Genomic DNA, 125,358 nt, shown 5'->3' with positions numbered 1-125,358 from the left:
GAGACAAAGAAACAAGTCACAAATGACAGAAATGGAGGAAAGCAAACTACTGGATATAGAGTTCAAAACCACACTTATAAGGTTTTTCAAGAATTTTCTAGAAACCGGTGATAAATTTAGTGAGACCCTCAATAAATCTAGTGAGACCCTTGTGGATATGAAAAAGGACCAACTAGAAAGTAAGCATACACTGACTGAAATAAAGAATATTATACAGAGTTCCCACAGCAGACTAGAGGATCGCAAGAAGCAAGTCAAAGATTTGAAGTACGAAGAAGCAAAAAACACCCAACTGGAAAAACAAAATGAAAAAAGAATCCAAAAATATGAAGATAGTATAAGGAGCCTCTGGGACAACTTCGAGCATACCAACATCTGAATTATAGGGGTGCCAGAAGAAGAGAGAGAGCAAGATATTGAAAACCTATTTGAAGAAATAATGACAGAAAACTTCCCCTACCTGGTGAAAGAAATAGACTTACAAGTCCAGGAAGTGCAGAGAACCCCAAACAAAAGGAACCCAAAGAGGACCACACCAAGACACATCATCATTAAAATGCCAAGAGCAAAAGACAAAGAGAGAATCTTAAAAGCAGCAAAAGAAAGACAGTCAGTTACCTACAAGGGAGTACCCATACAATTGTCAGCTGATTTCTCAACAGAAACCATGCAGGCCAGAAGAGAGTGGCAAGAAATATTCAAAGTGATGAATTCCAAGAACCTACAACCAAGATTACTTTATCCAGCAAAGCTATCATTCAGAATAGAAGGTCAGATAAAGAGCTTCACAGATAAGAAAAAGCTAAAGGAGTTCATCACCACCAAACCAGTATTATATGAAATGCTGAAAGGTATCCTTTAAGAAGAGGAAGAAGCCCTAACAGATTTGGCTCAGTGGATAGAGCGTCGGCCTGCAGACTGAAAGGTCCCAGGTTCGATTCTGGCCAAGAGCATGTACCTTGGTTGCAGGCACATCCCCAGTAGGAGGTGTGCAGGAGGCAGCTGATCAATGTTTCTCTCTCATCGATATTTCTAACTCTCTATCCTTCTCCTTTCCTCTCTGTGAAAAATCAATAAAATATATTTTTTTAAAAAAAGAAGAGGAAGAAGAAGAAAAAGTTAAAGATACAAATTATGAACAACAAATACACATCTATCAACAAGTGAATCTAAAAATCAAGTGGAAAACGGGAGAAGCGGACTGTCTGGCTTCGGTCAGAGCGAGTGCAGCTTTCTCTCTGAGCTTTGCAGCGGGTGCTGGGACTCAGAGAGGCAGAGCCCCTGGGGACAGGACTGAGAGCCGCCATAACTGCTCTCTCCGGCCCACCCTGTTGATCCTGTGCGACCCGCCCCGCCCAAGCCCTGCACAGAGGCATTTGCCGGATAGCCTCAGGCAAAGGCTAGATTAGCACCTCCCTAGAGGACAGAAGTTCTCTCACTGCTGACACAGCTGATTCTCATAGCCACTTGGCCTGGAGGTCAAACCCTCCCTGGGATTAGCTACAACAATCAAGATTTAACTATAAGACTGCAAACAAAGACCACTAGGGAGTGCACCAAGGAAGCATAACAAAATGCGGAGACAAAGAAACAGGACAAAATTGTCAAAGGAAGATATAGAGTTCAGAACCACACTTTTAAGGTCTCTCAAGAACTGTTTAGAAGCTGCCGATAGAAATAGCAAGATGGGAACCAAGATGGCGGCATAGGTTAACGCCGGAGTTTGCTGCTTTGAACAACTACTTCAAAAGTGAAACTAAAACACGGAACGGACATCACCCAGAACCACAGAAACGCTGGCTGAGTGGAAGTCCTACAACTAGGAGGAAAGAGAAACGCATACGGACACTCAGAGGAGGCGCAGTGCTGAAGTCAAATTCTGAGGTGCGGAGTGCGCGGAGCGGGCTGGCGGAGGAGGGCGCGGTTGTTGTTTTCAATCGGGAGGGAGTCGCAGACTCTGAGCTCCAGATCTGGGCGAGTCTTTAGGGACCCAGACTCAAACGGGAGAAGCGGGACTGTCTGGCTTCGGTCAGAGCTAGTGCAGCTTTCTCTCCGAGCCTTGCAGCGGGTGCTGGGACTCAGAGAGGCAGAGCCCCTGGGGACAGGACTGAGAGCCGCCATAACTGCTCTCTCCGGCCCACCCTGTTGATCCTGTGCGACCCGTCCCGCCCAAGCCCTGCACAGAGGCATTTACTGGATAGCCTCAGGCAAAGGCTAGATTAGCACCTCCCTAGAGGACAGAAGTTCTCTCACTGCTGACACAGCTGATTCTCATAGCCACTTGGCCTGGAGGTCAAACCCTCCCTGGGATTAGCTACAACAATCAAGAATTATCTATAAGACTGCGAACAAAGACCACTAGGGGGTGCACCAAAGAAGCATAACAAAATGCGGAGACAAAGAAACAGGACAAAATTGTCAATGGAAGAAATAGAGTTCAGAACCACACTTTTAAGGTCTCTCAAGAACTGTTTAGAAGCTGCCGATAAACTTAATGAGATCTACACGAAAACTAATAAGACCCTCGATCTTATATTGGGGAACCAACTAGAAACTAAGCACACACGGTCTGAAATAACGAATATTAAACAGACGCCCGACAGCAGACCAGAGGAGCGCAAGAATCAAGTCAATGATTTGAATTGCGAGGAAGCAAAAAATAACCAACGGGAAAAGCAAAATGAAAAAAGAATCCAAAAATGCGAGGATAGTGTAAGGAGCCTCTGGGACAGCTTCAAGCGTACCAACATCAGAATTATAGGGGTGCCAGAAGATGAGAGAGAGCAAGATATTGAAAACCTATTTGAAGAAATAATGACAGAAAACTTCCCCCACCTGGTGAAAGAAATGGACTTACAGGTCCAAGAAGCGCGGAGAACCCCAAACAAAAGGAATCCAAAGAGGACCACACCAAGACACATCATAATTAAAATGCCAAGAGCAAAAGATAAAGAGAGAATCTTAAAAACAGCAAGAGAAAGTAACTCAGTTACCTACAAGGGAATACCCATACGACTGTCAGCTGATTTCTCAACAGAAACTTTGCAGGCCAGAAGGGAGTGGCAAGAAATATTCAAAGTGATGAATACCAAGAACCTACAACCAAGATTACTTTATCCAGCAAAGCTATCATTCAGAATTGAAGGTCAGATAAAGAGCTTCACAGATAAGGAAAAGCTAAAGGAGTTCATCACCACCAAACCAGGATTATATGAAATGCTGAAAGGTATCCTTTAAGAAGAGGAAGAGGAAGAAAAAGGTAAAGATACAAATTATGAACAACAAATATGCATCTATCAACAAGTGAATCTAAGAATCAAGTGAATAAATAATCTGATGAACAGAATGAACTGTTGATTATAATAGAATCAGGGACATAGAAAGGGAATGGACTGACTATTCTTGGGGGGGAAAGGGGTGTGGGAGATGTGGGAAGAGACTGGACAAAAATCGTGCACCTATGGATGAGGACAGTGGGTGGGGAGTGAGGGTGGAGGGTGGGGCGGGAACTGGGAGGAGGGGAGTTATGGGGGGGGGGGGAAAGGAACAAATGTAATAATCTGAACAATAAAGATTTAATTAAAAAAAAATTCTGACACACACACACACACAAAAATATCAATAACAAAAAAACAAACAAACAAACAAAAAAAAACAATATAGATCATGCTCTGGTCCCACAGAGAACACCATTGTTAAAATGTTGATATATAGTAATCCTCCCTTATCTGGATTTTGCTTTTCTCAATTTTAGTTTCCCATGGTCAGCCATGTTCCAAAATATTAAATGGAAAATTCCAGAAATAAACAAATTATAAGTTTTAAAAAAAATAAAATAAAATAAAAATAAAAATCAAGTGAATAAATAATCTGATGAACAGAATAAACTGGTAAATATAATAGAATCAGGGGCATAGAAAGGGAGTGGACTGACTATTCTTGTGGGGGTGGGGAAAGGGTGCGGGAAGAGACTGGACAAAAATCGTACACCTATGGATGAGGACAGTGTGTGTGTGTCGGGGGGGGGGGGGAGGTAAGGGTAGAGAGTAGGGTGGGAACCAGGTGGAGGGGAGCTATAGGGGGAAAAAAGAGGAACAACTGTAATAATCTGAACAATAAATATTTAATTAAAAAAAAAAGTCACCTGCCAGCAGTGGCCAAACTGGAATTCTAATCCTGCAAACCCAAGGTTTTATGCTGCCTTCTTCTCAAATAAGGGTAATCTCCAAGATCCTACCAGCCCTCCGCTCAGAAGGTGATTTAGGGGGCTTGGGAGCTGCCAGTCCGGCACCCCAGCCCAGGCCTCACTGAACCTCATCAAGGGCCCTTCTCCTGGGGCCCTGAGATGTTTTCAGGCAGTAAATAGAACCCAAAAGCCTGGGCCAGGCGCCCTGGAATCTGAAACTCAAGTCCTGTTTGGCTGAAAAATTCATGAGCCCCGAAGCTACAGTGGGGTCAGGGAACAGAGCATCTCTGTGTGAGCAGCTGCCCCGTCTCAGCTGCAACTTCCCCTGTCCCCACGACCTGTGGCCTTGCCCCAGTTCCTCCTGGGTGCCTACAGCCTGCCCAGCTTCCCCTGAGGGACCTGCCTCTAGGCACCCCATTCAACCTCTTCTCCACAGCACTAAAGGGATCTCTCTAAAACTCGCAGCTCCTACTGCCCTCCCTCACTCTCACATCCCCCATGGCTCCCCATTGCCCTGAACTGCCCTGCCTGGCATAGCAGAGCCCTGCTGACTTCTCCCACGATGCACCTCTTGAACCCACTGCCCCAGATACACTGACTTCCCTAATTTCAGTTCCTCTCTCTCTTTCTCTCTTTCTCTCTTTCTCTCTTTCCTCTGGCACCTGACTACTCAGTGCATGCCTGTGCCTTTTTGCTTTCTCCACCCCGTTCTCTTTCAGCTTTCAGGCCTCCTCTTCAGGAAGCCCTCTCTGACCTGCCAACCCATGTCTAGGCCATACGCGTCCTGTGGGCTTTCCCAAGTGTCTCCCATCACAGCTGTGTTGTACCATATTTTTAAAAATATATTTAATTTTTTATTATGGTAAAATATACATAACCTAAAATTTACCATTTTATTCCTTTTAAGTGTACGCTTCAGTGGCATTAAGTACATTTACATTGTTGTGTAACCATCACCACCACCATCCGTCCCCAAAACTTCTTCATTTTCCCAAACTGAAACTCTGTCCCCATTAAACTCCCCAATTCTCCTTCCCCCAGACCCTGGGACTCACCATTCTTCATTCTGTCTCTATGACTCCGCTAGGGACCTCCTGTAAGTGGAATCATACAGTGTTTGTCCTTTTGTGACTTGTTTGTTTAAATCTATTTTTTGAAATAGAGTTTTAATAACCTAAGAAACATATACTTTCTCCTATGAGAGAGAGAGAGAGAGAGAGAGAGAGAGAGAGAGAGAGAGAGAGAGAGAACATAGATCAGGAAAACTCGTCCCCTTTGCCAGCTCCACTCCATTCTGGTCCCTATAACAACCACTGAAGTGTTCAGATCTTTTTCTGTTTAGTTTAATGCTGACATATGTATGTATATACCTTTGTGTGTAATGTTCTCTCTCTCTCTCTCTCTCTCTCTCTCTCTCTCTCTCGCTCTCTCACTCTCTCTCTCTCTCCCCCTCCATCCCTCCCTCATACTATAAATGACTAAACACTGAACACAACTTGCTATTTTTACTCACCAGTAACCTAAAAGCTTAGTTGGGCTACACTGTCAGGGTTGTGGCTAAAGGGTGTGGAACATGTGTGGGTTTTGAAGTCAGGCTTATGAGTTCAAATTCTTGTACAGCCCCAGGCTCACTAACTGGCTGAGAGTAAATTAACCCCTTGTGTCACTTTCCCCAACTGACAAATGATTGCAAAGATTTAATGCAAAGCCCTTAATAAGTTACTTAACCTCTCTGTGCCACTTTCCCCAACAAGGAAACGGTTATAAAGATTTAATATAAAGCACTTATTTCCTCACCTGATGCTGAGTAAGCGCCTATAAACACTCACTCTTGTTACAACCTGCAGGGCCACCTCTTTCTTTCTTAAACTATATTTGAAAATTCCATTTAAAAAATTGGAATGTGCCGAAACCGGTTTAGCTCAGTGGATAGAGCGTCAGCCTGCGGACTGAAAGGTCCCGGGTTCGATTCCGGTCAAGGGCATGTACCTGGGTTGCGGGCACATCCCCAGTAGGAGATGTGCAGGAGGCAGCTGATCGATGTTTCTCTCTCATCGATGTTTCTAACTCTCTATCTCTCTCCCTTCCTCTCTGTGAAAAATCAATAAAGTATATATTTAAAAAAAAATTGGAATGTATATCAAGTAACTGTTGCAAACTGAGCCCACCTGTGTAACCACAGGATTGTTTCCAGTCCCCCGCAAGTCACCCTATGGCCCCACCAGTCACTACCTCCTGTGAAGGCAACCCCTGATCCAAGTTCTTTTATCACAGGTTCATTAGCTATGCCTGTTCTAGAACTTCATACAAAAGTGACTGGCATTTTTCACTTGGTGTAATGCTTTAAAAAAAAATTACTATTAGCCCTAGATCAAGCATGTCAAACTTGTGGTCCGCTGAATATTTTTGCGGCCCACCCAATATAGTGGTATGTAAGAAATGTTTTAATAAAAATTTTGTAGCTTAATTTTTACAATATCCATTTATACATAATTGTTAATAAGGAGCTACAATGTTCACTAATGACTGATGACTATAATCGTGTGCATTCATTTCCCTTATGCGCAGGCGCACCATTTCTCTCCACTAATACTAGCAGCGAATATTTTAGCAGCTGATTGCCACGCCATTAGCCTTGGACTGACTTGTTTGGTGTGCACAACAGGAAATATTTCACGTTTGGAGAACAAGAAAAATAGGTTTATTTGCGTTACGCTTATTAATTTGTGCAGTTATTCAGTGTCTGGTAAGTTAATGTTCAAGCAAAAATATTAATTTTTATTAAAATGTTCTATTATTTTATCTTACGATGACTCATTTACCTCAGCCCTTTGTATTCAGCATGTCTCTATCGAAATAAACCTACGTTTCTATGAAAATTGAAGCTTTTGTTTTTTTGCGGCCCACATACACTTAAACCTTGTTTATTTGGCCTGTGTTAGCCTTTGAGTTTGACATGCTTGACCTAGATGGTTTGGCTCAGTGGATAGAGCCAGCTTGCAAATTGAAGGGTGCTGGGTTTGATTCCAGTTAAAGGCGCATGCCCAGGTTGCAGGCTCAATCCCCAGTAGAGGGCGTGCCGTAGGCAGCTGATCAATGATTTCCTCTGATCATTGATGTTTCTATCTCTCCCTCTCCCTTCCTTTCTGAAATAAAAACTATGTGTTTTTAAAAATTACTATTATTGGTTTTTAGAGAGAGGAAGGAAGAGAGAGAAAGAGAAACATCAATTTGTTCTTATGTTTATTATGCATTCATTGGTTGATTCTTTTTTAAATATATTTTTAGCCCTGACCGGTTTGACTCAGTGGATAGAGCGCCGGCCTGCGGACTGAAGGGTCCCGGGTTCGATTCCGGTCAAGGGCATGTACCTTGGTTGCGGGCACATCCCCAGTGGGAGATGTGCAGGAGGCGGCTGATCAATGTTTCTCTCTCATCGATGTTTCTAACTCTCTATCCCTTTCCCTTCCTCTCTGTAAAAAATCAATAAAATCTATTTAAAAATATATATATATATATTTTTAATGATTTCAGAGAGGAAGGGAGAGAGAGATAGAAACATCAATGATGAGAGAGAATCATTGATCGGCTGCCTCCTGCACACTCCCTTGACTGGACTGGAACCTGCGACCCTTCAGTCCGCAGGCGGATGCTCTATCCACTGAGCCAAGCCAGCGAGGGTCATTGGGTGATTCTTGCATGTGCCCGGGCTGGCCCACAACCTTGGCATATTGGGAGGATGCTCTGATCTACTGAGCTACCCAGCCAGGGCCGGCAGGATGTTTTAAAAAATATATTTATTCATGCTGTTGCACTTACCCATAGTTCATTTCTTTTTCTTGCCAAAGCGTATCACCTTATATGGATGGACCACCGTTTGTTGAACCACTCATCCATTTATAGACGTTTAGATTGCTTTCAGTTTTCAGCCATTATGAATAAAGCTGCTATGAACATTTGTCTACATGTCTTTGTGGGTTTTTTTTTTTCCTTTTTCAATCAGTGTTATTTTTCTTGGGTAAATACCTAGGAGTACCATGGCTGGGTCATGCGGTGGGTACCCATTTCTTATAAAGGAAACTGCCAGACCTTTTTTTCCAAGTGGCTGTGTCATTTCACATTCCCACCAGCAGCGGAGGAGAGTCCCATTTGCTCACCAAAACTTGCTACTGTCTGTCTTTTTAGTTTTAGCTGTTCTGGTGAAAATGTAGTGGTATTTCATTGTTTTAGCTTGCATTTCCCTGATGTCTTTTTCTTTTAAATTTAGTAAATCTTTTATTTTTTTAAATTTTTTTTAATTACAGTTTACATTCAATATTATTTTGCATTAGTTTCAGGTATACAGCTTATGGTTAGACAATCATGTGCTTTACAAAGTGTTCTCGATATTTCCAGTACCCACCTGGCACCATCTATGTTACTTTTTAAATTTATTTTTTATAATGTTACATGCAATAAACATTAATATTTCAAGAAACTATTTTAAATGTAATAATATTACATGCAATAAGCATTAATATTTCAAGAAAAAACATTTTAAATATATTACCAAAACTGTACTAACATAGTATAATATCACAAAAATTGTAGGAAATATTTAAAAATCTGCAAATAACAGGATTACTTCTATTATACTCTAAAAATTTTTTTTCTCATTTCCCTGATGTCTTTCGTTCTTTCTATCTGCTCATGCTATTCCCTCCTGGGACCCTACCATCCTAGTGTATGCAGTCCTCTGTTGATGGACATGTCTCCCCGTTTTTTGTTTTTTGGGTTTTTTAAATTTTTTTATTTATTTTTATTTTTTAATATATTTTATTGATTTTTTACAGAGAGGAAGGGAGAGGGATAGAGAGTTAGAAACATCAATGAGAGAGAAACATCGATCAGCTGCCTCCTGCACACCTCCTACTGGGGATGTGCCCGCAACCAAGGTACATGCCCTTGACCGGAATCGAACCTGGGACCTTTCAGTCCGCAGGCCGGTGCTCTATCCACTGAGCAAACCAGCCAGGGCATCTCCCAGGTTTTTTTTTTAACACTAACTATCAAAGCTGCAGGTAACTGGAAGGGTTCAAGATAATAAAACGGGGCAGAGGAAACTTATTGTGCTTAGCAGATATCTTGTGGAAAGCGTGCAGTCTTGAACACGGCATATCCTAGATAACCACTGGACATCTGGCATGGAGGAACCAAGAACGGACCCGACCCTTATGTCGGCAGGACTGTTTGCAGCCAGCAGAGGTTAATAAAAGTCTGCCCTGGCTGGTTTGGCTCAGTGGATAGAGTGTCGGCCTGCGGACTGAAGGGTCCCAGGTTCGATTCAGGCCAAGGGCACATGCCTAGGTTGTGGGCTTGATCCCCTGTAGGGGATGTGCAGGAGGCAGGCGATCAATGATTCTCTCTCATCATTGATGTTTCTATCTCTCTCCCTCTCCCTTCCTCTCTGAAATCAAAATAAAAACAAAATTTAAAAAAATAAAATAAAAAAGTCTGCCTCCCCCTTCAGTCACCGCTGATTCCTTTTTCGGACTCAGCCCATCTGCACCCAGGTGCCTGGAATAAAAGTTCTTTTGATACATTATGGCCTCATATCATAGGTGCCTGAACCCGGCCCACTCGGAACCTTTCAGTAACACCCTTTGTTTGGCATGGACTCCCCACGCACACACGCCTGCCACGGCAGAGAGGAATCGCACGGGGTGAGCACGGTTTGGATTTAATCCTTCTACAGCCTCTGTTCACCTGGCTTGATGTTACCAAACTCAAATTCTTGCCAATCTGAAGAATGAAAAATGGCATCATTTTGTCTGTTCACTGGCACACAGACAGCGAGCACTCAATATCTATTTGACGAATGAATGGGTGGGTGGGTGGACGGACGGATGGATGGATGCATGGATGCATGGAAGAATGATTGAATGAATGACAACTCCTCCTTTTACAGGAAACACACCGAGAAGGTCTCACGGTCCAGAAAAGAAACAAAGGTTGAGGTACCACCCCTTCCCGAGCCGGGCCCGCCTCCGGCCCCGCCCCTGCCTCCGCCCGCGCAGGGCTCCCATTGGAGAAGGCGCGCGGAGCGCCGGGCGGGCTGGGCGGAGCCCGACCCGGGGCGGGGCGCTGAGCCCGCACAGCCTCCCGCCCGCTCGGGCTGGGGTCGCGCTGGCTCGGACTCCCCTCCCAGCCCGCCGTGGCCATGGAGGACGAGCGGAAGGACGGAGCCTACGGTAGGAGCCGCCTCTAACCCGTGGCCGCCTTTGCCGAGTTGGGGGGGCCCTTGGAGGAGGGGCAGGTCTGAGATCTTAAACGCCCGCGCTGCAGCCGCGGCCTCATCCTGCTCCCAGGGCCTGCATCCCTCCCTGCGCCGTGCCCACTCCCCCTCTCCCCGCCCTGTCGCCCTGCGGACCCTCCGGGGAACCCTTGCTCTCCCTCGGGCCGACGGGCCGGGACGCACGCGCATGCTCCGCCCGGGGAGGTCCCGTTATCTGGGTGGCTCAGATGCCAGGCGGGGGAGGGGAGGCGCGGCGACCTGGGCTTCGAGAAGGGACAGGGCCCCAACCTCCCCAAACCCCCTCCTCTTCCAGTCCCCTTTGTCCACTTCTTACTCCTGCCCACATCCCTCTGGAGATCGCCGGCACGGGCTTTTGGCTCGATGGGGAAACTGAGGCAAGACTCGGCAGACCGAATGCAAGGGTGGGAGCCCATCGTGTCTAGCCCGCCGCCTGGGAAGGGCGGAAACCGGGGCGCCTCGGGTGCGGGGGCAGGTAGGAAGCCGGAAACCATTGGCTAACTTTCCCTGCCCTGTGCAAAGGGTTGGGGGTGCACCCCTCCCCGGAACCTCTGAAGGCGGCCTGCACCTCAGGGCGCAGGGACTGGAGCCAAGATGAGGCCCCTCCCCAACCACGCCCTATTGCGCTTCTCTTCCTCTGGTTCCCATGGCGGGGACTGGGAGGAACAGTCCTCAGTTTCTCCTTTCTCTTCTCCCTTTTGTGTCCCGAGGGCCGATCTGGTCACACGCCTCACAAGGCAGTGCCTTGGGGCGGAGAGGCCCTGCCACCCTCCTAGTGTGACCGAAACTTCCTGGAAACTGTAAGACTGAATGGCCTTGGGGAAGGGGCCGGAAACCACTCAAAAATGAAAAACAAATGTGGCAGAGCTGTGCCTCTCTCCCTCCCCTCCCCCAAGTCCCACCCCCCTAGAGACTGTGGCCTCAGGAGGCTGCAGAGACACATCTGGGGGAGGCTGGGACACTCCCTGCCCAGCCCACTCAAGAGGGAGGCAGGGGACCTGGCTACCACCCAGCCGCTCCCCTCCTTGCTTGAACTTGCCAGTCTCTTAAGGGTCTCCCTTGTTCTTGGTTTTGGCTCAAGCCCCAGATCCTACAGCTGCCCATGCTGTGCATCCCTGGGCTGTGGCCAGCTATCTCTGATCTTCAAATTTTAGTCTGGGCTCCAGGCCTGGCCCGGCCTGCCTGTGGGCGGCACTTGAGAAATCTTTGGGCTCCATGAGGCCAGACTGGAGTCGGGATGGGGGACAGAATGGACAATGATGTTATTCACCCAGCCTTGAATCTGCCCAAAGGGAGGTAGCCATGGATGGGCCTGAGCAAACCCTCCCAGCCCTGCCAGGCTCACAACGGAGACAAGGGACCTCTGTGCCCAGCAGACCTTATGCTGGGCGCCGGGAGCACATTCTATCTACAAACATTTATTGAGCATCTTATGAGGTGGGGTCTGGACACTGAGTATACAACAGCGAACAGAGCAGAATCCTTGACCACAGGGAGTGGACAAGGGAACGAAGATGTAATTCTAGGTTGTTGTAAGTGCTGTGAAGCGAAGGACAGGATACGGTGAATGTAGGGAAAATCATGTGGGTTTATTTTAGGTGACCAAGGGCTGGAGCTTGAGCCAATGGCTGTGGGGAAAATGGGAAGAAGCGTGTTTCAGGCAGAGTGAACAGTAAACAAGCCTCACAGTTGCTTCATTATTTCTCTCTGTGAGGCTCAGAGGTGGAGGCGTCAGCTGGATCTTGCAGCCAGGGCCTCACCTCCTCCAGGGGGGCCACCTGGCTTGAGTCCTCCAAGTGGGGAAGGGTCTCACTTAGCTTGTGAAAAGTCTTTTCTCATCAGAACCAAAAACCTGGGGCCCTCCGGCTGCCCTGTGAAGACCCTGCCAGACAATGGGGACCTTTCCTTTGGGGACAGGGTACAAGAGTGGCTCACATATCCTCCCTTTGCACCCCAGTGCTTTCTGTGAGTTTAGACGGTGACATCAGACAGACAAAGGCTCAAATCCAGACTCCAATGCAAGCTGTGTGGCCCTGAGCAAGTTGGTGACCTTGGGGCTGGGCATGGTGGGAACCATTTTTGCCCAGTTCCCAGCAAGCTCCACGTACTCAGGATACTTCTGGGGCTGGTGATACTGGGGACATGGATTTTCCGTGAGCTGATAGAGAAGCAACCCACTCTGTCAGGACATAAACTTGGGCTGACCTGACAGCGCCGGAAGTTCCCTTCTCAGCAGACACGATGTCTAGAGGAAGGCCGTGGCTCCAAGAAGGAAATGACTCCCGGGCCTCGACTGATGTCAGCAATGGGCACAGCCGTCCTTACCGGCCCACCCTTAGCATGAGCAGCATGGAATAAGATTCTAGAACCTGATGGGGTAGGGGTGGAAAAAAGGAATGGTGCTTGTTAAAAAAAAGAAAAAGAACAAACGAACAGATTTCATGGCCCAGTTTCCTAGAGTCCAACTCAACCAGCAGTGGGTTCCTAGCACCTGATCTGGAAACAAAACGAAACACTGTTGGGAGAGGGTATTTACTTCTTAACTGCAACTTTTTACAAAAGAGAACATATATTAGTATAGTCCCATGCTTCAAAACACAAATGATACAAAAGACTTTTATAGCTTTACTAGAGGCCCGTTGCACGAAGATTCGTGCAATAGGCCTTCCTTCCTCTGGCTGCTGGCACTGGTTTTCCTCTGGGCCCCGGGGCTCAGGGCTTTGCTCTGGCTGCCGCCTTCCGTCTTCACTCCCACCAGAGTCTTTGCTGTGCCCGGAGCCTTCAGTCTTTATTCCAGCTGGAGTGCTGCTTCTGTAGCATCCTCCGCCCCCGCCCTCACCCTCATAGCAGGCGTCCCGCCCTGCCCAGCCGGTCTGCGTGCGTGCTGCCCAGAGGCCCTGAGCAGCTGGGGGCTGGGGTTGCCACCAGCTTTGTTGGGCTAATTTGCATACTCATGCCTGATTGGCTAGTGTGCGTCATGGAGGTATGGTCCATTTGCATCTTTTTATTAGTGTAGATTATGAAAAGTCTCCTTGTTTCCTTTCCCAGCCCCATACCACTGTCTGGGAGTGCATTAGTGTTACAGCAACTTGTGTTGTCTTCCAAATGGAGTCTAGACCTTAGAACATGTAAAAGTACGCATATTCTTTATTTCATGGTTTGAGTTCTAACTGCATGAGGCAGGAATGCATGTCTGTTTGGTTTGAAGGTGTATGGACAGTGCCTGGCACTTAGTAGGTGCTGAACAAGTATTTGTTGAATGAAAGGTGTTTGTTTTACATGTTGCTTTTTGTTGTTGTTTTTTCTTAATATATGTTCGAGATGATCTCTCATGTCAGTGCCTGGAAAGCTTCCTCAGTCATTTCTTTTCTTTTTCTAAAAAAATATGTTTTTATTGATTTCAGAGAGAGGAAAGGAGAGATATTGATTTCAGAGAGAGGAAAGGAGAGAAAGAGAGAGAAATATCAATGAGAGAGAATCATTGATTGGCTGCCTCCTGCACACCCCTTACTGGGGATCAAGCCTGCAACCTGGGCATATGCCCTGACCAGGAATTGAACCAGCAACCTTTCAGGACACAGGATGACACCCAACTAATGGAGCCACACCAGACAGGGCTGAACTTTTTATTGAAACAAAATTCATACATAAAAGCGTTCAGATCCTACACTTATGAGGCTCTGGGAGTTTTCACAGTAACCAGCACCCAGGAAAAATATTACCAGCACCCCAGAAGCCTCTCATGCCCAAGGAGGGCTTATCAGTATTATTATTATTATGTATTATTTTTTGTGGTAAAAAAAAAAACCCACACAAAATTTATTATCTTTTTTTTTTTTAAAATATATTTTATTGATTTTTTACAGAGAGGAAAGGAGAGAGATAGAGAATTAGAAACATCGATGAGAGAGAAACATCGATCAGCTGCCTCCTGCACATCTCCCACTGGGGATGTGCCCGCAACCCAGGTACATGCCCTTGACCGGAATCGAACCTGGGACCTTTGAGTCCGCAGGCCGACGCTCTATCCACTGAGCCAAACCGGTTTCGGCAAAATTTATTATCTTAACTGGTGTGGGTTTTTTTGTTTGTTTGTTTTAAATATATTTAATTGATTTTTTACAGAGAGGAAGGGAGAGGGATAGAGAGTTAGAAACATCGATGAGAGAGAAACATCGATCAGCTGCCTCCTGCACGCCCCCCACTGGGGATGTGCCTGCAGCCAACGTACATGCCCTTGATCGGAATCGAACCTTCCAGTCTGCAGGCCGATGCTCTAACCACTGAGCAAACCGGTTAGGGCTATCTTAACTGTTTTTTTTTTTTTTTTTTTTTTTTTTAAATATATTTTATTGATTTTTTACAGAGAGGAAGGGAGAGAGACAGAGAGTCAGAAACATCGATGAGAGAGAAACATCAATCAGCTGCCTCCTGCACATCCCCCACTGGGGAAGTGCCCGCAACCCAGGTACATGCCCTTGACCGGAATCGAACCTGGGACCCTTCAGTCCGCAGGCCGACGCTCTATCCACTGAGCCAAACCGGTTTCGGCATATCTTAACTGTTTTAAGTGTATGAAAAATAAAAAGAATGTACAACAGAGGTGATATGTGAACCACAAAAGTTAACATCTTGAATATCTGGGCCTCAACAGAAAAACTTTGCAGCCCCCCGGGAAAGCCTTCCCCATCACCCCTGAAAGTTCTCTTATGTCCTTTGCCCCATCAATCCTCAAAGGGAGGGTTATTTTTAAGTAGATGTGAACACTCTTAAATAAACAAAATTAACATATTCTCTGTGGGAGCTGGAAATTAAAATTTAGCCCTCAACCGCACAACAGATTTAGCCTTCCGCCCGAAAAAGCCCTTCAGAAACGCTCAGCCAGCTGTCCTCATCCAGAGGTAACCTAGCCTAGAAGTCTCCAGAGCTTAGTTTACTAATTTCTCTTTCTCTTTCTGTGGCATTTGTATCTTTTTATAGTTCCTCAGGCTGGTTTAATGAAAAATTGTACTGTTCCCAGAGTAGGATACTATGTTGCCTTGTAAAAAGATGAAGTAGGTTTAACTTCTCTGATGGAGAACAATGTCCGATTATGTTAGTACTAGAGGCCCTATGCACGAAATTCGTGCAAGAGTAGGCCTTCCTTCCCCCGGCTGCTGGCACCAGCTTCCCTCTGGCACTCAGGACCCCGGCTTCCCTCGCAGCCCCGGAAGGACTAATTAGCATATTATGCTTTTATTATTATAGACTAGAGGCCTGGTGCACAAATTCGTGCACCAGTGGGGTCCCTCAACCTGGCCTGTGGGATCGGCCAAAACCGTATCTCTGATGTCCCCTGAGTGGTCCCGGATTGCGAGAGTGCACAGGCCAGGTCGAGGGACCCCACTGGTGCACGGTGGGGGCTGGGGAGGGACGCAGGAGGTTGGCCAGCCAGGGAGGGACTGCAGGAGGCTCCAGGGCATGTCCGGCCCATTTTGCTCAGTCCCAGGTCGGCTGGACCCCAGCAGCAAGCTAACCTACCAGTCGGAGCATCTCCCCCCTAGTGGTTAGTGCACGTTACAGTGAGTGGTTGAGCAACTTTAGCATATCATTAGCATATTACACTTTGATTGGTTGACAGACAACTGGACACTTAGCATATTAGACTTCTTTTTTTTTTAAAGTTGTGTTGTTTTTTTTTATATTTTATTGATTTTTTTACAGGGAGGATGGGAGAGGGATAGAGAGTCAGAAACATCGATGAGAGAGAAAAACATCGATCAGCTTCCTCCTGCACACCCCCTAACTGGGGATGTGCCCGTAAACAAGGTACATGCCCTTGACCGGAATCGAACCTGGGACCCTTGAGTCCGCAGGCCGACGCTCTATCCACTGAGCCAAACCGGTTAGGGCATATTAGACTTTTATTACATAGGATGTGTGACAAAACTCAGGGCTAAATAACTAGGAATCTGCTTGTGTATCTGAACTGTAACCAGTGTCTGGAAGGAGGAAAGGAAAATCAGTGAGAAGAACTGCTCCCACGGAGAGGAAGTAAGGGCTCAGGGCCTGGGGTGACAGAGAGAGTGATTTCTGTTAGTCTGAAGTCTTGTTCTGGTGTAAGTTTTTATCTTGATTAGCATAGAGGTTGCATAATCTAAAGTTCATTCATAACTTCCCTCAGCAAACATTTATCCTGCAGGTACCGTGTACTGGGGTCTGTTCTAAATGCTTGAGGCGCAGCAAGCACTGCACTTCTGGAGCTGACATTCTAGAAAGGAAACCAGACAAGACATTAGGCGAATGAGGAAAATTCTTAAAATGCCAGAGAAGGGCCCTGGAGAAAAATAAAGCAGGAAAGAGGGTTGAGAGTGATATAGAGGGCCTCGAGGGAAAGTTTAAAATTTTAAATGGGAGGACCAGGGAAAGCCAGCCTGAGGTGACCAGAGGAATGAGGGAGGGAGCAGTGTGGTATGTGTCAGGCAGAGGGCACTCACTGTCTATGCAAAGGCCCTGGGGTGGGATTGTCTGCTGTGTCTGAGGATCAGTGAGGAGGCCTGTGTGGCTGGAGTACAGGGATCAAGGGGAAGAATGGGAGGAGGTGAGGGCAGGATTTGGAACTTTGTCCTGGGAGATGGGAGCCACTGAGAGTTCTAAGCCGAGGAGGAGCCTGGTCTGGCTCAGGTGTTCACAGACGTGCCCTGGCCCCGAGGGGCTGCAATTGCAGAAACCAGGAGGCCAGAGCAGAGGCAATAAGATTAGTTGAGTACTTATATCACCTAGTACCAAGAGGCTAAAAAAACACATCTACAGGAAAAGCTAACCACAGAGTTCTGACTCCCAGCCAGGTTCCGGAGCCAAGCCTTGGCTCTGTTCCAGTCCCAGATCCATTCTTCCCAGTTCTGTACCATCTTTGCCTTTCGTATCCATGAGCCTTTTGTATCAATACCTTTCGTCTACCTGAGCCTCAGTTTCTCTATCCATAAAATGGGGGTAACAGCAGTATGAGCTCCCTCCGTCTCCAGGGTTCAGTGAACTGACGTGAGTACAGCATTTAGCCCAGAAGTTGGTCCATGGCAAATGCTCAGTTATTTAGAGTTATTCATTTATCATAGAATTTAAGAATATGGTGTCAGGAGCAGAGTTCAAATCCCAGCTACTGCTGGCTGTGTAATTCCGGGCAAGTAATTCAACATTTCTGTGACTCAGTTCCTATATTGTACCATCTGCCCTCAGAGTCTTGTGAGGCTGACATGAGTTTCTAGAAGTAAATGCCTGGCACACAGTAGGCACTCTGTATTTGTTCTTAGCTTTATGACGAATAGAATCGCTTCCAGCTTTCCCTCCCACATGCTGTCCCCAAACCTTTTGTCAAAGGATCTCATCAGGCACAGACTTCTGGGAAGGTGGGGTGAGCCAGACTGGCTGCATGGGCGAGGCTTTGGGCCTCTGTAGGCTTGGGGACTTGGCCAGTATACGGCAGCCGTGGGGGCTGGGTGGCACTTGATGTCCTGGCACCAGCATCGTCACCAGGCAGCCTGTGTTGGTTCTCTTATCTCCCACGCCCATTGCTCGGGGTGGGCTGACCATGGTGCCCAGCAAAGCCAGGACTCAAGGGCCGTCTCCACCCCTCACTTCCACCCCTAGTCTGGCCTAATGGCTCAGCTTTCCCACGCCTTCCCCCCCTACCATTGTTGCATATTTAGCTCTGTCTCGCCCAGGAGCTGCCAAAGAACAGGCCTGGGTTGGAGCCAGAGGGGCCTTGGTTTGTTTTACAGCTCCACGCACCAGCTCTGCGGTCTAAGCCAGTGGCCTCAGTTTGTCCCTCTGTCGAATGGGACCACGTCCCCGGTTAGTGTTTGCTGCAGCTTTGTACCCCAGGCCTGGGCTAAGTGCTTTTTGAGTATCGAGTCCTGGCAACACCTGTGAAGCAAATGCAGGTGTTAGTCTCGTTCTCCAGACAGGAAAACGGCAGCCTGGAGAGAAAAAGAACTTGTTGGTTTCCTGGCCTGTGTCGCTGGGGAGTAAATGACACGCCTCACGGCCTCCAGTTGTTACAAGGAGAGCACATGAAACACGCCAGCACAGACCCAGCTCAGCATGTTGCTTCATGGCCTAGAGACCAGGAAGTGGAAAATTCTGTAAAAGCTGAGAGAATAAAAGTTTCCAGCTTCCCGGGCCACGTGTAGTACAGTCTGTTGCTGCCACTCAGGTCTGCCTTTGTCGTGTGAAAGCGGCCAGACTATGAAAATGAGCATGGCTGTGTGCCCTGGAAACTTGATTGATGACCACTGACGTTTGAATTTCACGTAATTGTCACATGACAAAATAGTCTTCCTCTTTTGATATTTTTCAGCCATTTAAAAATGTAAAGACCGCCCTGACTGGTTTGGCTCAGTGGGTAGAGCGTCAGCCTGCGGACTGAAGGGTCCCAGGTTTGATTCCAGTCAAGGGCATGTACCTTGGTTGCAGGCACATCCCCAGTGGGGAGTGTGCAGGAGGCAGCTGATCGATGTTTCTCTCTCATCGATGTTTCTAACTCTCTATCCCTCTCCCTTCCTCTCTGTAAAAAATCAATAAAATATATTTAAAATAAAAATAAAAATGTAAAGACCACTTGCGGCTCTGGATTACATGAAAGCAAGCAGTGGGTGGATCTGTCCCACTGGTGACATTTTGTTGACTCCTGGCCTAAATGGTAAAGACACTGTGACAGACAGAATAACGGTCCCCCCAAAGATGTCCACATCCTAATTCCTGGAACCTGTGTCTACATTACTGTGCATGGCAGAAGGGAATTTGCAGAGGGATTAAATTAAGGATTTTGAGCCCTGGCCGGCGTGGTTCAGTGGATAGAGTGCCGGCCTTCGGACCGAAGGGTCCCGGGTTCGATTCTGGTCAAGGGCACGTACCTCGGTTGCAGGCTTCTCCAGGGCCCGGGCCCTGGTCGGACTCATGCAGGAGGCAACCATCGATGTATCTCTCTCATATCGATGTTTCTCTCTCCTCTGTCTCTCTCCCTCTCCCTCCTTTTCTCTCTCTCTACAAAGCAATGGGGAAAATATCCTCAGGTGAGGATTAATGGAAATAAATAAGTAAAATAAATTAAGGATTTTGAGATAGGAAATTTATCCTGAATTATCCAGGTAGGCCAGGGACAATGTTTCTTATAAAGAGGTTGGGAGGAGTCAGAGGAGACAGTGACAATAGAAACAGGTATGTCCTTGATGGGAGTGCTGGCTTTGAAGACGGGAACTTGCTGAATCTTTGCAACAGTGTTGCAAGGTAATAATAAGAGGAAGAGGCCACAAGCCGAGGAAAGGGGGAGGCTTCTAGAAGCTGGAACAGGCAGAGAAAGAGAGTCTACAGAAGGAATGCAGTCCTGCCAACATCTTGATTGGAGCCCAGTGAGATGCACGTTGGGCATCTGACCTCATACATTTTTTTGTGTTGTCTTAAGCTACAAAGTTGGTGGTGATTTGTTACAGGAGCCGTAGGAAACTCATACAGACAACTAACATAGGAGCTGGGCCTGGCTCTGTTGCTCACCATCTTTGTGGCCACCTGAACAATATTTCTCTCTGAGCCTCAGTTTTGCATCTGTCAAATGGGGGTTAGAATGATGGAATCAACCTCACAAAGTTGCTGTAAGGATGAACTGAGGTCAACTGTGTAATGTTTGAGAAGAGTACCTGGCACATGGCAAACAGGTCAGTAAAGGGAGGCATTGGGACATTTGTACTTTTCTTATTATTACCTTGCAACATCGTTGCAAAGATTCAGCACGTCCTCATCCTGTAGGGTTTGGTCCAGGCTCATTATCAGAAACCATCAGTATTTGCCTCGCCTTTCCTTCCTTCCTTCCTTCCCCATCCACTAATATTAGTAAGAGCTAGTGGAATCCATGAGGTGATGGTACCAATGTTCCCTTTTGTATTCCCCGAGTGCCCACCAGGCCAGGCCCTGAGCCAGGCCTCGGCCAGGTGCCCGTCTCTGCATCTTTAGTTCCATCTTAGGGAGGGATAACTCACGTTTACACAGCAAGGTCATTGGCAGCCACGAGAGCTGTCTGAGATTTCCCTCCGTGCCTCTCGCAGCCTGGCCTGGTTACGTTTCTGTCCAGACACCCTCAGTGGCTCCCACCCACCCATCACACCTGGTGCAGGGGCGCACCACTCGCTGCCTCCCCTCCCTGAGCCTCGGGTTCCTCTGCTGTGACGTGGGTGGACGATAGGACCTCCAGAGGGGGGAGAGCAGAGCCAGTGTCTGAAAGGCCCCTCTTTGTTAGCTCCAGCTGTTGCGTGGCTGCTCCCCCTCGGCCAGTCTGGCCGCCATTTAACTGACACAGGAACTTTCAGTGTTTCTTTCTCTCTCCTCCACATGCTTACCAGTCTCACCTCCCTCTCAGATGGTAGAAATATGCCCCTGTGTTTTCCCTTCATACTTGTAATCATGTTGAGTTTTCATGTACTTGCATGACTAATCCATGTGGAATTGTTTTGCTATGTATAGTGGTGGAGTTAACTTTATTTTCTTCCAAATGCAGCCAAGCCAGTCACTGACTTATCCTTTCTCTGCCAACTGGAAATTCCACATTTGTCATGTATTAAATTCTTTTATGTATAAAATTCACAAATTAATTTTTTAAATATTTTTAATTGATTCCAGAGAGAGGAAGGGAGAGAGAGGGAGAGAGAGTGAGAGCATGAGTGAGCTGAGAAACATCGGATCCATTGTCTCCCACACTCACCCGGACCAGTGATCAACTGGGAATCAAACCCACCACCCTTTGGTGTACGAGAAAATGCTCCATCCAACTGAGCCACACTGGCCAGTGCTCAAATTAATTTTTTAAATATATACACCTGGAAAACGCTAAGCTACATTTCCATTTTCAGTCTTAAGTATACATTTGACCCTTGAACAACATGGGCGTTAGGGGTACTGACACCCCACTCGGTGGAAAATCTGTAACTTCTGACTCCCCCAAAACTTAACTACTAATAGCCTATTATTGACCAGAAGCTTTATCGATAACAAGCAGTTGATTAACACATATTTTGTATATGTATTATATAGTGTATTCTTACAATAAAGTAAGCTAGATAAAAGGAACGTTATTAAGAAAATCTTAAAGAGCCTGGGCCTGTGTGGCTCAGTGGGTTGGGCATCATCCCGTGCACTAAAAGGTTGCAGGCTCGATCCCCGGTATGGTGGGGTGTGCAGGAGGCAGCAGGTTGATGTTTCTCTCTCACATTGATGTTTCTCTCTCTCCCTTTCCTTTCTCTCTAAAAATCAATTTTAAAATATTTAAAAAAAAGAAAATCATAAGAAGAGAAAATACATTTACAGTACTGTACATATTTACTTTAAAATATCCGCACCTAAGTGGATCTGCACAGTTCAAACCCAATGCTCAGGGCTCAACTGCATATACATGGATTATATAGAGCGGTTATTCATTCAGCAAACACTTCTTCAGGGCCTGTTGTGTGCCAGGCACTGTGCTGGGCACCGGGGACACCACCACAAACAAAACAAACATAAACCCTGCCTCGGGGCATGGGCGCGGGCACCAACCAACCAATGCATACGTGTGGGACATGCCAGGCGGTGGTAAGAAACGAAATAAAATTAGGTGATTTTAATGGAGGGGAGAGGGTGCTGTTTTAGAGGCTGGTCAGAGAAAGCTTCTCAGAGGAGGCGCTGTGAGCCGAGGCCTGAAGGAGGCGGAGCCACATGGACTCTCAGGGAAGAGCTTGCCAGGCGGAGGGAACGCGTGCAAAGGCCCTGCGTTGAGACCAGGCCTGGTGGGTTTTCGGTGTAACCAGAAGGCCAGTGAGGCTAGAGTGGAATGAGCGAAAGGGAGAGAGGGAGCAGGTGAGGGCAGTGGGGGGACAGGGCCTTGTGGGCTATAGTGGGGCTTCTCTTCTGAATGAGGTGGGAGCCATGGAGGGTTCTGGACAGAGAAAGGATGTGCCCTGACCCCGGTGTTTACAGGCTCCGCTGGCTGCGTTGGGAGGAACACGGGGGGGGGGGGGGGGGGGGACGGGTGTAAGAGTGGGAGCTGGGAGACGGGTGGAGACACCTACACTGGTCCAGGCAGAAGATGACCGCCATGTGGCAGGGTTCGGGCCAAGGAGTGGGTGAGAAGCATTTGGATACTGGGTAGATTCTGAAGGCAGCGCTGATGTTGATGTTAAGCAGAGAGACATCCCAGGTTTCTGGACTGAGTGCTCTGGAAGACAGCGCTCCCGTTTCTGAGTCCAGGGGGCCGATGGGGAGGGGATCGGATGTGGCGGTGCTGCGTGTGAGGTGCCCATGAGAACCCCTGTGGGGCACCGGGAGATAGGTGTCTCAGGGGCGTGCGGCTTGGGGGCCAGGCCTTCCCAGGGATGGACCTTTGGGGATCATCAGGATGGAGTTGGTTGAGGTCCTGATTTACAGGAGTCACCCCGAGAGGCCTGGTGTGTCTGGGAAGAGAAGAAGCTGCGGCCTGGGCACCACTCAGACGGCCGGGGTGGGACTAGCTGGCAGGGACCTCAGGAGCCGCAGGATCTCTTTGGGAGACCTGGTCATCCGAGGGCACGGCCGGAAGCCTTGAGCCTCGCCTGCTTGCTGAGGTCTGCGGGCCAGGGGTCAGGTGGGGCCTCACAGCTGTGGGCCCTGGGAGGAGGCGGCCTTTCTCTAGGAATGCTGGGTCAGCGGTCAGAGTGGGGCAGGCGTGGGGCGGGACTCTGAAGCAGCAGCTGCAATTATTGAGCGCCAACTGTGTGCGGCCACACTGGATAATCCCATGTTAACTGTATGCCCACACTGAATATACATTCCTGCCCACGGTACCCCCATGCCAGCTGTGTATAGGTAACTACACTGTAAAGGATACAACTGGCCCCATGACTGGTGGGAGATGCAGTGAAACTGAGGGGGGATACGGTTCACATGGGGGTGGAAGGTTGGTGTGGGGAGGATAGCCGGCTGCCTGCACCCTCCGCCGATGGTATACCTCCCACTAGCTGTATACTCCACCCTTACTGTATACCCCACACTGATTAAACACCCTGTAGCAACTGTCTGCCTCCATGTCAGCTGTGTGAGCCCACAGTGGCTGTAAATGCCATTCTGACTGCCCCCCATGCCGTATCCCCATCCCCACATTGGTCGTACACCCCTACCCTACAGTACAGTACATCCATTTCCACTGTAAGCCCCAGGCCAACTGTATACCTCCTGGCATCCCATGCCTGGTCTTTGACTAGTTTTGGTTTTTTGCTTTAGTCCCATTTCACAGTGGAGGAAACTGAGGCTCAGGGAAGGCAAGGCGCTGGCCTAAGTGTTCTCTGGTTGGGGGGGGGGGGATATTTGAATTCAGGGCCACCCAGTAGGATGTTGGCTCCATAGGACACACCGAACCCGGTATCCAGCCCAGAGCCTGCTCCCCTAGGGGCTCAATAAATCCCTGTTCTACAAAACGGTGGCTCCTGGGTTCACAGTTGTGAGAGTGTGCAGGGATGATGACTCAAGTGTGTAGCTTTGGGGGCCATACAGGGACCATCTGGGTGCCAGGCAGGAATGTGGCATGGGGGCCGCCCGCCCCAATTCGCCAGTTTTCAAGAAATTGGCCGTGTGGATTTTTTTAAAATATATTTTTATTGATTTCAGAGAGGAAGGAAGAGGGATAGAGAGTTAGAAACATCAATGAGAGAGAAACATCCATCAGCTGCCTCTTGCACATCCCCTACTGGGGATCGAGCCGGCAACCTGGGCACGTGCCCTTGACCGGAATGGAACCTGGGACCCTTCAGTCCGCAGGACGACGCGCTATCCACCGAGCCAAACCGGGTAGGGCGGCCGTGTGGGTTTTTATACGGACTCTCTCAATATTTAACTGTCGCCATTTAATGTTTTTTTTTTTTTTTTTATTGATTTTTTACAGAGAGGAAGGGAGAGAGATAGAGAGCTAGAAACATCGATGAGAGAGATATCGATCAGCTGCCTCCTGCACATCCCCCACTGGGGATGTGCCCACAACCCAGGTACATGCCCTTGACCGGAATCGAACCTGGGACCTTGCAGTCCGCAAGCCGACGCTCTATCCACTGAGCCAAACCGGTTTCGGCGCCATTTAATGTTTTTAAGTGCAGCTCAAAATAAAATACAGCCACTTGATTTGAGACTTTTCAGCTCAAATACTTTACAATTGGGCGTTTGGGGCAGCCATCGCCGGTTTTGTGGCGGGCGCCCGGCTAGAAATCGCCCTCCTTGTGCCTCAGTTTCCATTCCTAGAGAATGGGGTCATATTTGGTGCTCTTTGGGGTTTGAGGGGTGGGGGTGGGGGTGGGGGTGGGGGCGGGCCCGGGGGGGGGGTTCTCCGATGGGGGCGGGCGGGGCGGGGCGGGGCGGGCTAAATCCGGCGGCGGGTGAGTGGCGGGAGCAGCTGCCCGGCCCCGCCCGCCCCCCGCCTCCGCGGGTCAGTCCCCTGGCAGCCGCTCCGCTGGGGCCGGTCGGACTGGTTTGGGCCGCCCCGCCCGGCTCCCTGCGGGGAGGAGCCGCCGCCAGTCGGTCCGACCGCCCCTCCCTCGGGACACCCACGGGGCCAGACCCCAGGCCGAGGGGGCGCGGGAGCCGGCGGCGGGCGCGGCGGCGCAGGGATGGGGGGCGACCGGCAGCATTACTACGGGAAGCACGGTAGGCAGCCCCGCCCGCACCCGCCTGGCCGCGGGGAGGGGGCGCAGGGGGTGCCGGCTCTGCCCGCGGCGCCCCCTTCCCCGCCAGCACCGGCCAGCACCCCTCGCCCGTCTTCCCCGGAGCGCCTCTCAGAGTCCCCTCCAAACCCCCTCCCGAGGGCCCGTCCTTGAAGCCCTCTCCCCCGTTCTCCTGTGGGGTTCCCCCGGGGACCCTCCCCGCTCCACCGAGCGCCCTGGCGGCCCGCGTGCCAGCCCGCTCCCCAGAGGGTGGCCTCCAGCTCTCCGCGCCGGCCGCTGTGCTGGGGGCTTGGGCACGTCCTCCCCCGGAGGCGGGCGAGGCGGATCGGCAGCGCCTCTGAAACTTATTCCGGGGACCGAGGACCCCGCAGGGGCGTCGGCGGGCGGTGGGCTCCCGGCGCCTCTGGGCCCACCAGCTCTGCCTGTGATTTTCAGGGACGCCGCAGAAGTACGACCCCACCTTCAAAGGACCCATCTACAACCGGTGAGCGCTCCGGGTTCCCGTGGGCCGCGGGGGTGTCTGCTCAGGCTGCCCCACCCCTGTGTCTCACACTCCCCCCTCTGTTCTCCAACAAACGGGTGATAAATATTTTGCAACTTGACGGTGAAAGGATTCGTTTCCTTAATATAAAGAGTCCTTACAAATGAATTTTTTAAAAAAAGAAACTCAGGCAAAAGCCTGGGACAAGAAATACTGCAGGCGATGAAGTTATGGAAAAATGTTTCAAACTCAATGGAGAGTAAAGGAGTATCATTTAAAACGATAACCAGATAGAATTTCCTATCACGGATTAGCACAGAGTAAGTAGATCAACACACACGTTCTGCATTGAAAGTAACTGTGGCGGTTTTTTTCAAGGGGATATGGAAATGTGAACATTTTAAGTGTGCATGTTTTTGTTCCAAAGATTAAAATTCTAGGGAAAAAAGTTTTAATAAACCTTGCAGACACGGACAAAAATGTATGAAATAGCTATCTTTTAGAAAATGGCAGAAATCTAACCATCTGAATGTCCATCCTTTGCAACTAGTTAGCTAAGTTACAGTGGATGCTTAGGTTAATATTACACAGCTGTTAAAATGTACCAGTCCCGCCTTGGTTAGTGTTGCTCGGTGGTTAGAGCATCGGCCCTTGCACCATAAGGTTCGATTTCACATCAATATTCTCTCTCTCTCTCTCTCTCTCTCTCTCTCTCTCTCTCTCTCTCTCTCTCTCTCTTTCCCCTTTCCCTCCCTTCCACTCTCTATAAAAGATCAGTGGACACCCACACCTTCTCTACCCTCTACCACTCCTCATCTGGTAATTCCTTCAGATTTCCATCTGAAAATCACTTTTTCTGAGGTCTTCGGAACTGTCTTGGAAAATCTGAGCATAACAATCACCAAAAACATTGTAGTTATTCATTACTTTTTCCCTTTATCAATCTGATCTCATGATCTAAATAGCTGAGTTTTTTAGTATTTGTCTGACGGTGTTTTAGACACCAAAGTGCCTGTCTAACTAATTATGACATCGTCACTGTTTTTCCATGTCTCCATTTATGTTTTAATATTCCAGCAACCGCCCTGTGATCCTAAGCAAACAGGAACCTATTCAAAAAAGTAGATACAAGAAGACTGTGTTCACTGTCTTGTTAATAGAGGAGCTGAGGCATATTAAACATTTTAAGAGTTTATTTTAGCAAAAACAAATTCAACTCCGGCTGCACCAAGTCAGAAATGGTTAGGCATGTTCCACTGATGGGAGCTCAGGAAGATAGTTTTATAGAGAAAGTGCACAAACTAATAAAATTATTGATGGGCTGTGGCTTACAACCTTTGCGTTTTGATTTTGTAAACGTGAGGCACATAAAGGCTTTGATTTTTGGATTGTTGCCTAAATCGCTAAGGTATTAGGGTCACCTCAGTCTCCTGGTTTAATTAATTTAGTAGTCTTCATAACGCTTTATTTATTCATTCACTTATTTGTTTGTTAATTCATAAGTTCAATTTGAATTCACATTGATTCTGCCAGGCAAGGTACTAACCACCATAACTGACGTTGTGGAGTTCGCAATAATAAAGGAATGGATGAGGTGTGTACGCAGGAAGGATGGGGGGTGATGGCCATCCGTGCCTGAGGTGGTAGAAGCTAACTGGCCTTGGTTTTGAAGGCACAGTGGGCATTTCCCAGTGAGTCAAAGTGAGGAATAGTAAAAAGAAAAAAGATCAATGGAAAAAAATATCCTTGATGAGGATTTACATAACAACAGCAACAAAATGTACAAGAGTCATAAGTGATGATATGGATCCCTCAATATATTAAGCAAAAATAGCAAGACACAGAACAGGAGATGTATCATCACACTTAAGAAAAAAGTTTTTTAACATTAATACCTAATAAATAACCCAAAGGACTAACTAACAGGTTACTTATGGGCAGGCAGGGTATGTGTGGTGGTGGGGGGGATTTATTTCTTTATTGTATACATCCCTATTTTGTGGTTTTAATTTTTAACATGTTCATATATTTTTTAAGTTTTTATTTATTGATTTTGGAGAGAGAGAGAAAAAAAAACACATCAATTTATTGTGCCACTTATTTCTGTATTCATTGGTTGATTCTTGTATGTTCCCTGACCAGGGGTCGAACCTGCACCCTTGGCATATAAGGGACGACATTCTAACCAACTGAACTACCTGGCCGGGGCTCATCTATTTTTCACTATAATATTTAACCTTATAAAGATAATTCAAATTAAAAAAATATGTAATGCTGGTAACGATGTGAAAAAATGGACACCCTCAATCAAAAGAGAGCTGCACGTTGCTGCACCTGCTTTGAGGACAGTGTGCCATTACGCATTAACATGTAAAGTGTACGTGCCCTTCGGTATAGCATCTGTGTAAGCCAGGAACATGTCCAAATCACACATGGGTGTAAGTGTGTGCACCGGGTCCCATGGGTCTCTGATCCTCAGGGCACCAAGGCGCCCACCCTGACACTGTCTCTTGCTCCCAGGGGCTGCACAGACATCATTTGCTGTGTGTTCCTCCTCCTGGCCATCGTGGGCTACGTGGCCGTGGGGATCATAGGTGAGTGGAGGAGGGAACAGGACTCAGGGTTCCAGGGTGAGAGGGAAGCCACAGCCTCTGGGTCAGGAGTGGGACTGACGCTGAGGAGTGGCAGGCAGTGCCTCAGTGGCTCTGGATTCCTCCACAGCTTGGACCCATGGAGACCCTCGAAAGGTGATCTACCCCACTGATAGCCGAGGCGAGTTCTGCGGGCAAAAGGGCACAAAAAATGCGTAAGTCTAGCTCCTTATTGCCTGGTGGGGCTGGGGAGAGGAGTGGGCAGGAGGGCTTCGTGAGCTCTGGGGAGAAGGTTCTAGGCTTCTCCTACTTCCAGCCATCCGTTAGTCCAGTCAACAAGTATTTATAAAACTCCCACCATCCCCAGCCACTGCGCCAGGCCTTGGGGACACAGCATTAACTGAGACGTTAAGAGTCTTGTCCTCTGGAGGCCCACGTATTAGGGGAGAGACAGAGAGGAGACGTTATGGGATCTGATGTCGGTCATGACAGCTGAGGTAAAAGAGGGAGTTCTTTCATTTCACCTGTACATGTGAGGGTTATGTCACTCCCTGGCTGTGTGACCTAGGGCATGTGTCTCAACCTCTCTGAACCTATTTTCCTCATCTCCAAACTGGGGATTCTAACAGTCCCACTCTAATAAGGCTGTTGTGATGGTTAGATGAGCCTATATGTGTTCAGCGCTTAGAAAGTACTTGACATGAAGTTGCTGCTGCTGCAGTTATTGTTATTGTTGTTGCTTTCATTAAGATACTAGTGGCCCGGTGCACAAAATCCATGCACATTAAAAGGGAATTTAAAAAAATAAATAAAATAAAAGGGAATTAATTAGAGGAAATATTTTAATATTGCTATTTGCCCTTCTTTTTATAATAGAAGCGTCAGAGATGAAAGAAAATTAGTAAAATGTATATGAAAATCTCCCTCCTGTTAGAGCCTGGGGGACCCAGAGTCAAGTCCCTGCCCAACTGCTTGTACCTCAAAATCACGCGAGACCCAGACCCGGCCGGCCGCACCCCCATCAAACTCCACAGGGCGAGGGTCGCAGCCACAGGTCCCCCCTGGCCCTGGTGTGAGGGTGTGAGGACATGACGACAATTTCCATATTAGCTCTTTATTATATAGGATAGGGTAGGATTTTATATAGGGTGGTTGAGGAGTTTTGACAGTTTCCATCTCCCTTTCCCATCCCCAGGAACAAACCCTTCCTGTTTTATTTCAACATTGTGAAGTGTGCCAGCCCCCTCGTCCTGCTGGAATTCCAGTGTCCCACCCCCCAGGTAACCTGTCCCCTCCCCACCCCCTTCTCTGTCCCCCATTTTGAACACCAGGTCCTTTTTCTCCTGTAGTGATGACTTCTCACCCAGCTTTTTGTTTTTCCCTGGTGAATGGGAGGTGGAACTTCTATTTTGAGTGGGGATCAGGTGTCTGACCCCACCCAACCCTGCCTCCTGCTCCCCCAAGATCTGCGTGGAGAAGTGCCCCAACCGATACCTCACCTACCTGAATGCTCGCAGTTCCCCGGACTTTGAGTACTACAAGCAGTTCTGCGTGCCTGGCTTCCAGAACAACAAGGTGAGGGGAGCCTAGGCAGGGCCAGGCGGAGGGTGCTGGTCTGGGGGGTTAATTGTCCCTCTCTCCACAGGGTGTGGCCGAGGTGCTTCGGGATGGTGACTGCCCCCCTGTCCTCACTCCTAGCACACCGCGTGAGTCTGGGGTCCCGTGAGCTCTGGTGGGGCGTGGGGAGGTGTCAGGGGCTCGGCTTGACTGCTGTCCTGTCCCCTGCTCCATGCAGTGGCCCAACGATGCTTTCCAGCCATCCACGCCCATAAGGGGGTCCTCATGGTGGGCAACGCGACGACCTATGAGGATGGGGACGGCGTCCGGAAAAACATCACTGAGCTGGTGGAGGGCGCTAAGTGAGGACCGCAGCCCACCACGCTGGCGTCGCGCTTTCCTGGGTGGGACAGAGCATCCCGTGGGGCTGGCCCCATCAGGGAGGGGTCTGACGCCACCCTCGTATGCCTTCCCCCAGGAAGGCCAATGGGGTCCTGGAGGCTCGGCAGCTGGCCATGCGGATATTTGAGGATTACACTGTCTCCTGGTACTGGATTGTCATGTAAGAGGGGAGGAACGGCGGCCTTTTCTGGGCTGGGCCGTCTGAGGCTGGTGAGAGGGTGGGGACCGCTCATGCCCCTGTTTTGTCCCTCAGAGGCCTGGTCATCGCCATGGCGATGAGCCTCCTGTTCATCGTGCTGCTCCGCTTCCTGGCTGGCATCATGGTCTGGGTGATGATCGTCATGGTGATTCTAGTACTGGGCTACGGTATGTCTCCCCCTCCCTTCCCACTCCCCTCCTCAGAGTCCGCCAAATGCTCATGCCCTTTGACCTGGCACTGCCGCATTGAGCATCTTCTAAGCCAGCGGTTCTCAACCTGTGGGTCGCGACCCCTTCGGCGGTCGAACGACCCTTTCACAGGGGTCGCCTAAGACCATCCTGCATATCAGATATTTACATGGCGATTCATAACAGCAGCAACATGACAGTTAGGAAGTAGCAACAGAAATAATTTTATGGTTGGGTCCCAACATGAGGAGCTGTATTTAAAGGGCCAGAAGGTTGAGAACCACTGTTCTAAGCCATCAGATGTCCTCTACCTTGTCCTCCACCTATGGGCTAAATCGTAGTCTTCAAAACTGGGGCCCACATCTGTATTTTATGACACCAAAAGGCATTCGCAAGTAGACTACTTAGGACAGTGGCTAATGATACATGCTCTGGCACCAGAAAGCTGGGGGTTCAAATGCCGGTTTTGCCAACTCCTCACTCTCTGACCTTGGGCAAGTGACTCAACCGCCCTGTGCCTCAATTTCTTCTTCTATAAAATGGGGATAATTAATATTTGCTAGTTAGGAGGCTTAACGAGAAGAAGGTAGTATGCGGAGGAAATGGAGAGAGCTGAGACCGAAGGAACCAACAGGCCAAGCTCAAAACCCAGTGCTTTCTATTCTGATTATTCTTTTTTATAGAGGCTTTAGAAAAAAGTTTTCATTGATTTTAGAGAGAGAGAGAAACATTGATGTGAGAGAGAAACATGGATTGGTTGCCTCCCTTACGTTCTGGGACTGAACCCACTACCTGGGCATGTGCCCTGACCAGGAACCAACTGGCAACTCTTTTTTGGTGTATGGGACGATGCTCAACCAACTGAACCTCACTGGGCAGGGCCTATTTATTCATTTAAACTTTCCATTTGGAAAGATGGCCTGATATGCAACCCAATCTGAGGGCACAGATATTAAAATATTCATGTTAATAGTAGTTTCTTTCTGGATGCTGGCATTTTAGGCAACTAAACTTTTTTTTTTTTTTTTTACTTTATCTGTATTTTACAATTTTCTGCTACCAAGAGCTAAGAGGAATGCTGAAAATTCCTAATGCTACCCCACTGGACATTAACACCCATGTCCTCCCTTACTACCCATGAATCACTGTTACAGAGTTGCAAGGGGTTCAGGAAAGCCTCAGACCATACAGCACCCTGACACCTATTCATTCATTCATTCATTCATTCATTAAACATGTACTGAGTATCTATTGTATCCTAGGCAGTTTTCTTGGTGCTGGGATTATAGCATTGAATAAAACAGGACAAATCTTTGCTCCTGTGGAGTTATATTCCTGGAGGTATGGAGCAGATGGACAAGAAAACAAAACAAAACACAGATAACCCTCTAGGGCATCAAAGCAGAGCAGGGGGATAAGAAGTTGGAGTGTGAGAGGGTAAGATTCTAGAAAGGGGAAAGGTTTCTGGAAGGTCTCAGCAGAAGGCGACATTTCAGCACAGGAGGATACGAAGGATCTGTTGGGGAGAGAATGTATCAGAAGAGGGAAGAGCTAGTGCAAAAGCTCAGAGACGGGAGCAAGCAATGGCAGCCCCTCTCAGCCTCCATTTTTGCTTCTGCTAAACTGGGGCGGTGGCACCCGCTTTGCTCCATTGGTGGCACGGCGACCCCTCTGTGCAGGTATATTTCACTGCTACATGGAGTACGCCCGACTGCGTGGTGAAGCCGGCTCCGACATCTCCCTGGTGGATCTCGGCTTTCAGACAGACCTCCGCGTGTACCTGCACTTGAGGCAGACCTGGATGGCTTTCAGTGAGTCCAACCCCGCATTCCTGCCCCCAGCTGGGCACGGGAGGGAGTGGGAGCCTAGGCAGCTGGCAGACGTGGCCACCCTCTGCCCCCGACAGTGATCATTCTGAGCATACTTGAGGTTATCATCATCTTGCTGCTCATCTTTCTACGGAAGAGAATTCTCATCGCCATTGCCCTCATCAAAGAAGCCAGCAGGTGGGTGTGAGGGGGTCAGGCTTGGGTGGTGCCAGGGCTGCTCGGTCCCTCATGCCCATATCTCTGCTCCCCTCCAGGGCTGTGGGATATGTGATGTGCTCCCTGCTGTACCCACTGGTCACCTTCTTCCTGCTGTGCCTTTGCATCGCCTACTGGGCCAGCACTGCCGTGTATCCACTGTCAGGCCCCAATTTCTGACCCCGGGCATGGCTAAAGACCACACTTGCCTGGAAGTGACCTGCAGCTTGGGGGCAGGCCCAAAACTTGGTGGGGGAAAAGACGCTTTCTCACAAGCCCCTGGGGTCCCTCATCTCAGACCTCAGAGATTCCTTAACGAGCTCCCAGCTTCCTGTCCACTTCCAACGAAGCTATTTATAAAATCTTCGGGGATGTCAACACCTGCCCAGTTAATGGGAAAACCTGCAGCCCTGAGGTGGGTATCCAGAGGGGGGAGTTGGGGGGTGGGGGTGGGGTGGGGGGGAGCTATTTCCCCAGCAGCCCATCAAGGATCTGAAACCTCGCATTCCAACTTTGGGACCATTCAACAAACAATTGGTGCCTGCCGTCTGCCCTGTGCTGGATATGGGGGTACGGCGGGGAAGAGATCCAACTTGGCAGCTCCCATACCCCTGTCTTAACCCAGTGATGGCCAGTTCCTGCTTCTAGAACTCCTTCTTTGCCTTCCACAAGCCCCTATCCTGACCCCAGCGATCCTTATGCTGATCTCTGCCACTCCCGTCCTGTCCATGTGGCCACTCCACTGACACGGGACCCCACCCTGACCCCCCAGATAGCCTAGGCTACCTCACTGACACCCACTGAGTTTGTTCCATGATCCCGAGTCTTGCTTCTAGAACCCCTTATACAAGTCCCAGTCCTGAACCCCCAGCCCCTTAACTCTGATCCCCGTGACTCCTGTCCCACCCTATGGTATAGCTGACCCAGACCTGATGCCCAGAGCCCACTCTGAGCCCCGGGTCCCTATGTTGTGACTGGGCTCTGCATCTCTCCCACAGACCTTCCCCTCCTCCAACGAGTCCCGCCTATGCCCTGGAGCCCACTGCCAGTTCGCCTTCTATGGTGGTGAGTCAGCTTACCACCGGGCCCTGCTGGGCCTACAGATCTTCAATGCCTTCATGTTCTTCTGGCTGGCCAACTTCGTGCTGGCTCTGGGCCAGGTCACGCTGGCTGGGGCCTTTGCCTCTTACTACTGGGCCCTGCACAAGCCAGATGACCTGCCTGCCTTCCCGCTCTTCTCCTCCTTCAGCCGGGCACTCAGGTGGGACCCCAGATGGGCTGGGGGTGGGGGTGGGGGTGAGATGGGGTGGAGGAAGCCTGGCCCAGCCACTGACTATGCCCTTGGCCTGCAGGTACCACACGGGCTCCCTGGCCTTTGGTGCCCTCATTCTGGCCATCGTGCAGATCATCCGCGTGATGCTGGAGTACCTGGACCAGCGCCTGAAAGGTGAGGCCCGTGTGCTGTGGGCTTTGGCCTTAAACTGGGGAGGCAGAACTGGGGGAAGTCAGAGTGGGTTCTTGCTTGAGGGCAAGGCTTGTGTGGGATAGTGATTGGTTTCTGACTCTGGGCAGGTAGAGCTGAAAGACGTGGGTGATTGGTTCCTGCCATGGAGGGGATGGGTTGTACCATGGAAGCCTACAGGGATTGGTGTCTGTGGGAGGCGGGGCCCGAGCAGTGGTATGGGTTGTGATTGGTTCCTGTCTTGGAGGCTGGGCTGAAAAGCTTCAAGATTGGGTCCCTCATTGGGGGCATGCCCTCCAAGGGTCCTGGCTGGAGGCTCTCCTCTCTTTCTCTCTTTGAGAAGGTGGGCTCTGGGAGTCCTGCACTGTGCAGGGGTGTGTACTGGTAATGAGGAGGTGTGTGTCGAGGGCGGGAGGGGGTGTGCAGGGGGGTGATGGTGGTGGTGTTCCCTCACCCTCACATCCCTCCATTTTCTCCCAGCTGCCGACAACAAGTTTGCCAAGTTCCTCATGACCTGTCTCAAATGCTGCTTCTGGTGCCTGGAGAAGTTCATCAGATTCCTCAATAGGAATGCCTACATCATGGTCAGTGGCCTGGGACCCATAACCAACCCACCAGCTCTTCCTGGAAGGGAGGGGCCCTCGTTCCCACCGGGCGCCCTGATCCTTCCCTTCTGCTCCCTCCAGATCGCCATCTATGGTACCAACTTCTGCACCTCAGCCAAGAACGCCTTCTTCCTGCTGATGAGAAACATCATCAGGTCTGAGAAAACACCATCTTCTCACCACCTCCCCCCCCCCCCTCCCCCCAGCCCCTGAGCCAACATTCACACCTGCTCCTCACTCTCCCTTGCAGAGTGGCTGTCCTGGACAAAGTTACTGACTTCCTCTTCCTGTTGGGCAAACTTCTGATTGTGGGTAGTGTGGGTGAGTGCTGCTCACCCAGCCTGTCCGGCGAGGAAGCCCATTGGGCTGTGGGGTCCCCATGTCTTCTTCTGTGGTGGGTTGGGCCTTCTCTGGGCAGGGGGCTACTTCCCTTAGCCAAAACCCTCAACCATCTCGGTTTTCTCCCCGTGTCCAGGGATCCTGGCTTTCTTCTTCTTCACCCACCGTATTAGGATCATTCAGGACACAGCACCGCCCCTCAATTATTACTGGGTCCCTATACTGGTATGGAACTTTGGGGATGGGTGGGTGTCGGGGGAGGAGGAGGAGTTGGGGCTCACCCGGCCCCCTGTGCCTGGACAGATAGGGTGGGGGTCAGAAGTAGGGGATTGGTTATTTATTCCCACAAACATGAAGCACCTGCTATGGACCAGCCACAGAGGGAGGAAGGGCGTCCCTCTAGAGAACTGCAGTTTAGAGGCAAATAGACATTAATCAATAAATCAATCATGATGTGGGTGGCTACGAGATTGCAGACTGGCACGTGCCCCAGGGCAGAATTCTAGGGACCTTTTGGAGCCTGCGGTGCAAGTCTGGGAGTCCAGGCAGTTTCACGAGGAAGTGATGTCAGATCTAAAATCTGAAGGACGTGCAGGCAACAACCAGGCACAGGGAACAAGGGCAGAGCCTCTGAGGTGGGACCATTCCAGAGCAGTGAGGAAACCAGTGTAACTGGTGTGGAGGAAGTGAAGAGGAAGATAAGGCCAGGGAGGGAACAGGTGCTGGAGGGCTTAGGTCATCACAAACTCTAGGTGCAGGCCTTGGAGCCCCATGACCTAGATTTTTATTTTAGTCCTCTTTGCTGGTTCTACGATGTGTAACTTTGGGCAAGTTATTTAATCTCTCTACGGTCCACTCATGTCAGTCAATAAATGTTTATCAGGTACCTACCAAGGCCTTGTGAGTCACCAAATTGCTGGGGATATTGCAGTAATCGGGACAGGCACAGTCTGGTGGAGATGTGGGCATTAAACCTGTACTGCCCTAAACATGCATAAAATTGCAGCTAGATGAAGATCTCCGAGGAGGGGTGCTCAGTACTAGGAGAGCATAAGACAGGGGGTCTAGATGTCAGAGGCAACTCCTTGGAGGAGGTGTTACCTAAGGAATTGATGTTTGAGCAGAATAATGAGGAAGCATAATACACTAGACTAAGTCAGGGCAATAGCATGTGCAAAGGCCCTGGGGTCAAAGAGAGCAAAAAATGGGCTCTGCCCACAGAGTTGAGGGGTTAGGTTATTTTTATCCTAAGACGGGCTGACAGCATAGGAGTGACGGTGATCCCTGCCTGGGAGGGACAGGGTGGGTGGGAGTTGCCCTGGGCAGGAGTTGGGATGGAAACAGCTCCTGTCCCCTCACCCAGACTGTGATCATCGGCTCCTACATGATCGCCCATGGCTTCTTCAGCGTCTACGGCATGTGTGTGGACACACTGTTCCTCTGCTTCTGTGAGTGACCCCTCAGCCCGACTCTTGCTGGGCCCTGACTCCCTTCTCCCCTGTGGGCAGAACCCCTTCCCGTGGGGCTACACATTCACCTGCCACATGCCCCCAGCTTCCCAGGGGCTGGCTGTCCCTCACCCGGGCCCTGGCATGCCCTCTCAGCTTCCTCCCTGCGCACAGAGCTGCTGCAGCTGGGACGCCCTGCCCTGGGCCCTTGGTTTCCGAGTTTTCAGCTTTGTTTGGGGGGTATCTGTGGCTGCCACTAACTCTGGTCTCAATCTGTCTGTTTTTGTTCTCTCTTTTCTCTTCCTCTCTTCCACGCCTGCTGGCTTCCCTGTTCTTCCCTGCCTCCCTTTTTCCCTCCCCTTCCTGACCACCCCATTTCCCCTGCCGGTTCCTGGGGGGAGCCCAGGTGAGGACCTGGAAAGGAATGACGGCTCTCAGGAGCGACCCTACTTCATGTCGCCTGAGCTGAGAGACATCCTGTTGAAGGGGAGTGCGGAGGAGGGGAAGCAGGCAGAAGTCGAGGAGTAGGAGGAGTAGAGAAGGAGGGAGGCCAGCCTCCTCGTTTCCTCCCTGTAGCCGGGGGTGCATGCGGGGCTTCCTTGCCTGGGCGTGGGGGAACGTGTGTGTCCCATTCCCGAGCCCACTGTAGCTCCCCCTCTCCAGTGCCCGTGTGTCTTGCTTCCTAACCCTCTGAGGCTTCTGTGGCCCCTGCCCGCCCTGCCCCCCGAGGCCCCTGCCTGTGAGCTCCCCTCATGCCACCTGCTCTGGGGTCTCTCTCTGCAGTGGAGGACCTAGAGAGGAATGATGGCTCGGCCGAGAGGCCTTACTTCATGTCTTCCAATCTCAAGAAGCTTTTGAACAAGACCAACAAGAAGCCGGCAGAATCTTAAAGGCCCCACCTCCCTGCAAGGTCTCACGCTGGGTGCTCGGCAGCTGGGTCAGAACCCCCAGCCCCTGGGGCTGACCGGAAGTCCTGTCACTGCCACACACCCCCCATCATCCAATGGGGACCCGGAAGATTTGTGGCATCTCCTCCCTATGCCAAGGGGCAGTCGGGGCCCCCCCCCAAGACTGCGCAACGAACCGCTCCAGCCCTCACTGGCCGGGATGGGAAGGAGTCCCGTGAGGGCTCTTGATGTGTCTGGCCTGCGATGGGGCCCAGCGTCTGTGGGCTGCCTCCCGCTTCCTGTTCCCTCTTATGGCGGGACGGTGTTTGTGTCTGCGGGAGCCATGGCCACAGTCAGCTCCAGCTCCTGAAGGCCCTCCTTCACACGCATCTGCGCAAGCCAGGACGGAGCCCCCTCTCCAGAGCTGAACAGCTGGCACGCAGGCTGCCACATGTGTTTCTTTACTATTTTTTTTTTTAACCTGGCTATGCATTAAAGGGTCTATTAGTTTTTTTCTGTCTCGACAGCTGAAATGGGGCCGCTGAGGAGTGCCTTCTGTTATCTGGTATGGCTGCAGCGGGGTGTGTATTCGTGCCCAGGGCGGTGTCTCCTGGCATGGGGGCAGCAGGGCACCCTGGTGGTTGATGGGAGATGAGGGAGTGAGACTATTCTGGGAGGCTGCTTGGAGCAGGAGGGAGGAGACCACTGATAGCTGCCTGATGGGAACCGGCTGGCTGGCGGGCGGGCGAAGCTGGGCTGAGTTTCTTCCCTTCCTCTGCCAGTGATGGACACAGCTCTCTTTGTAAGAGAGAAAAGAAACTGAATCCACCCAAGGGACAATTTCAGGGGAAGGGGTGCAAGGCAAATGCTGCCTGCACGCCGGACCTCCCTGCCCCGTCACCTCATCTTGAGGATCCTTTTGCCAAATTGGTTGAACTCAGGACCTGGTTTCCTGGTTTCCTCTCCGCCATATCCTAAGGCCCTGACTTCATGTCTTTGTTCATCAGCACAGTCCCAGGATCCCCGAGAGGGAGAGATTCCCGCCTGGGGTCTCCATGTCCTGCGCCTGTTGCCAGTCCTCCCTCCTCCTTTCCTGTTCTGTCCACACATCCCTGCGTGTAACTGCATTCCAACCACTAATAAAGTGCCTATTGTAACAGAGCCCAAGCCTGGAGTGTTTGTGGGGGCCGCGGGAGGCTGGTAAGAAGAACCCCAGCTGGTAGAGCCCTGGAATTCTCTGAGCTGGGGTGACTGTGTCCAGGGAAAGGGGGCCAGGAAGCCCTGTCTGCTGGCCCCCCGTCTCCGCCTGGATTCCACCCTGCAAGCAGCTCAGGTTTCTCCTGAACAAATGTCCCTTATTAGGTTCTGGTGCCTGGACTCCAGAAGGCGGCCACGGGCTGTTCACCTCCCACCCCTGCCCCGCTATCCACTTCCCGCCTCCCCCTCTTCGGTCACATGGCCTGGACTTGTCCCAAGGCCTGCTTTGTCCCCTGGCCCAGGCACCTCAGGTGCCACCGTTTAGCTCATTTGGATCTGGAAAGTGGCACCCTGCCAGGCTGCCTGGAAGCTCGCCGCTGCCCCCTGCTGCCAGCTGTCACCACCTCTAAGCCAAGTGCCCCACCATGTTAACTGCCTTTCTTACTAGTATATGCCTTTGCCTGGAATTTTTTCTTAAGCAGCCACCATTTTTTAATTTTTTTAGTACTTCCTATTTGCATACCATACCTTGCTTCTATTGCTCTCCCCTTAGTAAGTTTATTAAGGCCAAGAGGTTGCCTAGCCAGCAGGAACGGGGCCAGGCTTCCTTGGCCCTAAAGCCCACACCCGCTAACCTGTACTAAGGTTCTCTGGGTTCCTTGTTCACCTCCAGCTTCAAGTATTTTTCACTTTACCGCAGCTCCTGTTAGCCTCACCTCCAGAATATTTCCTAAACATGCCCACTTCTCCCCATATCTCAGCCCTCATTATCACTCACCTGGACCATACAGTTCCTCGTGCTGGTCCCCAGCTCCTGCCATCATGTTCCCCCAACAGGTGCAGAAGGGGACCTGTGAACAACTGAATGAGTTCACACCTCTGCTCAAGAGCCATCCAGGGCTCCCACCTTATTCAGAGTACAAGCCAAAGGTCTCACTGCAGCCCATAGGCCCTGCCCCACCTGCCCCATCACCTTCCTCTTGCTGGTTCATCCAGCTACTCTGGCCCCAGGGCTTGTGCCTGAAATGCTCTCCCCCTGGTTTTTTGCATGGTTAGCTCCTCATCCTTCCACTTTCAGCTTAGGGGTCACCTCCTCCAGGGAGCCTTCCCTGCTCACCTAAAGTTGGTCTCTCTTGGTGACAACCACATCAACCTGTTTTGCGGGAAGCCATCCACTGCCGATACTATCATGAGAGTGCACCAAGGAACAAGGAAGGCCAATGGGCCTTGGGCATTAGCAGGGCTAATGCCAAGCGCCATTGTTCTGTTGACTTAGTGGTGGCTCGAAGCAATTTCCTGACCTAATAGCCTCAAAGTAAATGTTTACTGAACCTCACTGATCTTTACTGATCTTTACTGACCTTAGAGACGGTCTGCCTGCTACCTGTTTGCTGTGCTTTACTGAGGACAAGACGCGTATCTAAAATTGAATAAATAGAGGACAAGGCCAGGTTTCGGTGTGCCTCTCCAAGAGAGAGGTCTCCACCTGGCCCCCGTGCCTTCTAAATTCATATTTCTTGTCTAATGTTTTCATTTGTGCGTCGGCCCCTCCTTCAGACCCTGAACCCTAGCCGTGAAGGTCGCGGCATTGTTTATTCCCTTCATGGCACTGGTCACACTCTGCAATTATTTATTTGTGTTTTTACTTTCTACATATCAACCTTCTCGCCCAGAATGTCAGCTCAGAGGGAACCCAGGTTGTGCCTCTTCTTCTTCTTTTTTAAATATATTTTTATTGAGTTCAGAGAGTAATGGAGAGGAAGAGAGAGAAACATCAATGATGAGAGAGAATCATTGATCGGCTGCTTCCTGCACACTCCCCACTGGGGATCACGCCTGCAACCCAGGCATGTGCCCTGACCGGGAATCGAACCCAGGACCCTTCAGTCCCCAGGCTGACGCTCTATCCACTGAGCCAAACCGGCTAGGGCTCGTGCCTCTCCTTTACCACCTTATCCCAGGGCAGGATAGAGTGCCTGGTACAACTGAATGAATGTAAAGAGCTTACTTTACTTAGCATAGCACGTGCCCCAGGGGAAGGTGCAGGGTATTAGTGACTGCTGTTAGCATTTAAGTTCCCTGTCTTTTATGCATGCTCACAGCCCTCTGGCTGCTGTGTGCAAAGACTGTCTGATAGAAAACAGAGCACTGAGACCAATTAGGAGGCTACTGCACTAGTTCAGGCACACGCTGATAATGGGCTGGATGCAGGTAGTCTTGGTGAAGGTGATGAAAAGCGTGCCAGTTTTGTTTTGTTTTGTTTTTGTTTTTTGTTTTTTTTTTAGATTTTATTGATTTTTTACAGAGAGAAAGGGAGAGAGATAGAGAGTTAGAAACATCGATCAGCTGCCTCCTGCACATCTACTGGGGATGTGCCCGAAACCCAGTTACATGCCCTTGACCAGAATCGAACCTGGGACCTTTCAGTCCGCAGGCCGACGCTCTATCCACTGAGCCAAACCGGTTTCGGCAGCGTGCCAGTTTTGGATGTCATTTGAAGATGGAGCTGACCTGCTTGGTCATATGTGACATGTGAGAGAAAAAGAGGAGCCAAAGAAACAAGAGTAAGCAGAGCTGTTGGGGAGCAAGCTCAGGCAGAATCCTGCAGAGGGCGCCCGCTGCCTGACCCTGCAGGGAGCTCTGGAGGATGTTATATTTTCGAGTTGTCCTATATTGGTAAGTCCTTGACTGAAGGTCACCCAAGGGGAACATTTAAGCTCCCGGGCACTTCTGATCCTCTGAATGTGTAGCAAACAGCCCAGAGCCCAGGGTAGTTCTCCCCCAGGGTAGTGCTCCCAGAGTTACAGGTGCAGGCCATCAGACAAAAGCACACAAAACCCTGGCAATGATGCAAAGAAACAGTAAGACAGATGCAAAGGGATCCGGGCAGGACGGTGTTCTGTACAGGGAGGTTGGTTTTGGACCCGCCGAATGGAACACTTCCAAGAGAAGTTGTCACACAAATTCAGGGCGGGCTCCCAGGCTGGAGGCATGCCACCAGGAATGCTCAGTGTTTTGAAGGTCTTTCAAGTCATCTGGCTTCCTGGGGTCACCTGGGAAGTGAGTGTAGACCAAGCATGTCAAACTCAAAGGCTAACACGGGCCAAATAAACAAGGTGTAAGTGTATGTGGGCCGCAAGAAAACAAAAGCTTCAATTTTCATAGAAATGTAGGTTTATTTCGGTAGAGACATGCTGAATACAAAGGGCTGAGGTAAATGAGTCATCGTTAACATAAAATAATAGAACATTTTAATGAAAATTAATATTTTTGCTTGAACATTAACTTACCAGACACTGAATAACTGCATAAATTAATAAGCGTAACACAAATAAACCTATTTTTCTTGTGCTCCGAAAGTGAAATATTTCTGTTGCGCACAACAGACAAGTCAGTACAAGACAAATGATGTGGCAACCGGCTGCTAAAATATTCGCTGCATGTAAGGTACGTAAGGGAAATGAATGCAACATGATTATAGTAATCAGTCACTAGCGAACATTGTAGTTCATTATTCATAATTATGTATAGCCCTAGCTGGTTTGGCTCAGTGGATAGAGCAGTGATGGCGAACCTTTTGAGCTCGGCGTGTCAGCATTTTGAAAAACCCTAACTGAACTCTGGTGCCGTGTCACATGTAGAAATTTTTTGATATTTGCAACCATAGTAAAACAAAGACTTATATTTTTGATATTTATTTTATATATTTAAATGCCATTTAACAAAGAAAAATCAACCAAAAAAATGAGTTCGCGTGTCACCTCTGACACGCGTGTCACAGTTCGCCATCACTGGGATAGAGCATCAGCCTGGGGACTGAAGGGTCCTAGGTTTGATTCCGGCCAAGGGCACCTGCCTGGGTTGTGGGCTTGATCCCCAGTAGGGGATCAATGATTCCCTCTTATCATTGATGTTTCTATCTCTCTATCCCTCTCCCTTCCTTTCTAAAATCAATAAAAATATATTTAAAAAATAATTATGCATAACAGGATGTTGTAAAAATTAAGTTACAAAATTTTAATTAAAATGTTTCTTACGTTATATTGGCTGGGCCGCAAAAATATTCGTTGTGGGCCGCATGCAGCCCGCGGGCCGCGAGTTTGACATGCTTGGTGTAGACAGAGGTGAAGTCTGAGCCCTGGGGAGAGGAGAAGAAAAAGTGGATGCAGGGGAGAACCAGAGAGGGGCCTCTGGGGCTAAGTGGAAGGTAGGGAATCTGGGCACAAGTGCTCCTGGCTATGGTGGCAGAATAATATGCTCACAGGGACTGTATTCTTGGGAAATAAGAAGCAAGGCCATCAGCTGAGTGTGGAGTGTAGGGAGATATTGGAAGCTGTGAGAAGGAAGTACGAGAAGTCATCCCGTTGCATGGGAAAGCACCACATAAACGAGGAATGTTAGGGAGGTTGTGGGGGGGGGTCTTTCTTTCCCCACCCCCCAACTTTCAAGGTGAGAGGTGCAGGCAAAGAGTTGGATTTAGCTGGGATGACAGACGTGCAGACACTTGAAGGTGTGTGCAAGGGAGGGGTGCAGGGCGGATCCGATCCCTTCACTGCCCCAAATCCTCCCACAGCTCTCCGTGCGCTCGGAGTGGAAGCCACTGTCCGCATGGGGGTCCACAGGGCTCTGCCAGGACCATCTGCTGTCTCCTGAATGTCCTTCCCCCCGCCTCCCTCACTTGCCCCCTCCAGCCCCTGGATCCTCCCTGCTGCTGCTTCTATAAGCACAGTTCACCTCTGGGACTTTGCACTGCCCGTTTTCTCTGCCTGGAAGGCTCTTCTCCCAGTAATCTGCTTGCCCTCCATCCCTCAGCTCCCCATAGGGATTTTCCTGTGCGCTGTCTGACTTAGAATTGCACCTACCCCAGCCCAGCACCACCACCCCCCCCATTTTTGTCCGTTGCTCTTGCCTCAAGGGGACATATGATGATGTACTTCGATTATTGTGTATTGCCTGCCCGCCCCCTCCCCCCAGGTCAGCTCCATAATGGTTTCTTCACTGTGTCGCCCGACAGCTGCCCTCCTGGATGGTCTGTGAGTTACCAACAGTCTTTACCCAAGATCTTTTCCGCTTGGATTGGCCAGCATTCATTTCTGTGGTTTGCAACTCTGAGAGGTACAGACCCAGAGTGACCCAGGATGAGGCCAGCGGGAGGCATGCAGGCACAGGTGTGCCAACCAGTTACAGGCTGGCCAAATACCCAACGTGGCCCAGAAAACCAACAGACACAGAAAAGGCCATGCTGCCCTAACCGGTTTGGCTCAGTGGATAGAGCGTCGGCCTGCGGACTGAAAGGTCCCAGGTTCGATTCTGGCCAAGGGCATGTACCTTGGTTGTGGGCACATCTCCAGTGGGGGGTGTGCAGGAGGCAGCTGATCGATGTTTCTCTCTCATCAATGTTTCTGACTCTCTATCCCTTCCTCTCTGTAAAAAATCAATAAAATATATATTATTTTTTTTAAAAAAAAAGGCCATGCTGTATGTTTCCAATCCTGTGACATTCTACTACAGGTAAAGCTAATCCTGGGGATGGAAGAAAAGGGCTGGGGATTGGCTAGGACAGGCAGGAAGGAACTTCCTGGGATGGGGACAATGTTCCTTATTTTGATTGGGGTGGTGTTTACACAGGTGTATACTATAAAAATATATGCCACGCTGTACACTTATGATTGCAGATTTTACACCTTAATTTTTTTAAAGTGGATTAAGGGCCCTTGCCGGTTTGGCTCAGTGGATAGAGCGTCGGCCTACGAAATGAAAAGTCTCAGGTTTGATTCTGGTCCAGGCCACATGCCCAGGTTGTGGGCTCGATCCCCTATGGGGGGCTTGCAGGAGGCAGCCCATCAATGATTCTTTCTCATCATTGATGTTTCTCTCTCTCTCTCTCTCTCCTTCTTCCTTCTTCTCTGAAATCAATAAAAATATATTTAAAAAAACCCACAAATGTATAATAAAAAAAAAGTGGATTAAGGGATGTGGGGAGTTCCCTTTGGCTCATCTGTCTGTGAGGCTGGACTGACCTGGGCATAGTGGGGCACAGGTGTGGGGGGAGACCCATGCATTCCCTCACCTGCTGTGGTGAGCGCTCTAAGCCAGACACTTCACATAGTAGATATACAGGAGTGAACGAGGACCTTGTTGCCCGGTCTCGTCAAGTTTACCATCTAACAAGGGAGACAGCAACTAAATATGTATCAGTGGTTCTCAACCTCTGGCCCTTTAAATACAGTTCCTCATGTTGTGACCCAACCGTAAAATTATTTTTGTTGCTACTTCATAACTGTCATGTTGCTACTGTTATGAATGGTCATGTAAATATCTGATATGCAGGATGGTCTTAGGCGACCCCTGTGAAAGGGTCGTTCGACCGCCAAAGGGGTCGCGATCCCCAGGTTGAGAACCGCTGTAGAGGTGATAATAAACACTTTGCAGGAAAATACAGCAGGGCAATGGATAGTGCCCTTTAAGAAATGATGATCGGGGCGGGAGAGTTGAGAGCTGAGAGAAGGAGGGAGCTCTGTATATGGAGGGAAGAGTGCTTCAGACAGAGGAAACAGCCAGGGCAAAGGCCCTGAGGTGAGGGGGTGCTGGACTGAACATTTGGAGTAAGGTGTTAAAGGACACATCAAGCTGTGTACCGTGGGCTTGCATCCTCCCGGGCCAGTGGCACCGGCAGAAAGAACTTCCAAGATGATCGGAGGCAAATTCTAGAGCTGCCTCTCCTTTGGCCCGTTTCAGCAAAATGTCATCTCCAACCAGTCACTGGACTAGGGGAGCCAGGGGGTTCTGATGGGCCAGACCCAGGGCGAAGGCAGGGGGGCAGGACAAAGTGGAGGACAGGTTGCTCCCCAAAGGCAAGTCTCAGTCCTCAGAATGAGGAGGACCAGCAGGCAAAAGTCACAGAGAGCTGCTCTGTGGGATGAGAGAGCAAGAACTAGGGCAGCAGTGAGAACCCTGGCAGGTGAAGATGACCATAAGGTGGTTTAGGCCCCACACATGGCCCAAAGCTAGCAACACTGTGTCTGACTATATGTGTATTTTTTTAAATATATATTTTATTGATTTTTCACAGAGAGGAAGGGAGAGAGATAGAGAGTCCGAAACATCGATGAGAGAGAAACATCGATCAGCTGCCTCCTGCACACCCACTACTGGGGATGTGCCCGCAACCCAGGCACATGCCCTTGACCGGAATCGAACCCGGGACCCCTCAGTCCACAGGCCGACGCTCTATCCACTGAGCCAAACCGGTTTTGGCATATATGTGTATTTTTTTCCCCACAACTCTCCACATCCTATAGCTCACATGAGGTGGCCACAACTTAGTTTCACTTTCACTCCATTTTTTTTTTATTTTAAAAATTGTTATAAAATACACATAAAAGCACCGTAACGATTTTTTCTTTTGTTGTTTTTTTCACCTTAACCATTTTTAAAAAATGATTTTATTCCAGAAACACCAATCAGAAAGGATATATGCATCCCTATGTTCATAGAAGCACAATTTACCATAGTGAAGTTCTGGAAACAGCCTAAGTGCCCATCAGCAGATGAATGGATTAGAAAACTGTGGTACATCTACACAATGGAATACTATGCAGCTGTGAAAAAGAAGGAATTCTTACCACTTGCAACAGCATGGATGGAACTGGAGAGCATTATGCTAAGTGAAATAAGCCAGTCAATGAAGGAAAAATACCACATGATCTCACTCATTTATGGATAATAAAGACCATTATAAACTGATGAACAAAAATAGATACAGAGGCAGAGCAGCATCGAACAGACTGTCAAACTACAGCGGGAAGGCTGGGGAGGGTTGGGGGGCAGAAGGGGGGATAAGAGATCAACCGAAGGACTTGTATGCATGCATATAAGCATAACCAATGGACACAAGATACTGGGGGGTAGGGGAGGCCAGGGGAATGTCAAGGGGGTGGGGAGACATATGTAAGACTCTTTGTAATACTTTAAGCAATAAAACAAAATTAAAAAAAAAAAGACGTTCATAGGTCGACAACACTCAACCACTAAGCCACACCAAGCAGGTGAAACCAATGGCTTTTTAATAAAGGCCAATGAATCTAAAAAAAAAAAAAAATGATTTTATTGATTTTTTTAGAGGGAGAGGGAGAGATAGAAACATCAATGATGAGATTCATTGATGGGCTGCCTACTGCCTGCCCCCTACTAGGGACCAAGCCCGAGAACAAGACCTGTGTCCTGACCAGGAATTGGACCATGACCTCCTGGTTCATGAGTCGAGGCTCAACCACTGAGCCACACTGGCTGGGCTCACCTTAACCGTTTTTTGAGTGTACAGTTCAGTGGCATTAAGTACATTCACATTGCTGTGCAATCATCACCACCATCCAAATCCAGGACTCTCTTAATCTCCCCCAACTAAAACTATGTCCCGTTAAACAACTCCTCGTTCCCCCCTGCCGGCACCCTTCACTCTTTCTGTGAATTTAACTCCTCTAGGGACCTCCTATAAGTGTAATCATACAGTAGTTGTCCTTTTGTGACTGGCTTATTTCACTTAGCATGATGCCTTCAAGGTTCATCCATGTTGTAGCATGTATCAGAATTTCCTTCCTTTTTAAAAAAATGGAAATATTTATTTATAAGGTTACAACTGTTTTTGAAATTAATCAGTGCATGAGGCAACAGGTGTGTTTTTTTTTCATTCACATTCACACTAATTACTACTATAAATGAGATATTCATAATTTCTCCAGTTTCGATCTAAACATTGCATCCGTAGTGACAAGATGCGGGTTGTGGTACCGATTCTCTAATTCATCGCGTGGCCCCAGACACGCGGTCTTGGGCCTCTGCCTTCACCCCATCTTACAGGGACAGTACCTTTTTAAACCTACTTTCTAGGCAAATAGGCATAGAATTTATATGAAAGCATTTTGCTAAGGTTGCTAAACAAACAGAAGGTAAACGATGTAGCATTTTATCATACGTTTTCTAACATTTGATTTGCTTTTTATAATTTAAACAAAATAAAGATTGCATCCTCTCAGTAGTTATACAAGGTGAGTTAAAGTAGTAAAGCAGGTCATTCTCGTAAACCCATTCATCCATGCTCTCGGTTAATTATAAAATTAGCTAACACTTTGTGAAAATATAGATTCTTTTCTTTTTTTCTCAATATATTTTATTGATTTTTTACAGAGAGGAAGGGAGAGGGCTAGAGAGCCAGAAACATCGATGAGAGAGAAACATCGACCAGCCGCCTCCTGCACACCCCCCACTGGGGATGTGCCCGCAACCCAGGTACATGCCCTTGACCGGAATCGAACCCGGACCCTTGAGTCCGCAGGCCGACGCTCTATCCACTGAGCCAAACGGGTTCTGGCTAGATTATTTTCAATCACAACATCTAGCAGAGTCACCGACTTTCCTTTGGTTGTTAACATGTCACCGTCATGGTTTGAGAACGTGGACTGTTAGTTTACCTTCTGGGCTGCAACGCGCTGGGGCGACAGGCTCAGCGGCCGCCTCCCCGCGCCGCCGCCCAGGCCCGGCTCTCGCGGGGGCCGCCGGCTGCACGCGGCCCCGGGACAAGCAGCCCCGGCAGGGCGCGAACGGGGCGCGCAGAAGCCGGCGTCCCCCCCGGCGGCCGCAGCCAGCGGGCCGGCAACTGCGGGCGTCGCCGGCCGGGCGGGCTGGAGCCGGAGAGGCAGCTCTGGCGCCCTATACAGTAAACCCGTCCGATTTCCTTCCTTTAAAAAAAAAAAAAATTTTATTGAGTTTTTACAGAGAGAAAGGGAGAGGGATAGTTGGAAACATCGATGAGAAACATGGATCAGCTGCCTCCCGCACGCCCCCTACTGGGGATGTGCCCGCAACCAAGGTACATGCCCTTGACCGGGATCGAACCGGGGACCCTTCAGTCCGCAGGCCGAAGCTAGCCACTGAGACAAACTGGTCAGGACCGACGTCCTTCCTTTTAAAGGCTAAGTAATGCTCCACTGTATTCATTCATCCACTGGTGGACGCTTGGATTGCTTCCATTTTGGGCTGTTGTGAGTAAGACCATGAACACGGGTGTGCAAATACCGCTTCCAGCCCCTGCTTTCCATTGCTAGACCATGTGGTAGTTCCAGGCTTAATTTTTTGAGGAAACACAATACTGTTTTCTAGCTCCATCTTTCTTCTGGGCTGGTTTCATTCCCTGCGAGTTCTTTCATTAAGTACACTCCCCGTCCCTAACCACACCTGGTATTTCCTGGGCTTCAACATCAGAGAAACCAAGGCTTCTCTTGCTCCAAAGTCTCATGACCTGGGGACCACTGGCTCCCGCTGGCCAATTCTGTCACTACTAAACTAATTACTGTGGCTAGGTCGTAGGCCTAGTTTAAAAAAAAAAAAAAATGTGTGTTGGGTTTTTTTAAAATAACTGTTTAGAGAGAGATAAAGGGAGAGGGAGAGATAAAAATATTGATGAGAGCCGAAACCGGTTTGGCTCAGTGGATAGAGCGTCGGCCTGCGGACTGAAAGGTCCCAGGTTCGATTCCGGACAAGGGCATGTACCTAGGTTGCGGGCACATCCCCAGTGGGAGATGTGCAGGAGGCAGCTGATCGGTGTTTCTCTCTCATCGATGTTTCTAACTATCTCTCTCCCTTCCTCTCTGTAAAAAATCAATAAAATATATTTTAAAAAAATTAAAAAAATATTGATGAGAGAGAAACATCGATTGGCAGCCTCCTGCACACTCCCTACTGGGGATCGAGCTTGCAACCCGGGCATCAAACCAGTGACCTCTTGATTCCTGGGTAGACGCTCAACCACTGAGCCACACCAGCTGGGCTCATGGGCCTAACTTTGGAGTCAGGCAGTAGGATCTGAGGATGGAACTACAGATTGAGCTAGGCAGAGGGGTGGTCCCCCATAGCACTGTGGTTAACCCATGTCCACTCTGAGACTGAGGGAAGGCAGCTGGCATGGTTCAAAAAGCTTCCAAGGAGAGTATAATCAGGGGAGTTGGCAGGAGAAATCTGTGAAGATTGTAAGAAATGAGGCGAGCCGCCCAATGCAGGGGTCCTGGTAGAGCCCAAAACGTACTCGGGAGCCAGGCAGCAAGGTAAATAAACACCTTGACTTCTACATAGAAGGGTGCACAGCACATGGCCTGGAAGCAGGGCACACGAGCAGGTGGGCTGCTCGGCTTTGTAATCCTGAGGCCCCTGACCCGTCCCTCATTCTTGATTGGCGCTCAGGCGCAAGGTCTTTCCCTGATTGGCTAATTCAAAGGGAGGGGCTGGCCTTTGCCATTTTAGGATGGCGCCCCCGAGGGGAGCTGCAAGTCATGCGGCCAGCATGGTGGCTGCTAAGTCACACAGCCCAATGGCGGCTGTCTAAACTGTTCTTTGGCAGAAAAGATGACTTTTCTTCTCACAAGATGAGGAGGACAAGCGGATGATGTTCCTGAGGACAGTAAAGGCCTGGGGATGGCCTGACCAATGTGGCTCAGTGGTTGAGTTTCGACCTAGGAACCGGGAGGTCATGATTCTGAAGTATAGTAACCTCCATCTGGGTAAAAACTGCGGTTTGAAATTTTAACCCTGCTATTCTGCCTTCTGTAAACGTTTGCTTGCTTAAATGATCGGGAAAATAAGACTACTCCCCACTCCAGAGAGGCCATAAACTATGCCCCAGACAGCGTTGTCAGTGCTGGCGCCAGGCCAGGCCTTGAGATACGGTCTCACGGCCCTGTCCCAGGACACAGGACTTTTTCTCAGAAGGTCCGTAAGTCTCATCCCAAATTTGGAAAACAAAGAGCTGAAAAACATATAAATTGAAAAGACTTCCACCATATTGGGCCCCAGAATTTGAGAAGCAAGAGTTCCTCCGGGCCTGCTAGCGCTAGTGAAAATGAACAGGACTCCAAATAAATTTGGCTTATTGATTAAGGCGTCTTCTGATTTACAATATAACAATTCGATTCCCAGTCAAGGCAAAGCCCGGGTTGTGGGCTTGATCCCTAGTAGGGAGCGTGCAGGAGGCAGCTAATCAATGATTCTCTTTCATCATTGACGTTTCTCTGTCTCCCTCTCTGAAATCAATAAAAATATATTTTAACGAAACAAAACCAAACCCTGAGGATGGCAGAACCTGTTTAGAGGAAGTGCAAGAGGATGCACAAGAGGATGGGGACAGGCCTTAATCTTCAGCCAACGAGGGGAGGGTGTAATGGGGAGGACAGGGGTGTAGCCAGATGACAGGGGGTGTCAGCCAGATGACAGGGGGTGTCAGTTAAGGCAAGGAAGTAAGAGGATGGCTGTGCATACAGAAATTGTTAACTATGCTGTAATGGAAAGGCAAAGGTAGGAGGCTGGGTTAGGGTGGAAATACAGGGATAAGAGAGGGAAGGAGGCTTCTGGAGTCTCCATCTTGTATGGTAACCAAGTAGAGACCACAGACAAGGAGCATGACAGATGTAGCATGTCAGAGGTTGGGCTGAACACCTCTTGTGCAGCAGCTCCTGGTGGGTGGGGGAGGTGTGGGCCCTGATAAACTACACTTTTAAGGGCGTTTTCGTTTCCTCTACACTTTCACTGCAGCCCAGTGGATCTTCTCAATTAAAAACACCAGGTTGGCCCTAACTGGTTTGGCTCAGTGGATAGAGCGTCGGCCTGCGAACTGAAAGGTCCCTTGTTCAATTCCGGTCAAGGGCACATGCCTGGGTTGTGGGCTCGATCCCCAGTGGGGGACTTGCAGGAGGCAGCCAATTCCATGATTCTCTCTCATCATGGATGTTTCTATCTCTCTCTCCCTCTTCCTTCCTCTCTGAAATCAATAAAAAAATATATATATAAAAAAATAAAAACACCAGGTTGGCCTGGCCACTATGGCTCAGCAGTTGAGCATCTACCCAGGAGATGAACCGAGAGATCATGGTTCCATTCCTGGTCAGGGCACATCCCCAGGTGGTGGGTTCGATCCCCAGAAAGAGGTATGCAGGAGGCAGCCAATCCATGATGTTTCTCTCACCACTGTTTCTATCTATCCCTTTCCCTGAAAACCAATAAAAACATTTAAAAAATTAAGGGCTCTATTAAAACACAACACAACACAACACACACCACCAGGTTGAATGGGGCACAAATCTAGTAGGCAATAATCACAATCATTAACTGTTTCTCCAGCATCCACTCCAGACTGGCCTTTGAGGTTGAAAAACTCACCAAAGCTGTCCAGGAATCCTCCAGAGAGGTGGCTGTTGGAATCAGGATCCTACCTGCCCCTTACTTGGCTTGGGACCCCTTTGTCAGGGGCTGCCTTAGAGGAATAAGATCCTCAAAAGCAAGTTCTTTAAAAAATGTAATCTTGGGCCCCTCCCAAGGAAAGTCTACAGTGATTTTCAGCCTTTTTTTAATCTCATGGCACACACAAATAAATTACCAACATTCTGCAGCATACCAAAAAATACATTTTCTGCCCATCAAACAAAAAAAATAGGTATAATTTTGATTCATTCACTCTGGATGGCTATTGTGTTGGCCGTTACCGTTTTATTTTTTAGTGATTTGAGAGAGAAAAACATTGATTGGTTGCCTCCTGCATGAGCCTGGACCAGGATTGAATTCAAAACCTGGGTACGTGCCCTGACCAGGAATTGACCCCTCCACCCTTCGGTGTATAGGAAGATTCTCCAACCAACTGAGCCACACCACCCACGGCTGTTGTCATCTTTTTAATTTGACAATCTAAAGGAAAAGAGGCAGGTGCCCCTGACTAAACAGTCAGGTATTGCATGTTTTAAAAATTCTTGTGGCATGCCCTAGCTGGTTTGGCTCAGTGGATGGAGTGTCAGCTTGCGGACTGAAGGGTCCTGGGTTCGGTTCTAGTCAAGGGCGCATGCCCGGGCTGTGGGCTCGATCCCAGTGGGGGGTGTGCAGGAGGCAGCCAATCGATGATTCTCTCTCATCATCGATGTTCCTATCTTTCTCCCTCCCCATCCTCTCTGAAATTAATAAAAAAAATTCTTGTGGCACACCAGATGAAAAATCACTGGTCTGCAGACTTGGAGTCAGAAAACTAGAAACCTTTCCTGTTCTACCACTTGGTAGCGCTGTTAGCTTAGCCAAATTGCCCTGCTTCTGAGCAGACATTGCTGATCTTTAACTTTAGAGGTAAAGCCCGTTAGTGTTAAAAGCCAGTTATTACCTTCATCACAACCTGGTAAATTCTAAACTTAATCATCTGAATACAGCTGCCATTACTTTTACCAAACTTTTCATTAATCTCAAGCTCTGTTTGTTTATGAAAGATCTTCATCCCTGGCTGGGTAGCTCAGTTGGTTAGCTTGCAGTTCAGAGCACATATAAGAATAAACCAATAAATTTATAAATAAGTAGAACAATAAATAGATGTTTCTCACCCCCTCTCTAAAATCAATTATAATTTTTTTTTTTTTAAGAAAGCTTTTCAGCCCTAACCAGTTTGGCTCAGTGGATAGAGCATCAGCCTGTGGACTGAAAGGTCTCAAGTTCGATTCTGGTCAAGGGCATGTACCTTGGTTGCAGCACATCCCCAGTAGGAGGTGTGCAGGAGGCAGCTGATCGATGTTTCTCACATCGATGTTTCTAACTCTCTATCCTCTCCCTTCCTCTCTGTAAGAAATCAATAAAATATATTAAAAAAAAAAAAAAGAAAGCTTTTCAAGTAGGGGGGGAGGAAGTTGCAGAATGTCTATTATTTATGTGAAACACAGAAACAGAGATACAATTAAGCATCGTTGGGAGTAAAATGCCTGTGTAGAGAGACACAAAAAACTTTACAACAGCTGCTGAGGAGGAGGGTACCTGGGGGAGGAAGATAGACTTTTCCTCTCACACTCTCTTGCACATTTGACATTTTATATTATGTGAATAGGTTATCAATTCAAAATTCTGTGTTAATAAAAAGCAGTAAGGTCCTGCCGGTATGGCCCAGTGATTGAGCTTCAACCCATGAACCAAGAGGTCACCAATTCAATTCCTGGTCAGGGCACATGCCCAGGTTGCAGGGTTCGATTCCCAGTGGAGGGGGAGGGGGTGTGCAGGAGGAAGCAGATTGATGATTCTCATCATTCATGTTTCTATCTCTCTATCCTCCTCCCTCTAAAATCAATAAAAAACCTATTTTAAAAAAAGTAGGTACAGCATGCACCCATTTCTGTAATCATATCTTTACACCTTTTAAAAACACAACCCTCAGCCCTAGCTAGTTTGGCTCAGTGGATAGAGAGCATCAGCTTTGGGACTGAAGGGTCCCGGGTTTCTGGCTGGATCCCCAGTGGGAGGGCGCTCAGGAGTCAGCCAATCAATGATTCTCTCTCATCATTAGTGTTTCTCTCCTTCTTCCTCTCTGAAATTAATAATTAAAAAACACACAAAACAAACAAAAAACCCTCAGCCAAGGATATATTTTTTTTTATTTTCTAAAATAATGTTACTTGGGTTCTGGGAAAGAATTCAGAGCCAGACCTAAACTATACGGGAACATTTGGTAAATCACATAGGTAGAATAAGTAATTCCTAGAAGAAATGGGCTTAGGAAACAAGTTATAGAGGTTAAAGGAAGGGCCCTTGGAGCTTGGGAGTGAGGAAGCTAATGGTAACATGCCTGGGGCAGGGAGGAGAGGGAAGGGAAAAGGAAAGGGAAAGGCACACATGCTCCCAGAGGGAGAGGGCATGAGACTATGTTTTCTTGCTTTCAGAGAGAGGAGGGGGGTTAGGGGGAGAAGCATGGATATGAGAAACTTTGATGGGTTGCCTCCCAAAGGCACCCCAATCATGGATTGAACTATAAACCTAGGTATGTGCCCTGACGAGAACTGAACCTGTTACCTTCTGGTGTATGGGAGGAAGTTTCAAGCAACTGAGCAACCAGGCCAGGGCCACCCACCCTTTTGAATAATAGCTATAATTCTGGGGCATTTGTCCTGCACTAAAATTCGCCAAGTGCTTTTTTATTATTACTATTTCGTAGAAAAGGAAACGGGGGATCGATCAGACCTTGGTTTTACCGGGGGCCTCAAACCTAGGGCAGGCACTGGACATTGCATCGTTTACAAATTAGCTATGCCGTCCCTCCGTTTTTGCAAGGAAGACCCGCTACTAGGCTGGAAGTCTTGAATTTCTCATCTCTTTCAGGAAGAAACCCTTTTCAACAACTCCTTATTCTGGACCCAGCCTCGCCTAAACAACCATGCCTGTCGAGCGCCAGCCGGACCCTTACACTGAAGAGGGCAGAGCTTAGTTTAGGTACAGGCTGTACATCAGGGATCTTACACGGCGCTCGGGAGGATTCCCCGACAGGCTGGTAAAGAAAAGGTAGCATGTCCTCGGTCCCCAGGGTCTTTCTTTATGAGACCCAAACTGGTGGCCCAGCGTCTGAGTCCCGGCACCGGTTCTCCCGTGAACCCTCAAGTCAGGTCTTTGTTTTCGCATTGCCTCAGTGTCTCCATCTGTGAAAGACAGGCGGAATGACCCGACCAGCTCAGCCCCGCACTCCGGCGGCTCGGGACACTGCCGCCTGGCACTCGCACCTCCGGTCTTCTCCGCTCCTTGCGGAGATGCGGGGAGGGGGTTGGAAGCTCGGCGGGCAGGCCGCCTTTCGAGGAAACGCCTCCTCCGCAGAGATCCAGCTATTATGAGGGCGATAACGGGCCAGATTCCCAGAGGCGTTTCCGCCAACGTACACATGGCGGCGGGTTTAAGATGGTGGCCGCGCATGAGCGTAAACTCCGAGCTTCAGTGAGGACCAGACACTAGACCTGAATTACGTGAAAAGGCGGCTCAAAACCGTCAATAAGAGAGCGCCGGCGTCGTCACATGATGTAGGCAGACCAATACAACGCAGGGAAAGCGAACAGTCCTCATCACGTGGCCAAGGAGGAGTCCGAATTTGCCACTGTCACATGACCAAGCAAAGGCGTGGAAAGGGGGGGGGGAAACGTTCCGACGCCACGTGACGAGCTCGCAACGTCTACGCCCTCATCACGTGACCAGAACCCACCTCCTCTCTTTTCGTCCCTCACTCTCTTAAGCTGGGCCTGCGTCGAACGCAACGCGGCGGCAAGGGGGCGGGGCTCCGGGTGGTCACGTGGCTCCGCACCTCCCTGGCGCGCGCCCGCCCGCTCGCCCCCGGCTCCTCCTCCTCTTCTCGCCATTGCAGTTGGACTCAGCAGCCCGGTGCGCACCGCGTGGCTTTTGCGGGGGAGATCCCGGCGGGTTGTGGCAGGCGGTCGGCGGCGGTGGCGGTCGGGGAAGGGACGCTGACAAGGTAAGCTCCAATGTGGCGGCGGTCAGGCCCGCTCCCGCCTCTGCCCCTCCCCCCCCGCCCGTCCTCCCACTCAGCGTGGGCCCGGCTGGAGAGTCGCGGTGACAAGGCCAGAGGCGCCCCTTGCTTCCCGCCTCCGCCCGGTCCCCTGTCCCGGCGCCTGGCTCATTCTGCCCTCGCCAGCCGTGCTCCCGCGTTTGGCCGTTACTCTCCCCCATTGTGCCGAGGAAACAAAATGGCGACGTCGGCGGCGAGGGCCCCGTGCGCGCGCACCCGTCCTCCCCCCTCGCGGCCCCTCGTTTGGCGGCAGCGCCTCGCGTGGGGGGTGCGCGCGCACCGGGCTCCTGGCTTCAGCCTCCCCCGGCCCGGGCTTTTGTCTGTTGCGGCGCTCCGCGTGCGCGCACGTGCTGGAAACACACACCCCCCCTCCGGCCCAGAGCATCCGGGTCCGCGGGGCAGGAGCGCCTCTCACCCCCATCCTCATCTCCTCCTCTCCTCCTCTTTGTCCCACTCCCGCCTCGGATTCCAGGAGGGTCCTAGGCTCCAGAGGCGGGAAACGTGGTCTTTGTCCTTACATGGCGCGGAGAGGTGGACCCCCTCCCCGGAACCTCTTCCATGTGCGGATTACAGAGGAGGTCTTTGTGGGATCATGGGGTTCCCAAATCCCTGGCCACCCAGGCCTCCCACACTCCTCATCCACACTTGGGGGGGAAGGCTTTGAGATATCCATTTCTTTAGTCCAGGTGTTTCATTGATGTCGAATTTTTTTTTTTCCAGATTGTTTAGAGCTTGCATCCTCCCCCAAAATGGTGATCTGGTGCGATGTTTGGGTGCACTGTAATCTGCAAGCTTGGGACCCAAACATGAGTGCTAAAAACGGTTTTCTATCTTATTTCTTCAAGTAGTAAAATGACTTGAGATTCTTAGGGTTGTTCTTGATGTTCTGCCCTGGTTAATGCTCTGCCTGGATGAATTATTTGGAGTGTACTGTGATCAGCATAGTTTCCACTAGCTCAGTGCCTAAACTTGGGGAGAGTAAGCCATCTCTTCTAAGTAATTTCAAATTTGATTGAAAGTTGCTTGGGGTTCTGCTTAGGGAAGGTGGTGGATCAGCAAGGAATCAACAATTTCTTTGATAAGCCTCCCTTTTCTGGATTCAGGTATTTCAGGTTGTGAACCTGTATTTCTGATGCTTGGTTTTCTTCGGTCGTTACAGTGAGTGGTCCACGGGGAAATACAAGGTGCCGTCAGAAGTTAGAGCTCAAATTTAGGACTTTATGCTCTCCTCAGGTGTCTGTGATTGGAAGTCTCCACGGATTACTCACAGTGCTGCCACTCTGCTTTGTATGTGATGCTTTGTGTGTGGTCATGTGGGATGTAGTGATGGCAGCCACTCATGCTGTGAATGAAGTGTGGGAACCAGAGGCTCATTCACAGCTGGAAAAGGGGGCGCGGGCGGGGGGGGGGGGATCTAGGGCAAACTGACAGGTGCTGTTATGTAGTCCTGGGGTCTTTGCCCCTGAGCTGTAATTCTTGTCCCTGTTTGCAAATGGAACTGTGCAGGCCCTAGTGTTGTCTGTAGCTTATTGGAGGCTGGCAATTACTGCCAGGCTTGGCCTTGCCAGCATTGGACATTTAATTTATCAGAGTCTTCCCTGCCCTAGGAGCTTGGGCAAGCCTTCGAATCGTCTTCTTTCTGGAGTGGAATGGTGCCTAATTGTTGGCAGTTTTGTTTTTCTTTATTTGAACTCATTTAGTGCCTATAGGCAAAAATTTGTTTAGTTACTTCTGGTATACTTGATAATTTTATTCCTTGGAGTGAGGAATCTCTAATTTCTAAAAAAAAGTTTGCTATAAAAAAATCCACATTGGCAAGAGCAGCTGCTAATATTCTGATGACACATGTATGGTGCTTGTTTTTGTGCTCCCCTGGTTAAGTTCTTTTTTTTTTTTTTTTTTTTTTATAATATATTTTATTGATCCTTTACAGAGAGGAAGGGAGAGAGATAGATAGTTAGAAACATCGATGAGAGAGAAACATCGATCAGCTGCCTCCTGCACATCTCCTACTGGGGATGTGCCCGCAACCCAGGTACATGCCCTTGACCGGAATCGAACCCGGGACCTTTCGGTCCACAGGCCGACGCTCTATCCATTGAGCCAAACCAGTTTTGGCCCCTGGTTAAGTTCTTCAGGTAGGCACAGGTGGAGTCCATGATGAGGAAAGAGTCTTCTATGAGTCTATAACTCACTTCTTTGGGTAAACAGTATCTTTTCTGTCATTTTTTAAATTTTTAAATGTTTTTATTGATTTCAGAGAGGAAGGAGAAGGGAGGGAGAGATAGGAACATCAATGATGAGAAGAATCATTGATCGGCTACCTCCTGCACGCCCCACACTGGGGATCGAGCCCACAACCCAGGCATGTGTCCTGACTAGGAATCGTACCGGTGACCTCCTGGTTCATAGGTTGACGCTCAACCACTAAGCCACGCCGGTGGGATCTTGTCTGTCTTTAGGCTTCAGCAAGATGTTAGGATTGGAAATGTTCTCACTTTTGAAAAAGGCTTTAGATGTTTTCTTTAGGATGGACACGTGCCTCTTAACCTCTCTCACCACCTTCCTAATTCTTTCTGATTTTACCTTTTACAGGTCAGAGGTTAGAGAGGAAGGAAGGAAGGGAGGAGGGGAAACAGAGAGAACATTGATGTGAGAGAGACACATTGATTGGTTGCCTCCTGCACCCCTAACCAACCAAGATCAAGCCTGGAACGAGGTACCTGCCCTTGACCAGAATGGCATCTGCAACCTTTCAGTCCTCAAACTGATGCTCTAACCACTGAGCAACTGGCAAGGGCTGTGCAGTTTTTTTAAAAAAGATTTTTTCATTGTTTTTGAGAGAGAGAAACATCAGTGTGTGAGTAAAACATCCATTGGCTGCCTCCTGCACAACCACAACTAGGAATTGAGCCCGAAACCTGGAGGTGAGTGGTAGGATGCCCAGCCAGGGCAGTCTGGTGCAGTTTTGGAAGATGTGTAAATGTCACCATCTGGTATTAGCATATATGGCCCAAAAAGTGGTGACATTTTACTTATTTTTTTTATTGATTTCAGAGAGAAAGGGAGAGGGAGAGATGGAAACACCAATGATGAGAGAGAATCATTGATTGGCTGCCTCCTGCACGCCCCACATTGGGGATTGAGCCCACAACCTGGGAATGTGCCGTGACTGAGAATCAAACCTATGACCTCCTGGTTCATAGGTTGACACTCAACCACTGAGCAGTGCTGGCCAGGCAAGTGGTGACATTTGAAATCACTAGAGGCCCAGTGCACGAAATTTGTGAACTTGGGTGGGGAGGGGGGTGTCCCTCAGCCTGGCCTGCGCCCTCTTGCAATCTGGGATCCCTCGCTCCTTAGGCTCAGCTTGCTGCTCCTTAGTGGCAGGCTACTTACCACTCGGCTTACTGCTCCCTAGCCTTCCATCGGAGGTGGGAAAGACTCCCACCACCTCCGCTGTGCTCGCCAGCCATGAGCCTGGCTTCTGGCTGAGCAGCTGCTCCCCCTGGTAGTCATGTGCATCATAGCGACCGGTCGTTCTGTTGTAACAGCAGCTTAGGCTTTTATTATATAGATAAATGCTTTAAACTTTCTCAGAAATTAAGATTTTTCTAGGCTTTCTGAATTGGGTGTTTTTTATTTTAGCAGAGTCCTGGGAAAGGAAAATCTTATTTTTGTTTCCAGGGGAAGGGTTTGGAATTAGAGACAGATGGTGGATTGATAGGAGTCTAAACACAGGTTGTCAGTGAAGTGTGTCTGAGTCCTGAAGAGATGAGGTTGACTTCAGTTTTCTGCTGCAGCATTTGACAATTTCACCTGAAACAACTAGCTTTCCTTTCTGCTTTGTTTGGGTAAGTTGGTGCTGCCTCTTCAGAGTGTTAGCTGTGTGGGCAGGTATTTGTTAGGGAGCCTTATCAGTGTACTGATTTTTCAAACTTGCTTCTCACCATATTTATGTTCTGTTAAACCCCTGTGAGGTTTTCCCAAGACAGCACTTTGTAGGTGATCCCATTAGAAATTGCAGTTGGGCCGAAACCGGTTTGGCTCAGTGGATGGAGCGTCGGCCTGCGGACTGAGGGGTCCCAGGTTCGATTCCGGTCGGGGGCATGTACCTAGGTTGCGGGCACATCCCCAGTGGGAGATGTGCAGGAGGCAGCTGATCGGTGTTTCTCTCTCATTGATGTTTCTGGCTCTCTATCTCTCTCCCTTCCTCTCTGTAAAAAAAATCAATAAAATATAAAAAAAAAGAAAGAAATTGCAGTTGGAAGTTCAGACATTTTTTATTGGTTGCTTCCCAAACTCATCCCATAGAACCTGAAACCTAGGTATGTGCCCTGATTGGGAATCAAACCCAGCCTTTTGATGTATAGGACCTCACTCTAATCTACTGAGAACACCTGGCCTTTGCCAGACATATTTTCAATACCTGCTTTTTTTCAGATGTTTTAAGAAAGCAGTGTCCAGTGGAAATTTTTCCCTCTTCTCATTGAAAATGTAGCCACCAGTTTTAACAGGAAAATGAGTTTACTATGGGCCTTTTTTTTTTGTGGGAGCCATATACTATCACCAATGATCGTTTAGTCAAAAGTTGACTATATACCCTGGCTGATCTGGCTCAGTTGATTGGAGCTTCTGGTGCACTGAAGGGTCTTCAGTTCAATTCTTGCTCAGTGCATATACCCAAGTTTCAGGTTCGATCACCAATTGGGGTGCCTACTGGAGGCAACTGATCCATGTTTCTCTGTTGTTCATCTCCTCTCTCTCCCTCCACCCCCCCTTCTTCTTCCTCTAAAATCAGTAAAAATATATTCTCACCCAGCCGGTGTGGCTTAGTGATTGAGTGTCAACCCATGAACCAGGAGGACAGGGTTCGATTCCAGAACAGGGCACATGCCTGGGTTGCAGGTTCAATTCCCCATGGGAAGTGTGAAGGGGCAGTCTCTCTCATCATTGGTGTTTCTATCTCTCTCTCTCCTCCTTTCTGAAATCAACAAAAAATATATTTTTAAAAACTCAAATACGTCCTCGTGGGAGGATTTAAAAAAAAAGTTTAACCTGCAATCCGTTTATTAGAATATGTAAATTGTCTCCATATTATTTTTATACTTATAGGTGATTAGTGAAAAGTGGTGCTGTTGGCAGTTTGAGATCCATGATAGTTTTTTTTAATTTAAGTATGTTTTTATTGACTTTAGAGAGAGAGAGAGAGAAAGAAAGATTAACCGGTTGATATCTGTATGCACCCCCACTGGGCACGGAGCCAGCGATCTTTTGGTGCACAGGGTGACACTCAGCCAGCTTAGCCACACTGGCCAGGTTGGTCCATGATGATTTTTATTGAACATTCCAAACAGCCTTCCTTTTACTTATTCATTTTACTTGAGAGAGAGAGACTGTTATTCCCCTTATTTATGCATTCATTGGCTGATTCCTGTATGTGCCCTGACCAGGGATTGAAATCGCAACCTAAGTGTATTGGGATGACACTTGAACCAACAGAGCTATCCAGCCAGGAGAGAGTTCTTCCTTTTTAAAATTGTTCCTCCTTTTTAAAAATTTTTTTGTTTAAATTTTATTTATTTATTGTTAATTCTTACCCAAGGACATTTTTCTATTGATTGTCAGAGAGAGTGGAAGGGAGAGGGAGAGACAGCGAGAAACATAGATGTGAGAGAGACACATCCATTGGTTGCCTCCCACATGCGTCCCAACCAGGGCCAGGGATCAAGCCTGCAACCGAGGTATGTGTCCTTGACTGGAATTAAACCTGGGACCCTTCAGTCCACAGGCAGTGCTCTATCCACTAAGTGAAACCAGCCAGGGCTTTTAAAAAGACTTTTAAATTGATTTTTAGCAAGGGGGGGGGGAGGGGGGCGGGGGGCCCGGGGGATGGGGACATTGATGTGAGTGTGAAACATAGATCAGCTGTCTCCTGCACACTCCTACCAGGGGTCAAGCCAGAATGAAACCGGCAACCTTTCAGTGCATGGGATGACACCGAACCAACTGAGCCACACCATCAGGGCCAACCACAGTAGGACTGTGGTTCAGACTCAAGGATGAGGTCTTATTGGAATAATCTTCCAGGCTACTTGTTTTTCTACTGCTTGCCTTTCAACTAACCTGAGAAGAGTATGTGTGTGTTTAAAAATGAAACTTTGCAAGTTAGCTTCTCAATGGTACATGTAGTGATTTGCAGGTTGACAGTCCCTTGCATTCATAAATTACTAGTAAAGTGTAAAAAAAAAAAAAAGTTTAAACGTCAACAATCTATATATATAATCTATCCTCTATCCTATATAATAAAGATGTAATATGCAAATGGTCATTACGCTATGAAACATAACAACTGACCATGTAACCAGATCACGGATCAGCAGGAGGGTGGGGCAGCGAGCTACAAGCAGGCGGCAGAGAGCTACAGGAGGGGGCAGAGCAGCAAGCTATGAGGGGAGGGGTGGGGGGCAGGGGTAGCTATAGGAGGGTGATGTAGTGGGCGGAGAACTACTGGAGCGTGGCGGTGAGCTACTGGAGCACAAATTCATGCTTAGGGCTAGTCCTATATAATAAAGAATATGCAAATTGACCCTAACAGCAGAATGACTGGGAATCACTGTTCACTATTACACACACTGACCACCAGGGGGCAGACACTCAATGCAGGAGCTGCTCCCTGGTGGTCAGTGCTCTCCCACAGGGGGAGCTCTGCTCAGCCACAAGCCAGGCTGACGGCTGCCAGCACAGCAGTGGTGGTGGGAGCCTCTCCCACCTCCTCAGCAGCGCTAAGGATGTCCGACTGCAGCTAGGCCTGCTCCCCGCTGGCAAGTGGACATCCCCCGAGGGCTCCCGGGCTGGCAGAGGGTTGTCTGACTGCCAGCTTAGGCCCAATCCCCCCGGGGAGCAGGCCTAAGCCATCAGGTCGTCATCCCCCGAGGGGTACCAGACTGAGAGGGCACAGGCCAGGCTGAGGGACCCTCCCGAGTGCACAAATTTTTGTGCACCGGGCCTCTAGTGTGTGTATATATAGATATATGTGGCTAATATGCTAAGTGTCCCTCCCTCCCTCTGTCCTACTGGTTGCTATGACATGCACTGACCACCAGGGGACAGATGCTCAACGTAGGAGCTGCAGTGACTTGGCAGTGGTTCTCAGGTGACGCACCCCAACACCAGAGAGGAGGGAGCCCGATTCCTCACTGGGCTGCACAATTCCACCTTTGGACATGGGTTATGTTGTTGCTGGGGGCACTGTCGGCCCCGAATCTGGTTTACTGCACACTTATGTTTGCGTTCCACACCCTGTGCCACAGCAACTTTGCAGAGTGCCCTCTTGCACTCCGGGGCCCCTTGGGGGATGTCAGACTGCCAGTTTCAGTCCAATCCCTGCAGGCCTGGCTGAGGGACCCCACTCACTCCACAGACACCTTTTGAGCCACAGCGCCACCCCAGGTGTGGCTGGCCAGGGAGGAACTGCGGGAGGTTGGCTGCAGGGCGTGTCCAGCCCATCTTGCTCAGTCCTGCCCTGCCAGACACCTCCTAATTAATTTTCGTTCAGTGTGCACGAATCTGTGCACAAGGACACTTGTATGACAATAATTGGCCCAGTCCCATGGCTCTTAGTAGCACCTAATATTTGTCCTATGGATGACCTGTGCAGAATGCTTGCAGAAGGGGAAAATAGTTGCTCAGTAAACAGGGAGAATTATGAGCTGCCCAGTGAGAGCTCACCCAGTGACCACAGCTTCACAGAGCAGATGTGTGAACTGACAGGAGTGTAGAAAAGGTGAACTGAGTCAATTTTGGTGAAGTTACTTGAGTTGTTTTTTACTTTAAATATGTTTATTGATTTCAGAGAGAGGAAGGGAGAAAGATATAGAAACATCAATGATGAGAGAGAAAATCATCAATGGGCTGCCTCCTGCACTCCCCCTACCGGGGATAGAGCCTGCAACCCAGGCATGTGCCCTGACCTCCTGATTTATGGGTCAACAGTCAACCATGGAGCCACACCGCTGGACTCGAGTTTGTTTTTTAAGGTGTGACACTTCAGCTCTGAAAAACACTTAGGCAGTTTTTCATAAAATTGGCAGGCAACTACCATATAATCCAGCAATTTCACTCCTGTGCATTTATCCCAAAGAAATGAACATATGTGTTCACACAAAAATGAATACACAAATGTTCTTAGCTTTATTTGTGACTAGTATCCCTGTGTATGAATCCATGCACCAGTAGCTCTCTGTAGGTCCTGGCTGCTCCACGCCCACTGCCCAGAGGCTTCTCTGTGGCCCAGAGGCCCATCTGCGGCCGGGCGCTGAACACTTGCCTCATCGCCACAGTGACGAGGGACTGGGAGACTCCAGTGGGGCTGAGAGGACTGGTTGCCACAATCTTGTGGCTATGGGTGCCACCATCTTTGTGATGGAGTGATGGTTAATTTGCATATTCCCCTTTTTATTAGATAGGATAGCCAAGAACTGGAAACCCCACAGATGTCCTTCAGCTGCTAAATGGTTAAACAAACCAAAGTGTGTCCATACCAAGGAATACTACTTAGCAATAAAAAAGAGCCAACTAGCCGAAACCGGTTTGGCTCAGTGGATAGAGCGTCGGCCTGCAGACTGAAAGGTCCCAGGTTCGATTCCGGTCGAGGGCATGTACCTGGATTGCGGGCACATCCCCAGTAGGAGATGTGCAGGAGGCAGCTGATCGATGTTTCTCTCTCATCGATGTTTCTAACTCTCTATCTCTCTCCCTCTCTGTAAAAAATCAATAAAAATATATTTTTAAAAAAAGAGCCAACTATTGATACATACACAACTTGCATGAATTTTGAGGCAGTTGTGCTGCGTGAAACAAGCCTATCCTGAATGTTTACATCTCTACAATTTTGTTTCTATAAAACATTCTTGGAATGCTAAAATTACAGAAAAGTTAAATGAATTAGTTGTTAGGGGTTAGGCATGGGGGCAATTGGAAGGTGAATGTGACTGTACAGGGCAACAGGAGGGATCCTTGTGACAGCAACAGTCTGTATCTGTTTCAGTATGAGTATCGTGGTTATATTGTACTATATAGTTTACAAAATGTTACAACTGGAGGAAACTGGATACAGAGTACACTTAATCTCTTTTTACAATTTCAGGTGAAGTTACAATTTTCTGAAAACAGTTTTCATTAAAAATGAATGTACCCCCTTGCCTACTAAAATAATTGACATTTGAGCGTTAATGTCCTTTGTGAAGGAGTCTTTTTAAAATTTTTCTTCTTTTACTTAAATGTGATTTTACTGATTTCAGAGAGAGAGAGAGAGAGAGAGAGAGAGAGAGAGAGAAACATAAACATCAGTGATGGGAGAGAATCATTGATTGGCTGCCTCCTGCACGTGTCCCTGCCGCCCCTTCATCCCTACCCCCAAATCGAGCCAACTTGGGCATGTGCCTTGAACCTCTTGCTTCATGGGTGGGTGCTCAACCACTGAGCCACACCACCAGCCAGGCATTTTTTTTTTTCCTTAGTGGGAAAAAAACTTTTGGGAGAAGAAATTAAAATGTATGTTACATTTTTTGAAAATCCTCTACGGCTTCCCCATGGGATAGGTGGGCAAGTTGCATCTACCCCCCCCTCCCCCCCCCCCCCAGGTGTGGAAGATTTCCAAAGCTGTTTTCTCCTCTCTCTTTGCTGCCTGGAATGTGTTGGAAAGAGGGTTTGATAATTCTCACTTGGTGTCATGTTAAACTTTCTGCTGTGATTTTACATTTCTCTTGGTTCATCCAAGAATAGTTGAAATTATTCCCGTAATACATTGTATTTGTGGCTTTATAGTTGAAAAGGAATTTTCCCATATTGTCACCTTTAATTCCTACTCTTTGCAACTTTGAGGCAAGTGATTTTTCTGGAGTCCTACAGCTGACAGGAGAACTGAGGTGGATACACACCTGGGGTTTCTGTTTCTAAGACCTGTGGGCTCTTCAGTGTCAGAGGGCCTGGGGTCCTGCTTCTCACAGACCAGTTGGAATTTCTAGAAATATTAAGACTGGAAGGGAGGGGGAAAGACAGAAAGAGTGAAACAGCCATGTGAGAGAGATACATCAATTGGCTGCTTCCCACACATGCCCTGACCAGAGCTGGGGATCCAGCGTGCAACTGAGGTACATGCCCTTACCCGGAATCCAACCCAAGACCCTTCATTCCATGGGCCGATGCTCTATCCACTGATCCAAATTGACTAGGGCGGGCCAACTTTTTATTTTTCCTAGAAAAATGCCTTTTAACCAGATACCATACACCATCTCCATCTTTTCATAAGAAAAAAGATATTTTAGCACTGAAAATAAAGTAAGTTAAGCTTAAAGGATGGCCCTTTACATTGAAAATCTTTATTCCTAACTTTCTACCTTCTATGGACCAATAAAAACACTGTTGCAGACAGAACTTTGCCGATTGCACTAGACTTCAGACTTTTGTTAGACTTAATTTCTCGGAGTGGTGTCCATGCCACATTTTTTGTTTACTTTATTTATTTTAAATCTGTGTTTATTGATTTCTCAGAGAAAGAGGAAGGGAGAGGGAGATAAAAACATCAATGATGAGAGAGAATCATTGATCAGCCGCCTCTTCCATGCTCCCTACAGGGAATCGTGCCTGAAACCCAGGCATGTGCCCTGACCAGGAATTGAACCATGGCCTCCTGGTTCATAGGTTGATGCTCAACCACTGAGCTACAATGGTCAGGCCATGGCCACATTTTAGATTGGTATCTTTTGGATTGCTTTGTTTAAATTATTTATTTATTTATTTATTTATTTATTTATTGGGGTGACATTGGTTAATAAAATTATAGCTTTCAGGTATAACGGTTATATAACACATCACCTATATATTGTATTGTGTGTTCACCACCTGAAGTAAAATTATTTTCCATGTCCTTGATGTGATATTAAACGTTTTAAGGAGTTACTAAAGGACAGCACTTCTGTATTATTTAACCTGACACTCCAGGATAGGATAGCTCCAGAGGTTAGGAAACCAGGAGGAGCTTGCTTGGGTCCTTGTACATTTCAGAATTTAATTCAGTCTCTAGGACCAGCATCTAATTCAGGGCAATTCCCCAGAGTCCTTAGGATACCTGCTAGGTTTTGTGAAATACCGTGGAGGTGGGGTTGTGAGTCCACTCTGGAAGAATGATGGGGCCATACCTGTTAGGCTGTTCCCACGACACCTGCTTATTACACAAACATTTGTTGATCTTCCTGGCCAGTGTGATCAGTGGTTAGAGCGTCACCTCACACACCTAAGGATGGTAGGTTTGATTCCTGGTTGGGGGCAGGGTTGCCTGGGTTGCAGGTTCCATCCCCAGCCCTGCTCTGGGCTTGTGCTGCAGGCAACCAACTGATGTGTCTCTCTCAAATCCATGTCTTTCCCTCCCCCCACCTTCCACTCTCTAGATATAGATGGAAAAGATATCCTCAGGTAAGGATTAACAACAACAAAAACATTTGTTGAATCACACGTGCTGACTTGGGCATGTTTCTTTTCCAATAGCAAATGCCATGAACATCATATTCTAACTAGTGAGAGGTCAGAAAGATGATCATCACATTGTCAGCATGATTTGTGGTTTAAACTTCTGTAACTGCATGCCATAGGTGGTCTGGTTTCAAAAACAAAAGAAAGAAATCTGATTCTATTGTGTTAAAACATCCCAAACTACACAGAGGTCAGGCTTAAAATCCTGATTCTTGCTCTAGCTGGTGTGGCTCAGTTGGAGCATCGTCCCATACACCAAAAGGCGGCTGGTTCAGTTCCTGATCAGGGCACATACCCAGGTTTCAGGTTCCATTCCCGATTGGGGTGCATGCAGAAGCAACCCAATGTCTGTCTCCCTCTCCCTCTCTCCTGGCTCCTTCCCTCTTTCTCTTAAAAAAAAAAAAAAAAAATCCTGATTCTTCACTCCAGTCTTTCCTTCCTTTGGTTTCTTTTTCAGAGAGGTTGGGCTGGTAACAATTAGTTGTCACTTGTGCCTAGGTTTGAATCATAAATGAGGTTGCAGGAACAGCTTTGTGCAGCCTTTCACAGCTTTAGTTTAAAGTTAGATTGGTAGGGGTCTACGATTTTTTTTTTAAAGGTTTCTGCTCATCCAGAAGACCCCTGTGTCCATTAATGAGATGGATTCCCTGGTATTCAAGACCAGAGCAACTGGCTTCTGAGAGGCTATGTTGGGTGACAGATCTGGGCTCACACTGAGACAAGCAACGCCAGTTTTGGGTTTTTTTTTTTAATGCATTTTATTGATTTTTTACAGAGAGGAAGAGAGAGGGATAGAGAGTTAGAAACATGGATGAGAGAGAAACACCGATCAGCTGCCTCCTGCACACCCCCCACTGGGATTGTGCCCACAACCAAGGTACATGCCCTTGACCGGAATCAAACCTGGGACCTTTCAGTCCACAGGGGGATGCTCTATCCACTGAGCCAAACCGGTTAGGGCTACTCCAGTTTTTAAATATTTGTTTTAGTTCTGGTAATTAGTACTTTTACTTTCTTTGTCCATGTGAATCACTTTGTCCAACTGAATCAGGAGGCATCACCACCAAGGCCTGGTCTAAAGGAGGAGGGCCAGGGATGAAGGGACTGCAGATGGGCCAAACTTGGCGGTCAGAGCCAGCCATAGCCCAGTGAATCCCCTCAGAGGAGGATCAAATGACACAGCCTGTTGAAGCAGAGGCACACCCAGGTTCTTGAGTTTTAAACGGTGAGGTGAATACAGCAGAGGGGTGCATTTGGGGGTAGGTGTCGAGTGGCACTTTCCGTGGGCTTATATTTTGACACAATGAATATCTTGTTCCCCAGTGGGAAAAGGGGAGTTTTAGGCTGCTTACCTCAGTTCGTCACCTGACATTATTAGTAGTTTTTAGAGTATGGAGTTGGAATGTAGGCATATCTGGTGGTGGCCAATCATTATTACTTAATTTTGTATTGGTTTTGAGAGAGAATCATCCATGTGAGAGAAACATAGATCAGCTATCTCCTGCATGCCCCTGACCAGGAATTGAATTAGCAACCTTTTTCTGCACAGGACAGCGCCCATCCAACTGAGCCACACCAGCCAAGGCTATTACTAATTCTTTAAGTTATCATTATGGATTCATGGATTTTTATAAATGCAGTGTGCTTAATGAATTTTAGTTATGTATTTGAAAATTTTTATTATGAAAAATTTAAACATACACAAAAGGTGACAGTTTTATGGTGAATGCCTACCTGTATATGCACCCTAGATTCTGTCATTGATATTTGACTGTTTCGCATATCTGTCCATCAATCTGTTCGGTTCATCCTTCAGCCTACTTTATTTTTATGGTGCACTTCAAAGTAAGCAGAAAGTTGAACTCTTTCTTGTAATACATTTTTTTAAATATATTTTTATTTATTTCAGAGAGGAAGGGAGAGGGAAAGAGATAGAAACGTCAGTGATGAGAGGGAATCATTGATTGGCTGCCTCCTGCACACCCCATGCTGGGGATCGAGCCTGCAACCCAGGCACGTGCCCTTGACTAGAATTGAACCTGAGACCCTTCAGTCAGTCCGCAGGCTGACACTCTATCCACTGTACCAAACCAGCCAGGGCTTCCCTTGTAATATTAACCAGAGTCCAGTATTTATGTACAGTCCTTTTTTTTTCTTTTGAAGTAATGCACAGGTCTTTTTTGTATATATTTTTATTGATTTCAGAGAGAAAGGGAGAGGGAGAGAGAGAGACATCAATGATGAGAGAGAATTATTGATCAGCTGCCTCCTACGCCCCACACTGGGGATTTGAGCCCGCAACCCAGGCATGTGCCCTGACCGGGAATCGAACCCTGACATCTTGGTTCATAGGTTGATGCTGAGCCACACCGGCCGGGCCACACGTCTTGAATATACCATTGAGTGAACTCTAACCACTGCATTCACTCAACCCGTACCAAGATGTAGACCATGACCAACACACCCAGAAAGTGCCCTAGGGCCCCTTTCCAGGTGTTCCTTGAAACCATTCCCCAGAAGCAACAGCTGTTCAGAATTTTTTCTCATTTATTAGTATTACCTGTTCTAGAACTTCATATAGGAAACTATTTATTTATTGATACTCAGTTGCCCCAAATGTAGCCAGTCAGAGCCCTTACCAGTCAGCTCCTTGTTCTTTGGACAAGACTGCATCAATCTCTTAAGCAGTTTCTAACACTGCAGCTTGACCTAGGCCCACCCAAGTGCAGTTCCTGTATCAGGTGCTGAATCAGCCACTTCTCCCAGGAGCTCCTTTTAAATAGGTTTTAGACAATATCAATCCTACAAAAGCCCTGGATAAAAAGGTCAGCCATCTGGAAACTTGGTTAGAAACTTTATTTTTTGAAAACTGTTATTTTTAAAGTGTCTACATTTGGTATTTGTGTTGGAGGAGGGATATGAGATGAGTAGATGGTGTAGGTATACAGTGAAGTATTTGCTCCTGAGCCTCATCAGGTTTAAGAGTCTCATGCTCTACCGACTGAGCTAGCCGGGCACCCATGCCTCATCGGGTTTAGAGGGAGGGAGTTTGTCCTTCAGGGTTTGCTAGCTGGCCAAGTCCAAGTGAACGGGACTTTCAGGCCGTGTCCAACACTGTCCCAGCAGCTAGCCTGTGGCCTCGCATGAAGAAGGTGCACACTGAATACATGTTGAACAAATATGCTTTTAAACACCAGCCTTTATCAGATTGATGAAGCTACAACACAGATATGGCTAGGAGTGGTGGTTTTTTAACACGGGTCCTTACCATTAAGCTATGATTTGTTTCTTGGTAGTTTAGAATTAGTTTTCTGAGCTTTGGTTTGATTTTCAGATTACCTGCCATGGCTGCACTTTTGTAAGACTGCTTATGCATTTTTAAAAAAAAACATGGAAATTTTTAAACATGCACAAATGAATTCCAATATACCCATCCCCTAGCGTCAACAGTTATCAACATTTTGCAGTCTTCTTTTATCCTCTGCCTCATTGGAGTATTTAAGAGCAAATATCAGGCATGTACTTTCAACCATAAAATTTTCTCAATGTATATCTAATAGGTAAAAACATTCTTTTCAAACACAACCACAATATCATTTGTCCCTAACTGAATAGTGATCATTCATTATTACTACAGGATGCAATTTTGCATGCATATCACTTAGCTCTAGGCTTCCACAGCAGCATGGTGGTGTAGATCCAGCTTCACGCTTTCCTTGGGTTGACATACTCACTTCACAATTGTCCTGCAGTGAGGGAGGGGTTGCTTCCTTTTCGCAGGTATAGAAGGAAGCTCCAAAGAAATCTCAAGACCACACGGATAGTGGCTGGGCAAGCAGGGTTCAGGCCCACGTCTGTGCAGAAGCTCCCACTTGGTAGTGACCGAGTGGCTCATCGAGGGCCCATGCATAGCCAGAAGTTGAGTCCAGGGAGTGGTCATTCACTCCTCCCATTCCTACTTGTGCCTTACCATGAAGCCTGTGAACCCCACCTGGCATTTGCTGCAGGGGCATTTGGCCTCCTTAGATTTTCAAGTTATTTGGAACCTTAAAATTTTTTTCTTTAGCCCTAGCTGGTTTGGCTCAGTGGATAGAGCGTCGGCCCTGGGACTAAAGGGTCCTGGGTTCAGTTCTAGGCAAGGACACGTACCTCGGTTGCAGGCTCAATCCCCGGCCCTGGTCGGGCCATGTGCAGGAGGCAATCAACCAATCAGTGTGTGTCTCTCACATCAATATTTCTCTCTCTGTCTCTCCCACTCCCTCTACTCTAATGAAAAAATATCCTCAGGTGAGAATTAACAAAATGAAACAAAAAAAACCTACAAATAAACTGAATTAAAAGTGATTTAAAACATTTTTTTCTTTAAATAGTATAAAGTTTGGATTGTATCCTCCCTTTTTAAAAAAATTATTTTAGAGAGAGGGAGAGGGAGAAACATCAGTCAGTTGCCTTCCATACCTGAAACCTAGGTGTGTGTGCTGACCAGGAATTGAACTTGAAACCCTTGGGTGCACTGGATGACGCTCCAACCAACTGAGCCACAGTAGCCAAGGCGTGGAACCTTTACATTTTCAGTTCTGTTACTAGGTAACCCTAAAACATTGTGGGAATTCTTGTTTTGGCCAATCATGTTGACATTTATCTTAAAATGTCATCATGATGAGCCTGCTGCCCTGGCTAGTGACTGGCTTAGATCGACAGAGCTAGCTGTTAGGTGGTTGTATGCAAAGGGTATATTTATCTGTTCCATGTTGTGCTGATGGGTTTTTTGTTGTTGTTTACTCATTTGGGAGATTTCTGTGTGGACCAGAATGTTTACACAGAGTGGGGGTTGAGTAGGTTGTAGTCAAAATTGTAATTATAGCTGTGCTTGTCCTGAAGACTTCTGTTGTGCGTTTCAGTTGTCTCAGCCTCTCCAAGGATGAACCCACAGGTGTGTTTTGTGGTGCAGTGGTCACATCTGCCTGGTGTTTCAGAAGGTTCTTGCCTTTCCAGTTTATAGGATCTTTTTAGAGCCCTGTCACTTGCTTCTTCCATTTCTTCATTACCCTTAAGGACCAGAATCCATCTTTTCCTTTATATTTGTAAAAATTGGCATACTTTATATAAGAAATGATGAAAGAAGATAGAAGAAGTAAAAATCATCTGAGTGTGGGCCTGAAGTGAGATTTTGCTTCTAGAAACCAGCTCTTTTCATTTTTAGGGAACTTTATAATTAATTAGTTGTTTGTACCTTGGCTTAGCGGTGGTTACTTGAAAATAAAGATGTGTCCTGCTGTGTTAATGGGGCTTATTAATGAGTCAGCACTGCTGTCCTCTAAAATTCATTCATCTATGAAATTTGAAACTAAAAAGATTTTCTGATTTTATAGATAGCTGAAGTATTGATAACACCAAGGAAATCTGTCACAATTTGAAAATATAAGCAAAATTTGATTTCCAGACACTACAGAAAAAGAAGTAAAAATGGTAAGAAACTTTTTCTTTAATCATAGGTACTATTTCTTCATACATGTACAGATGTTTGTAGTATTGCCTCAATATATTTGATTCTGTTTTTCATTTAACTTGAATTCTACTACATGGTGTAACAATTCAAATAATATAGAAATATAAGTGACCCCTTCCCCCACTGTCTAGAGAAAGAACAACTGTTATGTCTAGTTGTCCTTTTCCTAGTGTTCATATACAGGGATGGGCAAAAATGGGTTTACAGTTGTATGTGAAACACAGTTTATTCTTGTATTGTTATTTATTAATTATTGTATTATTAATTTGTATTACAACTATAAACCTACTTTTGTCCACCCCTGTACAGTAATCCCCCCATCCGTGGCTTTGCTTTGCTTACCCCTTGTCAACCGCAGCCCAAATATTATATGGAAAATTCCAGAAGTAAGCAATTCAGATTCACCTCACTTCATCAAATAGGCATTGTGTCATCATCACCTCACAAGAAGACAAGGAAGGATGAGTACAGTACAGTGAGATATTTTCAGAGAGAGAGAAATACCACATTTACATAACCTTTATTGCAGTATATTGTTAAATTATTTTATTCATTGTTAATCTCTTACTGTGCCAAATTTATAAATTACACTTTATCATAGGTATGTATGCACAGGGAAAAAACAGTATATAGAGGGTTTAGTACTATCCGTAGTTTCAGACATCACTGGGGGTCTTGGAATGTATCCTCTGTGGAGAAGGGGGGACTACTATAGTCTTATTTTCACACAAATGATAAAGCATAGTTATGCAGCCTGAAAGGTAAGTGGTGTGTTGCTTGGTCTCTTCACATTGGTTTTAACTGAATTTTCACATTTCCAGCGTCCATTGCGAATTTTTGTGAATGATGATCGCCACGTGATGGCAAAGCATTCTTCTGTTTATCCAACCCAAGAGGAACTGGAGGCAGTCCAGAACATGGTGTCCCACACAGAGCGGGCTCTCAAAGCTGTGTCTGATTGGATTGATGAGCAGGAGAAAGGCAGCAGTGAACATGCCGAGTCCGAGAACTTGGACGTGCCCCAAGAGGATGAGAGCAAAGAAGGGGCCGGGTAAGTTTGAGGTTTTGTTGTGGTTTTTTTGTTTGTTTTTCTTCTTTCTAGGGAGACTGACTAGTCTAGAGTTGAGCATTTCCTTTCTGAAGAAACTCCAGCCTTTCTGGGTTCTGGCCAGACTGAATCCCTCACATAGCATGCATTGATCTGTCCTTCAGGGAGCAAAAGACGGAGCATATGACCAGAACCCTGCGGGGTGTAATGCGTGTTGGCCTTGTGGCAAAGGGCCTCCTGCTCAAAGGGGACTTGGACCTGGAGCTGGTGCTGCTATGCAAGGAGAAACCCACAACTGCCCTCCTGGACAAGGTGGCTGACAACCTGGCCATCCAGCTCGCTGTGAGTGTGACCACATCCACTGGGTGGGGCAGAGGAAGAGATGCCCAACTGTGACATGTGCCAAAAGACATACTCTACACCCACCCTTATACCTGCTGTGCTTGCACCTCAATAGGGAAAGGACTGGGTGCTGCAGAGCCACTTAGGATCTGAGGACAATGGCTGGGTGACTGCAGTGGTGCCCAGATACTGGCTTCGAGGAAGGACCCAGTACCTACCATATACTAGGCTGCACTTTTCTAGGGCCTCAGTAGGCTTAAATTTCACATCCAGACTCAATTGGATGGCTGGGTGGGGGGATGGATGAATAGATAGTATAATTAACACTTTCCCTCTGATCTAAAGTTTGACATCATCAAAACCTTTTTAAAAATCAGATCCTATTTTTTCCTTAATCCTCACCTCAGGGCATGGTTTTGATTTTTAGAGAGAGAGGAAAAGGGAGACAAACACCAGTTGGTTGCCTCCCCGCATGTGTCCCTACAGGGGATGGAACCCACAACTTACAAATGACTAGGAAACAAACCCACAATCATTTGGTATAGAAGGTAACACTCCAACCAACCGAGCCACCCTCCCAGGGCCAGGCATACATTTTACATGTGTCATTTCATCTTCACAATGCTCCTTGTAGATAGGGCTTTATCAACAAGGTATTTGGGAAGAGTAACAGACACCGGCACCCCTAGCTGCTGATTTCTGGGGCTTCAGAACCTCCACACATCACTGCAACCAGCTGCCTCCTGGATTTAATGACAGGATTAGCAAAAACAAAAGAAGTAAAACTCATTCCTTAGAAATACCATTCACTTTTATATATGTATTTTATTGATTTTTTACAGAGAGGAAGGGAGAGAGATAGAGAGTTAGAAACATCGATGAGAGAGAAACATTGATCAGCTGCCTCCTGCACATCTCCCACTGGGGATATGCCGCAACCAAGGTACATGCCCTTGACCGGAATCAAACCCGGGACCCTTCAGTCCGTAGGCCAACACTTATCCACTGAGCCAAACCGGTTTCGGCACCATTCACTTTTTTAAAAAAATTCTTACTTGAGGATATGCTTATTGATTGGGGGTGGGAGGGCGCATTGATGTGAGAGGGAACATCAGTTGGTTGCATTCTGTCCCTTGTGACTGACAATCTGGGATTCAGGACAAAGGGCAGAATTGAAATGTGAAGCTAATGCACTACAATAGGTAATTCTGGGGTGCTATTTAAGATGAAACCCTAGCTTTTCTGTTTTAATAGTAAGTAATTTTAAGTTAATTTTATCCTTGTCTATTAAAAGCATATTAATTGAAGAAAATTAAGCTGATGAAAATGTTTCTGAAGGAAGGACTTTTTTTTTAAATTTCTTACTGGTGTTTTAGAGGGTGGGGGGAGAGAGAGACATCAATGTGAAAGGGAAACGTTGATGTGAACCAGCTTTACCTTCAGTGCATGGGATGATGGTCAACCAACTGAGCAGAAAGACAACTTTTTTTATATATAAAGAGTGGGTTTTAGAGAAAGATGCAAATAAACTACATTTTTATCTATTTAGATTGGTGGGTTGTGGCTTTTTTGTGTGTGTTTTTTGTTGTTTAAAACAACACAGATATATTATCTTTCCGTTCTGGAGGTTAGAAGTCCTGTGTAGGTCTCTGTGGGCCAAAATCAGGCTGTAGAGGAGAAACTATCCTGTTCATTCAGGTTGTTGACATAATTCAGTTCCTTGTAGTGGTAGGACTAAGTTTCTTGCCTTCTTGCTGGTTGGGTTAGCCGACGGTCATTCCCAGCACCTACAGGCCACTGCTGTATTCCATTACTGAGGCTTCCCTCATCTTCAAAGCCAGAAACCTTGGGTGGAATCACTTTCATACTTCAAGTCTGCTCCTCCTCCTGTCTCATCTCCAGATGAATGGGTTTGTTGTTGTTTTGGTTTTGACGGGCAAACTTGCACACACACCCAGGAGATATATGGTAGTTTCTGGGGACAGTTTTGGTTGTCACAGTGTGGAGAGTAGAGTGCTACTGACATCTGTTGGGCAGGGGGTGGCGGGATGCTGCTCCTCACCCTACAGTGCACAAGGCAGGCCCTCTCAGAATGATCGGCCTGAAGGCCAGTGCTGCGGAGGAGCAAAACCCCCAGTTTAGATTTTTGGAAGTACGGTTGTCTTCCCTCCATTTGAAACTTATTTTGTTTCCCTTTAAAAAATAATAAAAGCTTGACTTCCCTTCATCAAGGCATGTAAACTGGTATTAAAAAAAAACAGAAGTCAGACCATTGTGACCATCCTTATAGACATGCATTTGCAGTGAGTACGTGCTTTAATATGCACCACATGACAAACTATTTTACTGCACATCATTTTCACTCCACACATTGGTGGCTGCTCATCCTGGTGTGGAAATAGCAGTTCCTAGATGCTCACTTTGTGCTGTGTGCTGAGCTTTCCATCCAGAGTCCAGTTTAAGCCTCCTGCAGCCTTGTGGTGTAGATCATGTCATTAAGTCCATTTTACAAATTAGAAGCCACAGTGTTTTGGGAGTTTTTTAAGACTTATTAATTGATTTTTTTAGAGAGAGAGAAACATCAATGTGCCCTGACCCAGGAATCGACTCAGCAACCTTTCAGTGCACAGGACAACGCCCAACCAACAGAATCACACCTGCCAGGGCTAGAAATAAGAGTCATAATGAGATTAAGTGATTTGTCTAAAGTCACGCAACTAGCAAATGTCAAAAGGAGGATTCATGCTCTCAGGCCCTAAACTCTTGCATGTTGCATTATGAAGCTTCCTATGAAAAATGACATCTTTGTCTATGAAGTACTGGAAAATAGCCATAGACCTTGCCAATTAGAGGGAGGTCCTGACCCCCTAGATGAAGGGCCTGTTGTCCATCACACCCCAAGATATTGGCCTGTTTTCTGCAACAACCAGTGGGGCTAACTAGAAGTGTGGATTCCCTTGAGAAAGTATTTTGAAAATTGCATTTTCTTTTTTTAGGCTGTTACAGAAGATAAGTACGAAATACTCCAATCTGTCGATGATGCTGCGATAGTGATAAAAAATACAAAAGAGCCTCCATTGTCCCTGACTATCCACCTGACATCCCCCGTTGTCAGAGAAGAAATGGAGAAAGTATTAGCTGGAGGTAGGGAGGCTGAGAAGGCCAGCAGGACTTTGGAAACTTGGTGTTCCCTCACTACTCAAATGTGCTATTCAGTTTTAGACTTGGTTGATAAAAGGATACTGGTGTAGCTTTGCCCACTTTTACTCTGAGATCACATCTCCTGTTTTGGTACTGGGGAGTTTGATCAAACAGTTGCACTAAAAGTGAGTAGCACTTTTCAGAGGATTGCACCATTTTGGTTTGTCTTAATCCTTGAATGCTGTCATCAGTGTTACAGTTGGCTTTTCTATTGAGCCATTCTCTTGTGTGGCCTTGAAAAAGTATGTCCAGGGTGATGTTACAGTTTTTTTAAATTATGGGAGACAACCATATGGCTTCTGCGTAAACATCATGATGGAGTTGTACTAGCAGCTTGTGGTGCAGCAGAACTGAGGGCTTCTTCAGTTGTCTTCCTTCCATTGGCTGCTTTGATCAGCTCAGTAATCGAAATGCAAAGAACTGATACAAAGTGAAATGCAAAGAGCTGATACAAAGTTAAATAGTTGTGTGATTTTTTTCAAAAAACAAAAGATCAGACACTAATAATGCTTTCACAACTCAGAGTCCTCCCAGGGCTTCCCTCTTGTGTGAATTTTTTTTAATCACAAACATCACACCACAAATTAAGGGAACAGGCCTTATCCAAACCCCTGATACACACACAGCAGAACTACAAACACACCAGTTTTGCTGCAGCATGGGCTCACACTTAGCACCCTTGTTGCTGTTCTTTGATTACCTTTGGTTCTGATACCCGAATCCAACTACCAAAGCCCTTTTAGTTTATCAGTTTAGGGAAGCTGGACCTTTGACCAACAGGACTCTCTCTGTCAAGGGCTGGGGCTAGGGCAGTCCTGCCTGGTGGGTGGAGGTGGTCCCCTTTGCGGCAGATGCCTTGGGATGGCTGTTGTGGGAAGCAGAGAGGGAGTTCATTTCGACTCCCCCCACCACTGTTTTGTTTTTGTTTTTTTTGTAGGGTTTTTTTGTGTGTGTGGTTTTTTTTCTCTATTGAAAATTTTAATACAGCTAATTTATTGGGAGATACCGGGGAGGAAGCATGGTAACAGTCTATTAGAAGATAGGATCCACCTATCTATTCCCTCCCCTATGGGATTATTCCTTGTAGAGTAACTTCCCACTTGTATTTTCCTTTTTGTTTTTGTTTTTTTTTTGGAGGGGCCTCCAATTTTTGCAGTTTCCTCTCTGGGCAGAGTTGACACACTCAGGCTTCTCCTTCCCTGGTCCAGGGTAGAGATGACTTGAGATTCTGGGAACCTCCACTGCTCATTAGGAAGCTGCCACATCCCCTTTCCACCTGACAGAAACCCCTTGGTCAAACTGTGCCTTGTCTTCTTATTCCATCCATGAATAGAAACGCTATCAGTCAACGACCCCCCGGACGTCCTGGACAGGCAGAAATGCCTTGCTGCCTTGGCGTCCCTCCGACACGCCAAGTGGTTCCAGGTTTGCATTTTGTTCTTCTATTTGTCTTTTGGTAGAGAATTCCTAAGTTTTAACGTGGCTAACTTGCACTGTAAAGTTTCAGTAATGTTGACCAGTGCCGTGCAGAGTTTAGCACCTGCAGGCATGCAGTTGCTAATGCAGCACGCATAAACCAATTGACAATCCCCCAAGGAGGCTTGTGACTGAGTAGGTGGGTTGCTGCTGCTTTGTGCCAAGAGTAACATTATTATCGTCCACACAGTGGCATCACTGCCAACCACACACTTGATGGTTGTGAATGTTCATCCTTTACCCTGGACAAAGTAGCACCCTGACACTTGTGTTGTTGATGTTTGCCTTGTGTTCTGGTAGGTGCCTTGTGTAAAGAGCCTGTGCTTTGTTCCTCTAGGCCAGAGCCAATGGGCTGAAGTCTTGTGTTATTGTCATCCGGGTCCTGAGGGACCTGTGCACCCGAGTGCCCACCTGGGGTCCTCTAAGAGGATGGGTAAGGCACCTTCTAGCTATGGCCACCTGGGGATTGTGTACCAGGGACCTTCTTCCATAGCCCAGGAATATCTTCTGGTATCTGGGCTAGAGTGGCCCTTTGGGGTATGGCTGATGTGTCCCCATCCTAGCTGCTTGTTTAGCAACTGCTGTATGCCACATTCTGGGTGGAAGGTGAAAGTGAGACCAGGACCCCCATCACTGTTGAGGAGGTACACAGCTTAGCCTAGGGAGGGTGCTAGCACAAACTGTGACATGCTCGGCTCCATGATGAAGCCTTTGTGGCTACTCTTGGCCAGCAGTCAGCAAATGGGCCTACAGGCCAATTCTGGCCAGCTGCCTGTTTTACAGCACATACTTAAGGATGTTTTTATAATTTTAAATATAAGTACCTACAAAATAGCTTTAACTTGGCCTCATGGCCAATGTGGCTGAAAAGATTGAATGTCTGGCCCTTTAAGGAAAAGTTGGCTGAGCCCTGATCTACGTGTCCTATCTTTGGCTTAGCCCTGACTTGTGAACTTGAATGGCTGTGACTTTCCATGCCAACCCCTCCTCACATATACACAGTGACAGCTCCTCAAGCATTGGCCAACCACCCCCACCCCCCCGGACATGGGCTAACTATCCCTCTTGCCTTTCAGCCCCTTGAGCTTCTCTGTGAAAAGTCCATCGGCACAGCCAACAGACCCATGGGTGCTGGCGAGGCCCTGCGGAGAGTGCTGGAGTGCCTGGCGTCAGGCATCGTGATGCCAGGTTGGGGCCTTGTGCTTTGCAAGTTACAGGAAAAGGACAGGGATCAAGGCCCTGAGGCCACTTCCTGGCGGGTCCCCTGACCGGGTTAGGGCAGCAGCAGCTCCATGTCCCCATAGGGCTAAAGCATGTGACTACCCTCTTGCACCATCATATCCAGCCCTGTGCCGGCTCCGCAGCTGTGACTCAGGGCGGATCCGGGGCACTGGTGACCCACTCCCATGTGAGCTCCTTGCTCTGAGACACATGTGGATTATTTCTCTCGTGGGCTGGATGCTGAGTGGGTCACCGAGCTCAGCGTGTTTTCCAGAGCTGGGTGTGGATGGGGCGCGGGGGGTAACGCATCTGGTTCCCTCAGCCAGTACAACTCTTCCGAGACACTAAAGGATAATCCTCTGCATATCTTCCTTGTTTCCTGCCTTCAGATGGTTCTGGCATTTATGACCCTTGTGAAAAAGAAGCCACTGATGCTATTGGGCATCTAGACAGACAGCAACGGGAAGATATCACACAGAGTGCGCAGGTATAGTCATCGCCATTGCCACCGTGAGCCCTTACCCAGTCTGTAATCACTGGCTTCTAGTTCCATTACTGGGTATTCTCAGGGTCGCCACTGGACAGTAGGCTCAGGTTGGGACTGAAGGCGAAGGGATTGTGCCTGATACAGGGCGCCCCAATCTGGGCTGCTTCTTTCCCCTGGTGCCACGCGTGGTTGTAGCCTGCTCCTCAGCCTGCTCGAGTGTTGTTTTCAGACACCGAGTTCAGTGGGGAGATGTATTTGCTATTTAGATTTTTCCAGGGGTCCTTCCCTTGCAGGCCCACCACGTGGCTCCGTGTGGCAACCAGTCCCCAGATTGGGGTCTCCTGTATTCCTCTTGAGGCGGGTGGTCACAGGCTGGCCTTCCCCCACAGCAAGGCTGGGTCCTGGAAGTCAGGCCCTCCCCTGGCTGTTGGGGGACCCCTTGCTATTTTAGGGGAGACCATTAGCAACCCCTCAGCTCCTGCCCCTTCCAGAAGGCATTAGCAAGCGTACACACCTTGGCCAGGCACACAGGGCGGCTGAGTCAGGTTCCTGTTCCTCTTCCCCTTTTCCAGCATGCTCTGCGACTTGCTGCCTTTGGACAGCTGCATAAAGTCCTGGGTATGGACCCTCTGCCTTCTAAGATGCCCAAGAAACCAAAGAATGAAAACCCAGTGGACTACACGGGTAAGTCTGCCAAGGGTTCCAGGTTGGGCAGCGGTCTTGTGAGTCCCTCAAGGAGCACCAGACTAGTCTCTTAACTACTTCTGTCCTGATCTCTTTCAGTTCAAATCCCCCCCAGTACCACCTACGCCATTACACCAATGAAACGCCCAATGGAGGAGGATGGAGAGGAAAAGTCTCCCAGCAAAAAGAAGAAGAAGATTCAGAAGAAAGGTACAGGCATTTGTTCCTAGGCCTTTTTTTATCCTCCATCTGTCTCCATTTAAGGTTAACCACAACGTAGGGAGATACCTGAATTTTTTCACACATGTTTAAGACGTCTTTAAAATGGTTAAATATATCATATGGGTACAGAAGACAAGTGCGGGGGGGGCGGGATGTGCCCCTACTGGTGACCCCAGCAGTGGCGTGTACCTGGGAACAGCATAGGCAAGGCCTTGTAGCTGCCCAGTCTATCATATCCCGTTACAAAAGCCCGTATCAGAAGTGATCCCCTCCCCGGTTCAGAACTGACTGATGTTCCAGAGTGACGGTGGTGGTCTTTCTCTAGAGGAGAAGGCAGAGCCTCCCCAGGCCATGAATGCCCTGATGAGGCTGAACCAGCTGAAACCCGGGCTGCAGTACAAACTGGTTTCCCAGGCGGGGCCGGTCCATGCCCCCATCTTCACCATGTCTGTGGAAGTGGATGGCAGCTCATTCGAGGCCTCCGGACCATCCAAAAAGACTGCCAAGCTGCATGTGGCTGTGAAGGTACGGTAGCTGGTGGCATTAGCCAACGTACGCTTTTCCTTTAGACAGCAAAAGCACTTTGTTCGTCTAGGATTTTTTCATACCTGTCGTCTCCTATTTAAGTCCTAGCTGCAAACACTATGAGGCTTAGGGAGGGTATACAAACAATGAAATGGTTAGGTTTTTTAATGTTCGTCAGATCACATGTGGCAAGAATGCCTTTGTCAGCATGCTGACAGGCAGAAGGTGTCCACACATGGTTGGGCATGTGGAGAGCTAAAGGAAGCAACACCCTGCAAATTGCTGGGTTCCACCTTCGGAGCTTCTGATTTAGAGTCCCAGTGCTGAGCCCCATCCCTCACAGGGGCCTTGCGGGTCTCCCTCCCAGGTGTTACAGGACATGGGCTTGCCTACCGGTGCTGAAGGCAGAGACTCCAGTAAGGGGGAGGACTCGGCTGAGGAAACTGAGGCCAAGCCAGCTGTCATGGCCCCTCCACCTGTGGTAGAAGCCGCTTCCACCCCCACTGCTGCCTTTACTGCGGATCCCACTACCGAGGTGAGCCCATGGTGGGCGCTGGATAGCACAACAGAGTGGTGCAGGCAGCCTTGTGTCTGTGAACCTGGATGGTTGCTGGTCCTCATCATTTTCTCGCAAAGGAGTCACCTTCCAGTCTGGGAACCTATAGGGGGAACTGGATGTGAGCCTTTGAGCTATTACCCAGAAGGCTTTGCTGATGTTGACCTAGCACTCAGGGATGTACTGGGGTGACCTCAGTCAATGATAGGCCATTTCCCAGAAGAAGAGGGTGCAGGTGGAGGTCATCTTATTGCTGGGAAGCTCACAGGTGATTTTCAGAGGCGAGGGTGGTGTGGGACAGCAGGGTACATGGAGTGGAGGGCTGTGATGCAGTAGTGGCTATACAGCACGTGTTGGACAGCCCTTGGCTGAGTGTGTTGGGTTTGTGTGGTGTTTTTTTTTCCTTTTTCCCTGAGAACATAAAACAGCAGGGGCCGATTCTGACCAAGCATGGCAAGAACCCCGTCATGGAACTTAATGAGAAGAGGCGTGGCCTCAAGTATGAGCTCATCTCAGAGACTGGTGGCAGCCATGACAAGCGCTTTGTGATGGAGGTGAGTGATCCTGGAGCAGTTCCTGTGGAGGCCTGGAATCTTTGGAGAGTCCCCTTGCCCAGTGGGAGGTTTTGGATCACCCCTGACACATGTCTGTTCTTTCAGGTTGAGGTAGATGGACAGAAGTTTCAAGGTGCTGGCTCAAATAAAAAGGTGGCAAAAGCACATGCTGCCCTTGCTGCGCTAGAAAAGCTATTCCCTGATGCCCCTCTCTCCCTGGAAGCCAATAAGAAGAAGAGAGCACCTGTGCCTGTCAGAGGTGGACTGAAATTTGCTGCTAAGGTAACAACTGGCTGCCCCACAATCTCTTTAGCTTGACATGAATTCTTCTGTGATCTGAAAATGATGCAAATGTAACTTGTCTGTTCTTTCCTGTCCAGCCACATAACCCTGGTTTTGGCATGGGAGGCCCCATGCACAACGAAGTGCCCCCACCCCCAAACCTTCGAGGGCGGGGAAGAGGAGGGAGCATCCGTGGTCGGGGTAGAGGAAGAGGATTTGGTGGCGCCAACCATGGAAACTACATGAATGCTGGTGAGGAACCTTGTCCCATACCCGTGGGCCTGTCTTGCTCTCTCGGGTGTGTGGGGTCCCTAGGGTTGAGCTGAGATGCTGGGAGAGGCAGATGCAGAAGGAGACCCGCCTCCAGCCCTGATAACCCTGTCGGTTCCTTTCTAGGCGCTGGGTATGGCAGCTATGGGTATGGAGGCAACTCAGCAACAGCTGGCTACAGTAAGTGTGTATTTCTCTTGGTCTGAGTTTGGGAAGAAGCTGCAGTGTAGCTCCCATGCCTGAGTTAGGTCAGGGTGGCCCACACCCATCCTTGGTGATTAGATCAGGTGGTCCTCAAGGCCCCCACCCTCCCCATCCTGCAAAAGTGTGATTTACTCTGTAAATGTTAACACACACACTGTATGACTTGAAAGTACCTTAAAAGTAAAAAATTTTAAATTTCTCTGCTTTAAGCCATGTGAACGAAGCACCAATCTGTGAATATACTTTTCCTGACAATGCACAGCTCTTGTCTTGAGAAGGAGCCTTCATTGGGGGGTTACAGGAGCAGAGAAATCTAAAACATGAATTTCAAATGTGGCGCTCTGTGCCATTTTTCAAAAGAATTCTAATTTTTTTTCTCTGCTCTGTCTCCCCCTTTTGTAGGTGACTTTTTCACAGACTGCTACGGCTATCATGATTTTGGGTCTTCCTAGAGCATCTAAAAGTATTGCACACAAAATCAACTTTTTACTCCAATTTTCTCGAACTCCAAAACCTAAAGTGTCCGTGCTGTGCCCCTGTGCTTCACTGGGTTTCTCAACCGTGGCTTGTCACCGCAGCTTGTCTGAAACTCTTAGCCTGCAGAATTTAAGACAATGGCAGTTTTTATCGTGATTTGCCTTTGAACTTGGTCATATTGAAGTTAACAATAAGTGGAAAACAATTTTCAGAGAATGCATTTTTTGTGCAGAATTGCACAGAATTCTAGAGCCAGCGTTGGTCAGCATCAAGGCAAAAGCCCACCTTTGCTTTTTATGGAAAGCATTACTTTATTTAAGAGACAGATAATGATGCATTTTAATCTACCTTTGTCTTAATTTACAGCAGGTTTTGTATGAATTTTTAACCTTTTAACAAATTCCCAAATCTGGTTGATGCCTTTGATAGTGCTGAAAACTATTTCACCACATCTGAATCCAGAGCAACCGACTTTTTTTTCTTTTCTTTTCTTTTCTTTCTTTTTTTTTTTTTTTAATAAGCATGTAAAACAATGGGAACATTGGGGAATTGTATATTGTGCAAAGTTAACCTTTCCTGCCTCTTGTAAATGCTCTGGTGGGTGATGGGGAATGCGACATTCTGTGGCTGGTTTAGCTAGAGGTGAACTCTCAAAGGTATCAAAACTGTGCTTCCATCATTTAGTGCAAGAAATAGACAGGCTTAAGGGATCAATAATGCAGAATTTTGCAAGTCTTGATTACAGTTGCAAATGAATGGAATTCTAGAATTTTCTTAAATGGAGTTTTAAAAATAATCAGGCGGAAAGAGCCTAATATGTAGCTCAATTCTCCAGTGAAAATTTTACCTCAGTACGGCCTGCACTGCTGGGCGCTCAGCTGCGACAAGCCCTAGAAGCTTCCACCCTTCTTACCTTAACGTACAGGCTTGAGGTTGTGGCTTCTCCCTGTGTGGAGAGGCACACAGAGGCGGTCCGGCTCTTTACTCAGGCCCCCATTTCCTGGTGGGAGTCCCTGGAAACAAATCTGGTTTTATCTCTAGTCAGCAGTTCTTTTTTGCAGCAAAGCCTGCCTCTGTGTTGACTTGCAAGATTTTGCGTTTATTCAGGCAAAAACTGGTCAAAACGGTTACTGCATAATTTGTTCCCAGAGGTTTGAAACATACAGTGAAACTTTTTAAAACTTTGCATGATGTATTTTTTTTTTTTTAGAAAGTTATTGTTTGAGAATAATGTCTTTTTATACCAGGAAATAGTTATCCTGAATGACGTTGAAAACTTCCCCTCTCCTTTTTTTTTTTTTTTTAATCAATACATGTTAAAGTAACAAGCCCTAACTACTTGGCGTCTTCATTCATTCCTGTGCTTGTGGAGGGGTGAGGAGGCAGGCACTCAGTGTAGCCCGAGGGTCAGCTGATGTGGCAGAGCTCTAAAGAGGGGATTTGAAGAGGACCTCCTGTCCTGGCCTCCTTGTGTTTGCTCTCTTGCATTGTGGGACACATCCTTGTCCTTGGCGTTGTGATGGGGGTGTTGGTATAGGGTGGAGACTGCCCGCCTGAAGAAAATAAACCCATAGCAGAGATCAGTTCTATCCAAATTACTGTTCAAACAACCCAAGGCACACCACTGTGGGGTGCACATCTTCAGTGGGTGGAAGGCTGGTGAGGACTCCCAAATTCACCCAAAAGACGAGAGACCCTTACATGGAACGGGACAGATTGCGTGGCAGCGTCCCCTCCCTCCTACCTACACTGGGCATAGCCAGGCTGACCACGCACCAGCCTCAACCATCTGTGGACAGAGGCAGAACTAACCAGCAAAGGCACACCCAGGCCTACCTGCTCTAGGAACCCAGGAGCTCCACTGCCCCTGCGGGAGCACTGGACACTGCCCAGCCAGATGGACAGCAACCCACAGCACCCATCTTCTCCCTGTTCCCCATGCCTTAGCTGACCCATCTCCCACAGGTCCACTTGAGAGTCTTTTGGGAGCCATATCTTGACAAACAGTGTTCTGGGGGGTCCTTGCCTAATGACCAGAATTGGGGGAGCTCTCTGTGACATTCTCTGCCCTTGAGCCTGAGAATGTGGCGGCTTGCTGCACGCTTGTCCTGCTGCTCAGTCCTGCCTGAGCCCAGCAGCTGTGCTGGGAACAACGAGGTGCCCTCTGGGGGACCACTTGGATCTTCTGATCCCAGCCTTAGCCTTCTTTCCCCTGGAGGCTGTGGAATTGCTCCTAAGGCATGTGTTCGCATAAGACCCATCGGAGGCGTCCCAGGACATTTGGCTTAAGTGTCCACGCCTGGTTCTTCTGGAACTAGGTCAGAGCAGTTGGTCTTCTAAGGATGACACCAATGTCAGGGACCTCGTTAAGAGCATTTCCGAGGGTCACCCAAGCCTGTGACTGCCAAGCCTCTTCCCAGCACAGCAGGGGAGGGCTGGTTGCTTCTCTGGGCTTTGCTTTTCCTGTCATCGTTGGGGACATCTGGGTAGCAGTCAGCTAGTTGTGAATGTCATCCTGCACTCGGAGCCCATCTCATTGTAACGTTGACATCCGCTGCAAAAGCTGCTCTCAGCGTGCTGCCGTGCCGCTGCTTGGCAAAGATCCATTGTCATCAGCTAATGGGTGAGTGGAGCTGAAGGCTGGGCCAGCCCAGACCAGGCTGCTTTAGGGACTGGAGCTGCTCCTCCTTGCTCTCCTGCCTCTCACTCTGCCCCCACCTGAGCAGCAGGCTCCTGGGTCAGCCTTCAGGACCCACAGCTTCGACCTTCCCTCCCTACCCCTCTGTTCCCACTCCATTAACCTGAGCCTCCACCTGACTGGATGCCTTCCTGTTTAGGTCAGTTCTACAGCAATGGAGGGCATTCTGGGAATGCTGGCAGTGGCGGCGGCGGGGGCGGTGGTGGCTCCTCCGGCTACGGCTCCTACTACCAAGGTGACAACTACAGCTCCCCAGTGCCCCCGAAACATGCCGGGAAGAAACAGCCACACGGGGGCCAGCAGAAACCCTCCTACGGCTCAGGCTACCAGCCCCACCCAGGCCAGCAGCAGTCCTACAACCAGAGCCAGTACAGCAACTATGGCCCCCCGCAGGGCAAGCAGAAAGGCTATAGTCACGGCCAAGGCAACTACTACTCCAACTCCTACAGCTCCCCCGGGGGCGGGGGCGGCTCCGACTACAGCTACGAGAGCAAATTCAGTGAGTTGGCATCCGGTCCCCCAAAAGCTCAACACTGTCCCACCTCTGGCTGGGGGCTGGAAGGAAGTTGGAGGCATTGGCCTTAGGGTGGGCATTGGGACAGACTTGGAGGCAGAGGCCCCCAGGCTGAAGCTCCTGAGGCTGTGGGTTGAGACTGGGGCACAGGGTGGAGTCTGAGTCTGGGCCAGCCACTTTGAGGTGACCTGTGGAGCATCCAGCCCCTATAAGAGCGTGAGTTACTCTGCTCCATCTCTCCCTCCACCTCATGTACAGAACCGGTGGGCTGCACTGTGCCAGTGGCCCCATTGGGAAAGGGTAGGAGTACCGTGGTTTGTGGTGGGACACCCAGTAGCAGGGGCCGGGACTTGGGCTAGCTCTGCAATTACTGAACTGCTGGGAAACTTAGGTTGGAGGAGCAGGTGGGAAAGTGGGATGATGGAGCTTGGCTTCAGAGTGTGGTGATCAGGACAATCCAGGGCGTGGTGACCTGTGGGATTCTAGCCAGCCCCAAGCAGTTCGTGGTGAGACTGACCTGTGCCAAATCTAAGCAGTCAAGACAGGGAAATTTGCAAGGGTCCAGGGTCTTGGCCAAAGGTCTGCCACGTCCAGGGCTGCAGCACAAGGCCCTTTTAACCACACTGTCTTCTCTTTCCCAGACTACAGTGGTAGCGGAGGCCGAAGCGGTGGGAACAGCTACGGCTCAGGCGGGTCGTCGTACAACCCAGGGTCACATGGGGGCTACGGAGGAGGTTCTGGGGGCGGCTCCTCGTACCAAGGCAAACAAGGTGGGCCTGGAGCAGCAGGTGGCATAGCATGGGGAGGGGGATCCTCACAGAGGCAGAGGCTGTGAGGGTGGATGTGGCCCGGCTTGGGCAGATAGCCTGGGCAGGGCCACAGTGACAGCTGCCTTTTGGCTTCTGTGTGGGGCAGGAACAGAAAGCAGGAGACGGGGCATATGGGGCCCTATGCAAGCACCAACGTAGGCATGCCTTTATAGTTTCTTGGCTTTTAGAACCAGGGGCCCAGGAATTATCGTACCTAAATTTTGCCGCCTCCATGAAGAAATGCTGGCAATACGGAGAGCCACACAAGAGCCTGGTGCTTAGCCCCAGTTAGAGCTTCCACTGCTGAAACCTCTGTGACTCGGCTGATCCCCACCCCCTCTTTCCCTCAGGAGGCTACTCATCACAATCGAACTACAACTCCCCGGGGTCCGGCCAGAATTACTGCGGCCCTCCCAGCTCTTACCAGTCATCACAGGGAGGCTACGGCAGGAACGCAGACCACAGCATGAACTACCAGTACAGATAAAGCCCTGAGGGTGAAGATTTGTACCTTCTGCACTTACCCTCCTCGTTGTAAGATTCAGTTTTATGCATCACAGTTAACATGTCTGCGGCCCCTCTGGGTCCTCTTGCCCTACCCTGTCCACGTTGCTGTGTTGTGAGGTGCAGCTGGTCACCTTGTGACCCGTTCTGTGACCCATATTTAGCGTGTTTGGGACTCCACATCTTCAGTGGTTTGTTAGTTGCCATTACAACTTTGTCCGAGTAGAGTTTTCTGAGTTCTTACAGTTCAGTATCCCTCTGTCTATTTACAATTGGTGTTAGTGTTAACTCAGTTTGTCTTGAAATAGTTACAGAAGGGATACCTCATCTGTTAATGCTTTTGTGAAGTGAGTTAAACGAGCTTTCTGTATTTTAATGCTTTAGTGTTTCAGTTTTATAAGTGAAGATTTTATTTTAAAAAACAGTGGGAAAGAGTGGGGTTTTTGTATGTCTGGATCATTCAGGCAGTACATTTGAATTCAACTGAATGTAGACAAATAAAAAACGAGAAAAAAAAAACTGCGCCATCGTAGGCCTGGGTGTCTGACCCTCCAGGAGTGCAATGGACAGGTTTAGGTTCCTCCACTCTGTTTCCAGCACTGGAAAGTGGAGCGCATGTGGCAGGATGGTCCCTGTTCACCAATGAGGGTATAGTGGCTACCTCCAGGCTTATGACATCTTGACTGAGTTGGTCAGGGCCAGCAACCAGTTAGCTGGAATCTTGTAGCCCCAATGTCCCAGCAAACTCCACAGCCCCGAGTGTCTGCATAGTAGCCTAGCGGCCCATGCTCCCACAATAGAGCATGCTTTGTTTTATGCTCCATGAATTCTGGATGTAGTGTAAGTCCAATTTGAAGTCACCATGGATGAAGTTGGGTACATAGAACCTAATCTGAAAAAGCCTGGTTGAAATTTGACTGAGGCACCCCCAGATGGAGCCATCTATTTGGGGTGGCGTTCTGTGGCACCCCTACTGAGAATTTCACAGCGCGCACAGGTGGGCTTTGCAGTGGGTTTCTCTGGAGCACTGTTCTCAATCGCAGGCAGTTTTGTAGTGCTTGGGAGACATTGTCACATAGTGGTTAGAAGCCAATGCTGCAGAACATTCTACACTTACACATCAGTGTGGAGGTGGAGGAAACCTCCCCTGAGCAGCCCTTCTCAACTCTGGGGGTGGCCTGTCTGGGAAGAGCCCTGTGGGCAGACAGGGCCTGCACTGCCCTCTGCAGGGACCCCTGTCGACTTGCTGCCTCTTCACCCTCTCAGATCCTGGCACTGTTCACCGCCTAAGCTCTTTGTCCTCCCGTGCTTGTTAACCATGGCTACTGGGAGAAGTGCAACCCATTCTTGATGCAGGATTACTCAGCCGAGGCAGAAACTCCAGTGTGTCTTCAAAGGATGAAGACTTGCTTTCTTGGAGAGGTGATAAAAGGTATTCTGCACTAAAAAGAAAACATTGGGAAATGTTTGGCCTCTGCTGCAGCAGAGGAGGTCCTAGATACCAAGTGATCCAGGTCGGGGAGAGGGGCCCTGTGAAATCCATTCAAGGGGTAGCCAACAGTGTGAACATTTTGGTCAGCCTGAAGTGCCTAAAGTATGTGTACGAGTGGAGAGAGGATACAGGCTTGAGGGTGGATATCCACCCCAGCTCCTCTCCCAGACGTGTGCAGGGGCTAGGATAAAGACCCATGTGACATCTTCGGGACCTTGTGTTTGTGATGACAGGATACAGGCTTTGGACAGAGTCTACATCACTCAGAAATCCAAAGGGAGGAGCCCCTTGGCCCCAACTGCCAAATGCCTTCCAACTCTGGACCTTTCTTGTCAACACAGGTCTCCTCACATCAGCCTCCCAAACAGAGACCACTACCATATTCCAATGTATGAATATGAGTCTGTGTCTCAAATCTTCCTCTTTCTTACAAAGACACAAACCATTGGAATTAGGGCCCACTCTAATCCAGGATGATACTATTTCAAGATCCTTGTATCTACAGAGACCCTGTACCTACAGTCAGTCACATTCACAGGCATCAATGGTTAGGATGGGGACATGTCTTTTGGGAGACACTTTTGCAGCCCACAATAGGGTTGGGTGAAGGTTTCACCCACTGGGCTGCTGGGTGAAGGTTTCGACCCTGGGAGCTTCAGCTACAGCCAGATCACCATGGTCAGGTCTGGACAACACTGAGCTAGCAGCAGCATTGCAACACAGTGGGTATCTGTCCTAAGGGGACAGCTCATGAGTCCAGATCCCTTGGCACCTTAATGCTACTTGGGGACCTCATTGGTGCTGATAGCCCGGTGATGCCTGAGGCCAACTGCAATGTCCCAGCCCTCAGGACCTGCTACTGCAGGAGGCTGGGCTCAGGAAGATGTGAACCCACCTTGAGCATGAAGGCCTTGCTGGGGCATCACCCACTCAAAGCTGACCAAGGCCTTCCCAGGCCTGTTGCCCTCCAAGCCCCAGGAAGCCAGCCTAGAGAATCCCTCACTGAGCTGCTGCTCCAACTCATCAGCCAGGGCCATAGTGGGCAACAGAGCTGGCCTGTGGGGGAGATGCTTTGACCCATATATTGCTGGAGGACAGTGTCATGCATCTGTCAGTCACAGCAAAGATCACCAGGAACATAAGCAGGAAGGACCAGCGACGCACATGCTTACTAAGCGAGTTGATCAGACGGGGTGCCTGGTGAATAGGTTGTGGGGGTCGGGGGGGTGTCAGTGCTCTGGGACTGGACACAACACTCCAGAGGGCTCAGGAAAGGAGACCAAACCATTGGTGGGACAGATAGACACGGGCATGGTGGGCCAACGTGTTGGGGGGGGGGGGGGGGGAGCAGGGCCTTTCCAGAATTTTGGACTGATGGCATGGGGGTTGGTGGGGATTGGTGACTTGGGACCAAAGGGGACCTCTGAGTAGTAATAGGATACAGATCCAGGATTCCACCTCTCTAGATTGGCAGTCACTGGGCCTCATGTCCCTCTGGGCTAGGTTCCCAGTCTGACCTGAAAGTTACCACCTAGCTGCCCAACTACCCTGGCAGAGCATTCAGCTCCCTTGGCCCGTTGACCATTCTTGTGTGGTCAGCAGGGCCTGCTCTGCCCCTGAGGCCTGGCCTTGTACAGCTGGGCTGTCAGCTGAGATTCAGTTTCCTGATGTGAGCCCCATGCTGGCTGTGTGCTCTTTGCTGCAAGCCTTTTTGGCCCAGATGCTTATTCTAACCCATTCCGGAATAAATGGAAACTTCCTGTGTTCATTGTTTGATTCACTCAACATGTGTTTATTGGATGTTGGTTTATGTATCACTCCTGCACTGGGTACTGGAACTTCGGTGGCAGAGTTGGTCCCTGCCCTCATGGTGCTTCTAGGCACCAAGAAGACCCTGTTCCATATGAGCAGGAAGGGTCAGGGAAGGCTTTTTGTGTTTCAAGTGAGACAGGATGCTTGAACTGAGACCATGGGTGTGTTGGGGAGGGAAAGAGAAAGCTATGCCATGCAGAGGCAACAAAATTTCAGTTGGAGCCGAACTCAGGTGGTGCTGGGATCCAACCCCAGCAGGTCCAGGAGTCCCCAAAGGTGTGGACGGAGTCGGCGAAGAAGGAATGACATGGAGACAGCGTTCAGTTGATCAGCAGCCTAGCCAGGATCTCTAGCCAAGTTTGGTGTTTATTGTCTTGTTACATCTGTATTTATACCAGTTGATTTTAATCCTGTCAATTTCTATTGAAAAGGTTAGGGCGTTTCTTATCTCCATTCCAGGGAGTAAAGATTATGTAGCTTAATCGTGATTGTAGTTAGTGATTAACTACCCACCTGGCACTTAGTTAAGGGGTTTTATCCCCTCCCTAACTTCAGGGGAAAAATCCCTACCTGGGGAAACAACCTTTCTCGGAGAGGTGACCTTGGTTAAAACACATAGCGCTAAGGGGAGCAAACATCAAGAACAGTACGCCATATACGCCAGGTCCCTTGAAACATTTGCTGTGCAGATGTTTCTTTCCTGCAGCGACTGTGTCAAGCAGCAAGGATGGACGGGCCTCCGACAAGGTGGGTGAAGCTTTTTGATTGCAAAAAGATAGAAATGTTGCTAGGTTAGCGAGGGGCACCCAGTGCAATTCCTTGACAGCCAGCCAGAGGAATTCTAACCTTTATCCTGACAATAATTGAGAGCTATGGAAGGATTCTGAACTGGGAAGACACCCAGGTTAAGTCAAGCTTCAGAGAAGTCCTTTTGACTTGAGCAGAGAATAGGTGTGTGGGAGAAGTGAGAATAAGGGCAACAGACCAGGAATGAGGCTTGAGTTCTGGAACATCCTTGCCGTGAGTTTCAGGGGGACTTAGTTGGCGGAGTCCACTGGACTTGGTAAAGGAAGAGCTCACAGACCCAAGATAGGTTAAAACAATGTCCCAGACCAGCAGAATGGCCTAGCAAGGGGCATTGCCTTGCCTCGAGATACAGGGAAGGGAGGTGCCCAGGCTCCCAATTCTTCCCCTCACTGGGGGGGGTGGGGGGGGGGGACACACGCAGGAATGGCTAGGGCATGGCCACGAGGCCATTACCCAAAGGTTCCAAGTCCTGTCCGTGGTCTTCCCATTGTCTCCCAAGAAGCCGACACCTAAACTGAGTCTCTTGGCAGCTGGGCTTGGGGACGGGGCGGGGAAAGATATCAGTTGTGCCCCCCACCCCCAGATGGATAAACCTGGGGCCCCTGTTTCAACGTTAGAGGTATCTGAGGCCCACTTCAGAGTTCAGGGATTCCACGCTCTGTGTCCAGAAATCCAACTCCTGCACTTACCTGGGACATCAAAGTACCGGCTTCTTAGGGCCAACCACCTAGTACCCAATTTGAGGGACTCCTCGGGGAAGAAATTGGGGGATCTGAGCGCCCCTATAATCCTGATTATGCATCTGTGATGATGCGTGGGCCTCCTCTTGGGCGCAAAAACCGGCCATAGCCCCACTTCTGCAAACACACCCCTAGACCCGCGTGGTACACACCACCCGCCTCTTCCATGTCCAATCAACAGCCCCAGTCCCAATAGAAGCCTTCCACAGGCCCTGCCCAGTGACGCCCCCTCTGTCTGTGTCATCACAAGCAATTTTAATAGGACCTTTCCTAGGCCCCGCCCTGCCACTTTCCCATAGGGTGCTCACAGTGCACCGCTTCTGTTTTTTTGAACTGTATTCCTTAAATGTTGCAGATCAGTTATGGACAGAACAGCGACCAAGGAAAACTCCCTCAGTACCCCTTTTGACCGCAGCAGCTATATGGACGCAGCTGCAGCTTCCACAAGGTCCATGAGCACAGCTTCTAATAGGGCGCCTTCGAACGCTCCACCCCGATCTAGGCCCCTTTCCTGGTCTCCAAGCAAAGTGCAGGCGCTGTCCAGCGTGCTGAAATCTCCTTCCCAGCACTTCTTCAAGGGGAGACCTCAGGGCGCCCCTAGCCCTCCCCACTGAACGGCACAGAAACCTCAATGCCACTGAACCTCGGTTACACCCCACTTCCACACCCTACTTGACCTCTTGGTGATAGAAAGAGATCGCCTCGCTCCACATCCCACCCTCCCACCCTTCTAGCTCAGATAAAAGCCAAAGTTCTCAACGCAAACTAGAGGACTTGGGGGACCTCTCTTTTGACCTCCAGCTCCTCATCTTCTGCTCCTTCCCTCATTCCCTCCAGCCACACTGACCTACCCCATGCGCCACAAACAATCCAGGCACATTCCCACCGCGAGGACTTTGCTCATTATTTCCACTGCATGAATGCTCTTAGTTCCCATCATGGATCCTTTCTCATATCTTTCAGGCCTTAACTCAAATGTCACCATTTCAGTGAGTCTGATCCTGACCATTCTATTTTTTATTTTAAGAAAATTTTTTAATATATTTTATTGATTTTTTACAGAGAGGAAGGGAGAGGGATAGAGAGTTAGAAACATCGATGAGAGAAACATCGATCAGCTGCCTCCTGCACAGTCCCTACTGGGGATGTGTCCACAACCAAGGTACATGCCTTGACCAGAATTGAACCTGGGACACTTGAGTCCGCAGGTTGATGCTCTATCCACTGAGCCAAACCGGTTAGGGCTTAAGAAATTTTTAAAATTATTTTTTATTGCCCTAGCTGGTTTGCTGAGTGGTTGGAGCATCGGCCTGCGAACTGAAGGGTCCCAGATTTGATTCTGGTTAAGGGTACTTACCTGGATTGTAGACTTGATCCCCAGTAGGGGGCATGTGGGAAGCAGCCAATCGGTGATTCTCATCGTTGATGTTTGTATTTCTCCCTCTCTGAAATCAATAAATATATATTTTTTTAATTTTTTTACTGATTTCAGAGAGGGAGGGAGAGATAGAAACATCAATGATGAGAGCGACTCATTTGATTGGCTGTCTCCTGCATACCCCTTACTGAGGATTGAGCCCCAAACTCAGGCATGTGCCCTGACCAGGAATTGGTTCATAGGTCAATGTTCAACCACTGAGCCATGCTGGCCAGGCCAACCCTATTTAAATTCACCTTCCAACTCCTCCTCTCCTTCCCTGCTCTCTATTCTTCAGCACTCCTCACCACATAAGACATGATATGCATTAATTTTTTTGCCTGTCCCTCCTGGGCATGGATAATCCTATCTAATAAAGAGGGAATATGCTAATTGACCCTCACACCATTGCAAAGATGGTGGCACCCACAGCCAGTAAGGAGGGAATATGCTAATTGATAGCCCCACCCTCAAAGATGGCAGCGCCCACAGCCAATATGGAAGGAATATGGTAATTGCCCCATCCTCAAAGATGGCAGCGCCCACAGCCAATAAGGAGGGAATATGCTAATTGACTGCCACTTTCTCAAATATGGTGGCGCCCAGTCCCCTCAGCCCTTAGCCGCCCAAGGCTCAAGTAACGAGGGCTGCTCGAGGCTTGCACTGCCAGCAGTGGCAGCAGCAGAGGTGTGATGGGGTGTCGCCTTCCCCTGATCACAGGGTCTCCTCTCGCCCCTGAGGGCTCCCAGACTGTGAGAAGGGGGAGGCCGGGATGAGGAACCCCCGCTCCAGTGCATGAAAATTCTGGTAAATATATAATTTTTATTTCCGAACCATGACTTCCTGGTTCATAGGTCGGTGCTCAACCATTGAGCAATACCAGCTGGGTCAGAGCATGAATTTTTGTCTGCTTGTTCACTGCTATGCTGCCAGCAGGGAGAACAGTGTCTGACACAGAGTGAGTGCTCCATAGTATTTATTGCATATATATTCATGCATATATTTGGGCGTTTACTGTGTGCCAAGCCCTACTTACTTCATAATGACCCCTCTGCCCCTCCTCCTTTCTTTCTTAAACCTCATCCAAGGATATTTTCCCATTGATTTTTAGAGAGGGTGGAAGGAAGGGGGAAAGACAGAAAGAGAGAATCATCAATGAGAGAGACACATCAATTGGTTGCCTCTCACACGTCCCCCAACCAGGGCTAAGGATCGAGCCTGCAACCAAGGTACATGGACCTTGACTGGAATTGAAACCAAGACCCTTCAATCTGCAAAGCAACACTCTATCTACTGAGCAAAACTGGCCAGGGCTCTGTCCCCATTTAAAGATTAAGAAACAAACTCAGAGAACGGCAATCACCAGACTAAAGTCCCCTGACTTCTAAATGTCAGACCCTGAATCCTCCCTCTCAGGTTTTCCTGGCTGTATCCTTTCCATCCTTCTCTGTCCTGCAATCCCTAATACTGCCTTCTCCTACAGAAAAAGAAGTTATATAAGAGGTTGCCTTCACAGGGCTCACACAGGACTCGATTTCAATTCCTGTTACTTGATTATTAGCCATATGACCATGAGCAAGCCAGTAAATGACTCTGACTCATTTTCTTCATTCATAAAATGGGTATGAAAGTAATACCCACCTCATTGTACTCAGAAGGTCAAATAATGCAATGACAGGGTAGAGCTTAGCAGACACCTGGCACACACCGACACCTACTCCATTGGTGTTGGCTGTTAATCATCATCGTATTATTATTATTATTATTATTATTATTATTATTATTTGTATGAACTAAAACTAACTTGAAAATTAGGAGAATGAGACCAAAAAAGCTATAGGAAGACAGGCTTTTAAGAAGGTAGGAGTTCCTCTGGCTGGTTTGGCTCACTGGATAGAGCATCTACCTGGGGACTGCAGGGTCCCAGGTTTGATTCTGGTCAAGGGCATGTACCTTGGTTGCAGGCACATCCATGCCCAGTAGGGGGTGTGCAGGAGGCAACTGATCAATGTTTCTCTCTCATGGATGTTTCTAACTCTCTATCCCTCTCCCTTCCTCTCTGTAAAAAATCAATAAAATATATTAAAAAGAAGAAGAAGGTAGGAGTGGCCTTGGCCAGTGTGGCTCAGTTGGTTGGGCTTTTTCCCGTGCACAAAAGGTTGACAGTTTGATTCCTGGTCAGGGTATATGCTGGGTTTCAGGCTCCATCCCTGGTAGGGGGTGTGCAGGAGGCAGCTATCTCACATCAAGGTTTCTCTCATTCCCTCTCCCTTTCTAAAAATGAAGTTTAAAATGTTTTTTTTAAAAGGTGGGAATGAAGAATAGATTCCAAACCTCACTGGGATCCCAAACCTCACTGAGAATAAGAGAAATGTACATTAAGAATTACATGAAGCCCTGGCTGGTGTTGTTAAGTGGTTAGAACACCCGCCCGCAGACCAAAGTGTCTTGGGTTCAACTCCTGGTCAAGGGCACATACCTGGGTAGTGGTGTGCTCACCACCCCTGTGGGCTGTGGGCCGGGGGCAACCAGTCAATGTCTCGCTCTCTCTCCTTCTTCCTTCTCCCTCCATCCCTCCCTTCCACTCTATGCAAAGCAATGGAACAAATATCCTCAGGAGAGGATTGACAACCACAACAAATGACATGGAGTCACCACAGTTATGTCAAAAAAGCAGTTGAAATTGTGTTGGAGAGGCTGTGAGGAAATAAGCTCGTCCATCCACTATGAGCTGGTGCAGGTGCAAATGTCAGAACCTGATAGAGGACATTTGATGGGATTTTATAACATTACTAATGGCCCAGTGCATGGATTCGTGCACATTGAAAGGGAATTAGAAGAAATATTTTAATATTGCTATTCGTCCTTTCTCTATAATAGAAGTGTCAACCAAATTCACGATCGACAATGACAGATGGAAACACGTGTGCAATTGGCGCCAGCGAGAGCTTTACATGTATCATGCATGCGAGAATCAACCTAGCCTCTTAGATATATAGAATAAACTTAATTTGCCTGATTTCTGATTTAGCTAAACTTTTTCCAGCCCAGTGAAGCACTCCAGCTTCTTTTTCAGGTAATTGTCAGTAACACAGCAGTAAATATCAACACGAAACAGATTATTATTGTAGATCACGCAGGGAGAACCAAGGGTAAAATATTTAACTGCAACAGTGTTTGACTATATTCTGTGCAGTGAGAAAACCTGAAGTCATTTTCAAGTTCCACCATTTCTTCTTTTCAGTTGGGTCAAGTTCCTAAGCTTTCTAAACCTCCGTTTTCTGGCTAATGAAAGGAAAACAGTATTCCACTGATTCTCCTATCTCCGTGGTCGGCAAACTGCGGCTCGGAGCCACATGTGGCTCTTTGGCCTCTGGAGTGTGGCTCTTTCTAAGCCTTGGGAGTACCCTAATTAAGTTAATAACAATGTACCTATCTATATAATTTAAGTTTAAAAAATTTGGCTCTCAAAAGAAATTTCAGTCGTCGTACTGTTGATATTTGGCTCTGTTGACTAATGAGTTTGCCGACCACTGTCCTATCTAGCTACTCCAGGATTTCCTGAGGATCAAATTAGATGAGGCGCGGGAAAATGCTTCACAGACATTTGTTTAAAGCGTGAAATGTTTCCACCTGCTATAAAGCAAGTCATGTTCCTGTGCTGAAGAAACTACAAGACTAGTCATGGCTAGGGAGAGAAAGCCTGGCATTGCTATGTGACGTCATTACCTGGTGCCCTCAGTGACTGTTTCAGGGCTAGGCTGGCCTGTGGGTCGCATTTTGTGCCATGGAGTATTGGTAGCATTGGCTGCATTTTGGTGGGCTGTCACTCCGGGGTGGTTGGGGGCCCTTTGTCCCACTTGGGGGAAGCCAAGTGTTGCTTTGTGGGTGCCAGGTCCAAGATGCCGTTTCTCTGTGTGCATAACAGCAGCTCCTGTGTTGAGTATCTGCCCCTTGGTGGTCAGTGCACGTCACTGCGACAGGTCGAACAGTCGGACACTAAGCATATTAGCCTTTTATATAGAGAGATAATCTTTGACCCAGTCATGGAGCTGATGGAAATTTTTCCTAAAAATGTAATTGCTACTCTAGCTGGTTTGGCTCAGTGGATAGAGTGTCAGCTGGGGACTGAAAGGTCCTGGGTTTGATTACGGCCAAGGGCACATGCCTGGGTTGTGGGCTCAATCCCCAGTAGGGGGTGTGCAGGAGGCAGCCAATGAATGATATTCTCTCATCATTGATATTTGTATCTCTCCCTCTTCCTCTCTGAAATCAATAAAAAAATATATTTAAAAAAATTCTTTTTTTAAAAAAATATATTTTATTGATTTTTTCACAAAGAAGAAGGGAGAGGAGAGGGATAGAGAGCCAGAAACATCGATGAGAGAGCTCGATCAGCTGCCTCCTGCACGCCCGCGAGTGGGGATGTGCCCACAACCAAGGTACATGCTCTTGACCAGAATCGAACCTGGGACCCCTGAGTCCGCAGGCAAACGCTCCATCCACTGAGCCAAACCGGTTCGGTTTGAGATTCTTTTTTTTTTTAATATATTTTTTACAGAGAGGAAGGGAGAGGGATAGAGAGTTAGAAACATCGATGAGAGAGAAACATCGATCAGCTGCCTCCTGAACACCCCCTACTGGGGATGTGCCCGCAACCAAGGTACATGCCCTTGACCAGAATCGAACCTGGGACCCTTCAGTCCACAGGCCAACGCTCTAAAAAAACAAAACACAAAGATCCCTCGTAAAAAAAAAATGTAATTGCTGCCTAGCTAGTTTGGCTCAGTGGATAGAGTGTCAGCCTGTGGACTGAAACACCCAGGTTCAATTCCAGTCAAGGGCACATGCCCAGGTTTCAGAATCATCAGTGATTCTCATCATTGATGTTTCTATCTCTCTCCCTTCCTCTCTAAAATAAATTTAAAATATCCTATATAATAAAAGCTGAATATGCAAATTTTCCCCTTGACCGTGATTTCAACTGCTCACTATGACATGCACTGACCACCAGGGGGTGGCCCCAAACATGGCTGGCATTGGAGACTTGCTACGACCTCTCTCTGGCTACCTGGAAGTGGGGGTGATGGTGACAGAGTTACAATGAGAATGCGGGGTGTCCACAGAGCTCGCTCTCACTCCCCCTGCTACCCTCCCCTGGGACGCCAGGGGTCATGAGCCCACCCTGCACCCACGCGGCCTCTTCCAGGTGAGCCAGGCCACAGCCCCCGGGACAGCAGGGGCCCGTTGGTTGGGGTCCCTGTGGGTTCGCCCAGGAGCTGGTCTGCAAGACAGGCCTGGAGAGAGTGTGCTGCCACTTCTGTGCAGCACTGCTGGGCAGCCAAGAAGCCCAGGCTACGCCCTGGCTCACAGCATCCAGCCATACTCAGCGCATCTTCACATGGGGACTCGGGCGCCATGACTCAGGCGGAGGGGGGTGCACGGGGCCCAGAGGTCAGCTGGGACCTGCCCTTCCACGCCAGATGCTCGTGCTTCAATTGCCAGCCAGGCCTAGGGACCTGGGCCTGGTGGTCCGCGCATGTCGTAGTGAGCGGTCGAACTCCTGAGAGGACAATTTGCATATTAGCCTTTTATTGTATAAGATAATATTTGACCCAGTCATTGAGCTGATGGAAATTTCTCCTAAAGATATAATTGCTGCCCTAGCCGGTTTGGCTTAGTGGATAGAGTGTCAGCCTGTGGACGGAAGGACCCCAGGTTCAATTCCGGTCAAGAGCATATGCCCAGGTTTCGGGCTCATCAATGATTCTCTCATCATTGATGTTTCTATCTCTCTCTCCCTCTCCCTTCCTCTCTGAAATAAATAAAAATATATTTAAATACATATATTTAAATATATATATATAAAAAATTGCTGCCATGTGAAACTACTTCAATACAAGATTATATATTACAACCTAGTTTATAGAAGTGAAAAATTACCCATAACTCGAGAATCAACAGGAGACCCCTTAAGTGAGTGATGGTCTATCCATACTTTGGGATATGAGGCAACTGTTAAGAGCAAGGAGACTATGTACTGACAGGATGGTCTCCAAAGTATAGACCAAAAGCAAGGTGCAACCTACCAGTGTAATTAGCAAGCCTTTTGTGTAAAAAAGAGGTAAGTATTTAGCTTCCTATTTGCTTCTATTTGCATAAAGAAATGCTGGAAAGACAGGAATGTAATAAAACATGTTACTAGGAAAGGCTGAGATGGAAAGTGGGTGGGTGTGGAATGAGGTGGGAAGGAGTTTGTTTGCCTTTTAGACTTTCTGAAATTTTTTTTAAATATATATATATTTATTGATTTCAGAGAAGAAGGGAGAGGGAGAGAGAGATAGAAACATCAATGATGAGAGAATCATTGGTTGGCTGCCTTCCCGCACTCCCCCCACTGGGGATCGAGCCTGCAACCCAGGCATGAGCCCTAACCAGGACTCGAACCATGGACCTCATAGTTCATAGGTCGACGCTCAACCACTGAGCCATGCCAGCCGGGGCTACACTTTCTGAATTTTTAATACGTTTGAAACTTTGAAATATTACACATGAAGAAAAGTGCCTAAAACATAAAAGTGTAGTTCAGTGAAGACTCTAGTAGTTACAACCTCTAAAGACCCTATTGTATTTTTGTGGAAGAGATATCTGTGTGTGTGTGTGTGTATACACAAAACACTAAACTAAAAACGAAGTGCTCACCTCTGGCCAGTGTAGCTCAGTTGGGTGGGCGTTGTCCCTTGCACCTAAAGGTTGCCGATTCAATTCCTGGTCGGGGAACATGCCCTGGTTGCGGGCTCAATCCCTGGTAGGGGGTGTGCAGGAGGCAACCCATGGGTATTCCACTCTTACATTGATGTTTCTCTTTCTGTCTCCTTCTCCCTTCCTCTCTCTCTAAAAATCAATTACTTATGTGCTCAACAGCTTGGCCAGGTTGAATTCTGCTGCCAAATCACCTAAACTGAGTAATGAAAGATGTTGGTAAATGGCACCAACATCTGAAAAGATGTTCAAGCCCTAGCTGGTTTGTCTCCGTGGTTAGAACGTCCACCTTCGGAACAAAAGGTCCCGGGTTCGATTCCAGTCAAGGGCACATGCCCGGATTGCGGGCTCAATCCCCAGTAGGGGCTGTGCAGGAGACAGCCAATCAATGATTCTCTCTCATCATTGATGTTTCTATCTCTCTTCCTCTCCCTTCCTCTCTGAAATCCATACAAATATATTAAAAAATAAATAATAAAATAAAATAAAAATGAAAAGATGTTCAATCTCAGTAGGAATCATGGAAATGCAAATTAAAACCCCAATGAGATGCCATTTCACACAAACCTGATTGTCAAAATGTGTTTCTGGCTCTGGCCTGGTAGCTAAGTTGGTTAGAGCATCGTCCCCTATATGCCAAGGTTGCACATATAAGAATCAACCATGCCGAAACCGGTTTGGCTCAGTGGATAGAGCGTCGGCCTGCGGACTGAAGGGTCCCGGGTTCGATTCCGGTCAAGGTCATGTACCTGGGTTGCGGGCACATCCCCAGTGGGAGATGTGCAGGAGGCGGCTGATCGATGTTTCTCTCTCATCGATGTTTCTAACTATCTCTCTCCCTTCCTCTCTGTAAAAAATCAATAAAATATATTAAAAAAAAAAAGAATCAACCATGAATGGATAAAGAGGAACAACAAATTCATGTTTCTCTAAGAAAATCAGTAATTTTTTTTAAGTTCTGAAAATACAAGAGTCTGAAAGCACGTGACACAAGGGAGCTCCTACATGCTTGTGTGGGTGTCGGTCGGTGTAATTGCTTGAAAATAAGTGGTCCTGCCTTGTAATGTTGACTCTCCAAGCATTCTAGGGTCCTGGAATTCTGTTCCTAGAATTTTTGCAGCAGTATAGACAGAGATGTGTACACAAATGCTCACAGCAACGCTGTTTATAATGATAAAGACAAACTAACTAAAAAAAAAAATTGAAAAGTCCACAAGTCTATTGACTAGAGAATGAATAAGCACACTTTAGTATATTTATACCAATACATATGGTACATTGATTTGCAGAAAAAATGAATGAACCACAACGACTTAAAACATGAATGTATCTTAAAAACACAATTGTATAGAACATAAAGCAAGTCACAGGGACTAGGTGTGGTATAATGTAATTTTATTAGTGTAATAAATGTTGGGGGACAACCAGAAGTTTCTCCTTTTTGCTACTGAATTTTTAAAAAAACTATTATGAAACTTATATTGGAGTAAGTCATAGGTTTTGAAATGTTTGGACAAATCCATGAATTCGTGCACTGGGCCTCTAGTATATACATATTTAACCATGTGGTAATATGTTATCTCTTTTTATTTTTTTATGTTTATTATACACCATTTATTGATTATCAGTGGTAAGGATAATCTCTTTTTATTTTTATTTATTTTTTAAAAGATATATTTTATTGATTTTTTACAGAGAGGGAGGGGAGAGGGATAGAGAGTTAGAAACATCGATGAGAGAGAAACATCGATCAGCTGCCTCCTGCACACGCCCTCTGGGGATGTGCCCGCAACCAAGGTACATGTCCTTGACCGGAATCGAACCTGGGACCTTTCAGTCCACAGGCCGATGCTCTATCCACTGAGCCAAACCAGTCAGGGCTGTGATCTCTTTTTAAATAGGGTGCTGTGTGCGGGCTGCTGGCTGCTTGCTCTGTGGCGAGGCTGCTCATCTCAGGCACCATGAATGGCCACAACAGCGGGAGCATGTTGCTCCCTTCACCCTCGAATACCGAGTCTTCTTCAAAAATGAAAACAGACAATATATCTCTCCATTTCATGATAGTCTAATTTATGCAGATAAGGATGTGTTCCAGTCCACATGGTAGTTGAAGTACCTCGCTGGTCTAACACAAAAATGGAGATTGCTACAAAAGACCCTTTAAACCCAATTAAACAAGATGTGAAAAAAGGGAAACGGTTATTTTGCAGATCTGTCCCCTTGTAAAGGATATATCTGGAACTCTGGTGCCATCCTTCAGACTCGGCAAGACCCAGGACACAGGGACAAACACACTGGCTGTAATGGTAGCCATGACCCAACTTGCCGGGGTCCAGCCCCAGCAGGTCCAGGGGTTCCCAAAGGCGTAGACGGAGTCGGCGAAGAAGGAAGGACACGGAGACAGTGTTCAGTTGATCAGCAGCCTAGCCAGGATCTCCAGCCAGGATCTCCAGCCAAGTTCTGGTCTGGATCTCCAGAGAGGTTCTGCTTAGGTTCTGATTCTATTCAGGATCTCCGGCGAATTTCTGGTCAGGATCTCCAGCGAAGTTCTGGTTAGGATCTCCAGCCAGGTTCTGCCCAGGTTCTCCAGCCAGGTTCAGTCACCAGGTTCTAGTCAGGTTCTCTTGCCAATTTCTGTAGTCAGGTTCAGTCCAGGATCTTTTGCCATGTTCTCTCGCTAGGTTCTGTCTCTAGGTTCTGAGGCCAGTTTCTGTCCAGGATCTTTTGCCATGTTCTCTCCAGCGAAGTTCTTCTGTATCTAGAGAACGTTCTGTGTAGGTTCTGTGCCTAGGTTCTGTCTCTCTTGGTTCTGTCTTCTCAGTTCTGTGTCTTGCTGTCTTGTTACATCTATATTTATACCAGTTGATTCAATCCTATCAATCTCTATTACAAAGGTTAGGGCGTTTCTTATCTCCATTCCAGGGAGTAAAGATTATGTAGCTTAAGCATGATTGTTCGTAGTTAAAGTGATTAATTACCCGCCTGGCACTTAGTTGAGGGGTTTTATTCCCTCCCTAACTTCAGGGGAAAATCCCTACCTGGGGAAACAACCTTTCTCAGAGAGGAGACCGTGGTTAAAACAAATAGTGCCAAGAAGGTGAGCAAACATTTTAAGAACAGTATGCCATATATGCCAGGTCCCTTGAAACAGCAAGGATGGACCGGCTCCCGGCACCAACTGACGCCTGTGGAACGGGAAGCAAGGTATGTGCAAGAGGGGAAGTGATCGGGGTGAAAGGTCTGACTGAGCATATTGGCTGTGATCAATGAAAAGGGAAACTGATGGGAGAGTGATTGCCGTTAATGTCAATAGTCCTGATGCAGCAAATTATAATGACGTTAAAGATGCCAGGGGCTGAAACCTGGCTACCCAGAAGCTACTGTGGCCTGGTTCCGAAGGTCCAAGATTCCTGATGAAAACCAGAGGACCAGTTTTCTTTCCAGGCAGAACTTAAAGATAAGAACTTTGCAACTGATATTATTAAAAGCACTCATGGCCATTGGAGAGAATAAGTGACAAAGAAAATGGAATGAAAAAGGAATTAGCTGCCTGCATACCAGTGTCTGAGAGTCCCTTCACGTGTCATCCTGATGCTGCCAAAGCCATTGCGAATGCTTTATGGTTTACCTCCGCCGCGTGGCCGTGTGCATCTGCCTGCAGAACACCAAACAGACGCACATCAGTGGTTCCATAACCAGAAACACTACGGAAATTTCTTTGAAATACAAGCTGATATTGCTGATATGCAAAAGTAGTGTTTTTCAAAACCTTAACTTTATAGAACTAATCTAATTAACAAAGCGAATTCTGCTGTGACCAATCCAATATATTTAGTGTGATATCCATATAAAAGCATTGTTCAGAAAGCCGGTGCGGCGCTGCGTGAGCCCGCGGGTCCGAGCGGACGGGTCCTAGGGGTGCGGGTCCGCACGGCCCCCCGGGCACCCGGGATGGAGGGCAGGGCCCAAGAGATAGCCCCCTCCCCTGGGCTGAGCCAGGGGCCGATGGCCAGGGACAAAGCCAACCCCTGTGCGGTGGACCCAGAGAAATACGGTGCTGGTGACAACGTGAGGTTCATCTGCCTGGGCGACAGCGCTGTGGGCAAGTCCGAACTCATGGGGAGGTTTCTCATGGACGGATTTCAGCCCCAGCAGCTGTCCACGTATGCCCCGACCTGGATAAGCACACAGCTACTGTGGGTGGCAAGACCATTCTTGTGGACTTTTGGGACACGGCGGGCCAGGAGCGGTTCCAGAGTATGCATGCCTCCTACTACCACAGAGCCCACGCCTGCATCATGGTGTTCGATGTGCAGAGGAAAGTCACGTGTAAGAACCTGGGCACCTGGTACACGGAGCTTCGGGAGTTCAGGCCAGAGATCCCGTGTGTCGTGGTGGCCAATAAAATCAATGCTGACATAAAGGTGACCCCAAAAAGCTTCAATTTTGCCAGGAAGTTCTCCCTACCCCTGTACTTTGTCTCAGCTGCTGATGGCACCACGTGGTGAAGCTCTTCAGCGACGCAATTCGATTAGCTGTGTCCTACAAGCAGAATCCCCAGGACTTCATGGATGAGGCTTTGCAGGAGCTTGAGAACATCGGTTTGGGGCAGAAGGAAGAGGAACGGCCAGACCAAGAGCAGTGAGGCAGCACCAAGAGCCTGCCTCCCTCCTGAGCCCGAGGATGCCTCTCCCTTCACAGCTCCGGCTGGCTCTGAACTGAGAAACTTCATGACCTTCCACACCCAGCCCTCTACAGCCACCCCCTGTGCTGCAGGACAGGGACAGGGCATCGCCATCCAGACCCTGACCAGGATTGGAGATCCATCCCTCTCTAGGGTTGGACAGAGAAGAGAATCTTGGAACCTGCTTCGTGTGTCTCTTAAGTAAAAGGCAATTTTGGTGTTTTTTTTTTTTGTCTCCCAGAACAGTTAAAAGCCCGACGTCAGCATGAGGCATTCCTTCCCATTCCAAGCAGTGGCGGGACGTGGTGCCCGGCAGCCAGGGCATAGGCATGCCCTCCTCTCCCGTACCTGTGGCTCACTGATGTGCTTAGTGATCATCTTGCATGTCATTTCCACTGTATTTTTTATGTTTTCCTTTTACAATAGAGGTTGGATTACATAACCATTGAAAAAAAAAAAAAGCATTGTTCAGTCCTGGCCATTCGAGCATTGGCCTGAGCACCGAAGGGTCTCGGGTTTATTCCCAGTCAAAGGCACACACCTGGGTTGCAGATTTGATCACAGGCCCTGGTCGAGCATTTGCAGGAGGCAACCAATCATTGTGTCTCTCTTACATCGATGTTTCTCTCTCCCCCGCTCCTTCTTCCCTCCTTCCAACTCTTTCTAAAAAATCAGTAGAGGATACATGGCAGGGAGAACCAAGATGGCGGCATAGGTTAACGCCGGAGTTTGCTGCTTTGAACAACTACTTCAAAAGTGAAACCAAAAAACGGAGGGGACATCACCCAGAACCACAGGAACGCTGGCTGAGTGGAAGTCCTACAACTAGGAGGAAAGAGAAACGCACACGGACACTCAGAGGAGGCGCAGTGCTGAAGTCAAATTCTGAGGTGCGGAGCGCGCGGAGCGGGCTGGCGGCGGAGGGCGCGGTTGGCGTTTTCAATCGGGAGGGAGTCACAGACTCTGAGCTCCAGATCCGGGCGAGTCTTTAGGGACCCAGACTCAAACGGGAGAAGCGGGACTGTCTGGCTTCGGTCAGAGCGAGTGCAGCTTTCTCTCCGAGCTTTGCAGCGGGTGCTGGGACTCAGAGAGGCAGAGCCCCTGGAGACAGGACTGAGAGCCGCCATAACTGCTCTCTCCGGCCCACCCTGTTGATCCTGTGCGACCCGCCCCGCCCAAGCCCTGCACAGAGGCATTTGCCGGATAGCCTCAGGCAAAGGCTAGATTAGCACCTCCCTAGAGGACAGAAGTTCTCTCACTGCTGACACAGGTGATTCTCATAGCCACTTGGCCTGGAGGTCAAACCCTCCCTGGAATTAGCTACAACAATCAAGGTTTAACTATAAGACTACGAACAAAGACCACTAGGGGGTGCACCAAGGAAGCATAACAAAATGCGGAGACAAAGAAACAGGACAAAATTGTCAATGGAAGAAATAGAGTTCAGAACCACACTTTTAAGGTCTCTCAAGAACTGTTTAGAAGCTGCCGATAAACTTAATGAGATCTACACGAAAACTAATAAGACCCTCGATCTTATATTGGGGAACCAACTAGAAATTAAGCATACACGGACTGAAATAACGAATATTATACAGACGCCCGACAGCAGACCAGAGGAGCGCAAGAATCAAGTCAATGATTTGAAATGCGAGGAACCAAAAAACATCCAACCGGAAAAGCAAAATGAAAAAAGAATCCAAAAATGCGAGGATAGTGTAAGGAGCCTCTGGGACAGCTTCAAGCGTACCAACATCAGAATTATAGGGGTGCCAGAAGATGAGAGAGAGCAAGATATTGAAAACCTATTTGAAGAAATAATGACAGAAAACTTCCCCCACCTGGTGAAAGAAATGGACTTACAGGTCCAAGAAGCGCGGAGAACCCCAAACAAAAGGAATCCAAAGAGGACCACACCAAGACACATCATAATTAAAATGCCAAGAGCAAAAGATAAAGAGAGAATCTTAAAAACAGCAAGAGAAAGAAACTCAGTTACCTACAAGGGAATACCCATACGACTGTCAGCTGATTTCTCAACAGAAACTTTGCAGGCCAGAAGGGAGTGGCAAGAAATATGCAAAGTGATGAATACCAAGAACCTACAACCAAGATTACTTTATCCAGCAAAGCTATCATTCAGAATTGAAGGTCAGATAAAGAGCTTCACAGATAAGGAAAAGCTAAAGGAGTTCATCACCACCAAACCAGGATTATATGAAATGCTGAAAGGTATCCTTTAAGAAGAGGAAGAGGAAGAGGAAGAAAAAGGTAAAGATACAAATTATGAACAACAAATATGCATCTATCAACAAGTGAATCTAAGAATCAAGTGAATAAATAATCTGATGAACAGAATGAACTGTTGATTATAATAGAATCAGGGACATAGAAAGGGAATGGACTGACTATTCTTGGGGGGGAAAGGGGTGTGGGAGATGTGGGAAGAGACTGGACAAAAATCGTGCACCTATGGATGAGGACAGTGGGTGGGGAGTGAGGGTGGAGGGTGGGGTGGGAACTGGGAGGAGGGGAGTTATGGGGGGAAAAAAAAAGAGGAACAAATGTAATAATCTGAACAATAAAGATTTAATTAAAAAAAAATAAAATAAATAAAATAAAAAATCAGTAGAAAAAATATCCTTGGGTGAAGATGAACAACAACAAAGCATTTTTCTTTTTCTTTCTTAAAAAAAATATATTTTATTGATTTTTTACAGAGAGGAAGGAAGAGGAATAGAGAGAAACATTGATCAGCAGCCTCCCACACACCCCCTTACCCCTACTGGGATGTGCCCGCAACCAAGGTACATGCCTTTGACCAGAATCAAACCCGGGACCCTTCAATCCACAGGCCCACGCTCTATCCACTGAGCCAAACCAGTCAGGGCCAAAGCATTTTTTTTTTTATCTCAACTAAGATAAATTTTAACACATGCTTAAATATCAAGGCAGTTATTGGAATTGGGAAGTCATTTGTGAATAAATGTGCAAGATGTTGGATGTATATGTTTACTATGTGTTAGTAAATAAAATTATTTTGCTGCCCAGTTGGCGTGGCTCAGTGGTTAAGTGTCGACCTGTGAACCCAGAGGTCAGGGCACATGCCTGGGTTGCGGTCTTGATCCCCAATGTGGAGCGTGCAGGAGGCATCCAATCAATGATGCTCTCTCGTCATTGATGTTTCTCTCTCTCTCTTTCTCTGAAATCAATAAAAATCTATTTTAAAAAATTATTTTGCTAAAAAAACTTTAAATATATCTATTTATTTAAAACAATAATAAGTAAAGCTTATTAAACTCCTGTGTGTGTGTGTGTGTGTGTGTGTGTGTGTTTAATTTTGACTTTTAGAGAGAGAGAAAGGGAGAGGGATAGCAAGAAACATCGATGAGAAAGAGGAAAATCATCAATCGGCTGCCTTCTGCAGTCCCCTACTGGGGATTGAGCCCAGAACTCGGACCTGTGCCCTGACCAGGAATTGAACCAGAGACTCTTGGTTCGTGGGTCGACACTCAACCACTGAGCTATACTGGCTAGGCTAAACTGTTTTCAAATTTTTCTTAGTTTTTGACTTTTTTGTTAGTGTACATGTTTTTATTTTTATTTATTTATTTTTTAACATGTAGGGTGCTTGTGCACAGGAAGGCCACACGTTTTGTGCCCCTTGTCACAGTGACCCCAGTTCCTGTTGGGTGTGTTGTAAACATGTACATGTTTTTATTCATTAATATATATATTTTACTGAAGTAAGATATATAAAATGTAAATGTCATCTTCTAATCTTTTTCCATATTACTGAGAGATTTCTCTCCCCTCCATTTTAATTGAAATACTACTGCCCTGGTGCACAGATTCTTGCACATTGAAAGGAAATTAATTAGAAGGTGGCTGGTGGGCAGGACTGGGCATGACAGGCCGGACAAGCCCTGGAGCCAACCTCTTGGTGGTCCCTCCCTCGCTGGCCGCATCTTGAGCGGCACTGGGGCTCAAAGGTCGTCTACAGAGTGAGTGGGGTCCCTCTGACAGGTGTGGTCCCTCGGCCTGGCCTGTCGTGATTGAGCTGAAACAGGCTCTCCGACATTCCCCGAGATGTCATGGATTGCGAGAGGGTAGTTCTCGGGTGACGACCCCTGGAATCGGACTCCCTCCTCTGTGGTTCCGGGTATGTCACCCGAGAACCGCAGCTGTGAAGTCACCGCAGCTCGGGAGCTCCTGCATTGAGCGTCTGCCCCTTGGTGGTCAGTGCACATCATAGCTACTGGTCGGATGGTTGGTTGGACAGTTGCTTGGCTTTTATATATGTAGATAATTGACAGGTAACACTGTATTAGTTTTAGGTGTACAACATAATGATTTGATATGTGCATACACTGCAAACGTATTTTGTATTTTCAGTGGGAAATAACATCAAAAAGTATTAACAGGCACCCTGGCTGGGTGGCTCAGTTGTCCCATGCACCAGAGGTTTTTGGGTTGGATTCCTGGTCAGGGTATATTCCTAAGTTGTGGGTTCAATTCCAGATGGGGGCAAGCATGGGAAGCAACTGATAGATGTTTCTCTTCTCTTCTCTCTCATCTCTCTCTCCTCTTCTCTCTAAAATTCAATATACATATTCTCAGGTGATGATTAAAATAAATAAAGTCTCTGGAAATAGTCCTAAGGCCATACGGCCAATAAGGAAACATCTATTCAAGAAAATCGATGAGAAAATTTGGTTAGAACAGGGAGTATCTGTGGTATTTGATATCTTCTACCTCCCTTCTACCAGTTCAGTGAGATGGAAAATCCACTCCAGACTGGTGCAATGGGGTTTGCTCTCCCCAGCAATCGGAGGGCTATCTTTTCAGGAGGGGCAGCAAGCCAGCGTTTCTCCTCATGCGCCCAGCTACGTATGAGGCTAAGTTGCAGGTAAGTGCAGCACTTCAAAGAGAGAACAGAATTTTCCAAAATTATGGAAAGACTCCAGTAATCAAATACAACAATTTTAGGGAATCCAAGACGGGCTAAATTAAAAGAAACCCACAATTAGACATATCCTGTGAAATTGCATACTGGCAAAAAAAATTTAAAAAAAGAAATGACTTTTTAAAGGAACTAGAAAAACAAAAACAGGTAAGAAATAGCACTCAGATTGAGATTTTACTTTTTTAAAAAATATTTTTATTGATTTCAGAGAGGGAGAGGGAGAGATAGAAACATAAATGATGAGAGAAAATAATTGATTGGCTGCCTCCTGCACACCTCCTTCTGGGGATCAAACCCCGGACCCTGCAGTCCACAGGCTGAAGCTCTATCCACTGAGCCAAACCAGCTCGGGTGAGATTTTACTTCTTCATGTTATAATATATATGTATATACTGAGTGGCCAGATTATTATGACCACCTGACGTTTGTAGGCAAATTAGCCGTACACTGCATCGTATGGGATGTGGAAGCCAAAGGCCTGTTCGAACACCTCTGCTGTCTGCAGTTACCAAGATAAAACGTCTCCAATTCGCACAGGAACACAAGGATTGGACAGTCGAGCATTGGAAAAAAGTCATGTGGTCCGATGAATCACGTTTCCAGTTGCATCATGCTAATGGCAGAGTGAGAATTTGGTGGAAACAGCATGAAAGCATGCACCTCACATGCATGAGTACAACCCTTCAAGCTGGTGGGGGCAGTGTTATGGTTTGGGGCATGTCTTCCTGGCATGATTTGGGCCCTTTAATTCATGTGGAACAACGTCTGAATAGCACAACATACCTAAATATCGTTGCTGATCAAGTTCATCCTATCATGTTGATGGCGTATCCCAATGGAGATGGCTTCTTCCAACAAGACAATGCGCCGTGCCACGGTGCTCGTATTGTGCAGGAGTGGTTTCAAGAACATGAGGGAGACTTTACCTTGTTTAGGTGGCCCCCACAATCACCAGATCTCAATCCGATTGAGCATTTGTGGGATGAAGTTAAAAGAGCCATCAGGCAGCTGGTTCCACAACCATCAGATCTCACAGAACTGGACAGTGCTATTCATCAGGCATGGTGTCAGATTCCTCGCATCACCTTTCAACATCTTGTGGAGTCAATGCCAAGAAGAATCGCTGCAGTATTGAAGGCAAAAGGTGGCCCAACGAAGTACTGATGGGGTGGTTATAAGAATCTGGCCACTCACGTTCAAATATATCCCACGTTCAAAGGCTGTTAAATCGCGTTGGTTACCCACATCTTCAGAAAAAAATCACTTCTACCTTCGTGGTAAACAACCTGCTTCCCTATTTATTTTTTTTATTTTTTTTAAAATATATTTTATTGATTTTCTACAGAGAGGAAGGGAGAGAGATAGAGAGTCAGAAACATCGATGGGAGAGAAACATCGATCAGCCGCCTCCTGCACATCTCCCACTGGGGATGTGCCCGCAACCCAGGTACATGCCCTTGACCGGAATCGAACCTGGGACCCCTCAGTCCGCAGGCCGACGCTCTATCCACTGAGCCAAACCGGTTTCGGCTGCTTCCCTATTTATAATGGTCTGGCCCTCTAGCAACTTCAGTGTGAAATTATAGCTAATTTGCCTACAAACGTCAGTAATAATCTGGCCACTCAGTGTGTGTGTGTGTGTGTGTGTGTGTGTGTGTGTGTGTAAAATTGATTTCAGAGAGGAAGGGAGAGGGAGAGAGGGATAGGAACATCAATGATGAGAGTGAATCACTGATCGGCTGCCTCCTGCACGCCCCATACTGGGGAGTGAGCCCGCAACCTGGGCATGTGCCCTGACTGGGAATTGAACCATGACCTCCAGGTTCATTGATCAATGCTCAACCACTGAGCCACACCAGCTGGGCAGATTTTACTTCTTTTTTTTTTTTTAATATATATTTTATTGATTTTTTACAGAGAGGAAGGGAGAGAGATAGAGAGTTAGAAACATCGATGAGAGAGAAACATCGATCAGCTGCCTCCTGCACACCTCCTACTGGGGATGTGTCCACAACCCAGGTACATGCCCTTGACCGGAATCGAACCTGGGACCTTTCAGTCCGCAGGCCGACGCTCTATCCACTGAGCCAAACCGGTTTCGGCAGATTTTACTTCTTTATAGTGATAATGGCAGCCACAAATGGTGTATGTTCAGTGTGCCAATAGAAAATAATTATCAACCTAGCATTGTATACCCAATGAAACTATCTGTCAAGAGCTAGGGCAGCCCTGGCTGGGTAGCTCAGTTAGTTAGAGCATTGTCCCATATGCCTGGGTTGCTGGTGCGTCCCCAGTCGGTGCACATACATGAAGCAACCAATGAATGCATAAATAAGTAGGACAACAAATAGATGTCTCTCTCTTCCTCTAAAACCAATAAAGGAGGGGAAAAAAGAACTTAAATCAATAGTTGAGAATATCCCTACAAGAAAAACAGCATAAGCAAATGGATTTACAAGTAAGGACAATAAAACATTCAAGAAACAGATAATTCCAATGTTGCACAATTTCTTCCTCAATATATTAAGTGTGGGAAAACTCCTTAATTTATTTGATGACGTTAGCCTAATTTGAACACCAGACTTGGACAAGACAATACATAAACAAGGAAAATCATAGACCCATATAATTTATAACTGAGATGCAAAAATTATAAAAAAATGTTAATTAAGATATTAATAAAATGCCACAATCTAAAAAATACCACGAACAAGCTGGGTTTATCTCAGGAATAGAAATAAAATTTATTAATAAATTAGAAAAGAGCCCTAGCTGGTTGGGCTCAGTGGATAGAGTTTCAGCCTGCGGACTGAAGGGTTCCCGGTTTGATTCTGGTCAAGGGCACATGCCTGGGTTGTGGCTCAGTCCCCAGTGGGGGGTGTGCAGGAGGCAAACAATCAATGATTCTCTCTCATCATTTATGTTTCAGTCTCTCTCCCTCTCCCTTGCTCTCTGAAATCAATAAAAATATATATTTTTAAAAAAGAAAAGAAAATTTATGTCATTAGGCATTTTAAATTGAGACAAATTATACAGTTATCTCAATAGATACAGAAAAGTGTATCAGGTATACAGCATAAGGAGTCAAGGACAGAAGCTGGAACAGTGAGGAGATGACTGCGATTATCCAGGCAGGAGCTGGTGATGTCTGGACCAGGGTGAGAGCTAGCTGTGGAGGAGGGGAATGAGAAGCAGTTGATGCTAGCTAGGTTTTGAAAGCAAGGCAGCCAGGATTTGCTGATAAATCAGATGTAGGGAGTGAGAGGCAGTGAGAGCTCAGGGATCGTCCCTCAGTTTGTATCGGGGCTCTTGGAAGGTTCGATCTGCTGTTACTTGAGAAGGGGAAGGTGGAAGGGGATAGGCCAGCTTGGATTGGGTGACAATCAAGAGCCCTGCTTTGTTTGTTTATCTATTTATTAATTACTAGGGCCCGATGCATGAAATTCGTGTCAGAGTAGGTCTTCCTTCCCCCGGCTGCCGGCACTGCAGCCAGCTGGTTGGTGGTCTGGGCCTCCCTCTGTGGGGCAATCATGGGCGATGGCTGGGGCCTCCAACCAATCACAATGCATTCACCTGGCTGGCCTGATGTTAGTGGGTGTCATAGCGTGGTCCCAGATGATCTTCCGATGGTCGTTCTGCTGTTGGGCTGTTTGGTCAATTTGCATATTATGCTTTTATGATATAGGATTATTTTTAGGAGCCCTGCTTTGGACAGGTAGGGTTTGGATGCCTATAGACACCCAATGGAGATGTCAAGGAGGCATCCGTTAAGAGGAGATGCGAGTTCAGGTGATAGGAATAAAAATTGGGGCATTGTCAGTGCATAGAGGTTTTAAAAAGCAGGCCATTAGTTACAGGCCATGCAACATAGAGTGTTGGGGTGAAGGGCTCTTACATTTGGGGAGTTAGGAGCAACAGACTGAAAATACGGAAAACAAGAGGAGTGTTGCAGACAATGGCAAAAGCAAAGTGGGCCTCTTGGGTGGGCGTTTCCCAGAAGTGGCCTCAGTGAGGACTCTTCGCCACCTGAGGAACCAGCATCATTAGCCAAGGCTGCTAGCAGTGGTTCTCAACCTTGGCTGCACCTTAGAATCACCTGGGAATCTTTTTAAAATCCTGATTTCTGGGCCCCGTCCTCCGGAAATTCTGTTTCTTTGTTATGGGGTGAGGCCACATTAGTAACAAAGAAAGAGAATTTCTGGAGGACGAGGCCCAGAAATCAGGATTTTAAAAAGATTCCCAGGTGATTCTAATGTGCAGCCAAGGTTGAGAACCACTGTACTAGAGGATTGGATTCTTGCTCAGATCAGCCCAGTTAGGCCAGTGATCTTGCAAGTGGGACTCTGGTGTAATTGCGCCCTCTGCTGGCCAGGACAGAGATCAGCCCAATTTCCAAAAACAATAACGGTCATTATTATATGCAGTGTTTTATATTTTTTAAAATATATTTTTAGTTTTTTTTTCAGAGAGAGAGGAAGGGAGAGGGAGACAGAAATAGAAACATCGATCTGTTGCCTCCTGCACATCCCCGCACCCCCCACTGGGGATCGAGGTCCAAACCTGGGCATGTGCCCTGATTGGGAGTTGAACCAGTGACCTCCTGGTGCATGGGTTGACGCTCAACCACTGAGCACACCAGCCAGGCTACAGTATTTTATATGCTACTAGAAATCATGCACAGCTGGGGTCCTTCAGGGTGGCCTGTGGGGATTGGGCCCCAGCTCGGCCTGGAGCCTTGCAGCCCCACCTGGCATTGGGATCCGGGAGTGACCTGGCGCTGCCCTCTCACCTGCTCCACCATCCCGCCTCAGAGCTTGGGAGCAGGGCAGGAATCCCCCCTGCCCTCGCTGTCACCGCTGCCGGTGGCCTCTGCAGGGCGATCTGGGTCTCCACTGGCACCTGCCGTGGCCTCGTGCCATCTGCTCATCTGCTCCACCATCCTGCTGCGGTCCCGCTCCACTGCCTCCTGCTGCCAGCACCCGGATGCCCACCATGTTCTGCGCCGCCCCCTGGTGGTCAGCGCACATCATAGTGAGTGGCTGAATTCCCGGTGGAACAATTTGTATATTAGGCTTTTATTATATAGGATTATTATTAGAACACAGCCAGCGCTTAATAAATCCGTGACCCAGCCTCTTTTATCCCTGTGCAGCATGGGGGCTGGCAGTATGGGGATGTATGTGTAGGTGTACATCCAATGAATGAATGAATGAATGAATGACGTGGCCAGATTCTGCATCTCAGGCTCCCCTTCTGTAAATCCGGGATTCCTTCTTTCATTGAATAAACCAGTGATGGTGAACCTATGACATCCGTGTCAGAGGTTACATGCGAACTCATTTTTTTTTTGGTTGATTTTTTCTTTGTTAAATGGCATTTAGCCCTGACCGGTTTGGCTCAATGGATAGAGCGTTGGCCTGCGGACTGAGGGGTCCTGGGTTCGATTCCAGTCAGGGGCATGTGCCTTGGTTGCAGGCACATTCCCGGTGGGGGGTGTGCAGGAGGCAGCTGATCGATGTTTCTGACTATCTAGCCCTCTCCCTTCCTCTCTGTAAAAAATCAATAAAATATATTTTTAAAAAATGGCATTTAAATATATAAAATAAATATCAAAAATATAAATCTTTGTTTTACTATGGTTGCAAATATCAAAAAATTTCTATATGTGACACAGCACCAGAGTTCAGTTAGGGTTTTTCAAAATGCTGACACGCCAAGCTCAAAAGGTTCGCCATCACTGGAATAAACTAACGTTGATTTTATTGATTGAGAGAGAGAAACATTGATGCTCGATTGCCTCCCCCGGGGATTGAACCCGCAACCTAGGTATGTGCCCTGATCGAGACTGGAACCCGCAACCTTTTGGTGGAAGGGAGGACGCTCCAACCAACTGACCAACCCGCCAGGGCACAAGACAGCAAAGCGCTGCTGTTGGAGCGAACCTCACGCCCGGAGAGGACCGGTGGGCCGGGTGTCCGTTGCCATGGTCCCCTCGACGCTCTCCCAGGGCTTCCGCGAGCCTTACGCCTCACGTGACGCGGCCCAATATGGCGCGGCCCAGGGTGTTTCACTGCCCACGTGGTTCTGGCAGGCAAGATGGCGGCGGCACCCAACGCGACTTCCTTGGAGGCAGCTCCGCGGATCTTGCGACTGGTGGCCGAGTGCAGCCGCTCCAGGGCCCGGGCAGGCGAGCTGCGGCTGCCGCACGGGCCGGTGGCCACCCCCGTCTTCATGCCCGTGGGCACGCAGGCCACCATGAAGGGCATCACGGCGGAGCAGCTGGACGCGCTGGGCTGCCGGATCTGCCTGGGCAACACCTACCATCTGGGTCTGAGGCCGGTGGGTGGGCTGTGCCAGTGCGTGGTGTTGGCGGAGCTTGGGGAGCCCTGGGGTACCCCCTGGGTACGGGTATGCCTCCAAAGTCAACCGACAAACGCCCATGAAGCGCCCCCGGAGGCCCAGGCCTGGTGCTGTGCTTGCGGGAGCGGCGGGGACCCAATTAGACCATCCCCGCCCCTCCCCCGCCCCCCGTGAGCTCCCAGCGTGGCGCTCACCGCTTACCGGACTCTTCGCCCCTGCACCCCCCAACCCAGGGCCCGGAGCTGATCCAGAAAGCCCAAGGTCTGCACGGCTTCATGAACTGGCCCCACAATCTGCTGACGGTGAGGCGGGGTCGGGGCGGGGGGTGCGAGGACGCTCCTGGGGGGCGGATCTCGCCCCGCACCTCTCCCGACTGACTGCCCCGCGGCGGGTGTCCCCCAGGACAGCGGCGGCTTCCAGATGGTGTCCCTGGTGTCCCTGTCCGAGGTGACGGAGGAGGGCGTCCGCTTCCGTTCCCCCTACGACGGCGACGAGACCCTCCTGAGCCCGGAGAGGTCCGTGGAGATCCAGAACGCGCTGGGTGAGCGGATCGCGGGAGCGGCCCCGCCCCCGCCTTGCAGGGTAGCGGCGAGGCGCGCGGTCCCTGTGGGTTGTGTGCCTTTGGGCAGGTCACCCCCCTTCCCTGAGCTGCAGTTGGGCCAACTCCACTGCAGATAGTTCACAAGATTCATGATGGGGTGTCGGCAAATCTCTCTGCACAGCGCCTGTCATGTAGCTGCTTTTATTGCTCTTATTGCTGTTATTACTCTTAAACTGTAAACTAATTGCGCAAAGATGTGTTGAAATCATGGGGGCAACAACAGAGGGTTGGGGAGGCTTTAGGCCCCCACCATCTACGATACATCAATATCCCCCATTCCTTGGTGAGGACAATGAACATTTTCTCCATCGTGTAAAGTTCTACGGGAACACGGGTGCAAACCTTCCCATCTTCTAACCAAATGGCGCTTTCAAGTCCCTCCAGGTATACAGGTCCTTTAGCTCCTTCGCATAGTCACAGGGCTGGCGTTACCTCATCCATGGAACTTAGTCAACAGGGAGACAGGCGTTAGTGAGAATGTCATAATCAGGGGGGAAAAACTGTAGGTGGAATGTATTGTATAAAAAAAAACACACATATCTTTCCCCATAAATCCTTACCTGAGGATTTGTTTTTATTGATTTTTAGAGAGGAAGGTAGAGAGAGAGAGAAACATCTATTTGAGAGAAACATCGAGGGGTTACCCCTGTGAAGTGCCCCCATTGGGGATCAAACCCCCAACCTTTTGGTGTACAGGAGGACACTCCAACCAACTGAGCCAGGGCTCTGTTTTACTTTTTAAAATTTTGGAGTACTTTGAACATTTGGAACCATGTGTATGTATTTTTTTTCAAATGAGTTATTTAAAATTTTCTTAAAGGCACATATCTATCTATCTATAAAAGCTTAAGCTCACCTGTTGGACCGGTAGCTATGACGTGCAATGACCACCAGGGGGCAGAGGCTCTGACCAGTAGCTGTGACATGCACTGACCACCATGGGGCAGAGTCTCAACACAAGAGCTGCCGAGCAACAGCAACTTTGCAGGGTGTCCTCTTGCACTCTGGGACCCCTTGGGGGATGTAGAACTGCTGGTTCTGACCTGATCCCTGCAGGCCAGGCCAAGGGACCCCACCTGCCGGAGGGACCCCGCTCATTCCGCAGACATCCTTTGAGCCCTGGCGCTGACCGGTGGGGAGGGACCACGGGAGGTTGGTTCCAGGTTGTGTCCTGCCTGTCTCGCCCAGTCCCGCCCCACCAGCCACCTTCTAATTAATTTCCTTTCAATGTACATGAATCCGTGCACCAGGCCTCTAGTGTAATTATAAATTTGGGACTGTGACCATGGAGGCCAAGTACATGGCCTCAGTCTGTGGGCTCAAGGAGAGCTGCCCTAGGCCTAAAACCTATGGATGAGAAGAAATAAATTAGATGTCCAAAGGATGCAACCAGTGCAAAGGACCTGAGGCAGGACTAAGGTTGGCATGTTGGAAGAACTGTAAGGAGATGTGTCTGGCTGGAGCATGGAAGGGGAGAGTGGGAGGTGGGGACAGGGAGGTGACTTGAGCAGGTCCTGCAGGACCTCCTGAGTTTTTATTTGTTCTTTAAAGAAAAAAAAATTGAACAAGAAAACATTTTGGCCTTAGCTGGTTTGGCTCAGTGGATAGAGCATTGGACTGCGGACTGGAAGGTCCCAGGTTCAGTTCCAGTCAAGGGCACGTACTTGTGTTGTAGGCTCAATCCCCAGTAGGGGGCATGCAGGAGGCAACCGGTCAATGATTCTCTCTCATCATTGATGTTTCTCTCCCTTCCTCTCTGGAATCAGTGTGTGTGTGTGTGTGTGTGTGTGTGTGTGTGTGTGTGTGTATCTATATCTATCTATATCTATCTATATCTATCTATATCTATCTATATCTATATCTATATCTATATATATATATCTTGTATACATTTCTATATAAAAATGTGTACAGAAAACAGTGCTCTTCCCACACCTGTCCTCTATCCATCTCCTTTACTCCCACAGGCTACCACTGTTTCTAGTTTCTTGACTATTCTTCCCGAGTTTATGCAGATACAAGCAAGTTCAAATCTCTTCTAATTTTTTCTCATTATGAGAGCATGCTCTTTATGGTACATTCTTTCTGTACCTTGCATTAAAACTGTTTTAGCCTGGCCAGTGTAGTTCAGTGGTTGAGCATCGACCCATGAACCAGGAGGTTACGGTTAGATTCTCAGTCAGGGCATGTGCCCTGGTTTTGGGCTCAATCCCCAGGAGAGGTTGTGTTGGAGGCAGCCAGTCAATGATTCTCTCTCATCATTGATGTTTCTGTCTCTTTCCCTCTCCCTTTCTCTCTTTGAAATCCAAAAAACAAACGAAAATATACAACCCTAGCTGGTTCGGTTCAATGGATAGAGCGTCAGCCTGTGGACTGAAGGGTCCCAGGTTTGATTCTGGTCAAGGGCATGTATCTTGGTTGCAGGCTCCTCCCCAGCCCGGGCCCTGACCGGGGCTCGTGCAGGAGGCAACCAGTCTGTGGTTCTATCACATCAATGTTTCTGTCTTTCCCTCTGCCTTCCACTTTTCCTAAAAGTCAATGAGAAAATATCCTCGGGCGAGGATTAACAAAAAAACAAAAAGAAAACATTAACATTTTTTCAAAAATGTATTTTATTTTAAAATTTCATTTATTGATTTGAGAGAGAAAGAGAGACAGAAAGAAACACATCAATTTGTTGTTCCACTTATTTATGCATTCACTGGTTGATTCTTGTGTGTGTCCTAACCAGGATGGAACCTGCAACCTAGGTGTATCCGGGCAACGCTCTATCCAACTGAGCTTCTCGACTAGGGCTCTTGTATTTAAAAAGGAAATTATGCAAACTTTTAAGTATATGCCAAATCAGATACAACACCATCCACCTGTCACCCAGTTTCAACAATCATCACGTCATGGCCATTATGTTAAACATTTCATAAAATTCTGCTATAAAGCCTGAGCTTGGAGGGTTTTTTTTATTTTTGTTTTTTTTTTGTGTGGGTTTTTGATAATGAATTGAATTTACCATGTTGATAGGGCTATTCAGATTTTGTGTTTTGTCTTGGATCAAATTTGATAAGTTGGATTTTTCAAGGAATTTGGCCATTTCTTGAACTTTATTTCAACTTCCTTGGCATAAAGTTAATCATAATATTCTCTTATCCTCTTTCTTAAAAAAATATTTTTTAGTGATTTCAGAGAGGAAGGGAGAGGGAGAGAGAGATAGAAACATCAATGATGAGAGAGAATCATTGATCGGCTGCCTCCTGCACACCCCACACTGGGGATCGAGCCCGCAACCTGGGCAAGTGCCCTTGCTGGAATCGAATCCAGGACCCTTCAGTCCGCCGGCTGATGCTGTATCCACTGAGCCAAACCGGCTAGGGCAGGAAACTGGTTTTTTTGCCTTGTGGTGTTGCCCTGGTCACTTCCCTGTGGTGTTGAGTAACAGTTTTTTTCTGTCACCTACATTTTCTGTAGGTGGGTACTTGCATCTAGAGATTTGAACAATTCAAATTGTTCCTTTTAGCAAGACAATTTCACCATGTGTATTTCTGTTAGGAGGTGCCTCATGTCTTCCCTTCTCTCCCATGAACCATCTGTGCTTCTTGCTTGGGTCTATTATGTCATCAGGAGTTGCAAAATGGTGATGTTCTAATTCTGTCATTCATTCTAATTTACTATCCAGATTACTTGTGTAAAGAGAACCATCTCTAATCTATTCCTGGGAGACCAAGTAGTTCAGTTGATGTAGGAAACTTGGGATTCATTCTTTTTCCTTATTTACCAGTTTTCATCGGTTGATTACTTAGTATCCTCTAGTAGGGGCAAATCAATGTTTAGATTTTTAGAATCACCATGAACTCATGGGTTTAAATGTATTTGATGTATCTCAGTTCATTGCAATTGGATCAATCCTTATTGATTGTCAAGTTGCCCATCTTTTTTTTAAACTAAAGACATTTCTTTTTTTTAATTTTTATTGATTTTTTACAGAGAGGAAGGGAGAGAGATAGAGAGTTAGAAACATTGATGAGAGAGAAACATCGATCAGCTGCCTCCTGCACATCTCCCACTGGGGATGTGCCCGCAACCAACGTACATGCCCTTGACCGGAATCTAACCTGGGACCTTTCAGTCCGCAGGCCGACGCTCTATCCACTGAGCCAAACCGGTTTCGGCAAGTTGCCCATCTTTGGCTAGTGTAGTATACGGTGCTTTTTATTATAATAATACCTGAGACTTGAGCTTTTCTAACATATAATATAGAAGTCAAGAGTCCCTAATCTGAAATTCTTGGGGCCAAGAATTTTCACATTTTAGAAAGATAAGAAGCCCCATGTATTTTATTTACTGATTGATTTTTTTTGAGAGCTTGTTTGGAGGTTCTAGCAGGGGAGCGCAGCTACTCGTATACCCTTGACCGAAGACCGGTCCTCTCCTCGGGGGGGGGAAGGTCGTCCTCTTCGACCGAGCGCGCAGCTTCGGGAGGGACGCACATGGATCGATGAGGGAGGAGGGCGACACCCGCCTAGCCAGCCAGATCAGCCGAATCAACCCTGGCGATCAATGGGGTGACAGATGTCGCAGCCAGATCACCCTCACATCCTGATTTTTTTTGAGAGAGAGGAAGGGAGAGAGAGAAAAATAATGATTTGTTGTTCTACTCGTTGCTGCATTCATTGATGGATTCTTGTATGTGCTCTAACTGGGGATGGAACCCAAAACCTTGGCGTAAGGGGATGATACTCTAACCAATGGACTTACCAGGCCAGGGCCAGCAAGCCCCATTTATTGCACACACAGCATCTCAGTGGGGTCTGGGGCAGTACCCTGTGGAGTTACACTTCAATTTTTTTTTTAAATTAAAACAAATTACTACTATTTCTTTTCATACAAGGAATTTTATCTATTGTGCAAAGAGAGGGTTATCTGGCTCCCCAGAGGGTTCTAGGCTCCATATAAACTCTATTTCTAGCTCTAGTTCTTAGAGATTAAGGGATTCAAAGGCCTGTGATCATGGGCACTGATGAGGACTACAAAACATTTGGCTCCAGTTAAATCCCTGGTGTTTGAGGTCTGTGGGAGCTGTGGGTGCTTGCTTCTTGGTCCTGTCACAGCCGTTGAAGTAGCTGGTTTAGGAGAAAAAGGCTGCTGACTTTGCAAGGCAGGGGCAGGGATGGGGGACAATTCCCTTTCTACCCCAACACTGCCTCTCGGCCTGATCCTGCTTGTTCCCATTTGGGATCGGCAGGATTCTCTGTAGCCTTTTCTGACCTTGGTACTGAGGGGCCGGTACTTAAAACAACTTGGGGATCAAGTCTTTCTCTGTGAGCGAGAGAAAGGCAGGGCTGTTCGTTGGTGTCTCCCAGCATCCCGCCGTCGATGAGCTTCAGTGTACCCCTCATCTCATCCACATGCGCCCTTGATGCCTGTGCGTTAGCGTCACACTAGTCCTGTAAGCAAGTTCCACAATAGGTGGATGCAGGCCCGGGGCCAACGCCCAGGCGGCCATGGGAGGTGGCTGTAGTGAACACACAGCTGCCTGTTCCTTGCTTCGCCCAGCCTCCACGAGGCTGGAACGCCCATCTTAAAGTGTCCAGTTCCATGGCGTTAAGTAGCTTCACATTGTTGTGCAAACATCCACACCATCCAACTCCAGAATTCTTTTCCTTTTTTTAAAAATAATTTTATTGATTTCAGAGAGGAAGGGAGAGGGAGAGAGAGATAGAAACATCAATGATGAGAGAGAATCACTGATCAGCTGCCTCCTATACACCCCACACTGGGGATTGAGCCTGCAACCTGGGCATGTGCTCTTGACCGAAATCGAACTTGGGACCCTTCAGTCTACAGGCCGACGCTCTAGCCACTGAGCTAAACCAGTTAGGGCTACAGAATTCCTTTCATCGTGCAAAACCAAGACTCTGTCCCTGTTAAACAATAACTTCACATTCTTCTCTCTTCCTGCCTCTGGCACTACTCTGAGAATTTGACTACTCTAGAGATCGAATATAGTGAACTCATACAGTATTTGTCTTTTTGTGACTGGCTTATTTCACTTAGCATAGTATCCTCAAGGTTCATCCATGTTGTTGTACGATGTGTTGGAATTTCCTTTCCAAGGCTTTATATTATTCCATGGTATGTCTGTATCACATTTTGTTTATCTGTTCATCTGTCGATGGACACTTGGGTTGCTTTCACCTTTTAGCTTTTGTGAATAATGCTATGAATATGGCTGCCCAACCATCTCTTTAAGACCCTGCTTTTAATTCTTGTGAGCATATATCCAGAAGTGCAATTACTAGACCATAGGGTATACACTTCAATTTTATTGGATTAACACTTTAAGAATCCTCATTCTACATTGGATTTTTTTTAAAAAATATATTTTATTGATTTTTTACAGAGAGGAGGGGAGAGGGATAGAGAGTTAGAAACATGGATGAGAGAGAAACATCATCAGCTGCCTCCTGCACACCCCCTACTGGGGATGTGCCTGCAACCCAGGTACATGCCCTTGACCGGAATCGAACCAGGGACCTTTCAGTCCGCAGGCCAACGCTCTATCCACTGAGCCAAACCGGTTTCGGCATACATTGGATTTTTTAAAGGATTTTAACCATCTTGGGTTTTGCTACCAAATGAGTGTATCATAAACATAAGAAGAAGCCTTTGATTTTGAGAGTGTCTGGATTTTGAATGGTGGGGAAGGTATGTGGGAGTGGTGGGTG

General features: G+C 48.0%; 3 protein-coding genes and 4 pseudogenes across 8 annotated transcripts in view; 5 read left to right on the top strand and 2 right to left on the bottom strand.

Annotated features, from left to right (window-relative positions):
- The first annotated feature begins 10,271 nt into the window (after nucleotides 1-10,271).
- Nucleotides 10,272-38,506, top strand: SLC44A2 (solute carrier family 44 member 2). Of its 4 annotated transcripts, none has more exons than XM_059696801.1 (23): nucleotides 10,272-10,416; nucleotides 25,598-25,646; nucleotides 28,164-28,237; nucleotides 28,365-28,449; nucleotides 29,430-29,514; nucleotides 29,699-29,809; nucleotides 29,880-29,940; nucleotides 30,030-30,153; nucleotides 30,270-30,353; nucleotides 30,447-30,559; nucleotides 32,260-32,391; nucleotides 32,487-32,586; nucleotides 32,664-32,756; nucleotides 32,932-33,019; nucleotides 33,603-33,865; nucleotides 33,957-34,051; nucleotides 34,547-34,650; nucleotides 34,753-34,826; nucleotides 34,922-34,992; nucleotides 35,147-35,235; nucleotides 36,374-36,458; nucleotides 36,865-36,982; nucleotides 37,242-38,506. In XM_059696801.1, the coding sequence occupies exons 1-23, from the start codon at nucleotides 10,386-10,388 to the stop codon at nucleotides 37,261-37,263; spliced, it is 2,151 nt and encodes a 716-aa protein (XP_059552784.1). In that variant the 5' UTR covers nucleotides 10,272-10,385; the 3' UTR covers nucleotides 37,264-38,506. The 4 variants fall into 4 exon arrangements, with proteins under 4 accessions (XP_059552784.1, XP_059552783.1, XP_059552785.1 ...); XM_059696800.1 differs by lacking the exon at nucleotides 10,272-10,416 and adding an exon at nucleotides 24,968-25,145; XM_059696802.1 differs by lacking the exons at nucleotides 10,272-10,416; nucleotides 37,242-38,506 and adding an exon at nucleotides 24,968-25,145 and having other exon boundaries at nucleotides 36,865-36,986.
- A 17,174-nt stretch (nucleotides 38,507-55,680) lies between these two features.
- Nucleotides 55,681-89,374, top strand: ILF3 (interleukin enhancer binding factor 3). Of its 3 annotated transcripts, XM_059696796.1 has the most exons (20): nucleotides 55,681-55,829; nucleotides 72,788-72,884; nucleotides 73,746-73,975; nucleotides 74,137-74,314; nucleotides 77,311-77,458; nucleotides 78,849-78,940; nucleotides 79,329-79,424; nucleotides 80,068-80,179; nucleotides 80,602-80,699; nucleotides 81,272-81,383; nucleotides 81,483-81,593; nucleotides 81,931-82,130; nucleotides 82,498-82,665; nucleotides 83,115-83,240; nucleotides 83,346-83,522; nucleotides 83,621-83,774; nucleotides 83,919-83,972; nucleotides 87,311-87,670; nucleotides 88,327-88,455; nucleotides 88,845-89,374. In XM_059696796.1, exons 2-20 carry the CDS (start codon nucleotides 72,882-72,884, stop codon nucleotides 88,979-88,981), a joined length of 2,685 nt encoding a protein of 894 aa, XP_059552779.1. In that variant the 5' UTR covers nucleotides 55,681-55,829; nucleotides 72,788-72,881; the 3' UTR covers nucleotides 88,982-89,374. The 3 variants fall into 3 exon arrangements, with proteins under 3 accessions (XP_059552779.1, XP_059552781.1, XP_059552780.1); XM_059696798.1 differs by lacking the exons at nucleotides 88,327-88,455; nucleotides 88,845-89,374 and adding an exon at nucleotides 84,399-84,459 and having other exon boundaries at nucleotides 87,311-87,443; XM_059696797.1 differs by lacking the exons at nucleotides 87,311-87,670; nucleotides 88,327-88,455; nucleotides 88,845-89,374 and adding an exon at nucleotides 84,399-85,808.
- Nucleotides 89,375-90,331: 957 nt separating this feature from the next.
- Nucleotides 90,332-105,894, top strand: LOC132235050 (inorganic pyrophosphatase-like; annotated as a pseudogene).
- On the bottom strand, nucleotides 94,181-94,304 carry LOC132236294 (small nucleolar RNA SNORA16B/SNORA16A family; annotated as a pseudogene).
- Nucleotides 105,895-105,898: 4 nt separating the features above from the next.
- Nucleotides 105,899-106,936, top strand: LOC132235049 (rab-like protein 2A; annotated as a pseudogene).
- A 3,394-nt stretch (nucleotides 106,937-110,330) lies between these two features.
- LOC132236357 (small nucleolar RNA SNORA11) lies at nucleotides 110,331-110,436 on the bottom strand (annotated as a pseudogene).
- Nucleotides 110,437-117,358: 6,922 nt separating this feature from the next.
- Nucleotides 117,359-125,358, top strand: part of QTRT1 (queuine tRNA-ribosyltransferase catalytic subunit 1) — an 11,203-nt gene continuing 3,203 nt past the window's right edge. The window contains exons 1-3 of the mRNA XM_059696795.1: nucleotides 117,359-118,017; nucleotides 118,272-118,340; nucleotides 118,441-118,579. Of these exons, the coding sequence (XP_059552778.1) occupies nucleotides 117,775-118,017; nucleotides 118,272-118,340; nucleotides 118,441-118,579 (451 nt within the window). The 5' untranslated portion in view covers nucleotides 117,359-117,774. The remainder of the gene's footprint in view (nucleotides 118,018-118,271; nucleotides 118,341-118,440; nucleotides 118,580-125,358) is intronic.

The sequence above is a fragment of the Myotis daubentonii genome, chromosome 5, assembly GCF_963259705.1.
Source record: "Myotis daubentonii chromosome 5, mMyoDau2.1, whole genome shotgun sequence".
In the NCBI taxonomy this organism is placed as follows: domain Eukaryota; kingdom Metazoa; phylum Chordata; class Mammalia; order Chiroptera; family Vespertilionidae; genus Myotis; species Myotis daubentonii.
The sequence above is the reverse complement of the archived record's forward strand: the minus strand, read 5'-3'. Positions and strand labels throughout refer to the sequence as shown.

What these genes read in the sequence shown, in the direction of transcription:
- SLC44A2 (XM_059696800.1), top strand. Translation starts at nt 25,109, where the DNA reads ATGGGGGGCGACCGGCAGCATTACTACGGGAAGCACG. An exon ending in CTGATGAGAAACATCATCAG is followed by an intron (nt 34,827 to 34,921) that starts GTCTGAGAAAAC and finishes TCTCCCTTGCAG; the next exon opens with AGTGGCTGTCCTGGACAAAG. An exon ending in AAGCAGGCAGAAGTCGAGGA is followed by an intron (nt 36,983 to 37,241) that starts GTAGGAGGAGTA and finishes CTCTCTCTGCAG; the next exon opens with TGGAGGACCTAGAGAGGAAT.
- ILF3 (XM_059696796.1), top strand. An exon ending in GGAGAAAGTATTAGCTGGAG is followed by an intron (nt 77,459 to 78,848) that starts GTAGGGAGGCTG and finishes ATCCATGAATAG; the next exon opens with AAACGCTATCAGTCAACGAC. An exon ending in AAACCCAGTGGACTACACGG is followed by an intron (nt 81,384 to 81,482) that starts GTAAGTCTGCCA and finishes GATCTCTTTCAG; the next exon opens with TTCAAATCCCCCCCAGTACC.